Here is a 144,179-nt window from a genome sequence, read left to right as displayed (position 1 = left end):
GTAGTGGCACTTGAACAAAGGAGAATTACACCCCACTGGTACCTCATCAGGCATCTTCACAGCCCCAGCGTATGTAAATCCTGGAAGTGAAGCAGCATCTGTCATAGGTGTGAAAACACTACTCTGTAGAGACTTCATTCAGCACAGGAGATGATAAACACACCTGTCTTACTGTCATCTACTGTAAATACACTGAAATATGTCAAATGGAATTTGCACTTATTGATCATTCAGCTGTAACAAGTCTATCAGTTACATCTTACAAAATAAGCTCAGATTTATAACACAACGTTGCATCAGCAAACACAGGCTGCATTGCTTTACTTGCTTTCAAAACAGAACTGTGCCATCTCAAGGCATTATAATGCTTTAAGGCTGCTATAAAACAGAGCCAGATGCTAACCTGTTTTTAGGTACACCCAGAACCATATATCTTCCTGAACCACATCAAGGAGGCATATTCTACCCGTAGCTTTCATTCCTCTAGGTCTATTTTTAAGTGAAGAGTTTCCATGGTAACCTGAGGTGCAGGTATTGCTTGTTGAAAGTGGTTTTTGAGGTCTAGCCACGGAGTTGGAATTGAATAAAGTAAGAAGGAACCAGAAACAACAACCTTACCTCCAATTTTTCTTTTTAGCTGCAAAGGCAATGAGGACATGAAGAGAAATGTTTGAACTGGTGATCTGTAGGAGACAGGTGGTGAGGGGAGGTGAGGGTACCAAACTGTTGCTGGATAGATGCAAGCAGAGATTTGGCAGCCTTTGTGAGTTGGAAAGCTTTGTCTCAATTCCACTGTTTACCTTCAGGGTGTTTTTCAGAGCTGGCACGAATGTTCATTATGGTGTACACAGACAATGCCATCCTCATAATTTGAAGGGCACTGCAAATTGACCCAGGCATGGGGCAAAAAATCCCAAGCATGTTGTGTTTAAGACAAAAACAGAAAAAAAGATAGATTGCTATTCAACCATTGAAGTGCATGAATGCAGTGCAGTCTTTGTTCTCCAAAGCCTCCAGGATAAAAGAAGTGAAGATTTAGCTGTCAAACAGCATTACTTCACTGCTGTGGTTGAGCCAAAAACTGGCCAAGAGAAACGACAACTGCATTGATTATATTGATTACCACAAGCAACAATGACAGATCAAAATTAATGGTTGTGGGAGTTATTCAATAATCAAACGGAAGGCCACTTAATCTCCATCATATAGATAGACTGCAAGTATCCTTCACAGTTGTCTGTTAAGATGTGATTATGCATCGCTGATAATGAACCTTCACACATCAATGGAAAAACACACCCACACACTGTATGTTCACACTGTTTTATATCAAACAGTGAAAGATGTAAAATTTACAGTATGTTCTTTACTGCAGGTCTCATTGGAAAACCATCCAAACACTGTAACTCTAATTCAATGATTGACATTTGACTGTCAACATTTTCCCTTTTTCAGTGGCATTTGCCAATCTCAGGTGTGACGTGAGGAATCGATCAGCTGAAGGCCAAATTATAATTTCCACATGTGCATCGCTGTGAAGGTCTGCAAGATGTAAATCTCCTAATCTAGCGACGTCCACAAGGGAGAACATGTATAAACTCATCCTTGTGCACTGTCCATGCTACATCCTACATCCAGCCCTTTTTGCACCTTCAACAATAGCTGGGTAGCCATGGGTGGTCTCAAGTATTACCAACAGCTTCTACTTACATTTGAGGTGCCAAACTTCTTAAATCAAATGACAGAAAAATGATGTGGATAGCTGACACCCCTCTACTTGAAATCCCTTGTGTCTGATGTTTCCAGGCAGTGATAATTTCACAGTTAAATGTTGTCATTAAATGACAAATTTTCTCTTCAGTAAAATACATCTGTCAGCTACCAACAACTCAGGCTGTCCACCACAGCAATCCACATCAGTGATGTTGTGAGTGTCATGTTATATATTTTAATAGATAAAGTTTTGATAATAATTTCTAAAATTGTACTTCCTGTTTAAATTGAGCAAGAAGCTATTGCTTGACAGCAGCTAAAATTCTGCCATCAACCTGCACTGTGGCTGTTAAAATGTCAACCCCATGTTATTTATGTGAGCTGCATAGGGTTAGGTATCCATGGGAAAAGGGAAAACCCAGAAAACAACACTATGGACAACAGAGGCTTCTTTTGAAACAGCATCTCAGGGTCCTTCCCAGCTCAAAGGAGGATAAATTCTAGCCTTCACTTTCAGCTTTCAAACACTAAAATGGCTTTTACTTAAGTGCTGCCTCGTTGTGACACATAGTTGTGGGATTGGAGGTGACCTGTTAACATTGTTTGTACAGCGCCAATACAACCTGGGAAGAAAAAGCTTCCCTCTGCAAAACAAGAAGAAGCAGAAAGGCTGGGCTTGACACAGACACCGGCGTTTACAAATCATGAATACCTTTCGCTAACCGAGTCAGACAGACAAGGCAGACTGTCAAGGAAATATGGTTATGTTCTGTAACACAAAGCATGTCTGGCTTCAATATGCACGACTGTTGAAAGGAAATGAACAAGTTTTTACAGCATGAGCACAAATCTCTATTTTCCTGCCTTACTGTAATTATTTACAGTCCCAGAAACTAGGTCAGGGAATTGTATAAGATGGAGCATCATATAGTACCAAAAGCTGTATAGTACAACTAATTGTGAAAACTGAAAATGGCAGCACAAAAATTACAACGTGAAACAATAAAACCAGCTGTATAATCACAGAGAGAAAAAAACTCAAAGCATCACAGTGAATATGCCCGTAGAAATATTGTAATAAAGCCTGGCTTGTTTTTTCCTGCTGCATTTCATGTGTTCAACTCAGCTACAGGTTTGGATGGGAATAGGAGAAAATATGGAGGGAAATTAGGCAGGGTTACTTCCAAAAGCTCCACTGGTCTGTGTAGTCACTTGACTGTAATGCAGGCAGACACAGATGAGACAAAAGCAGTTCATCTCTTCAACAATACATTCATGTTGCAGGCTGTAATGGTCCAGAAATAGAAGAAATCAGTGTAGTTTGAGCTATTACAGATATAAAAGCCTGTCAGGATCCTTTCATGACTGTGTGTAAGTGACCCTTACATATTTGTCCCAATCTTTTTGGTTACTGATCTATGAGCTGTAATAGAAGCCTTTACATGGACCGAAAGTGACATTTGAACGACTCTACATGAGCATTATTCAGCAAGAGTTTTATTTTAAGTGTACACTGGCAGCTCTGGGCTTTGTTTTGTTTTTTTTAGCATCCTATTTAGAGCATCTTTACCAAGCTGCCAACGCTTTCTGCAAGGATACTGTATATACTCTAGTTCAGCTTCTCCAGAAATCTAGCGTACCTTGGCTTTTCACTATGTTATATTTAGTCAAAGAGCATTATGAGTCATGGCCATTGTTTAGCTTTGCTGTGCCTCTTCTTCTTGCTAATCTGTCCACTTGCTAAATCTCTACGATTGTCCTGCTGCAGTGAGTCAGTCAGTTTCCAGGTATAGATTTATAATGTTTTGTTCTTCTCATGCTAATCTTATCTTTCCTCTTCTTCTTTTTTTTTTTTTTTTTTCTGTTCCCTGCTTGTCTCCTCCACTCCCCACCAACCCCACAAAGGAAGGGAGTATTAATCAAAAGAACTGTGTCTCCCCATTCCCTCCTAATAAGTAGAGAGTGAATGCATGGCTGCCTCCATCACAAATAGCAATGAGACCTTAGACTCCATTACCACGGGTTTGTTAATTCATGAAGTGGGTTTCTTCTTGCCCCTCCTCTCAGAGGTCTCTGCTTTCACATGCCCTCCTTTTCTTATTCTTCTTGATTCCTGATATATTTTGTACCCTCGCACTTTCACTCCTCTCATGTCATTGTCATATTTAAGGCAGAAGAACATCGTTTCATTTGAGAGTGCTTCCAGTCCAAACCATGTCCTGCTTCATAATTCAGCAGCGTACCAGGTACAAGCTATTTCTGGACAGTTTCTGGAATAACAGAGAAGCAATCATGACACTTTGAGAGCCCTCTACCTGCTTATGGACTTACCTAGATGACATGAGGAGGAAGACCATCATCATTCAGCAACATTTAGCCCCTTTTTTTCTTTTATCTGACGAAACTAAGCTGACCTAAAAGTGCTTACAGTTTTGTTTTTAGTTTAGTTTTTAGTTGGTACGCTCTTCCTGATCCCAGTCTATCTGGTTTGTTTGTTTCCAAATATGAAAATATTCCCTGTTAATGATACGTATGACAATATTTACAAAACTGGCATCTTAAAAGGCAGAGAGTTAAGACATCATCTGGAGTGTAAACTGAAGCAAATGATCTGGCACTGTTGTTGTTTTATGCATGCTTAAATACTTCATAATGTGATAATGTTTTGTGATTCCGCATCATCTCCTCTTGCATTTAAAGGAATGGTTTCATATTCTGCTTATTCGCGTTCGTGGATTAGAAGATTGATACCACTCTCCTGTTTGTACGCTAAGTGCGGTACGTTAGCTTAGCTTAGCACAAAGTCTGGAAATGAGGTGGTGGTGGAGAGCTAGTCTGGCTTGGTCAAAAGGTAACAAAATCCACCTACCGGCACATCTAAAGCTCATTAATTTACACATTATATCTTGTTGGTCTAATTTGGAGAAAAACAGGACTAAAAACGGTACGTGGTAGATTTATAGGAAGATTTGTGCAGCACTATTGCTTAGCTAGGTGCAATGAGTACCCAGAGGTATGCCTTCACATGAAAATTATGAGCTTGTGGTTATAACATGGGAAGTTGTTTAGTTCAAGTGCTTAAGTATTGAGAAAACCACTGGGCAACATGTTGGTATCTAGGCTAACAATTTAGCAAGCTCACGAGTGGGTTATGTAACGCAGGAAATGTTAAGGCTTAATCACAGAGGAATAAGATGAGGCCTCAGAGCTTTGAGAAAATTTCCACTTACAAGGTCATGAATACCACAAGAGAGGGTATTCACACCTACTTTCCTCTTGTACACAGCAAACACGAGCCCATTTGAAGGCAGCTTTGGCTTTAGAGGTGCTATACCGGCTTTGGTTACCTTCAGGCAGGCTATCCATATCTCCCTGATTTCAGTTATTGTGTGGGCCAGCTGCTGCAGCTTCATATTTAGTGGACAGACATGACAAGAGTGGTGTCGGTCTTCTCATCTGACCCTTTAAAGAAAGTTTGAAGCCAGAAGTACCTCACATATGGGTTGACGAGCATTACACAATTCATGTTTTCTAATACTCTTTAATAATTAATGGCCAGAAATGATTTTGCTATGTCAGTGATCCAGTAATAGAGTGCGCGTAAAGGTTGGTCATTTTTTTTTTGCTTTGTTGTACTAGCTGCTCTTAATACAATAATATCTGCTACCTGCAGCCTGTGGCCATTGCGCCTGAGCCTTCCTGCTCTCACTGACATAGATTGAGGGCCCCAGTAATATTTGCAGAGCTCATTTGCACTCTGTGTGGCACATGAAATTGCCATTGACTGCAATCTTGCAAGCTCTCAATGGCCTCACATCGACAGAGCTTGTTAAAACCACACCATGAATAAGTCCTAGGATAGGGACACACGCCTCAGGGGAGTCCGAGATGGCTAACAAGCACATTAGGTATGGCAACTATGTTGTGCACATTGTTTACACCCACACTCAAGGCACACATGCACATGGACACGCACTCACACACAGACACCTTAAACTGAAGTAGTGAGGGAGTGTGGAGCAGAGTGAGCAAAATTAGCTTATTAAGCAAAACACTTAACGTAGGCTGCAAGCCTTAAAGTTAGGGATCACACGCAGGACAAGTGGCAACAAAGGATCAGGTAGTCAGCATAATGATTGTAAAGTGGTTTTGAGATAGCAATTAGCTGTCATCTGTAGCAATAAGAGCTATTTGTCTTTTCTGATAGTCTATAACCACAAAAACTGTTGTTTGTACCATTTCCTCTCTCCACCTCTATCCCTCCACGCTCCTCCTCTGCACTCTGGTGCATTGCCAGAAAATCAGATTTCTCACATGGGCAACTTTTCTCCTACCGAGAGATTATTTCAATAAGAAATAAACAGGCTTCCCCCGCAAGGCATGATCCACTCAGAGAACGTGGCTTTAAGAATGAATAATGCATATGTTCACCATTAAATAGCTTAGAAAAAAGGGAAAAAAAAAACTGTCTCACTGCCAATCTGTAATGTGTTAAACCATCAAGAAATTTAATAATGCATGTTATTTCTACTGCACTGAAAAAAAACAACAACTATACAGTTGAGGCATGGGAAATGAAAGACACATGACGTAAAACAAAAAAAATGTTCTGAGCTGAGTCCTGCAGGTTTTGTGTTTGTGGCTTCCTGTGCTTACCTCTGTTAAAAAAAAATCATTAAATATTATAAATGTCTAACTTAAGTGAAAATAAGTGTATCATAATTCTGTTTTGCTATGCAGTGTCACCGCCATAACATTAGTCCTGTGTCAGTAAAGGATAATAGGTGCATTAAATATGAAAGGCAATCTAAAACGTAAATCAAAGTGTACCCTCTGAGCAGCTTTTAATGGACACACAAACTACAAAGCAGCCAAAAATACATGAGAAGATTATCCTTTATCCCTGACTCCTGGATCCTGATGTTTTTAATTAGTGCCTGTGCTCTAAGATATTGTACTTGGAACCAGAGTCCTCCCTCTAGGAATTTTATTCATCAACATCTGCCCTGACTCCAGCATTAATTAAACAAACTCTTAAATTATCAACAAGCCAATTATAGTATCTTGCAATCAAACCCCAGGTGATGGTATAGTCTTGTACTCAAATTCCTCACATTGTTAGAGGATTCTTTTATGATGCAGGTTTTTCTCATAAGCCCACAGAGCAAGTGGAGGTTAAATTACATTAACTGTTATCTTTTTTTTTTTCTTTTTTCTTTTTTTTTCCCAACCATTTTCTCATGCGCTTGTAACATTTGCAGGTTGCTTTTAAAAATATTGCCCCGAGTAATGAAACTCAAACATTTTGGGTACCAGCCCAGTGAGTCTATTTGGCTGCAGCCCCGCGCTATTTCCATTAATCCCCATTGAAGTTTTGGCAGGTGAGGATAATTTGGCACAGTCACAGTCTGAATGGTAACAAGAAGAAGAAAGCATGAGAGGAAATTATTGTCACAAGCCATCACAAGGACTCAGGACTGGGATCATAACACTTGAGTGGCATGCATGATAAGTTGAATATTTTGCTGTAAATTCAGTCCAGTTATTATTGTTATTTTCTGATCTTGTCCAACTCCTTCATCTCTCCACAGTAACAGGTAGTGCAAGGGAATACAGCCTCAAATGTTACAGTTTCGAGCTGAAACGGGAGCTCAGTTATTTGATTATTAACTGACAGAAAAGGAATCAACTTTTTTTAACTGATTTTTCATTTAAGTCATTTTTAAAGCAAAACTGCCAATTAATTCCCTGGGTACTCCAATGTGATGATTTGTTTCATATGATTGCAAACTGCATACTTTTGAGCTTTGGTCAGTCAGTTCAACAAAAGAAAACATTTGAAGTTGTAAGCTTAGGTCTGGCATTTCTTCCTTTTAACTGATTAGTCAAGCAATCAGCCAATTAATCAATAATAAAAATAAATTTGTAGCCCTAATACACTTACAAAACCCAGTAACACTCATTTACTTCAATATTTTAGGACTGGGCTTGTTGCTGTCTTACTGGTTTGATGTAGAGCTGATACAATTTTAAAGCTTCAACTTGTTATTATTATTATTATTATTATTATTATTATTATTATTATTATTATTATTATTATTATTATTATTATTATTATTGGCGTGGAGGAAATTTGGTTAGCATGCAGGTATTAACACATGTCACTGGTATACATTGATGCTGACAATGATGCGCAATAATCAATAGTGAAGAGCCACTGGTAGAGTCACAACCCTGATTCTAAAAAACAGAATGTGATCATTTGCTTGTCTACTCAATTGAAAACAGTACAAAGACAATATATTTCATGTTTTAGTTGGGACAGGAGCAACTAAAGACTGGGAAAGTTGTGGAATGCTCCAAAAACACCTGTTTGGAACATTCCACAGGTAAACAGGCTCACTGGTAACAGGTGAGACTATCATGGTTGGGTATGAAAGGAGCATCCTGGAAAGGCTCAGTCGCTCACAAGCGAGGATGGAGTGAGGTTCACCACTTTGTGAACACATGATTGTTTAAAGGATATTCCTACATGGGCTCAGGAGCTGCACTCCCTCTCACAGAGAAACTGATCTGGGACATGTCAGCTTGAGGCAGAGACTCCAGGTGTGGCCAACTTGCCCTGCATTGACCATTAAAGTATCTGCCTATTTTACATTTGCCATCATTTACAAAAACATGCACGTACATTTAAATGTATCCATTACTTTGCTAAGGAAACCGTTTTTGTGGCAGTAATATTCTATTGACAGTATTATTGAAAAAATAATTCCTAATGCAGGTACAATTATGTTAATTAGTAACTGTCATTTTTCCAGAGATGCATTTCAGAGTAAAATCATTTCTGCCACCATTGTACGAGGGCAGAGGGGACGAGCCAAACCACGTGCCAAAACAGACCATTAGCAACTCATACACTGATCAAACCCCCATCCCCATTATTTCAACCAGCCTCTTCATTTTTCATGCAGAGCCATGTGAATTGTCCCTCATATCTCCCATCTTTAAGCCACTCATCTTTATTCAGCTGATCTGATTACAGTTTGCATTTTCAATTAATGCCACAACCCAGAGACGGAGAGGGGGGGGAAATGGAAGAGAAGCTGATTTTCAGATTGAGTTTGAAATGTGGACTGATTGTAAATGAAGTGAACAAGAGTTGGATGCACGGAAAATCGTCAGAGATGCTGCGGTCCACCGCTCTGGAGGAGCACATCTGGAGCCCCTCCAAGTGCCCCGGGGGCATCGCTAAGAGGAGCTCCACTCCCCAGCTCCGTCAGAAGCGATGAGGGGAGAGAGAGGATTTAAGAAAATGAAGAAATAAGAGGGAGAGAGAGTTGGCTGGCAGGGTCTGATTTGTAGTGTTGAGCAGCTGTTCCTTGCAGAGCTTCCTGTTTTATCAGTCCTCAAAGAGATACTTTGTCATGCATCCACAATCGCTCACAGACATTCTGTATCCTTATAATAAAGTGAACACATTATACTGACTGTCAGTATTCTCCAAAATATTAAATCAATGATGTAAAATTGATGATTCGGCTTCAATATAAGGAGGCAGAAATAGGATAAATCCCCCAAAAGTTAAATTTGTTGTCTGGATTTCTTTGAAAAATGCTCACACGGGGGGGGGGGGATTAAGCATTTTGTGAGGACCGTGCGGGTGGAGGCAGGGTGCAGAAATAGCACCAAAGTCAGAGCACGCAGAGCAGCCTGTGTGTGCAGGAGGTGATGTGGAAAAGGGATCTTTTTGGAGGCACAGAAGACGATGCCTTATTTGGATGCAGTTAATTAGAAAGGTTGATTGATTTGATGGCACTAGCGGGGCGGGACAGCAAAGTGCACTGGTCTGTGAAGGAGTCCACGCTCAGGTCGATATTTACGCCTTCCAGGGAAGCTTTAATAACAGCATTAGAGGCTCTGTGAAGAACCCCCATCGCCTTTTCTGTGTTTGTCTTCCAGGGCACAGTCTACACATAATCACACAAATTCTTATCAAATAAACCTCTGTTTGCTCTCGCCACGACTGGGCTGCAAGTATCTGGGAAAACACTGGTGACTTTAGTTTACAGTGCGCGCTGGTGTTTTCTATCTGAGAGAAAGAAAGAAGACATTTTAATGAGATGCTGTTTATGGCTTGGTTGTTCAAGAGGATATGAAGCTCTTCTGATGATGATGATGCACTTCATGCCATGTCTATTTACCACTATGGGACTGGTTTGTATATTAAAGGCAGACTCCTGTTGAGCTGCTCTGCTCTGAGTCTATACATTATTTTCTTTGCTCTGTCTCACTTTAACTGCACTAACTCCTTGTGTTGTTCTACATACCAGGTCCACAGCCATCTGTGAATCTACCCTTTCTATTCATAAACCTTCCTCTTATCTGTGACATCTGGTCGCTAGATGAACAGAGAGAGAAATACAGTAAATGTTCCCCACATCACGGCTGTAAAACTTTAGACTGAGACGTGTTTATGTCTTTGAGTTCAGCTAAAGTTGAACATTTGATTTCGGCTTATAAACTATTTGAGGAAATTCCACAGCCCTTGGGCTTATCAACTTTTCCCAACAAAGTGTAGCTGCAACAATATAAGAGTTGTACAGAGTCGTTTGGAAGGTAAAATAATGGCTGCAAAGATGTTAGGCCTCTATAAGTATTCAGTAACTGGAGGAACCTGCTGTTTGGTGATGTTTGAAGGAAAAGTGAAACCTTTTGAAGTGTCTTATAGACAGAGACATGGGTTTATTTGACCTGTCTTATTTTTGGGAAACAGGCTTATAGGGTGGCACGGGGGAACGGTGGTAACACTGTCGCAGCCAGGTGAGGGTTCGATTCCCACTGTGGGTGCCGGGGGCGTGTCCTCCACCATGCCTTTGGTGCCTGCTGCTCAAGGAAAAGGGGCCTTTCTGTGTGGAGTTGTGGAGAAAACCCTACTAAAAACAATCAAGAAGATCACCACCTGACCAATGGTGACGAAAAGGATGGGTCCCTGGGTGCCCCCCCCCGTAACTCTGCATGTGTTTGTCACTTATAAAGGAATGTCTTCTTCTTCTTCTTCTTCTTCTTCTTCTTCTTCTTCTTCTTCTTTGTCTTCTTCTTCTTCTTCTTCTTCTTCTTCTTCTCACAACTCACAAGGTAGGGATGGAACAATGCTCCTTCACTGTATTTATGATCTTTACACAGCCATTTTAAATGTAATGAGCATTTCAATAAAACCATGAACGTCTCAGAAAACTCGCTTGATGTGTTCTGACTTTATGAACAGAAAAGTCAGCTACAGAAAATAATGCATCCTCTACTTCTATTTGGGAACCCAGCTGTAAAACCAGTTGTATACAGCACTACCCCTCGCAAATGCCAAATAAAAATAAGTCTTTTAGGATTTCTAACAGGGAGTCAGACCTCTCTGAGGTCTGTGAATGACCTTTTGGCAAATAAAAGAAATATATATTTGACCATGCATATCCCACATGACAAATAACAGAAGAAACATTTGCTTGTTTTGGTGTGATAACAGCACTTGATGCTCATAGCTGTATTTCTTCAGCTTCATCAAAAGGCAAAAGGGAAGAATTACCACCTGCATGCTAATAATCATCGTAATAATCTACATACTGTTCTTTAATAAGAAAGAATTTAAAGGAGAAATCTTCTAATGACCGTTTTCATATGCAGTAGTCGGATCTGTAGGACTCAGAAAATGAGGAAGTACTGCACACGCAATCTCAACAAGCCAAAAGAGTTAATTGTGATGCTCTCAGTGTCTTTGATGCCCTCTCAGTGCCTTTTAAGAAATAAGAGGCGTAAGGAAGGAAATGAAGAGGGAGAAAAAGAAGTGCCTGAACACTAAATGAATTGTGATCAATCCAAAATCAGCGAGTTAATTTTTGAGCAATTTGGCCATTTTGCAGGTGACACGGGTAGAGATAAATGCAAGCTCTCTCTCTCTCTCTCTCTCTCTCTCTCTCTCTCTCTCTCTCTCTCTCTCTCTCTCTCTCTCTCTCTCTCTCTCTCTCTGCCCCCACAAACACACACACACACACACACACACACACACACACACACACACACTCAAACAAACGATAAAAGTCAATCATTTTCTTCTGACATCCAAATTAAAACTAAGCGTCCCCCAGAGGATTGTATTACCGGAGTGCTGCGTGCTTATGACAGCTTCATCACAGTAGTATGAAATGCAGACCAGGCCAGAGGGACACTATTGTTTACCCCCAAACCATTACCAACTATTCTCTCCTATAAATCATTCTTTGCATCCTCTCAGCCTGTTTTTTTTTTTCCACTCTGTTTCTGGTGGTTTATTAATACTCGCACCCTTCACGCTCGGCTGAACGAGATGAGCCCCAGACTCTGGCATCGTCCATGCACCTTGTCATGCGGAATTGATCTTGCTTTGTTGCTTTTGGGTATCTACTGTCTGACAACGTCTAAAACTATAATTGGAAGACATTTGTATGTATAGTTTTGTGTGTTGCTTATGTAACCGAGCCCAACGTCTGACTTTGACCATGCTGCCTTCGTGCTCCACATAGACCATAAAACACAGTTCTCAGTCATTGGTTTTATGACAAAACTTTAAAATTTCTATGTTTATGAACAAGATTTTAGATTTTTAAAGTAGTCTGTTCATTTCTCCAACTTTCAGACGCGTTTAATTGCACAATTGTATTTTCCTGTCAAAATTCTGGTTTTGTTTCCATATATATTTTGCTCCTTTCGTTTTGGGTCCATATTTTTCTGATTTAGGAAAGCAAATCACTCGTTTTTTGTCTGATTTTACTTTAATCACATTAAATTAATGAATAAGTCCCTAACTTGCTGCTGAGAAAGAAATTACTGCTCACTGAGTAATCATTATTTCAATTAAAACAACACCTAAATAAGAAAGGTAAAAAAAAACAATTTAAGGTTTGCACTGTTTTCAATCTAGGCTCATTCGTTTTTATTACAGCCTGCAACTTTTGTTTTCTTGTTGTTTTTGTTTCGGTGGCACAGACAACAAAGACACCCCAATATCCAGATTCACGTCCAGACAGGACAAGGCTGGAGTTACCTAAAAAGGATTGAGGAGCTGCTCTGTGATGAGCGGATGAAATCGGCACAAGAATAAACTAGTGAATGTTTACATTAAGATCATCAATAAAATCAATGTCAGCAATCAGAGCTGAGCTCAGTGTCAGATTCTTGTTCCAGGATTCTTTACATTTTCTGCCTATTTTTATTTCTATGACTCCAGAATTCGGTGAAAATAGAGATCTCAGGTTTGGAGCCGATACTGCTGCTGCAACTGCTGAAAGCGTGGACCTCATACCTCTCATAATTTATTAATTCATATATAATGCATCAGAAAATGCATTCTCAAACTCACTGTTTTGATGTTTTTAATATAATGCACTCTACATGTCCCCTGAGACAGAAATAGTGGGTTGGTATGGTGTTGGCTTTTATAAACTATAGTTTATTTATGTGGTTATTTTCAGTTATATTGCTCAATACATGTACTATAGGTAGCTCTAAAATCTTTTGACTTCAGGTGACTGGATACTTGAGCCGGCGTTTGCTTGGCTTTCTTTCTAAAAAGCTTTGTTTTGCTCAGGTTAGTCAAGCAAGTGAGAACTAATGTCAGCATGATGACCGTTTAAAAGAGCTGATGAGATATTGGCATTTTGTAAAGGCATGCATGTTGATTGGCTGCTTATACTTGATGCAGCGTGTGACCTTTCCAGTCAATCAGAGAAGAATATGGGGAGGCCCAACATGATGCTTTGGGATGTATTGACTGTTTTCAGCAGATGGTACGAGCCATTTCAAATCCCGGTGGAGGCTGAGAGGCCCTACACCACCCTTTGTTCCCCCACACACTCGCACAAACACACTTCAGGGCTGACGCGATAAAATCAATCTTGCCGTGACAGTGCTTCCCGCAGCAGCCAGGGGCCTAAATTTATTGGTCTAAATTAGGATCTGACCCAACACCTTTCTCTCAGAGGAGACAGGAAGAAGCACAATTTGGAAAAGAAAACATCGGACACTAATGTCAGCAAAACGAAAGTTTCCCAATGGATGCTAACAATATATATTGCCAAATGATGTGGGAACTCGACTCTTTAATCCTTAAGTACAACATTAGCTTCTGACCCATGAACTGCATATCGGAAGGGTTTGAACTGCTCGCAAGTTAGTAAACAGTTTGTAGAATCTTGTATTTAAGATACATAAAGAATGTATGTTAAAAATGCTTTATACTCTTCATAATTACAATCAGTAACAGCCACAGCTACATATTTTAATGCAATTATTCCCAAAAATGAGTACTTTTACTTGAGTTCTGTCTCCTAGAAATGACGTCTATAGACAACCAATTAGAAACAGCATTTACATTTTGAAGGATAATGCCAACCAAATTATGTTTTCTATGAACATAAAGAAATGTTTCTAAGTTGCAAAAATGATGATGCTGACGTTTATAGATGAGGTATCTCATTTGCTTTCCACCAAAACAGGAAGTCTTGTGATGCACTTTACTCACTCATAGCATTTTTGTGCTTTTTTTATGGTTATCCTAAGGCACTGACAGCAGTTGGTTAATGGCCTATTTTAATGCAGAAAAAGTCAGAAGCAATCAGGATCTTTCCCTAACCTTAACCAAAGTGCATTTGCTGCCCAAACCTAATCACAGTCTGGTTTAATGGAGCCCAGGTCTGGTGTCACAATCGTGCACTTCGCATGAACACCATCCACCTCAATCACCTACCTGTGACTCCACCGCTGTACATAAATGCAGTGTTTCATTCACTCAAACAAAACGTTGCCTCCGAAAATAATGCAGGCAGCAGTTATGTTTGTCAGCACAATGTAATTATGAGTGCAAATGAGATGTAAATAAACATAATTTCTAGGGGACAAGGTTGTGTACTTCAGGGTGTACATGGTGAAGCTTAACGCCATTTATCTCTACTAAAAAAAGATAAACCATGATTTCAATGAATATATAAACTCACATATGTTATGTTAGCAATTAGCATGATGCTGATCATTATTACTTTGTCTACAAAGAGCTGCCTATCAGTCAGTTGTAACACATTAATAAAATGTGTTACAAATGAGAAGGAAAACTGGTCAGCAAGTGGTAATGAATAATGAATAAACAGTTAACTATTTCAGCTTTTCAGTGGATAAAGCTGAAATAGTTTAGGGTACTGAATAACGGAAAAAGTGAGCTAAAGGTAATCAATACAGAGTTGAAGGAGTTTGATTAAATTAATTGATAAATGCTCCAGTGATACAAATGCAGACTTGACCATAACCAAAGCAGTGGCAATCAAATTATACTCTATTCTAATTTCCTCTTTGATATATGTTAAATAATGTCAATTTTATTTTTATAACCCCTTCATGAGAACATTTGGAATATTTGGAATATGACTGACGGAGCACTTGAGCTCATCTGAAAGGGTGGGGTACGTCAGGCCAAAAAGGTCCAAAACAACTGTCAAAATGTGTCTGATATTAATGTGATATTTATCATATAACAAAGAGCAAAGGATGAGAGTGTTCAGTGCATTCATCTCCCTTTGTTTTGCTCATTATTCAGTATTCAGTCTCCTTAATGCACACAAGCCATACCAGAAAACTTTTATTGAAAGAGCTTAGCAGGGTGCAATTCTGTGCCTCCTTAAGATCTGCCATTTGTTTACTGTTATCAATATGCTTAATGAGCTGGAAAATAACCTGCATTCAAATGGCAGCAGTTGGTGTCCGGCTAATCCGTTGCGGTGGTGAAAAGTGATTCACAATTCTCAATTTAAAGGGAACGCTGCAATCAGAGCAAAACGAACCTCCTTATTAAGGACTCCGAGCTATCATCCTCATCAAAGAACCTTCAAAAACTGTTTGCTGTTTCTCAGAAAGCATCTAGTTAGGGAGGTGTCCCAGATCAGAGATTGGCGGAGGTCAGGATAAAAGATTTTGTTGTTTTACAAAGGCAAGAAAAGGTCAATCATTGGTAACAAGAGAAAAAAACATTATATTAACTTTTACTTTTATGATTGAAATGAAATTTGGTCGACTGTATTTGAGAACTAATTAAATAATATTTTCCTTGAGTTTCTTTTATTATACGCTGGATCTGTTGCGAGACATCTTTTTCATTATTTAAAGAGTAACTTTATATTCAAAGTAAAGCTGGAGAAGTGGTGAGCTATGATGAAGAACACCCAATGGGCTGCTAATTCTTCAACTAAATGAAAGAAGAAACAACAGGAAGGCAAATAGAAATGATGTTCTAACCAGTGTTATGAAAACAAGTTATTGAATTCTTGTTCCTCCAGTACAATTGTTAAATTTCTTCATTACAACGATGACACTGACTGTGCGCTATTATGTAGGCTTTAATCACAAGTCAAAGCTGCATTCACTCTCGCATCATGCCTTTGATTATTGCGGCTCCATCCATTTCATTTAGCCTTTCACCATGCTGACTTCCTTTATGCAAGGAATGTCTCCACGCTACAGGTTGATATCCCTGCAGAGAAAACTGGCGTCACTTCATTTCATTAATAACGCGATACTTAATTGATCTCTGCAGGGAAATATGTATATTTGCTTCCCACAGGTCAGATTTCAGGGTCAAGTTTCGAACAGCAGCCCAGAAGCTTGAAAAGCTTTAATGTCCTGCTCAAAGAGGCGCTGAGGCACAACACAAAGCACCTTAACTCTGGATATTTTAGTGAAAAGGGGGTATTTGAGTTCACCTTGATGCTGGAGATGACCTCATCTGCAACACGTCAGCTTTTATCATTTCAGTGTCAAAATACTTTTTGACACTGAATAGGACCTTTTTTTTTCCTAGTCATATCAAATAGAGATACACAGTACTTTGGTAGTCATACAACAATTAAACCCTATTTCACTGTACTGAAAGTAATAATTTAATTACCTATTTTACTAAATGTACACGCACAAAAAAGCATTTGTACATTTACTTCAAGTATTTTTACATAATGTGAAATTTTCTTTGTCTATCTTTATTGAAAATGTCAATTAACAGGATTGTGACAGAGCCTTAAGTGTACACACATTTTTTCACACACACACACACACACACACACACACACACACACACACACACACACACACACACACACACACACACACACATAATATAAATAATGATAATGAAAGTAATCATCGTGATAAAAACTCTGAAGTGACTCGATCTTCTTTTGATGAAATAAATGCAGACAAGATCCTTCCAGAGATACATTTAAACCCCCCATTTATCATCCAACACTTGAGATGCAAGGAAAGAGAAGAAAACTCCTTCTATACATTTCAGTAGGTTGCTTGTTCATAATGCAGCCCATCTTGGGTCAACATTCAAATGCTCCATTTATTTTCCCATTGAGAAGCTGATGCCCCATTAATTTTACAAAAAGAACAACTATATTCTCCTGCACCCTCCTTACAAGGACAGCAGGAGCGCTGTGCACCTAAGCAGCGCACATCCATATAAAACTGCCGTTTTCAGGTGCATGCTTCACTGGCCGCCTCACACCTGTGCTTTAGTATCATCACTCTGGTAAACCATTCAATCTGGACTCCCTGTAGGTCTAATTAAGACGATAATTCCAAACCCTCTCCATGTGCTCTGTAGTCTGCAGTCTGGTGCTTTTCTCGCTCCTCAGCAGCTCCAGTTTGTGAAGTGGAGGAAGAGCAGAAGGGGAAGAAATACAAATGAGAGGTGACAAAGCAGGGTAAAACCCCAAGAGCCAAGCAATGGACGGCCTCAGACACTTGTTAAGATACATGCCAGCGATATCAGACAACTAGCTGATTGGTGTTTTCGTGGCGGCGGCTCTGCAAGGTGCTGGAGGAGGTGAACCCTGCGTGTGCGGTGGATACTCCTCTGTTCCACAGATGACCAGCGCTGCATGAGGAAAAGCCCGCCAGGAGCTCAGACAGCAAGTCAGACACCCCCCTCATGACTGCCACTGCCCTTGATGTCTGAAACATGCAGTGGATTAAAATATGTATCAGCACTTTCGGTAAGACAATCACTCTGCCTCTCCCCGCTTCGATTTTTTTAGTTTTCCTTTTCAGGAAACATCGACGAAATCTCATATCACTTCGCACTGACATTTGAAGGGGAGGAGGCGTATCGAGGCATTGGTATGAGTGTGATAGTATGAATGGCATCCACAGCCAACAGCAACTCAGGCTGGATCCCAGTCCATCAGGCCATGAAATATTCATCCATAATTCCAAAATGTCTGTCATGAATACTGTACAACACGGCCCCGCCTGAACCGTGAATCCACAGTAACAGCAGCACCGTTAAGTGGAGCCACGTCATTGAAGGTTGGAAGAAATGTTTTTTTCTCAAATTTCTAGATGTGTTTCACACTGTTTGGAAAACAGTGCGGTAACAGCATAGCAGTGTGTAAGAATAGAGCCTAAAGAAAGTCTTGTGGCCTCAGTATCTTGTTTCCTGATAAGGGAGGGCTGTAACAGTCACATGCTGTGTGCAGCAACATGTTTCTGTTGCACACAGCTCTGAATTCAAGCCAAATCCCTCCACTACCTGTCATCGGACATGGTACAGTTACCACAGGCCGTAGATATCCGCTTCCTTAGCTCCCATTAGCAAGCAGCCGAGGATTTATCACTAATGTCAGGGAGGCATTAGCAGACCTAATGAAATTTCACGTTGTTCTTCAAGCAATATTATCCCTGTGACCCCACTCTTTTCACTACAGCAAGGTTTAACTGCTGAATGTCAAACAGCTGGCTAAGCCTGTAGCGTCAAGCTTAGTAAGGGTTTTGTTTTTTTTTTGTTTTTTTTTATCTGTGCTCATTTGGATTTGTGTTCCTCTCAGAATAATGGAAAATAATGACAACCCCCCCAGCCCCTTTCAGTCTGAGGTGGGCTGCAAGTTAATGACATAGGGCCATGTTTCACTTGGCTGCATCCCCACACATAATTATGGCCTGATTGTCATAAAAATCGCCTGCACTTGCCACTGTAGCTGCCCCCCCACCCAGCACCATCACCACTGCCACCACCCCTCAAGATTAACGAAAAGGCAAATTATCTTTAGTGCGCTGTGGCTCCAACCATAACTACCCTGAAAATGAGTAATTAAAATTTAGCTTCATAATGATAGGTGCAGCCTGGAAATTAATTGGCATGCCTAAAATACAAATTCTCATTTTGCATGAGATCTGCTGCCAGAGAGAAGATGTACAGTACATGCAGTGATAGTGCACTCAAGGTACGCATTTGTATAATATTATAGTGTTTTTAAGTAAGGAGGGAAGCATGTTAACATGGATATTAACTTTATTAACCATAAGCTACCACGTAAAAGATATGAATGTGAAAGGCTATAATGTTCCCTTTGTTTTCTGGTACAGATTTTATGTCTTCCAATAAAACACAATATTTCATTATTTTCTCATCTTCAGTAGCAACTGTTGTTGTCTAGAGGGTTTGAAAGAGACGTTTTCCACGACTAGGTCCACAGTTTTGCCTGTGCACAGAACTGATAAAGTTTTCTTTGACTGAGAATAGACTTCCTCTGTGGCCATCAGCACAAACAGCAAACAAAACCAAATGAAAAGTCTTTTCTGGTTCTGTATACCCTCTGATCGAGGCTGTTCTCCTGGTGCAGCGCCGACTGTGTGAGCTTTCCATCTTTAAAAATAAGTAGTTGTAAACCAATTCCCTGGAAGTGAGAAAATTCAACTGGATTTGCCACCACCCACAACATTAGACAGCTTTCTAATGCAAGCAGTCTGAGGTTGAGAGTGGATACCTGATCACATTCTTGGTTAGGGCAACTCAAGTTCAGCCATATCAAAGAGAATCCATTACATGCGCTGCACATGGAGAGGTGGGGCGGCTTGTCGACGGGGGCCAGAGCACAAGGAGGCAGAGGCTTTTATTAAATAAACATTTTTGGGGGGCAAAGACAAGCAATTAAAACTCTGAGCAGGTATGATATTGAATTTCTCAGTTGGTGGGTTTCCAGCTTCTCAGTTGTCTTAAAATTGAGCTTCCCAGTGGAGCCGCGGCAGCACAACACTGGGACGACGTGTGCAGTGAGGAGATCCATGGAGGACTTGGCAAACTGTAAAACCAGGACACACACCTCTCTTGTCCCACCTCTCCCTCCTGCAGACCTCTCCTGGGACTTACCTACAAGTTCAGGTGGTTGGTCGTCATGGTAACTGCCGGAGAGTGAGGGCTATTTGCATTGTTTCTGCTTTCATCTCGAAAACCATGTCATTATCCATACAGTACAGGTACTCGTGTTTATTTGTATGCCCCAGCCCGCCTGATTGTCAGTCTATTTGTCTGTCCGCCTGCTTGTCTATCTGCCTCTGTCAGAGACCGCCTTCCCTCTCGGCTGCTGTCTTCTTTTTCTGTCCAGTCGATTTGTGCACTTCTCATGCATCAACCATTCATTTGCCACATCTGCCTCGTTATCTCACACACAGCTGTAGAGTACTGCATGTATCTGCACCCACTTTGTTCTGCACTCATTCTCCATGAACTACTAAATTACTACCACACACGCAGAGACAGACAAACAGGCACAAGGAGAACCTTCTCCTTTGGATTAGTTATTTACACACCTGACAGCATTCACCACAAGAAGCCAAACCTTGTGTTGTGCCCATATCATGTGACAGAACATTCATATGACATGTAAAATGTGCAAGGCAACAAGCTTGATGACAATAGCGTGATCTCAGTGCTTGGAGGATAAGCCTGGTTTTGAGGAACACTTCTGACATCTGCTGGTCATGATGTGAACAACGAAATATTAAAAAAGGGTAAAATAAATGGAGCAAAGCTTGATGGTGGCAGGTCGAAGCAGAAACAGCAAATCTGGCAGGCTAACTCACTAATTAATGCTCCGCAGGAAGGCGATCACCTGCAATTTATCATCATAACACATGCAAATATTGAAATACAGGTAATATTTTCATATATTCCATTATTTACAAGAGCAATTTCAAATCCAACAGTGCAATTATGCATTCAGTCAACTTACATCTGCATCAAATTGTACTCTGGCACCACACTTGTAAAAGAGGAAGAACACATCCACAAACACAGAAAAGAAAACCCAAGCTAAGTATGCACAACCTGCCATCCACTGACAGTTTCTGTGGCAGCAAAGCACATGGTGATGGTGCTGGAAATCTTAACCACAAGACTGTTTCCTGTGAGATAGCCCTCCTTTAAAAAAAGCAAAATGTGCTCCTCCACAGGCTCGCTGGTGCACTAATTGGGAGGGATTTATAAGCTATTAAAATGAAAATGAAAGCTCTTCTTTGCCTGTTTTTGCTTCAGTGTGTTATCTCTACTGTAAATATAAAGCAAAGAGGTTGGTTTCAGTGTGAAAGTGCAGTTATTTGGTGTGCAAACATCTGTCAGATGAACTCTACCTGCAGCAGGCATCCCTCTCAGGACTTCATGTGTTATATAAATATGACAGATTAAGGCCTGGGAGACTTGTGTTTTAATCTGTCCATATACTGTATACATTTGAGCAAGATGAAAGTGAGAACACACAGAGGACTGTGAGAAGGCCCTGGAGTCTACAGTGTTTTATTGTGAGTCTGGATATATGCCAGTATTTCATGAGAGGGAGAGCAGCTGTTTGCTGAATTCACATATCCATATCCAACTGCTCAGTGTTTTGTCTACACCAATTCCCACCTCTCCGCAGCATGGTTCATTTCAGAATAGCGGTGCTTTATAAAGTCATCGCTGGTGGAAAAGCCAATTTAATGTGCAAATGTTTTGTTTCTCTCCAAACATCGGGCCAAACCAACAGTCAGCAGCATTGGCTCTAAAATAGAAATAATAAGCCAGTTGGTTTAAGTAAAATGTTACGCAGCGGCATTTAAGAAAGGAGGAATTTTCAGACTCAGACATTTTTATAAAGATGATTTCACTGAATAGAAAAACCGTATTCACAAAATTAATTTCTTTGGGCATTATTCACCCAATTGGGGGAAACAGAACAAGCTCTGTGGCTAATGTGTTAGCAGGCAGTTGTCTGTTTGCACCTCCAGCAGACCCGACATTAGCATTCATTCTAAGTCGTGTCATCCAATATTCGCTCTCCTTTTAGCTTTGTTTTGACCTCCACTGGCTCCTGAGGGAAAAATCTGACTCTTAAGCCTCTAAATGCTTCATTAAGTTAGCAAGCGGCTAATTTTGCCTGTCTGCTGTTTGGTGCTGGGCAGGTAGCATGTGGGTTTATCAGGGCTCAGAGCAGGCTGCTGCAGCTAGAAAAACAAGACTGTTGAGAGCAGCGACGCTGCATCAAACAGTAGCTGTGGGTCGGAAAACCAAATCAATACGCTAAAGGAAGCTAAAACACACACTGTAGAGCTAAGGGGAGCTGCAGGGTTTGATGAGAATTATCTGTGGATCCATCATTAATTCATGAGACAACCCCTCTCACATCACATGTAATTATTTCATCCATTGTTATTATGAAAATATTGATTAGTGCAGCTTTAAGAATATTTATATGGTTTTATAAAATACATGAGAAGAAGACGTGTTTAGAGTACAAATTATTATTATGGAAAATAAAATCAATGATTAAAGTTTCTATAGGCTGAAACAACAGCTAACTTTTTCTATATATATGCAAGTGTAAACACATTCCTTTCTCCCACTGAAACTGTCTCAGATTTCACCTCTATCCTTCCTTGACTGAGCAGTTCATGCCAAAGGAGCAGCGGACCCACAAAGAAAACTCATGGGACGGTGAGTCATAAGGTGCACGCTGCAGACAGGATGAGAGGATATGATGGGCACTGGAGAAACATGTGTTGGCAGTGAGAGCTTAATCCGTCTTATCGATGACAGGTCAGTGTCTCCGTGGAAGCCTGCGATCGATGGCACTTGACCCCCTTAAATAGCAGAAGTGCCGACATCCCTCTCATCTCCGCGTCTCGCCCAATCAGGATTGATTGCGGCACTACCACACTCCTCCATGGACAAGTGACTGCCCTTAGTTCCACGTCTTTAATAATGATAATGCAGCACATTGATCTCATAACAGCTGTCTGCTGTGCTGAGGAGTCGCTTGCAAATCACTGTTTAGAATCACTGCATTGTACCTGATGATACAGCAATCCCTCATTCGACACAAACTATACAGGAATGGATGCAATGACGGATCTCAGAAAACAAACAAACATAAATAAAAACTCACTTTCTCTGCGACACGGTCGCCCAGTGGACACTGATGAACTCTGCATTTCTTTCATCCTGTGAATTCTCTTTGTTCTGGACTGCAGAACAAACACACATCACACGTGCGCTACAGAAACGACCAGGATCCTCACAAATCTGGACCACACTGATTATGGGAACTGTTGGGCATTTAGAATTTGCAGCACTTGAGATCCTTAATCAGCCTTAAAGACTTACGTCCATGTCGCACAAGACGTAATTACCATAATTTACCATCGCAAATCTACCATCATGCATGTGGTTCAAGTTCTCCAAAGTTTGCAGGGACCAACATGTTTTGCTGGAATTGTTTTCAGTGATTGACGACAGCTTGTTGGACAGTGTTGGACTTGTGTGCTGGAAGGAGCGACTGCAGTTTTGGAGCTGATGATTTAGTCATCTGCAGCGTTGATGCAAAGTCTTTCCTCTTCTGAAATACTACTTAGCCATGACAGAACAGACCTAGTAATCATCATCACGAGCTTTTTGATGTGTCATGAAATTATTTATGACGGCAATTATAACACTAACTATTAAAGGTAAGCAAAACTGAGCTAAGGACTCATGCATTACTTCATGGAAAAAGCAGATTCACAGTGACATGCAGCGAGAATGAGACTTAACACAAGCTAGTCCAAACACTTCTGCAAGTCAAAGATCAGAAAATATGCATGCCTGCACTTTCTTTTTATGAAAACATTCATGCAATATTGTCTTCAGCACTGGCTGCTAAATCTACCATGCTGATATTTAAAGTTGTAGTCCTTAGATTTCAGTAACTTAATATTGCTCTGACACAATGTACAGAGGGCCACATAAATAAATATTTGACTTAATTAACTGAAGAAAAACACCAAATGAAATTTAAATATCTAGTCATTGTCACTTAAAATGCTGAGCTGAAGTACAAATGATTTGCCTTTTGGTGGGCTGAACTTAAATTTTAATTTCCAGCCATTAGCACAGCAGTCAGTTTCACTCAAATTAGCTCCTCCATTAACGATTACTAAAATATTTTAAGGTAGTCAGTCGCCGCAAGTGTTTTAAGTAAAGTCAACTTGGTTAAGAATGTAAACGCGGACCATAAATAATACTCTTTTTTAAATGTTATCAGTAATTCTTTAAAGTTAAAAAAGCCAATTCTGCGATAATGCCTTTCTACGACTTTTCATAATTTGTGACCTGGTTTGTGTGAATGTTCTGACCTGAAGGACTCGCTGATTGTTTTCCAGACAGAGTGGAGAGGAGCACAGTGTCTTATAGTTTATATTTGTCAAATAAAGAGCACCTGTTCAGTGTCCTCACTGGGCCCCCTAACAATGCCATTGACCTTTTCCCTGACACTGACTGTATTTCAGGCCGCAGAATGCTCAAACAGCCAAAGCTTGAGCCCTGGAGATGCGGGTTGTGAGCAGTGATTAACGCTCCTCCCTCCCAATCTCTGACAAGCACAAGGGCCACTCTACCCATGTGATACACTTCTTCCCAAATTGAATCCTCTCCTCCATTTTCTTGTTTGTGATGTAATCGCACTTGGTACCACCACTCCTCGCAGGAGACCTATCCTCTTTTCATTTCCAGCAATAAAGTATTATGTGTGAGCTGACTTCAGCAGCGGCTCCCAAAATGTGTTTGGCAGTTTTGAGGTCAACGCGGGTATTCATCAGCGTTGTTCCCCACAGAGGACGTAATGATCAAAGTTTGTGTGCCACAGGCATAGCACAATTTACAGCACCCCCAAGTGCCCTTGCCCATCACTCTGCATGGCGCTAAGCTTATCATTGTTCAGACCAATTATATGACCTGGTGAGAAGAATACGATTGCGGTTCTGTGCCAGTAGTTTGCCAAATAAATAAGTGCTTAATGACCCTCTCACTCCCCCTTTTCAACTTAATTAGGGGGGGAACAGATTTGCTGGATGGATGACTCTACAGCAAGCGAATGTGAATCTGAAGCAGGGGACTGCCAGCCCTTCATTCGTTGTGTGTATTGGTTTGTTCTGCAGCTGCTTGATTGCTGCCCGAGCCACTTAACTATAGCTGACCACCAGCAGGCCCAGCTGTGTGGCTGCAGCCATTTGAGCATCCTGCTGCAGCACGTCTGAGAAACAAACAAGACGGCCATGTAACCAATTCTGTAGGCTGCTGAACTGTGTCTCTTAGATGACATATATATGTTTGTGTGCGTGTTTCATTGATGGATTACAATCAAATATATTTGTCGACAACATTTTTTACAGTGACAACAAGGGGACAGAAAATGAGGAGTCACTGCAGGCCAGTAAATCTGCATCTGACTTATATAAGGTTTACAGATGACACATCAGTGCGGCGCCCTTCAATAAAAGCAGCATGATGGAGAAAAAACACAGCATATAATCCATCATTTTTGTTGGCAAAGGTGGCTATGCATTACATGTATCACAGGCTTTAGACAAGAAAAAAAAAACTGTCTAAGATACTAAGATTCAACAGCAAAAGCGTGAAAATAAGACAAGTGAATAAATGTGGTGTCTGATGCCGTCTGAAGACAGACAATAAATTGGTCGTATTGATCATCAGCTAAAATGATTCTCCTCTTTTAAAAACAGCGTGCACAATAATCATTAAAGCCATTCACTTCGCCTTTCATCATTTGAGATCCTTAAAAAATCAGCATAATAACCTCCGTTCCTCATTTATCTGCACAACCCATGTAAAGTTCATGTTCAACACAGCAGAGGACAAGATTTAACAGCATCTGAGAATAAATTGAAAAAGATTAGGGTGCTTAAAGTGAAGGTGGTTTTCCCTTGTTCCGTGTGCCAGGAAATTACAAGACTATTCAGCGACAGCTGGGTTGAATAGACTTCTTTGTGTTAAATCTTCTGTATGACTGAGACCATTGTGTTGCTCATACTGAAGCACATGTTGTTTATGTCTTGACATCATTACCTTTCTTCATCACTGTACCTTGAAACCCTTCAAACTCGAGCTTTGCATTGGGTGCATTTACAAATATTTTAGCTGTGTTGTCCATTCTTTACTTTACAATCAGGTCCTAAGTAGACACCAAGGAACAAGTAATATTTCATGCGTTGCATGAAAATCCTTCTGTACTTGACTGCTAGGTGTGTTAGTGATGATGCGATTTACTAGATTATGGGAAACGGCAAACCCACCACTCTCTAAATAAATCCTGACAGCGCCCACATTTGGGGAAAATATGTTTGCTTGCTTTTTCTGCCAGGACTCAGCTGAGAAGGTCAACATCATATCAACACTTCATCTCTGTGCATCCAGTAGGTAAACTGGTCAAGGATGTGATTATCTTAGCCCAAACACTGGAAGCAGAAGGTGAACTGAGAGCACAGACCTTCGTCGAAGCAGATGTTTTGACCCATCATAGGGGGAAAAGCACAGGTGTTACAAATAACGTTGACAATGGCTCTGCTCTATTCAAGTGTCCCCGTAAGCTATGACAGCGTGACTGTGTGCCAGCATCCACAATATACCAGGACCCTGGAACTGAAGCAGCAAAATGGACTTGAGTCAGTGTTCATTTTATCATTTACACCTGTGCTTTTCTTACTGTGACATGTCAAAATGTCCTCTGTGAAAAAAGCCTATTGGATATGTGTCAAAGTTCAATCCCACCAAGAGTTTAGGGGTGTGACACAATCAGCCTTATTGATGCAACCAAGCAATTGGCTGGCACACCTGGTATTTATTAGCTGTTGATTACTGGCCACCTCTACCTGCCATACTATTAAAGGAAACCCAAAAGCTTGAAACCGCTAGGGCTTTTTTTGAGTACTTGTAAATGTTCTAAATATCAGGAAGGAAATGCTAATATGGCTTCCAGCAGCTCCAAAATTGTCCTGTTTTTGTCATCTTTTGATAATGAGTGTCTAATTATGATATTTAATGGTTTAAGTGGGCTTTCCTTTTCCACCACAGAAACCTCATTCAACAGAATGAGACAACAGACAAGGCAGCAGGTCCAGATGGAGTATCCCCTCGACAAGGCCTGCGCATTGGAGCTGGGAGACCCCCTACAGCGCATCTTCAACCTGAGCCTGGAGCAAGGGAGGGTCCTTCAGCTGTGGAAAACATCCTGCATCATGCCAGTCCCAAAGAGATCAAAACCTGAGGAGCTGAATGATTTCATGCCAGTCACCCTGACATAACACATGATGAAGACCATGGAGCGGCTGCTGGTACACCACCTGAGTCCACAGGGGCACCACGTCTTCGACCCTCTGCAGTTTGCTTACCAGGAGAAGGTGGGAGTGGAGGACGCCATTGTCTACTTGCTACACTGATCCCTCTCCCACCTGGACAGGGGCAGCGGCACGGTGAGGATTACATTTTTGGACTTCTCCAGCGCCTTTAACACTATCCAGCCTCTGCTCCTCAGAGAGAAAGTGACAGATATGGGAGTAGGCTCACACCTAGTGGTCTGGATTATACACTATCTGACATGCAGACCTCAGTATGTGAGACTGGGGGACTGCAGGTCTGACATCGTGGTTTGCAGCACAGGAGCACCAAAGGGGACTGTGCTCTCTCCAGTCCTGTTCACCCTGTACACATCGGACTTCCAATACAACTCAGAGTCCTGCCACATGCAAAAGTTCACAGACGACACTGCTATCGTGGACTGTATCAGGAAAGTACAGGAGGAAGAGTACAGGACACTGATCAAAGACTTTGTCACATGGTGCGACTCCAACCACCTGCACCTCAACACCACCAAGACCAGGGAGATGGTGGTGGACTTCAGGAGGCCCAGGCCTCATCCGGAGCCTGTGACCATTAAAGGGGACTGTGTGGAGATTGTATGGACCTACAAATACCTGGGAGTGCAGCTGGATGATAAAATGGACTGGACTGCCAACACAGATGCTCTGTGCAAGAGAGGACAGAGCCGACTGTACTTCCTCAGAAGGCTGCCGTCCTTCAACATCTGCAAAAAGATGCTGCAGATGTTCTCCCAGATTGTGGGGCGCTGAGCAGGCTCCTGTCAATCATGGACAATCCACTGCATTCGCTGCACAGCATCATCTCCAGGCAAAGGAGTAGCTTTAGTGAAGGGCTGCTGTCACTGTCCTGCTCCACTGACAGACCAAGGAAGTCGTTCCTCCCCGACACCATGCGGCTCTTTAACTCCACTCAGGGGGGAAACGTTAAACATCAATGTCAACATTCCTCAATGTCCTGAATGGAATCTGTACAACACTGTTCAATATGCACCTTAACTTGCATTCTGTTTGCACTGGGCATTTAAACGCTGGACATCTTATTATACTCATTTAAACACTTGACATTTAAGCTTGCTTTCTGTTGCATTGGACATTTTCACTTTAACTTCTGTTTGGACATCTTTACTTTTAATTCTGTTTGCACTGGACATCTGTACTTTTAGTCCTATTTGCACTGGACATGTGGACATTTTAAAATTTTTTATAGTGCTGTCAAAAATACTGCGTTAACACATTAACACAAATCAATTTTAATGGCGTCATTCTTTTTATCACGAGATTAACGTTCTTTGTGACCTAGTGAACTTGTAGTTATTTATAAGGTGTGGCCACTGCTAGTAATGTAAGAAAAACTACAGGATCCAGTTGTAAACTGGAAGCAAAACAATTGGCATGCCCCATGCACTTGTTTGGTCTTACCTGCTCGCTAGCTGTAAAAGAGTAGGCTATCGGTTTCTGTGGGTGTCAAGCGCGAAACGCCAAAATGGATGTGAACAAGATTCTGAATGCCAGATGGGTCGACTGACAAGACCAAAGTTATCTGTGTGTATTGCCGGTGTGAACTGAATTATCACCGTAGCACATCCAGTCTGAAATACCACTTGATGGCTAAACCCACGGCGAATGCGAATTCTCCGCCGCCTCCTTGTCAAAACCAGGCGACAATGGATGGCTTTCGACAGCAGAGGCATATGGATGCTATTATGTTCAAAGGAAACTTAAGAAAGGAAAGTTTAAGCCATGGTTTAACTGCACTATAGCCTGAGTCCTAGTTTATCGATAATAGCAATAATGTGCACTTAATTTTTATTGACAGTGTTAAATTGTGTGTGATTTGATTCATTCAAATGTGAATGACTGCTCAAAGTGAGAATGTTAGTGTGAAATATAACACTACACGTTGTTGTTTTCAATAAAAAAACATTCACACAAAGCAAGCCTATCCACTTTTCCATGTTGATAACAGTCTTAGACATTTAGAATAGATGAAAATGTGCAATTAATTTGCGATTAATCATGAGTTAACTATGACATTCATGCGATTAACAAGTATTGGTTATATGCCATGTGGCACCTGTGTCATGGTTTGGGGTTTTAATTTAGTTCTTTCCTGTTTTATGTTGAAGAGTTTCTCCTCATGTGTCGTGTTTCATTTTACTTCATGCCTTTGTCTCTTTCCCACCCTTGTGATTGTGGATTAGTTTCACCTGGCTCTTTCAATTGTCTGGATTCAGCATTTGTTGTTAAAGCTTGCTTTGTATTCTACAACCTGCCTCCCAAAACTACCAAAACTACTGACCAATTGTGGTCAGTCCGAGACATTTGCTTCTCACCAGAGGATCTGCAGGGGGTCAGATGCACCTTTGATTATTTTTCCTTTTGTTTGAACAATGACTATCAATGCTAAGCCCCGGTTTTGAAAGCACCAGCCATGGCTGAACTGTTATCCAGGACTGATAATCTTAGAAAAACCATGCTGTCCATTCTGAATTCCTCCAGTGGCTCCCATGCTGGGTTTAACATGGACCCTGTTAGCCCCCTGTCTGCCCCAATTACTCAGCCTGTTAGCATCCAGCAGCATAGCCATCCTGTTTCCATCCTTTTTCCATCCTGTTTCCATCCTGTTTCCATCCTGTTCGGTCCACCAGCCTCCCTGGCCATCAGCTCACCTAGATCTATCCGTGCTGGTTTCATACCTATCCCACCCGTACCAGCAGTTACCCTTCAGTCTGCTTTGCGACCAACTAACCTGTTTCGCCATCAACACCTCCTCCTCTTGTGCAGCAGCAATTCACTGAGCCAGTGCTGCAGCCATCTCCTGATCACGTTGAACAGCAGCAACCTCCTGTTACTGCTGGGCTGCAGCAGTCTACTGTGGTGATGTTTCATCAGCCTCCTGTTTTCCTGGCTGCACCAGTTCCCCAGACCAACTACCCTATTCTCAGCCTTTACCTCAGATATCCTGCTGCTGATCTCTAGTGCCACACTCCAGCCAATAGACTCTGGACCTGATCTACAGCCCAAGACTGGCCTCCACTGGGGTCACGCCTACATTGCTGGCCTCCTGCTCGACCTCAGGAGGGGTTCCACCTTTGTCCCCAGCCACTAGCCTAACCTCCTGAGGGTTTCCGCCTTCATCGCCAGCCTCCAGCCTGACTTCCAGAGGGCCTCCATGTTCATCACCAGTCTACTGCGCAGCCCTCCAAGAGGTCCTCCCCTTACTACTAGTCTCACCCATCTGCTCAGTGTCCTCCTCTGGTGCGATCCCAACCTCCTGGTCATCCTCCTGCTTCCTGGTCACCCTAGAGATATGCTTTGACCTTTGTTGTCTGCTCCCAGGCTGCCCACCTGATATCTCTCGCTCCATCCCTGTCCAACCCCCAGGCCCCTGAGTACCCCGGCTTGATCGCTTGTGTTCAGATTTCATTCATTCATCCTACATCACTTTTGCTAGAAGGCCAAACGACCCCACTCACAGCTATTAGATGTCGTCAGATTTGTTTCACGCAGGTTAACAGCAAGCTAAGAAAACAAATATTTCAACTAAAATACATGTCAAGACTATTCCAACTGTTGATACTGGCAGGACATAATCATTTGGAACTTGCAAATAAGTGCAAGACAAAACAAAAAAGGAAGTTATACTCCAATCATGTACATCTGTGCTCTTGTTTTTTTCACTTTAACAACCACCAAATCCTGCACTGATGAGGTATGTTCCTGTTGCATACTTTTCAGGGAGCCATAAGAAGCATTACCATTTACACAAAAGATATGTGGTCACATGAGTCCCAGAGTGATGGGTTCACAATGTGACTTGGTGGTCGTTTACACTTGTATTTAGTGCTGTCCACTTGTGACCAGATCACCCAAGAAACATGTAAATGCCACATGATAACACAGAAATTATTCATTAAATGATCAGTGTGCAGTTTTGGGGCTTAAAGGTCCTTGTATTCAGGAGCTATTTGTTTAGTATTTATTCATTAGCAGTTAATGGTTGTTATTTATTCCTTGGTAACTCAAGATTTTGTGTATATCATGAAGTGTTTCCCTTATTTCCAGAAAAACTACATGTTCTTAAAGCCTCTGCAATGCATGTCCATGGTCCACCCACACAGGTGTTTCCATTCATCATGCCGGATAAGACTCAGGACTGTGTGGTCATGGATGGCCCGCTGTTGATTCACATCCCTCTCACTCTTCTAGTTGTAGCTGTTAAAATAAGACATCTTTACTCTTTATCCTCATAATTGTTTCAGTGTATTTTTGGGCGGAGTTGGATGATTTTATGACGTTCACCGAAATATGACAAGAAGGGAGAGGAGAGACATGCAACAAAAGCCAGACTCCATCTGTGGATGTTGCAGTTCATGGTCAGCACCTTGACTTCACAGTGCCCCTGTCTTCATTATTCTTATTACATGGAGTCTGGTGACATGAGTGTGATGTAGCTCCACCCAACTTGAACCTGCAGGTCTAATCAGCCCCATTCATTGAAAACACCTGTGAGGGTGTGCAGACTCTTTGATGCTAATTGTCAAAGCTAATCCTCTCAACAGCCCCCCTGGTTTCTTACTGGTGGAAAATCATCATTTAAAATATTCAGAGAAATACTTTTGCTCAATATTTTTCCATCTTTAAAGTGCACGAAATGCACATTTTCACAGAAACACGTGACTTTTTTTCTTAAGCTCTCTACAGCATTTTAGCAATGAATGCACAAGTGAAAACTGTACATAACTGCTGAGACTGGTCAGTTTACAGAGTGGAGGGCATGGCCTCTTTAGCAAACCACTTCATCATAGCACCACAGTGTGGCTGATAGGGTCATAAATCTTGAATAATGAGGCTGCTATTGTCTTATTGTGCCAAATGTCAGGTCTCTATCATGGACCATCTTAGGAATGTAGAAGAGGACTAATCAAGAGACAAGTCCCCCATGAATAATAATTACATTCAAATATAAGTGTGAAAAAAAACAAACGTCAAAAAATGTCTAATGACGGAAGCTGTTGTGAGACAGTAAGATATTGATACCTGGAAACGCACTAAATTCCCCTGATAATATTCAACTTGTCATTAAATGCTAACAGTTTAACCAGAAATATTTTACATATTGTTATACAACTAATTGCATCGTTAGGATGCATGGTATATAACAAAGCGCATAAAATCAGGAATGCAAATGTCTTAATTCAGCCCCACAAAGAAATCTTCCTGAACACAACGAAGGTGCTTCAGCTAAACAAACAGTAATTAACCTTTAGCTCAAACCAACTAACTGATCACTCCACTGTGTGCTTTGTCCAAAATGTGATTCTGTGGCTAAATGTTTTCCCAGGGATTATTGTATCTCATATTATTATTCACATCTCATTAAAATTGTAGCCTTTCAAATTTTCAATTTTTAATTAGCATATTTGGTCGCCACCAGGAGTCCCAGCTGCTTCTGTATCTTGATGGGCAACACCAGCTGTCCTCCAAAAGCTGCACATGATGCTGTCTTATACACAGAGACAGAAGGTGCTGTAGATTCCTGCTTTATGGGATATTTGGGTTTAAATAGCCCCCAAATTATTTATATAGTGGGCAAAGATAGCTCTCTGAGAAGCGATGAATGGAAGTATAAGTCTCATCATCTTTTGGCAGAAATCCTTCCTTATTGCATGTTTGACAAATACAAATACAAAGCAGACTGCAATGCAAATGGTTAAAGAAAAGTATTCTTTTTCTGTTAATAAATCCAAGGTGCTAATGTCCAAGACCAGACTCGCCTGTGGCACTCAGACCGTGCCTGGCAGGCACAGAGAGTGCCGTCGTCACGTCCTGCAGAAAATGAATGTTTTTCAGTTGACTACACCTTCTTCTTCTGGATAAACGTCACAGCATCCTAAGGAAAAGGTGTGTGAAGATGTGTTTATCAACACAAATATGCCAGGGGCCGGGCCTTAGTCCAAGTCTCCCACTCTCTGACACACAGTCACACATAGACACACATACACAGTGACTGACACGCTCAGCCAACGCCACCGCTGCTGCTGCAGTCCAGCTGGCACTAAAAGGGCCACTTTGATGTTGGTAGAGGCCAAAAAAACCTACTGGAATTGCATGAAGGGTAGAACTTGTGAGCATTTCTGCCTGTTGTAAACATATTTTAGCTACTGAGCTGGAGATAATGTTGAGACGTTTAGAACAAAAATATTTAAATGGTGGCAAAGTCTCCTCAGACCTTTTTATTTCTCTTTGTAGGAGTGTGCTTGTCGTTTGGACCGCCACTCAGTACAGAACAGTCTGCATATTACTGACTGAATAGCACTCAGATAAAAATCAAATGTTGAGGACGTTTGGAGTGTGAGCATTTAGAGAAAATCGTTCCACATTCATACTTTACATCTTTAAATGAGCAAAAAACACCAGACTTTCAGTAAAACAAAGCGTCCATCAAGCATTTTGTGCTTAGTCGTTGTAGCTCCAAAATCCTCTCTCTCTCTCTCTCTCTCACACACGCACACACACACACACACACACACACACACACACACACACACACACACACACACACACACACACACACACACACACACACACACACACACACACACACACACACACACACACACACACACACACACACAGACCAAACCAGATCTGAAAAACAAGATTTCTACATCTGCAGCTCTCTGGATGCTATCATTTGAGCTCGCTAGCTTCCACAGAGGCTGTAACCAGGCCCATGTCCCATTTTCACAACACTGATTATTCTTTAGCTGGGGATCAGAATGAATCAGTGATCAAAGACCAGCTGGCTTTACACAGTTGGAATCCCGAGCTCAATACCCAGATATGAAAGAGGAGCGCTCTCTGACACCTGTTGATCAAACTGAAGAACTACAGCCAATTCTAACAAGAGCCACTGATACTGTAAGTGCATCAACGTGGCAGAAAAGATGATAGCATGTCAGTTTGAGGGTTGTGAAGGCAACTTTTTTTGGGGGGCCATGCAGTGATGAAGAACCCTGCTCACACTTTGCTGTAACTTCCCAGTGGACGAGATCCACGTCCAGCCTGGTAGCGAAAGGGTTAACTCTCTTAATGCGGTAACTCGTGCATTTCAGATGTCCAAGGACCAGTGAATTCCTGCCCTGATAAGCTGTCAGGAGCATTGCCCTGTGTACAAATCGTGGATATGTATATGTGTGTGTGTGTGTGTGTGTGTGTGTGTGGACCTGGGGATTGAGAGAGAGCGGACAGCTTCAAGGTTACATGCCATTAAAAAAAAGACTGCATAAATTCCGCCTAATAATTCACAATAATGACTCCCATGTTTATTGGTTGCTTGTTTATCCCACATTCATTAACATGCCATCCTCATGGTGCTCATTTTGCAAAATGTCTTATGAGTGGGAGTGAGGCAGAATGATTAGAGGGCATATGGAAATGATTAGAACCTGCTGAAATGGAAGTATCCCAGATCCCCGACACTCACATACAAACCCCTGATGAACAGTGAGGATTAAGTAGTAGATTAGTAAGTAAAAGTGTTCTGTGTAAGTGTACTGTGTGTGTGTGTGTGTGTGTGTGTGTGTGTGTGTGTGTGTGTGTGTGTGTGTGTGTGTGTGTGTGTGTGTGTGTGTGTGTGTGTTTCGCCATCTCTGCTTCATCATATTGAACTCTCTTGGCTCTCTTTCACTCTCCTTGGCCGTCACTTCCTTATTCGTGATATGAGACTCCTGCGGTGCCCTTGAGTGTAGAGCCTTGATTTTTGAAGTTGAAAAAAGAAAAAGAAAAATCATTCCGGTCGTCTTTGCGCCTCCTCAAAACTAAACTACAGGAGGTACAGAAGGAAATAATCAGAAATGACAACATTAGCTCAGGAAAGGAGTGTTATTCGGGGTGGAAAGAAGACAAAAGGTGCAGCAAGTCCCAAAATAATTTGCCTGCAATAGTCTGTCAGAATGCTCTTTTAATTCGAATCTGTCAGTCTTTCATTTCAAAAAAGGAGATTCACATTTCAGTGCTATAGTTGGACTATAGTTTTGTCTTAATTTTAGATTGTGTGGCAGGAACAGCTTCCCCAGCCGGATTGATCCGGGGGGCATTGTGACGGCATGGTCAGCATCTGAAATGCCCAATTAGTGTGACCAGCATGAAATGTCATGGACTCCCATTCTTCTGATGAGCAGATCAATCAAACTAAAGTACACACACATTCACAAAAGAAGATACAGATTATGTAACCACGTGTCTGGATCCTGTTGACCTGAAGCTAATGACCAATAGAAAAAAAGCTGACTCGTGGTTTCAACCAGACTTCAGTTAAACACATTTCAGATTACAAAGTATTTTTGAAGTATGGGATCGCCAGCACGTCCTCCACAGTGAGCAGTGAGCAGTTAGTTAGTGTAGATTTAATTATTAGCTTGTCCTTTTGACTTTGAGTCGTGCTTTTCTAAACCTCTAATCAACTCATTTTGATAAAAATTATCACATCAAAGTATTGACTATTAATAGCCAAATCTTAGAATCTAAGAAAAAACAAGGATTCTGCTGAGAGATCTAATCCTCCACTAATAAACACACGACATAATAAAGCTATTGCAAATCAACAAAAAGCTCAGCCCAAAAAAGGAGTTTGGGATGGTGGAGCGTTGGCACGAGCGTATCAGCAGAGTAACAGCAATAAATGTCAGGTTACAATGGCCACGCTGTGCACCTGCGTGAATATGATTGGATGATAAGAGCCACACAGCTGTGTGCGAGTGAGCCCAGCCTGAGCTAAAGATGGGCTTCATTTTGGTTTAATTTAGATTGGCAGAATTTACAGAAAAATGAAAAGAGTTTGCTTCGGGCCTTGAAATGCAATGTCATGCAGTATTTGTTTAACCTGGCAAAGAGTGGACTGCAGGGTGTTTGAAACACCTCTATTCAGCTTTAAAGAGGTAACCATTCAGTTTGACAGTGATGGAAAGAAGTCGATCTTCACCGCTGAGCTGCAGCTACAGCGAGGAATAAAACAAACGGACTCTCAGAACATACTCAGTGCCCCTGTTTCCAATTACCTCAAATGCCACACTGATGTGTGTTCAGTCTTGAACTCGCTCCCTGAAAATGTCACTTTATGTGGAAATAGCAAGCAAACAGCGTTTGACACCAATTGCCGCTTCCACCACTTTCAGTAATGACTGCAGGCCAGTTCTGACTCAGCCCTGATGCGTTTCACTGACGTTTGTGCTCCTTTTGTGTACTTCCACGATGTGATGTGTTGTTTCATGTTGGCTGTATTTCTCAGTTTGTGTTGTTTATATTGTGTTCTGTTGTTTCGTGCTAGATTGTGTTGAGCCGTTTTATGTTGTGTGGTGTCATACCGTGTCATGTCATTTTGTGCTTGGCTGTACTGCACTCATCGCACTCTCTTTGTGTGCTCTGATAACCGGCAGGATGCTGACAGGTCAACAGCCTCCCACCTAGAGGTAAGAAGCACCTTGTGCCTAAAAAAGCATCCTCTAACAACATACAGTGACAAAGTAGGTGAAGGTGACAGCGTGGGGTGCGATCACACCTACAGTCTGTTATGCCACGTCCACACAGGTCTGAATGACATTGTTCTCATCTGCACCTGTGGTATGCTAAAAAAAAAAAAAAAAGAACCAAACCACATCTTATGTAAAGTGATTGCATGTTAAAGGTTGACATCCTCACCAGCATTTTCAGATTTTTCGCTGTATGCTTTCCAAAAAAGCACAAAAGCAATGGCCAGGCCAAAACTGGAAAAAAAAAAAGCTTTAAAGCTTATCTGCAGAAATGTGGACATGGCCTTAGAGTAAAACTCTCTGATCCCGCTCGGTGTAAACACAACCTGACCTCAGTGCTGGCCAGGTGAACTGTAGTGTGTCTTGTTAGGACTGAGAATGTGATCTGAGCCAGCTAGAGGAAACTTCACCAAAACGAGCAGCAGCTCCGGAAGACAGACTTCTACTTATACGTTACTTACATAACAGGGGTGGGGGCCGAGGGGTGGCGTGCGATTCCAAAATGACCACCCACAGAGGCAAAACGACTGCAAAGAGACGTCAAACGGCCACAAAGACACACAAAATCACATCAAAGAGATGCCACACAACCACAGGCGATGCAGTCTTGTTTATTTCACTGAATAATGAATAAACAGTGTGACTATTAATACACTGCATATCCGAGAACCTGGGCTTTAAATGTGAGTCTTAATTACTGACCCCCCCCCTTCAAAAAACTGCCCCGTCTGCCCCCACAAACACACACACACACACACACACACACACACACACACACACACACACACACACACACACACACACACACACACACACAATAAACTGCAATTTAACAGAGTATTATCCAAAGAGAAGTTTCGGCATTAGCTGCTCCAGCCATGCCGTTAAATCCAATAAAGCAGGCAAAGGGCTGTCTACTAAAGGACAGCTAAAGCCTGAAAAGCAGCATTTATCTAACAATCGACTCAGTGCAGCAATTAGAAAAGGTGTAACCACTTACTTTTCGCATTCTGTCAAGCAATTATAAAATTTTAATGTGACGGTAACTCTAATTTTGAAAATGTGTCCATAAGCTTTTACTTGAGAGTGTCTCCCCGCTGTGCGTGACCTTCTAGGTGTGATTTGACGCACAGCATGGTGGCTAGCATGAAGACGTGGGCTTATTCATAGAGGTCCACTTGGATAAATTAGTCTCTCTCGCTCTCTCTGGCTGTCAGTGTGTTTTTTTTCTTCCACAGGGTTAAACATAGTGGAACTTGACACTGTGCTCGGCTGAGAAGCTGGCAGGGAATGCCAGAGTCTTGGGCAGTAACCTCTCCAGGGAATTGAGCGTGTGTGTGTGTGTGTGTGTGTGTGTGTGTGTGTGTGTGTGTGTGTGTGTGTGTGTGTGTGTGTGTGTGTGTGTGTGTGTGTGTGTGTGTGTGTGTGTCTGCTGCTCTGTTGACACAGGTCACCGTGGCAGGGTTGAGAAGTGGGATGAGAAAGCCATAAACGGGGTCAGGGTCACTGACAGCAGAGAGGTTCAGCTAAGGATGGTGGTGACATGAAGACAAACTGGTGGAAATAGGACATGGGCTTGTTGTCGTGTCATCTCTTGTGATGTAAGGTGTTGTAAAAGCGAATGTGGTTTTACAACAAAGAGGCTGTGTTTAATTTGTATTAAACCACCCTCCCTCCCGCTCTCCTTCTCCCAGGTTGACAGGCCACAGTATGAAAAGGGTTTTCCAGTGGAACAACAAACACAGGCATCCAGCACAGGCTTCATCCTCATCCATGGACAGAGTTAAAAGGGGCTGTGGCGCCTGTGATACGCAGCACACTTGGTCATACCATTAGTTTCCACAGATCCACTGCTGCCTGATTTCAACAGAACAACCTACAATTAACCCTGATGGATTAAACTCACCAGGTAGACCCTTTGTTCGAGATGTGTCGTCCAGCTTTCAGTTCCACTTTTATGTCCCATCTAGCTACAAACCACCTTGCTGCACCGCTGCCTCTGCAGGTTGGGTTGAGCTGCATCATGCCACTAAAGTATGCTTTATTTTTGAAAGTCCCAGTTCTGCATGTTTCTCCCTGTGTGAAATTATATTTAGATTTGTATGAGTCAACATAAAGACACATTTTGCTGCAGAGGAGGCCATGACGTACGTAAAAATGCAGCTGCAGCTTGGGCAGTAGTCTATTTTGATGAGAGGTGTTTTGTCTTTTCTCTAATACTAGAGCAGAGTTCATTTGAAACAGACCTGCAGGCCAAGCAGCACCACCAAACCATTCAGCCCGTTCCGAGAACAGGCCGAATGGTTTGGTGGTGCAGCTTTCTCAAGAACCGCTCTTACAAAATAACTTACAAAAGACCCCCAAAGCACCGGATAGCTACTGCTTACTCACTGTGTACTTCTACTTCAGAGGAAAACATTGTACTGTACCACATTTATCTGACAGAGAAACGTCACTGGTGTTAGATTTAACTCCCAAATTCTAACAATTAAAATATGTTGCACACTATTCATCAAACTATCAGGCATCATATTAGAATTGAAAGGTCCACCTTGACAGACATTAAGTGAATTAAAGTACACTGTGGTGATAATGCTTCTCTTTCAGAATTAATGGTTTTACTATCAACAGATGATAGCTAAAAAAAAAAATAAAAAAGTTTTGAGTACTTCCTCCACCAGTGCCAATACCAACATTCCCAGTTACAGAAAGGATGCAAAGCAAAGACAAAGCTTGCCTGAGGCCCCCAGATCTCTAAATCCACAGTCAGAAACACTGGTGACATACGCTTAGCGGAGGTAGCATGGATTTAATTAGCAGAAGTATTTTGCCAGTGGTTATGTTAGCTTTCTATTTCATATGTGGGTCACCCTCTAGGAGCCGTAATACTTACAGTACTCAGTAGTACTTTCATCAGTGTGGCACAGGGTCAGTCACCACTGTGTTGACTCATTGGGCAATAGCAGCTTAACAGTCATTTGAAATTAAATCGGCAGCAGCTGTATCAGGGTGGCCTTGACCCCCCTGGCCCCCCCTTGGCAGCACCTAAATTACTAAGCACATATATCACACTAACCTCTGCAATGACTGGAGCCGCTTCTCTTTGGCGAGGCATTCGATGTCAGATGGTCATGAGCATGATGATGATGATGATGATGAAGATGATGATGATGATGATGCTTGAAGCTGGTCTTAAGCAGAACTGAGTCTCAGTCTCATTTTCAGCAGGAGGTTGTTGCTTCACAGCTCAGTGATTTTGTTGGTACATCAGCTGGTTCCACATTAAACAGATAAAATGTTCAGTTCCTTTTGTTTCCTTTTCATGTCCTGAAACTTCTCACCAAATGTCTGAAGGAGTTTTTTTCACACTCAGCAGCAGCATGTTCAGATCATAGCAGCTCTTGTTCTTGCAGAGTAGGAAAATGCACTGTTACCTCTTTCCACTTGCACTTTAATTTCACTTCAAATGATGTCACATGTGAAAGCAGAGAGCTGTCTGGAGCTGGAGGTTCAGCTCTGAGCGTCCTGGTCATGTCCACCATGAACACTGTCTCTGTCAGAATGTGGTCTTGTGAAAGCTGCTCGTTGGGCCTCCAAACTCCACTGAAGAGCACTGACTTTTATATATGTATATTTTTATATATCATGTGTCCATTTCTTTTGGAAAATGCGCCACGCTGAACTTATCTACTTACGTTTTGTTGACAGGCGCCATGACGGTGCATTGACGTGAAAGAAGCCATAATGTTTGTTGCGTTCAGGAAGACTCGGTAAAACGTCAGATAGTTTCTAAGAAAACACATCCAATTAATGTTATGTCTCAACATTTTGCCACTTGACAATTCCATTAATGACCAACATTTCCTCATTATGTTCATTAAAAAAAACACAGGGTGTGTATGCATAGACTGGTGTGAACTGACCCCTTTAGCAGTGACAGTGTTAATTAAAAATACTTGTGGTATTTGCCAGCCAATCAGTGCACCAGCTGCATAATTATTATTTGCTGTGTACATTGATGATATTGATTGGTGGTAAATGGGATACTCCTGTGCAAGTTTAAGGGTGGGTCTGGAACACACAGAACAATGGATGTTATGTAATCTTTGCTATCGGCCACAAAACACTGGCGTGCCATATAGGTAATGGCTAAACATTTCCGTAATGTGTTTATCAGTGTGACAACTGATTAACAAAGTTAAAAATATATATTTGCGATCCAATTTTAAAGATTCATGTCTTCAGTAGGATGTGCACCACGGACAGAGGTGGAAACTCACAGGTGAGCTAACACAGTGCTGGTGTTGGTCTTTTCATGGAATATGCTGACAATGAGACAGATATAATAACGTCAGCCTATATGGTTTTACATATGATACAGTGGAAAGGGGGCTGCCATCAAACAGCTGCATAATAAAACTTTGTGCTTCCCAGTCTTCCCCATCGTCGTCTCCCCATACATTCTCTCTTAGCTTCCCTTTTACTGTATGTGTTGCATAATACATCTATTTTTGGCAGCCTGTAATATAGGACATAAGAATGATTTATGATCTATAATAATTTGGGAATTAATTGTTGCTATGAAGCAAAATATCAATGTAAAATGGTGGCGCAACAGTTAATGGATTGGTTAATGGATCAGTTAATGGATTGCTTGACAGTATATCAAAATGCATCATGTTATACTCACTATATATGCCCCAACTGTAAACGAAAATTGATTGACATTATAACACACAAATGTGAATGACAGCATGATTCACCACATCACTTTTAACACCAGTATTTGACAGAGCTTTTATGGTCTCCACCCACTAAACGTCACATCTCTGCAGCTCAGCTGTCAAAGAGAATCCCTCCTGTGTTCACTTTGTTGGGACTTCAGGACAGGCAGCATTGTCGCATTTACGACCGTACCTGAAGGCAGCAGTCGATCATGAAAGTCACAGAGAGCGCAGGTGGAAAAAAAATAACCTGGCATGTTAGATTTTCACTGTAGTTTTCTTTTCTTTTTTTTTTATCTTTTTTATCTTCAACTTTGAGGAGGTCCTTCTTAAGGTCCTTTTTTATTTATTTTTCATCCCGTAGTGAGTGGCCCGGTGTCACACATGGCTCCGCGGGCGGTCTTGCTCCTGGTCGCGCTGTCCGGTGTCCTGAATGTGCGCTCCTGCTGGGCTTTTACCTGTCCGACCATCTGCCGCTGCAGCGCCGACACTTTCCAATGCAGCAGAGACACTCAGCTGGCCTCCCGGGCAAGAACAACATCCGTGCCTCGACTGTAAGTAACCCAGCTCATTCGCTCCAGTATTGACAGTGGTCCGGTCTAGAATATAGGAGACTGCTTTAGTTACACACCAGTGTCCTTGTGGTGCGTTTGTGGGAGACTAGTGCCTGGCTTCTCACTAACTTTCTCTCATTCATGTTTTGTGTTTTTATATATGCATTTCCCTTGCTGTCATCCCAGGGTTCCTATAACGACTTTGATGAAACTTATTATTATCTTCTTTTATTATTTAGCTTAAGTATAAATGTATGAATGTATGAATGTATTAAGTATTAAGTATGAATGTGGAGTTAACAGCTTTGCTTGAATGAATCTTACAGAAGGCTAACTCATCTGCCCTTGAAAGAAGTCCCGACTCATGCCTTCAAGGATCTCACCAACATTACAATAATGTAAGGTCCTTGTTTTTTTCTTACATGTTCTTGTTGGGTAAAGATATTCACTGCAGGTGAATTAATGTCACATGACAGCTGGGTTTCACGACTGTGGATTGATTTATTGGATGGAACATACAGTCAAAGGAGATTGCTGAATCCCATGAATTATGATGACAATAAGTAGGACTCTAACCTTATTAACACAGCTAATTGTATGTTGCCAGTCTTGAAATGTGACAGAATCTCAACATGAAACTTCACCTGAAACACATTTGATTGACCCTATATAAGCATTTACACTAATATTATGAGTAATACAGGCCGATCATGTGCTTTGGGTGCTTAACATGTCAAATACATTTAAAATATTCTTTCCCTTTAGCGCCAAATAATGATTGTCTGCCAAGCATTCGCAGTATGCCCACTTTGAACTAGAAAACAAAACTAAATGCAGTATATGAAGTGTTGAACTGGGCATGTTATCCAAGTACATGGAGCATATTGTCACAACACTGATCTTATGTCCTTTAAAAAGACTTATCAAATTGTAGTGACTTGTGTTAAACTGTTAGAAACATAATATCTATTACATGTGAGTGCTATTTTCTTCTTATAGCAGTATACTTTATTCTATAATAGGAGCCTTTATGTGTCTATCAGTGTAGATGTGAGTGTTAAAGAAGTGAATCCATTAAGAATCAACAAAAAGGTGAACGTGTCCATGAATCAGGAGGAAATTGATTGTTAAAAATCTATTTAAAGAGGAAAAGCTCAGAAATGTCACCACATAAATATAAGCAGCTGTTCCTTGACTCAAATGGCTGTCTGGATAACAAATTTCAGAAAAATCCAATTACGACTGAGTGATATATCTCACTATAAAAACCATACAAGAGAAAACAAAACCTCTTTTCATCTTAATTGCTGATTATGTCTCATCTTTATCGTGTTTACAGCCACTAAACACTCAGTCCTAAAGCTACAACATTAGCCTGAATTGTTTCACTGAATGGGTTTCACCATTTAATTAATATATCACTAGCAGTTTGATGAGCGGATAATGTTTGTTAGCCTGTGGTTAAATCATCCTCAAATTGAAAGTGTTGAGTGTGTTTGACTTTGCTTTCTCTGCTCCTCAGGGACAAGTCTTATCAGTCTCAGATACTTACAGTACTTACATGTGAAAGGTTCATTATGTTCCAATTTTGTCTCTATCTCAAAACAGTTTTGAGTGATAAATTCTGTTCAGTTTTGAATGAGGTTGCAGGCCCGAGGCTGCCATCCTTCATCTTTTCCGCTGTGGCACCTTAGCCAATAAGACCTGTGTCAAGGTAGGATGACACAAGGAGCTGTGTGTGTCACTGATGACGCAAACTGGAAATCAGGGCACAGCTTCATCTAGATGATGAAGTGAAAGAGCCGCACAGATGGAGTCATTTAATGGTTCCTTTGTTTGAAATGGAATGAGAGTGATGTTAATCTAAGAGAAGTGTGGGCTGATTACAGCAGAGCGGCAGTCTTAAAACCATGAGTGCACAACAAGAAGATGAGGAGCGGCTCCGAAGAGGAAGTCAGCCATGCCTCCATCAGAAAACAAAAGTGTTCAAGGACAAGTCAAGAAGTCTTGTTGACTTTGTTTGTCTCTGAAGGTCTTTGTTTAGTCCTCCTTTTCAAACATCTTCACTTAGTCTTCTTGGCCCAGATGCATCGATGATGTATGTTTGGAGCTTTTCCAAACACGAGGTGAAGCATGTGAGTCGTGCCCTAGAAGTACGCATTGGAGGTGGTGGTATTTTAATATTTTCCCTCATGGATTGTATCCTTATATCAGTCAACTCTGTCCTATTTCTAAAAGAAGTGCATGAAAAAGGAAGGAAGGAGAGAAATCCATAACTTGTGTCAGCTCTTAATATTTGTTTCACTAAAATTCCATATTCCTTCCTCGACGTTTCAAGAGTAATCTGTTTACCAGCTCTTGTTAATCTGTTGACTGATGTGGAGCCATTTCTTTGCACCATAGCGAGATTTCCCAGAGCGACTGCATCAGACAGATACACAGGCATGCCTTCCTTTCCCTCCACAGCCTGGCTCAAATGTAAGTGACACTTTTACCTTCCGCCGCACGTCAAATTCAAACTGCACGATGAAAGCAATTATTCATTTGAACAGCTGGGATGTGTTTTGCATTTCGTTTAAGTTTGACAGGATTATCCTCTCAATTACAAAGCAGCATGTTTAATCCTTGACTTTCAGAGCAGCTGATGTGTGAATGGGCTTTGCTGTGTTTGTTTGTTGACAGCCACTGACAGCAATACTGTAATTACTGATACATTTCCTCATTCTTATTCTTGCAGTTCTGTGCAGAATATCAACAGTCTGAGGGTTATTGAAAAAGGGGCCTTCACAGACCTGCCCAAGCTGGAATATTTGTAAGTCACCCTGTTTACCTTCATCAGTATTCACATGTTTAACCAGCAGGTGGGCCAATCTTTATGATGTCGTTCTGTGCAGCAAAGCACTGGTCAAACTCACATGACATTATTTTAAAGTTAGTGGATGTCATAAAAATTCCAAATATGCCAATCATTCGAGGTCCCCAGCGGATGAATCCTAATGATTTTACTCCAGTGTGAAGGTGACATCTTGGTTTTGGTTTTTAGTGAAACGTCTCAACATCTGTTGGATGGATGACCGTCAAATTTGCTACACACATACATGCTCTCCTCAAGATGAACTGTCGTCATTTAGCACTGTCATCATTTAGCACTGTCATCAAATCAAAATGCTCATTTGTCCAATACTTTATGACCAAACACCTGAAAGGAAATGAAATGAAATTCCCATCAGCCTTAGCTGTACTTTGTGTTTGGTGCTAATTAGCAAATGCTAGCATGTAAACATGCTAATCTAAGATACCTATTGAGCATCAGCGTGTTAGCTCAGAGAGACTACTGTGTCTAAATACAGTATAAGGAAGCATGACTGTACACTCTGTCTTGTTATTGTGTTATTGTTGGTGTTTTTCCATTGAGTTGTGTGTATTTGTATAAAGGTCCATCGAGTGAGGAGCACAAACTAACAGGCTATAAATGGCGTGGTATGTGCCATTTGTCCATGCTATGTACTTGTCCCTTTGAAGATAAACATCAATTAAATAGAGGGGAAGAGCTGGAAAAAGGCAATACAGTGTAACACAGTGTTGAATAAGGTCGTGTACCAACAGGGGAAATAAAAGGGGGAAACTGGATGTGAAGGAGTGAAAGGAGCAACAAAGGTCATCTTGAGTTTGGCTTGAGACTTCAAATATTTCATCAAAAAACCTGCAATATAAGCAGGGTCATGGAGTTTGAAACATGAGAGCGTTTAAAGGACAGGGAGAGTCGAGTGAAGAAAGTTGCATTATGGGAATTGTAGGTGTTTGAAACTTGACCCATGTTAGGACTGCTTGAATATTGACTTTTTTCAGTTTTTCTGAAGCTGCACAGATCACGTGTCCTTATGGACTATTATTAGTACGTCCCTATTTTACAGTCATTTTATTGTGGCACCTTCCTGCTGTCACTTACAAATCACTGTTAGATTCGTGTCTTGAAACGTTTGCTAAGTGGAATTTGAGACTGCCGATCTGCTCTGATGATGTCTGATGTTCCATTGAAAAGATGTCAGTCTGAAGATATTTTTACTCAGCATTCATCATTTCATGTCAAACGTGAAGAAACAAATTGAAGGTCACAAGCAGCAAAGGTTCCTGAACTTTCTCTTACCAACAAAATCTGCAACTTTTGTATTTTTTGGGCCCTTTGAAGCTTTATTCTCATCAGCTTTTAATTATCTGTCTTTGATGCTCATCTTCGCAGGAGCATCTCGAACACAGGGGTGATGCACTTCCCAGACTTCACAACCATCTCTTCCTTGGCGCCAAATATTATCCTGTAAGTAACGAAATTTAAAAATAGTGTGTTTCAAAACAGGATTAGCGTCTTTTAGCATGTCGCACAACTGCATGTTCTTCAAGGTTTAACTCCAAGTTGTTTATTCTCAGCCGAGCTTTACTTTTATCTATCAATGTCACAATGCCACCGACCCTGCTGCAAATCCTCCAACTGGGTCACAGTTCTTCAAACGCTCTCTTTTTTTTTTTTTTTTTTGCATGAATATACATAATTTTGTCTAACTGATAATTTAGCCAAGCAGCCCGAGTGAATGTTATCTCCTGTGTGTACAGAGAAATGGCAGATAACATGAGGATCGACATCATTCCTGCCAATTCTTTCCAGGGTATCACAGAGGAGTATGTTGACATGTGAGTACAGAAGCCAAATTCTTTTTGTTGCCACATTATCGGAGCTGGAGCAACAATTTGTTAAGAATTTGTTTTGATGTGTCTCAGTATCCTTATGTAATTGGATGTTCAGTTCTCTGACCTTGGTGATAGGTGCTTCTGACAGCAAACTAAAATTTATAACATTGTGTCCTTGACAGGAACCTGGTTAGAAACAGCTTCAGAGAAATCAGATCTCATGCATTTAATGGAACCAAGCTCAACACACTGTAAGCATTTTGATTATCAAGTTTCTTTTTTGCCCACACTAAGCAAACAACAACAACATAAGAGGCCGATACAGTATGTTTTACAGGTTTAAGGCTTTTGTTTTTCTAGTCATGAAAACTGAGTGTACCAGTAAACAAATGTTATGTAAGACTAAACAAAGATTGGATGCCCCGCTGTTTTCTTGCTCTGCCCCGTACTGCTGGATGTTGATGGGGAGGAGATACGTGCAGACACCCTGCAGTCTAAAAATAAAGCTCATCTTCCTCAGTGTCAAGTTGAGAAGACAGCAAGTAGATGAGAAATGGTTTGGGGCATTGTCGGCATTAAAATGTCATCTTAAATTGTCTTTCATGTTGCATGTCAACTACAGTTTGGACTGGAGGTCACTTGTGTTCCAGTTGTTTTTTTTATGTCTTTTGCAGAATTTTGAGAGACAACAGGTATCTCAGCGCCATTCAAGAAGATGCCTTTGAAGGAGCCACAGGTCCAGTTTTTCTGTAAGTGATCAGCAGTGGAAGAAGTATTCAGATCTTTTATTTAAAGCTGCGATAATCAATATTTTCATATTAATGATGGATCACATGAGTACTTCTTTCTGAAAGAGGTTGCTCGTATTGACGTATCATTGATCATTTATCACCCACCTCTCCAGCTGCCTTCAGTTCTGCAGACCTTGTTTTGCTTTTATGGTCAAAATTGTATTCAAAGTATCATTTTCAGCTCAGTGGAAAAGATAAAAATGAACAGCTGACAAAGTTAGCAACAAGAATGGAGCATTTAGCAGCTAAAGAGCCACTCCTTTTATCTCAGGAGTTAGTTGAGAGCAAAAGAGCTAAAAGTCAAGTCAATTAAATGGATTTACATTCACCATGTGACCAGAAACACAGCTACAAATGAATGCTAACATTGCATATCTGCAGGATGTGTTAGCCATGTCAACCTTAACGCTCATCATATGACAATGCTGTGCTTACAGCTTGTTTCTGCTAATCATGCAGAATAGCCCCTTTCAGAATGCTCTATTACTAATTTTGCTATTGTAGTTCATCTTCGCTAATTTAAAGTAGTTTATATAAAAAAAATACATATGTACGACTGTCAAATCTTCATCTGCAAAGTCACTAATAATATATTTGTCAGATGAGTTTAGGGGAGTAAAAAGTACAACTTCCCTAGACGTATAAATACCCTACTCAAAAAAATTACTTGTGCCTGAAAATTGCACTTGAGTAAACGTGCTTAGTTACTTACCACCACTGTTGACAATGAAGGACAGTCATGCGTTCTCTATCTCCTGTTTAAATCAACAGCATTAAGGCCACCATATTTGAATTGGGTCAGTGAAGCAAGATTAATATTCATAACTATGTTTATCATTTTATTGTATAAACATTAGGGCGGTGACAGCCTGTCTGTGTAAACAACCAACAAGGCAGGCAGGAGTGCTGAATACTGATTAGTGAGCAAATAGTCCAGTCTGCAAGGTCTCTGATTGCAAGCAACCCTGTGTTGTAGATATGAAATTTCCTCTCATCCTGGTTATGAATTAGTCTCTGTGGTATTCACTGACACGTAGGAAATACCAAAGGTCTTCCTTTTGCTTGTGTGGGGTCCAGTGTGGTACTTCTGGCTATTTATAGATTTGATGAATGTCAGGTTCCAAGTAATCCAATCAAATGAGGGAGCAGAGTCGATCCTGATTGTTAGTTTGCTTTGGATAAAGTGTGTTCAGCTCTTAGTAAAATATCAGTAACTGCAATCTGTATTCTATGATGAAGAATTTTTGATGCGAACGAGCTTCTATTTAGGAAATCAGCATGATTCACTCATTGGTTTGATGAATATGAAACAACCGTAAATGAGGGCTTGGTCTCATCACTAGAACACCTGTGGGAGATTCAGCAGGTTTACCTGAAACAGCATTTCTTCTCACCATCAACAAAACACCGAGTGCTTTTTCTTGTGGGAAAGACTGACTTTGTAACTGTCCAGCTGAATGCAAATTGGATGTGAAATCCCAAACGAGATAGACCTTACCTGTCCTTGTGGCTTATGGCAGTCCACTGCATTATTAAAACACTGTGTGTATTGGTAGTTATTTCACTAATCTTCACTCAAATGCATGTCTGCGTTCTCTGCTTGTGTGATTCAGGGATGTTTCCTCCACAGCTCTGAGTTCCCTGCCCCCTAAAGGGTTGAAGCAGGTGAGGTTTCTGAAAGCCGGATCTGCCTTCGCGCTGAAGACCCTCCCTCCTCTGGAGAGCCTGGCTGAGCTGCTGGAGGCTGAGCTCACATACCCCAGCCACTGCTGTGCCTTCCACACATGGCATCGGAAACAAAGGTAGCCGACAACTGCTGCCAGAGATGTAACAAATCCATTCACATCTGCATAAAGAACAAAAGCTCTATCCAGTGAATACAGATTATCTGAGGTTTGGTAATTAGCAGCTGGGTTTATTGACATGTTGTGTGGCGGCCTAACATTTTCCCTTTGTTTTTTCTTTTATTTAAAGAGAAAGTGCCTTAAAGAACTTCACTAAGTTATGTGATCTCAGCAAAACTGACATGTAAGTTACTTCACTGCCGGGACTGTACAAAAATTACTTGGGTAATTTTTAAAAATAAATACATAATCCCGTTTTCAGACTCCCCTCACCTACAATTTTCCTCATGTCCCTTGCACAGTTTTCCTGACCAATTACTGTAGGATTTGTATGGTAATCTTAATATATGTGTATTCTTCAGAGAGCCCACAGCAGATGGCATGAGTCTTATTGATGACATCAACTTCCAGTATCCAGACTTGGAGTTTGATTGTCTCAACAACCCTTTTGTCAAGTGCACGCCAAAGCCAGATGCTTTTAACCCCTGTGAGGACCTGCTGGGCTTCCCCTTCCTGCGCTGTCTCACCTGGATCATCACTGTTTTCGCTGTGGCTGGTAACCTGGCTGTTCTGGTTGTTCTGCTAATCAGCCACCATAAGCTAACCATCTCCAGGTTTCTCATGTGTAACCTGGCCGTCGCCGACCTGTGCATGGGGCTCTACCTAATGCTCATTGCCTTCATGGACTACCTCTCCCGTCGGGAGTACTACAACCATGCCACGGACTGGCAGACAGGGCCCGGATGTGGCATCGCAGGGTTTTTGACAGTGTTTGCCAGCGAGCTGTCAGTATATACACTGACTGTGATCAGCCTTGAACGTTGGCACACCATCACCAATGCAATGCATGTCAACAAGAGGCTGCGGATGCACCATGTGGCAGCCATCATGGGGGCAGGCTGGGGCCTCTCTCTGCTGATTGCCCTGCTCCCTCTTGTGGGAGTCAGCAGTTACAGCAAAGTGAGCATCTGTCTGCCCATGGACATCGACACACTGGGCTCTCAGGTTTACGTGGTGGCTGTGCTCATTCTCAATGTTGTCGCCTTCCTGGTGGTCTGCTATTGTTACATATGCATATATGTGAGTGTTCACAACCCAGAGCACTCCACCCGTCACGGAGACACCAAGATTGCCAAGCGCATGGCTGTGCTCATTTTCACCGATTTTGTGTGCATGGCGCCAATCTCCTTTTTCGCCATCTCTGCAGCCCTACGTATGCCCCTCATAACCGTGTCTCACTCAAAGATCCTGCTCATCCTTTTTTATCCCATCAACTCCCTCTGCAACCCCTTCTTGTACACGCTCTTCACACGGGCTTTCAGGAAGGACGTGTGCCGGCTGCTGAGTCGCTGCGGCCACTGCCGTGCCAATGCCGACTTCCACAGATCACAGACCCTGGCTTCGCACCTCAACTCTGCCCGAAAAAAGTCCACCAGAAAACCTCACTCACTTAGCTTCTATGCCTATCACATTAAGATGAAGGGTTGCTTTCTAAGCAAGGGAACCGCATGACCATCAACACAGAGATTTTTATAATGAACTCTAAGGCAGCGTCTGCCATCTTACTAAAAATGGACCATTTCTTCAGAATTTAGGTCAGAATGAGGAGGTTGTCAGTCTTCTACATGACAGGTGTCAGATCAGATTTGATCCAGGTTAGTCTACAAAGTGAGAATTTCATCAGTCAGGACCAAGAGACCTCAAAGTGAAGACAACAGGTGCTGCAGCCTCCATTTCTGCACAGGTAATGTGGTACAAAGCAGCAGATTGGTGGAGCGGGGAACAAATGAAACAGGCCAGGTTATTTACAAAGCTCTCCTAAACTATCAGTGGTCATTTATGTTATTTAGATCCAGATATATGAAACAGTGCTGGTGTAAGATACAAGAAGGGACATTTATTTCTATTCAAGATCAATACGTAGAATTTATTATTCTGTCCTTATAAAAATTGACACTTTGAGTTTGAATAAAATGATGTAAATGGGCTCAAATGGAGGTCTTTATTTTAGCTCATCATAGCTGGGTTTTAGTGCCATCTATTGGGTTGTTGTACTGAGGAGACATCTGGACAGGGAGACACAGAAACTGCAAACATGCCAGAGCAGTCTCAGAGACTTCAGTTAAAGCTGGGACCTGGTCTACGAGAGCCATTACTGCTGTTCACAATGCCCATTTTGACAATAAAAACATTTTAGGAAATTAAAAGTGTCAGTTACCATCTTTTTTTTCTAGTTTGTTTCCACATTTAACATTTAACAGCTGTCAACTGTGGGTTTAGAATCGTGTCCACAGTTTAATTTCTAAACTTAGTTTCAGAGAACATACTTGAGATTGGTTCTATTTTTCAAAATTATCCAGTAATTTGCAAGAAAACAAACATAAGAATGAATGAATTTCATATCCTTTTAATAATCTTCCATCCCCTTAGACTGAATGTGCAACCTCTTGCAGAGGTCCTGACCCCCCGAATGGGAGCCTAACTTTGGCTTCTTCTGTATATATATTTTAGCTGTTTTAATTTCAATCCAAAACACAGCTGAAAATGAATTGATTTTAGCATCCATGCTGGTATTTGTAAATTAATTTTGTCATCAGCCTGTGAATTTGTCTATAGCTCGTGACTGGGACCTGTTGGGTTTCAAGAGTGAAAAGGGAAAAAAAAAAAAAAGCTCTTGGTTCATTAGAAAGAAAATGATGTGACAAAAAGGCAGCACTGGCTTTGTACAGGCTTGCAGAGAAATAAAAAGGATCTATTGAATGCAGCACAACAATGCCGTTCAGTGTATTTGAAGAGTGATTAAAGGCAAGACATTACAATGTTTGAAAATCAAACAGCACATTAGGTACGTTTAAAGCAACATGATCATGACAGAAGAAAACACAGTCCAGGTCAAATAATGTTTTTGCTCTCTTAATAAATGAAAATAAACGAAACTATTTCCAGGGAAATACTGCGCAACATAAATTCATGCTGTTTGTTTCAGTAGATTGGATTCAGAAGCAATGCTGCAAGTAATTGGTTATAACATCGTAAATGACTTGCAGTACTGCTCTGATAATTACATATTGAAAAAAACAATAACAAATGTATCACTGCTTTTGCACAGTGGTGTTTTAACTGCCTGCTCCCTGAGTCAAATTACACCAACAAGAGGTCTAAATTCACTGATTGTTTTTCCTTTTTAAATCAGTTTCCCCTCTTTCAACATGGTTACCGGATGCGTGCGAGAGAACTAAAGCACATTACCACTCAGCTTCCCCAACAGCTTTAGAGAACACGTAGTCCCTGCCTCCATAACACATCACTCCATCTTTCAAATGAAACTTCCAGCGGTTCTTACTGCGGTGAATCTGCAATAGAAAGAAAATGTTGCTATATTAATAAGTAAGCATTCGGTGCGGTGCTTTGTAAAGAGGAAAGTAAAAGCCAATGTGTTCTTACTTTGTCATACTGACAAACGATTACGTTGTCGGTGTCAAAGAGATCCGGGATGTCCTGTTCAATCACATCATCACCTGAATTCAAAGGATCCTGATTGACAGAAAGTGCATCATGGGGCAAAAGAGTTCAAACATGCATTCAGAAGCATGCTGTTGCCTGCAAAACATGACTAATAAATGTTATTTCTCAGAAAAGTGGTACAAATCAGCTGGATCTTTCCATGCAGAAATGTTTTAAATGCAAAAAATAAACTGTGACAGACTGTATGTCTCTCACCTCTTCCTCTACATTAGCAAGTTCATCCACAACCTCGCTGTCGCTGCTGGAGGCGACGCTGTTACCGTCGCTACTTCCATCTCCTTCTTGCAAGGCTTTTATGGCCTCTGCATTGATTATACCCAGAAAGTCATTCTCTTCCAGGGGGACACCGTCTTCTTCCTCTATGTCAGAGTTGTCTGCAGGCCCGTCTAGCTGAACGATGTCGGACAGTTCGCTGTAGTTGTAGTCCAGGTCCAGCTTGGCAGGGATGAACAGAAGACATTGGAACATTTTGGGAAACACACTTATTCACTTTCTTTGTCTGTCTAATAAATACAAAAGTGCAGCCAGCAGCTAGTTAGCTTAGCATAAGGCCTGTATTAAACAAACCAAGACATAACATGTTACTTAGTGAGCTTTAGAGGTGCTTTTATGTGGACTTTCTTGCCTTTGGACAGAGCCAGGCTAGCTTTTTCCCTGTTTCCAGTCTTTATGCTAAGCTAAGCTAACCAGCTGCTGGTTCCAGCTATATATTTTAAAGATGAGGGTTGTATTGATTTTTCTCATGTAACTCTTAGCTAAGAAGCAAATTTCTCAAAATGTAGAACTACTCATTATATGATACACATCTGCACCTCAATAACTTTTCTTCTTCCTGTTACCGGTATTTGGTTGTCAGTCCTTGCAGAGGCTAGATTCCTCACCCTTTCTGCTTTCTCTCTCTCCTCCTCAATCACTTCTTTCAGGATGTCATCAACGTCTCTCGACTTAAATTGTGCCGCCTGTGTCAAAGCCTCCTCAGTGCCGGTTTGGAGGTCTAATAACTGACTGAGGGTTGAATCAGTCACACTGAGGTTCACAGGTTCAGCTTGTGGACTCGGCTCGTTCTCTTCCAGCCTGACCTCCGGCTCCGGAGAGCAGGCCCCCTGGAGCTGAGAGGTCTCAGCAGCAGGAACTAGTGGCTGCTGGGGGAGGCTACTCCCCTCACCAGGGGGTGAATTGGTCTTTTGATGTGGAGGCTGTGTGACAGATGTAGCAGGAGCAGAGGATGGTTCCACTGCCTGAGGATGAGTGGTGTTTGGTGGGACAGCAGCTGAGTGGGGGACAGGAGCTTCTCTCCACTCAGTGACTTTGTGTGTGGGGTGGGACACGGGTTGCTGACCTGCCACGGCCTGAGTAACCACAACAGGGACGTTGACCTTGTAAAGCTGACCTTAGTGAGACAAAAGCAAAGAGTCAGATGTTATTTCAACCTATGAGCACATGCTGAACGCAGGTTTAGGCCCAGAACCAGTAAAGTCGCTGTGTACCAGAATCTGTTTGTAGAGTGACTCCAGCTGGTATCTGCACAGGGTAAGCTAACCCAGCAGGAAGAGAAAAGGTAGCAAGGGTTTCTGAGTTATTCTGCAATGAAACAGGGAAATATAAATTCAGCATATCAAACAGTAGTGATTCACAGCAATTTTATCTAAAAATCTTGGCTCATCATCTCATTAAATGTGCTAATATATAGCAATTAAATGTACAGCTGTGACAATCATGTAGCTGAAGATCTAACTTAACTTTATTTCCACAAATTCAGTTCAAAAATATAAAATTTAAGTGTCCAATTATGTATTCAAGCTGATCAAATTCAATTGTTGAAATTCTGATCTAAGAACTGAAGTTACACTTAAAAAGAAGAGCATTTCAATCTTCAGCACACTTGCCTTGAGCATTGGCAAACTGTGGATATTCTGACTTGAGGGGATCACAACTGAGGCTGCAAGCAAAAATGAGAGCAGAGCAGGTGACAAGATCATTAATTATTAATGCAATCATAGCACAAACACTCAATTTGAAAGAGAAGGAAAAATCCATTCAGGCTACATGTAAAGTAACTGAACCACCTTTAAAGTACTGTTTGTTTGTCAAGCTGTATTAATGGACAAAGTAATTAGACATGCTTGTTTTGTCAGCACTGTTACCTGTGACCTCTTGATCAGTCTGGCTGTAGTTGGCAGGGAGCTGCAGCACAAAATTGGATGAGTTGATGTTGTTTTTCCTGAAGTCTTCCATTGCTTTTGACTGCATCATCTTTGACTCCCAAAGCTGCGCAGCAGAAGACACAGCAGTCTGTCTTCCTGCTAAGATGTGTACTTCCTCACTAGATGATCTAACTTTGCTGTAACTGACAACTTGAGTCAAGATGTGCGTTATATGTACTTTAAAAAGAAAAAAAAGGAGCAGGGTTATGTAGAATATAACTCACATGTCTTAAATCATCCAGGACTCGGTCTTCAAGACCTTCATCCAAGAAGAGCTCCCTCATACTCTCAATCACATCATCAATTATGGAGAAGTAGAGTTTGGCCTGCAGTTGTTTAATGTTACAAAGTCAGAATCTGTTGAGCTGCTTGAGAGGATAAAGTGAGTCATCCCAGTCAGTTTGTGTATGTTTTGATGAGCAATTCACCAAATTTATTTCAAATTTCTGCTTTTTCTATGTTGCTGACTGTTAGATAATGTAGACTCTTACACCTGTATGTAACTCAGGATATTTCCTAAGCATATCAAACTCACTTTTTGGTGACACTTAATGCATAAATAGCCTGTATTTTTTTTAGCTAAAATTCTAATTTTCAGATAATTGTTTAAGATTATAAATTACTCTTTACTGTGCATTTAAGTCAATTCCAAGTGCAAAAAAAATCCATGATAAATGTAAGTAAAACACTTCAGAGCAGACTTATTAGAGGGGACAAAACTTTGTTGATGTTGCAGTTAAGAGTCAGCAATGCAGAAATCCAGCAGCCTAATTGATAGAGTTTGGATGAGATTTGGCTTGACAACATGATGAATTAAACTGCACTGAGATATTCCACAGAAATAGCTTGAGGCTCTGAATAAATAGCCTATATTTGAATAGAAATGTGTTTTCTAGAGTACATTTATTAGACTACTTCACCGCCATGGAGTACAGGCCAACACACAACATATTTGCACAACAGTTAGCCTCCAGCAGAACTAGCTTAAAAGCAGCTTTGCTTACCATCGGGCCCGTGTTGGTCAGCATGATTTAAGGCAAAAATAACTGCAGGCCAGTGATAATGGACTAGGAAACATAATACGTGCAGTCAACGGTGATTCAGATAGTTTTGCCTGCACCAACTTGATGGGAAGTGCCTGCACAGGTGATGGCAATCAAGCTCCATAGAACGATGTGATTGGAGCTGAGACCTACATGTGTCACAAAGCAGTGTGTTATGTTGTATTAGGGTAGAGGTTAGACATGTTTCTTGCCTTCTATCTTTATCATATAACCTTACCATGTTTTTGGATTTGACTCTGCTGCCAAAGCGAGATGAGACTTCAGGCTTTCTCGCCGTGTATCGCATTCATTTTCCAACATTTAATGGTCACATTTCAACAAAGTTACAGTGGGTGTCACCAGCTTAGGGTGAAGGTCCCTGCAGGCCACCTTACATCCACCCACCCACAGCATTACGGCAATAGTAAAAGCTGCACAAAATACTTTCTAATGTTGAATATGACTTCAGTAGTTGTCAGTAGCTTTTCTCAACCATGTAGTTTTAGAGACTGTGGTGATATTTCTGTCTGACACAACCTTTCCAGCTCTAGTTTTCGGCTTGCTTTCAATAGTAAGGTTACTCTGTTGCACATTTTCCACAGTGCTGGGAGCTCAGTACAGTCTCTGATCCCAGGAGTGCACAATGCCAAGAGTTAAAAATATTTCACCCTTTACAAGACACTTCATTTTGAACTTGGTGCTCAATAGATTCGTAGCAGCAGCAGCAGCAGCAGCAGCAGCAGCCGCAGGAGTCGTGACCCCTGCTTCCTCCCAGCATCTGTTTGGTGATGCTGGCACTCCTTCAACACCGTAGGCTGACTCCTCTGAAGAGGGCAAGCAACATGGGACAACCCCTGTGGATTCTGCAGTGGCTGAGACTAACAGACACTTTGCTGTCATGTCACTACAAAGCGACTCGGGACTGAGAAGCTCTCCTTGAATTATAAGATGATGCCCTCTTTATTCCCATAAATGACTGATATTACATTATGCATGTCCATTTTATAAGCCCAATCTTATGAAATATATCAAAATGTCATTTTGAGTTGAGAAATACAGTTGATTATGATAGAAACATGCTGTCTTTTTGTGTGTTTACAGGCCATTTTGCATCTAGCTGTTCCAGATCATACAAACAAAAATGTCAAAGTATAAATACCAAAAAGACCTCAAAACACATAATGGACAAGAAATAATAACTAAAAAAGCTGCCAGTGAAGAGTTTTGGGTTTGCTGAATAATAAGTTATCACCACAGGAGGAAAATGAATGCATTAAAAAACCAGCAGCTCTCATGTGAAACATTATTGTTGCACTTTGAGTTTGGAATGCACATTAAGCATGACTGTCAGCAGTTTGTTCCCAAAGAGGCAAATAAATTAAATTCAGGCCAAGATACTTCACTCGCCCGTACCTGTGCACTATTACAGTTAATCAAATAAAACTGTCACGCAGCGTGCGGCGCTTTAAAAAGATCATTTCCTGCAAATCATGTCATTTATTGAGCAGCAGCCTGTCATTACTCACTGCTGGAAGTCCCAGGCTCTCAACAAAACCGTGATGACGATGCACAAAACTGAGTTATGCTGGGCTGTTCTGACACTCAGTACTGTGGGAAAACTTAAAACACAAATATCAATATCAGACAGGCTAAATTTTAACAGCGATGTCATCTTACACTGCATGTATGAGATTTTATTTATCAGCTTTGGCATTTTGGATGTTGGGTGGCTTCCTTGATATGATCTGAAATCAGATTCGGTGGTCCCATCAGTACCGAACTCAGACACAGAGGAGATTAGGGGGCTTCATTTAACAAGGTCTAAACTCAAAGCTTGCTTCTACTCCACCTTAAGTGTGTAAGAGAGATAAAGACACTTATGAACGTCTGTGAAGAAGCATCACGAGTCACTCAGGTTTAATTCAATTTTTACTCTTGGTGTACATAACATCCAGCTAAAGCCAGGTACCTCGTACATGAAAGTCATCACTGAAGGCCTTGTTGGTCACTATGAAGCTTCACCATTCTGTTTTTTTTTGTTTGTTTGTTTGTTTTTTTAAATCCAACCTATTCACAACCCAAAGGCAGAAAGATCACATAATAAAATATTTGATTTGTTTAAATAAAATTTCAGTCCTCCAGAATACAACCTTGGTACAGAGTCAACTTGAGGTAAGCAACGAAAGTAATGAGTTGTATTCCATGTGAAAAAAAGAAGAAGAAAGAAAATTAATATCAATAATTATTGCACTTTAGCCCTCACGTGCTACTCTTCAAATGTGAAATTATTCTGTAGCTTTTTGGGCCAATGCATTTGTAATTTGGGCAAAAATGATTTAATTGTGTGTTTGTCTCGTGCTGCTTTGAACTTATGATTTGATGTTTCGTTGCAGAGAACGGCTGCTAATTGGCACGAGCTGCGTCAATTCAATCAAACTGTCCTAATAATTGTGATTGAGTCACCTCAGACAAAATGCTGCCCTGTGGGACTCAGCATGAGGTGACCCACCAAAAACCAATGTTTTTGTGCGACTATAATTCTATTACACTGTTTTGTCTGCCACTGCCACATGGAAATCAGGACAAATGTGGAGGACTCATGCCTAAACGAATCAGTTTGGGAGTGTGTGAAGGACCTGACCCTAAACATCTGCTGATAATTAGCTTTTCTCAAACATAGTAAATATCGCTCATTACTTAAGCTGTTTAGCTCACACAGCCCATTCAGCGTACATTTATTAAGGATGCCGATCATTCTGGAGGGCAGTGCAGATGACGCAAATGCAAGCTTATATACAGTACTCATATAATCTTACAGTTAATAAATCTATTAAATGTAAAGTGCTAGGCAAAAGGTCCATGTTAAACTGTTTACTAGGTCTAGACTAATTCAGTCTCAGTTAAAGGATACAAAATGGGTTAACCTGCATGAGAAATACTACCAGGCTATGTGTAATTAGATGAATTTGACACCGGATATAAGCAGAAAGCCCCTCATCATGCTTGTTTTTGCTCAGTTTTCATTATCCCTTTTCACCATTAGGAAAATTTTGGCGAGTGTGTTGGACCAAAGGGATAACATCCTCTTCAGAGTGTCTTTAATAATCACTGCGTCATGCAGCCAGATTGCCTCTGTGACTCTGTTTCAATCCATTTCTTCTCCACTTCCACCTGGAAAAAAAATGAAAATTAGGTTAGTTGCACAAATAAATAAATAAATAAATAAATGTTTCCACTATCCACCTCAGGGTTGAGCATTATTCCCATCATACCTGACAATGATAGCGTGTCCAGCTGGTCACATGTTTCTGCGGCTGGATGTCGTTCGTCGTGCCCAGTGACTTCACCCTGGTCTGTGACACGACTGCGCCCATAATTTCACATTCCATCGTGACAAAAGGGTACCAGTCACTTGGGATCTCCTGATCAGATCCCAGCTCTAGCTTGCAGGAAAAGGAATGGGGGTGATCCACTGCTGCAAAGGAGAAAACAAAGGTCGCTTGTAGTTAGAGCGTTACACCACTGAGTGGCAAACATACTGTACTCGTGCACAAGAAGCCGAAGCCAGGGAGCTAATGAGAAAATGTTAGGTTGCAGTGCAGGGCTGAATTTTAATCTCTCATAGATGCCTTACCCGTGTTCTTTGCTGGCAGTCTGTCAATCCTCCACACAATGGCTGAATATACATTCTCATACTTGACTGTGCCGACTGTCACCTGCATGACAGGCTGCGAGTCTGCAGCGCTGACATAACCCAGGCAGGCGTTTCTGTTCATACGGGCCTTCAGTGACCTCTGTCGCAGCAAGGCCACCGTCTGTGTCACTTTGACCCAGTCGCCTGGCACCGGCACGCGGATCACTACATTCTCACACAGTGGGTACGCATCGGACATGGAGGAGAGGAAGGTGGCTGACATGTTAAGAAAGGCCTGGAGCTCCACATAGGCACCTTGAACTGTGACCACGGCTTTAATTGAGAAGGGAATTTCTGTGCAACCCAAAAATGCCGTTTTGTATCGCATCAGCTCAACCCTGCAGGCATCGGGAGGTGAGAACTTTACCAGCCGGGACCTCTGAAACTCCGTCTGGTTCACACATTTGTGAAAATGGCAGTCGGCGATCTCCATCCAGAGTTCACTGCCCTCCTCAGACCCGTAGCTAGAGTCAAAGCGCAGCAGCCCGAGATCATTAAGGGCAAGAAAACAATCCCCTAATCCGTTCAGAAAGGCCAGGCAGTGAATCTGGGTGAAGGCCGTCCGCTCCATGACTCTCCCACACTTATCCAGTTGTACCCAGATGTGATCTGTGATCTGCAACGACAGCTCCTGCTCCTCGAAGTGCCGCCTCGGCTGGTGGGGCACACACAGTTTGAAGATTTCCTCTTCCATGGAGACGACCAGGTCCTCCATGTCGTCATGCACTGTGGAGCCAAACTTGAGCAGCTGCTCCACCTCCGCCTCATGACTAACCTCCTGCTTGGGGTGGTAGCGTTTCTTTTCCGTGTACGAAAAATGTTCCACCTTGAACGTGAGGACTTTGCGGTGCTCGCCATAGCTTTCCAGTTTAAGATCCGAGATCCTGCACTGCGGGAGAAGCTGGAACTCCTTGTATGGCTTCTCCAGCCCTTTCTCATAGTACATCTGCAGCACGCCTCCCGGCAACAGGCGGAGATAGATCGGCCCCCACTGTCGAGAGGACATGCGGTTCTTTTTCTCGGGAATCCTGAGCATGACAGGCCAGCCGTCTCTCTTCTGACTACGAAAAAGACCCCGGGGAACAAACTGAGAAGGACATTCGCTTAACACCTCACTTTTGCAACTCAGCCGCCTCTCCGCGTCTTTTTCCGTCTCCGTTTTGTGGTCCGTCTCTGCTCGTAGGCCTTCCAGTTTGTTGCAAACATAGGAAAAGGAGCTCTGGAGTTGGTCGCGCGGAGGCTCGCAGCCATCTTTGGTCCGAATAAAGAAACGTGGCAAGCTGTTGTCAGATTCTGAGTCTGAGGAAGAGCTGTCCACGTCAGCGCTGTGTCTAGATCCATCCCAGAAGGGGTTAAAGTGTCCTGAGTTCCCCCGGAAAGAAGGGAAAGGGCTTGGTCCGTCTGAGGTTTGATTCAGTGCCTCTGGTGCAGGAGAGGGAACAGAGGTGGAAGACGTGCTGGAGAAACTCCGGAAGAAGTCGTTCTTTTCCCAGGTGCTGGAGTGAAATGGGGATGCACTGGTAGGGGCCCCACTCACAGGAGTGCAAAAAGGCGTGTTACATGGTACACAGGAACTTCCACTAAGACTCGAGTGGCTTTGAGGGGATTCCAAGGAACTACTGAAGCTCCAGGAAGTATCTCTGATCGGAGGAAGCACTAATTTCAGACCATTGGGACGTGGTACTGATGCTTTGATAAGCCCTGGTGACTGTAGGGGCTTCTGAGGTGATGAGAGCGGTGTGTTGTCATCTTCAAATGTGACCCAGTTTGAGTGATTTGTGGAACACATGGCTGAAGAGGACTAATGACCGGTTCAAAAGCAAGAATTCCTTTGTTGGGTGTCAGTCTGTCCCCCGCTTCAGAGGCCCTCTCCTCTGCAAGAAAAAAAAAAAACAGGAAGAATAAGAACACAATGTAAAAAGACATTTTTTTTAAATCTCAGGATATTCCACAGGTGACACAAATGCTCTTTAACAGATCAGTATGAAAGCTTGAACAAGTCCATTTATCCTGTCAGCAGAAAGAATACTGAGAGAGCTCCTGGGGATATAAATAAAACATATTTGCTTAAAGTACTCCATCAAACATTAATGAGGGACTGACCTTGAAAACCTGGAGCATGTTTATATATCTTAAACACCACAAATAAGACAGAGAAGGAGCCGGAGATTTCTGTCACTCACACCGCAGACTAAAGCTCTCAGAGAACGCCTCATACAAACATTTAGTCACTGAACTGTCTTGCAAGCAGCCACCTTCATATATCAGCCTCAGCTGTACTTTGAGATTAGCTCTAACTACCACATATCACCATGCTACCAGGCTAAACTCAAATGCTGAACATGCTGCACATCACACCTGCTAAACATCACCATGTTAGCATGGTCGCTGTGAACATATCGACATGCTGACGTTAGCATTTAGCTCAAAGTTACACTGTGCCAAAGTACAGACACACAGACACTAGCACGGCTGCAGATTGCTGTAGTTTTAGTTTCCTTTTTTCAATTTAGTTCATCGAAACAAGAAGTGCAGACTAGGACTCATCGCGGTGGCCTTCATGTCTTTGTACTGCATGCTTGTAGTGAAGAGCACCGCTCTTGGTATCTTGATGCATGCGCAAGGCCAGTAATACAACGCTGCGCTTCTTATTGTCAATCGACACATTGAGATGTGTACTACAAAATCTACAGTCACTGCAGATTCTCCCATTCACCCTTTGGAAAACAAAGATTACAGGATGAAGCCAGTGTAAACCAAATCTACATAACGGGCTCCAAATCTTTTGTGTCATTAAATTCTAAAACTGGGCTTCTCAAAGGACTGAGACGCATAAAGGCAACGCGTGTTTAGAAGATGCCGCTGTAGCATTTGAAAAAGGAGGATGAAGAAACAGGTGGTGAGAAAAGGAAATGTTTCTATATTCAAAAGGAGTGCAGGTTTAAAAGTTTTGGAAGTTCAAAGGTTTTTTAATGCACATTGATGGTGTAAAGTGTTGTGTTTTAGACATACTGCGCTTAGATATGAACATAGTCTAAATATTTAATGGCAAGCCTGCTCGAAAACGTGTGAGAAAACTTAGCCAAAGACCCTGCCTCATTAACCAGCATGAAGTCAGCTGTGAGCACCAGGTATAATGTGGCACAGCAGCTTGAAAAGAGGGCAAAGCTGCTTAAATGTGTAAGGCACCTCTGGAAAATGAATCTTTTCTCCTCTCGGATATTAGATCCGCAGAGCATATTTCGATATAGGTATTCAACGCTGAAAGAGTGTGGGAGTATGGCTAAACAGCAGTGGCATGCAGGCTAATCAGCCGATGGGCAGAGACAAAACATGGTGTAATCTTCACGCATTTAATTTCCCTGCTAGTCAATCAAGCTGCCTTTTGATGTGCTGGCAGCTCTGCACTCAGCGACATCCAGCTCGGAGGCCGCGGAGAAGCCACTTTCAAAACGCTGAAGCCTCATCTCCCCATAAAAATCTGGAAAACAATAATTGAAAGCAGAAAGCCTTAATTACAGCCTTCCTCCTCCCTTCAGGATCACAGCCATGACTTGCATGAAGGAGTCTTCCAGTGGCAACTTCCTCTAGCTATAAACAAACAGGGAAGTGGGGGCTCTGATTCAGGGTGGTGGATTGACATGTCTTCAGTCAAACACTGGAGAACATCTTCCTAATGAGAGGATGTTTGCTATGGCGCGCTGACATTTCCATGAGTCCATCCCTCCTCCCTGAATCCCTCAGCTTTGGATCGAGGAGACGGGCACGGAGAGGGATGAGCTCTCCACGGGGGTCGCTGACAGTCTTACAGTCTCATTTTCCAGTCTGCAGTCTCTTCCTGGGCTCCATAGCAGGCAGCGCAGAAATTAGACTCTGCTAAATCTACAGAGGACAAAGGCATACATTCCACACATTCCTCTGGGACAAGCAGCTTTGCACACAGGAAATACCAGCCTGCTCTATTCATGCGAACTGACAACAAATATTATCTTAATGCCAATTTCGCAAATATCAAAAATGCACCAGACTTACAGGTCCTAAACTCGGCTGATCAGTGTCAAATTTAAGAAAACAGTCACAAGATTAGGGTTACACTTTACGAACTGTGCAAAGTTTGACAAGTTTAACCTTATTTTTCATTGTTGTTATCAATCCGAGACTTGAGATGTGAAGCCGTATCACAGCGTGACACATCTATAAAGACAGAAAGAGCAACTTTGTTCAAGTCTCTTACAAACACTTTAAAGGTTTGGTCCCAGTGAAACTGCTGCACTGCCATCGAGACAATGAGTAGGCTAATCCCACGCAGCCTCTCACAGTTATCATTACTGATTATTACTATACTTAGATAAATGACTACACTTGCGAAACCCAGACTGGGCAAAATAATGCACACACCTCATGCTCAATGAAGTCTGAAGTTACTTAATCAGTATGGGGTCAAACTGAGTCACAACATGTTGCCAAACAGAGGCATTTACGCAGCTTTAACAGAGGCCATTCAGCACTGCTAACGGATCAAACATATTAAGCATGTGAACATCATGTGTCTGGAATAACGTGACAGCTTATTGCAAACACATTGATTTGAATCCACAAAGAGGAACAGCGGTCACAAGTGGATACTGACTGACAGGATGTGAGAGAATAAGCGCTTCCAGTGACCTGGTTTGACCTGTGCTTATCAGAGTGATCATAATGAGCAGTCTTTTTTTCATGCTTTCATGAGGGGTTCTTGTTATTTTGTCCATCTGCTGTCATTTCTGTATTCCTGCTGCGATTGAAAAGACTTGATGACAGGAAGCCATCTTCAACATTTGCCCAGCATATGATGACTGAGAGGAAACCGATGTGGTCCAAGAATAAAACTGCTGAATTATAAAAAGCACGCCTGAACTCTGACTTGGCCGACGGACGCTTCCTGATTAAACGAGACAAGCTCCTGCTGGATTCTCCAGATAACTCCTGTGCGCTGGCGCTACAGAGTGGATCGTTTTCCTGAGAAGATTATATAAATAAAACTAAGACACTACCCCATTTAATTTGACAGCGGAGTACTACTGTTGTGACCACAGTGACTGTGTAATCTGGTGCAGAGCTGAAAATGTGATGACCCATTTCCAGAAGCGACGCCGGCTGCAAAGTGAAATCTGCTCTCCCGTCAAACAAAGCAGAGGAGAAAGTTGCTGCTTTTGTCTCCTCGTACCTTAAACACCCAGAATAAAATACATATTTTATTTCCAGAGCTCCCTGCATCTATTGTAGAGAGTTGTTGCAGCTCACAATGGCATGACTGGGGGGAAAAAACCCCAGCAGGAATTAATGGGAGGTTTGTGTCAGCTTAAAAAAACTTTTCCACCATTGCTCTGCATGGAGTTTACTCAAGCAGCAGTCATTCATTTTGATCTCAGGCATTTGGGGATAAACTAATAATAAACTCAGAACATAAGCAAGTCGTACCTTCTAGGGGATACTTCAACAAATACTTTTGAAAAATGCTCACAAATTATTCCCTTTACTAAAGGAAATTCAATAAAACTGTGCAGTTGAACACATTCAGGAGGGAGCTCTGGGTTGTTAAGTTAGCCAGCTTTAGTCAGATATGGCTCGATGATGGTGCTTCCCAACCCAAAGGGTCCCAAGATGAATCTGTCACACACTAAGCGCTTTATATTTCCTCACCTTTTACTCATTTTCTCCTTTTTTCTCCTGAAATATTGGCCATTTTTATTGCAGTAGCCTTCAGACTGGACAATCTGAGAAGGAAAAATTACTCTTGAGTTGAACTCACTGTAAGAACAGATGAGGGGTCACAGGTTAACACTGCTTTGTTTGAGGGGTTTCAAGCCAAAAAAGGTTGATGTTACTGCTCTGAAACAGACATGGGCTGGTTTGCTGTCTCATCCACTCTCACTACAGCAGCACTGAGTGTTAGCAAAAACATATATATATTTCCAATGAATGTCGTCTATGCGTGCAAATAAATGGCATCCTTGTCATTGAACGCATCTTAAAGCGCTGTTTGTTTCACTGCATTGTTGTCGCGTGGGCTTACTAAATGCCGGACAAACACACGAGTTACCGGTAAACAACTACACTTTTTATTCCGCCCATAGCAACTCAGACTGGAGAAAGAAAACAGCACCAGCATGTTGTCACCCACAACAGAGCCAGGCCCATCCCGTACACTGAGGCCCACTTCTGGGTCCACTCCTCCGCTTTTGTTATGATGCGAAGTCTGAGTAAAGTTACTTTTGTCGCGCTCTGCTTCGCACACGTTTCATTGAACACAACATGCGCCATTCACTCGTAACCGAGCCACGACTGACAACTCAGAGTCAACACTGAACAAGAGGATTTTTAAAGTCGTTTCTAACGTCACTTGAACTATCGCAGCGCTCTCGAAAACATACCTGAGTGCGACCAGAAGAAAGGAATACTCACAACTTCACAGAGGTAGTTCACTAATCCGGGTCATGACTTGTGTTTAATGGACGCGGCTGAACGCTGATGTCGACCGGTTTTCCTCAAAATGGCAGAGTGTAAATCCTGGGAGTTTTAACAGCGCGGCGCTTCCCCTCCCGAGTTCACACACACACACACACACACACACACACACACACACACACACACACACACACACACACACACACACACACACACACACTGTCCTACAACAGGACACTGCGGGCGTGAACGCAACAGCGTGCTGCGTTCAGGACTGTAGGAAATGTCCCCGGCACGAGATGGGCGCGCACAAATCACAAATAAAGAGAATGGATACATGTCAAACATCCAAGTTAAGGGAAAATGATGAAGATAATAGGCCTAATGGTTCTGTCCTCATGGTTGGAGATGAACAATGTGCATATGCTTGAATTAAACAAGCCTGTTTTTTTGACATAGGAATGCTGAACTTAATCATTTTTCGGAGTTGAGGTTTTATAGGCAGTATATCAAAAACTGTGCAACATTACACATAACTTCAAGTAGTGTATATGTAGTATTTAATCAAAACTTTTGCCTGATGGCAGAGTTGTAATCTGACAGGTTTAGCGATGGGTGGATTTTAATAAAAAGTTGGATCACAAGAGGGGTTACGGCTGCAATAAAACATTCATTGGGCCCCATGCACATGAGGAGTAAAAGGGGTTGCGCAGGAACCATCCATTTGCCCTTTTATTATTTTGATGGACATTATTTCTGAGAACTACTTCAAACTCTGTCCTGTCATGGTTTTGCTTTACATGAGAAGAATTTAAAAAAAAAAATACACATACAACTTCAAGCAGATACTTTTCCACCTCTGTGCACATCTCCTATATGTTAATTCTGCAATCACTGTTCCTCTGTGCTTGAAAAGAGACAGGAAACCCAATCAATACATGCTTTGTTAGAATGTCTATTTTTCGCTATTCTTGGTCTAAAGCTTGTGACTGTGCAAACAAGAGGTTATTACTTCTTTGACCTGTGAAGTGGTGAACTAAGAGTACATGAAAGCATCATGAATTCATCTGAAATGACGTTTTTCCTTCCAAAACAAAATGACGGCATCAAACAGTAATCTTCCAGTTCTCATATGTCCAGTTAAATGGTGCTGCCTGCCTCATTTCCCAGTGGTTAGGGTGTGTTACAGCCTTTTTTCTTTTTTTTTTAATCATAGGCAATTTAAAATCCCAGTCTCCTCACACTCCCAGAAACACAGCACGAAAAGACAAGTCAGAGAAGTCAAAGATCATTAATAACCAAGTGAATCTAAATCCATGAAGCATTTAAATGAACAAGCGTTTTATTTTGTTTCACATATTTTTGTGTGCTTTTGAACAGGTTACATTGTGAGAGTACAAGTATTTATTATTTTTTTATCAGTTTCGGGCGCGCTGGCAAATCTTTGAGGCCAAAGGTTTGCTGGCAGGTTTAGACTGACAAACAAGAGGTTTGAATGAACTGCTCTCCACTGCCGAGCCTTTCTTTCATTTGCCTCACGTCAGTACAAGCCAAAGAGGTTCTATTTTACTGTAAACTTTAACTGCACTCAGCAGGAACTAATGAATCACGTTGTCTAAGCACCAGTTACAATATGGGCCAACCCCTTTATGAAACTTCCCAGAAATCAACCCTTATCGGAGACACACGCACACAAAAAAACTAGCTGCAGATTCAATTTTCCACATGTTGTGGAAAATAAAGATTTGTAACCTCTGAATAAATGCCTTTTTTTTATATATATATATTTTTTTTAGAAATTATACATTACAATTATATCATGATTTCAAATGTGTGTATATTCACATGAACCCTTTTTGTCCACACATATTACATGAATTAAGAGACCGTTGTGCCACATCAGGCGTCTGAGTGCACATCCACACTTACTTTGGTGATAAAAATAACTACTGTTACAGAGTAACTTCACAGAGACAGACTGACACCATTTTACGAGCTCCGACTTGTCCATCCCGTCCTTTTCGTCTAAGTAAACACAGCTAACCAGTGCTTCAAGGCAGCCATCTTCTTTTCCTTTTCTCCACTCCCAGAGGGCTGAAGTTTTCCCAAAACAAGGAATGAATTCAAGTGTGTTGTTCATTCAGGTTTTAAAGCCCTTCTTTACAGAACCTTGTGACATATGCATGTGTTATAAGGGGTATTTATGCTGTGTGTGGACACTGAGGCCCTCTGAACCACTTGCACAAGTCATCTCAAATTTGATCTTAAAAAAAAAAAAATCTAAGTGTAAAACAATACTCACACGTTGTAAAGCCTGGTGCCACAGTCACACAATGAGACAACACCCTGCACACACAGAGCCACGCCAACATTTGCTCTGTTGGCGGGCTCTCACAGATAAGCAGTAAGAATGCAAGGTTTCATTTGCTCTCACACGATAAGCAGGAAAAATACGCACACTGATCAACAGGGTTTGGTCTTCAAGTCTTGACTTCAGTGATCACTGCCAACTCTTTATGCTCCTCTGTCCCTTTTGGGGAAAAGCTGCTTCTCTCCCACCCTGCTTTGGCCAAAAAGGTCAAGCAGCGGCTTCCGGTACTGTTTCCGAAAGCGTTTTAAGCAAGTCATGTTATAACTGGTGCTGAGACAAGGAAAAGGGAAAAAAAGGAGGCTTCTTCAGTCAAACGTGGTCAAGCCTCTGTACAGATCACTTGTATTTCCACTGCCTGTCAGGGGAGTCTGAGGCTGATGTAGCCAGGCCTGTGGTTTGGTGACAGTGTTGGTGTTGGTACCGGATCGCTGCTGGGAGGCTCCGCAGACCAGATCTTCTCTCAAGGTGCCCTTTGTGCTGCCAAATGGAGCCAGAGTTACGAGGCAGCTCTAGCGTCCTTTGTTCTTTTTGGCATTTCCCTAAAGGAAACAGAAAACGTACAAGCTCAGCTCTGCGAAGAATTCAAATCAACTTGCATCCCAGATTGGCACAAAATGAAAAGTACTGGGTTGTATTCAAGTCAAGTTGAGATAGCACAGATTTGTTTGGCATTCGAATTTCAAATGTTAAGACATGCTCAGGCTGGTCTCTGGCCTTCCAGAGAAAATCACCACCTTTAACTCACAGACGTGTTCCGTCCTGCAACTTCCCAACACGCAGCCACCTGTGTGCGTACACGCAGGAACATGCATGCTTGAAGCAGGCCTCTCTATCTCCGCGGCTTTAACTTAACGACCTTTTCAGATGCTTCCAGCAGGTGCTTTTCCCATCAGGCCCGGCCACAACCACAGCACCACCGACGACCTCCCAGTTCACCTTGTAACTGACAGAAACTTTACAGCGTCCCATTACACCACCAAACCTGAACTGATCCTTCACACTCCCTGAAGCCACTGGATTTTTACCACTCCTCTGTAGTGATGCAGCTTTTAGATTTATTTATGCAGAGACTGACAGGCTGTGACAGCTGAAAACAAAGCTGAGAGGGAAGCGAACATTTCAAAAGGCAAACATTTTGACAGCAACTTCAATAAAAACGGATAAAAAGCACAAAGAAATCAGTGCTGTACCTTGCTGCCCAGTTTGAGCGTGTCGATTTCTTCTCTCTGCTTGCTCAAAGTCTCGTTCATACTACACAGGTGGTCGCTCATCATGCTCAGCTGGTCTTCATAGCTCCTCTTCGTCGTAGCCAGCTCATCCTGTACGAGAGACCCCACAGTTATAACGTCTCGTGATTTGAGACGGACGCTAATGTCTGTATTCTGACAGGAGGCTCTTTGGTAGTTTACCTGCAAACGCGTGATGTTCTGATTAGCCAGTTTGACCTCCTCGCTCAGAGACTCCCGTGATTTTTCTGCGATGGCTAATCTCTTGGCCAAAGCTCGACACTAGAAAGGGAAAAAGGAAAGTAAACAACTGCGGTCCCCTGGTGGGTTTCATGCATGCCTAGCACTTTACAGATCTTCTTCAAAAGCTGCAATAAAGGGAGATAGTCCTTTGAGTAATGGGTATATTTGAGAACAGCGGCAAAGGTAAATACACAGTTTGAAAAAGTGACAGTTTAATACCTGAGACACCGACTCAACATCAGGTGCATCCCTGTTGCTACGATACAAAACGACGATGACTGGCACACCAGTTAGTCACAATGTGACAGGATGTCACTTAAACAAATATCTCCATTCAGATCAAGCCTCACCGTAATGCTAAAAATATAAAGTGTCACTTTCTCAATAAAAAAAAGCAACACTTGGTAATAATGGGACTCAAGAGCTATTTCCAAAGCACAAAGAGGAAAGAACAGAGAAACAAGGTTAACTTCTGGTTCAGTGTCTACACTCTCTGTTCTCAAGCAAATTAAAGAAGCAGACAAAAATAGTTGTGGAATGATTATAGGAAGGAACACAGGAGGGAACAGGGCAAGTGACTTCACTGCACTAAGAGTTTCCATATCTCTTCCCAGATGACAAGCAAAGTTAGAGAGGCTGCGTGCTGTGAAAAGGTCAGTTCTTTGCTATAAGAAGCAGTTACTGAGATAAACATTCTCGTAAGAGCTTCACCTCAGAGTGAAAGTGCACAGCTTTGCTGTCTGAAATCTGGAGCTGGGTGGTGAGCTCTCCTACTCTGGCCATGTAGTGAGTCTTTATCAGCTGCTCTCTGGACTCCTCGTCTCCCACCTGCAAGCACAGACACAACATCCAGCTAGATAAGATGGTTTTCCTCCTTCAGGGAAGATATTATGATTTCAAACGCTTTTTATTTGCTTCTTTTATATAGGAGCTCTTCCTTTAAATATGTTAAATATGTCGGACAACTCACGTGCTCAACTGTAGGTGTTGTGCACAACATGCCCACCTGTCGGCAGCAAGACAAAAGAGAGAAACGTGTTCGAATACTTCCATCAAGGATCAGATGCTGTAAAATCCACTTCAAGCACAGACAAGCCTCTGACACTGCTAGGACAAACTAACCCTGCAAGAGATAAAAGCTAATACGCAACTAGTGCAGAGACGAACTGCTCTGGATTGTGACTGCACTGTGAACTCTGCACCGACTTGCATAAACAACAGTATTCTTCTTTTCTGCCACATCAGCACATTGGAAGTCTGAGTTTTATTAAGCAAAAAACTTGCTTAGCGTGGGAGCTACAAGAAAAGAACGTTAATACTCCCTTTGTTGAAGCAAATCAGACACCAGTGCCACAGGCAGAAAACTTCCTCTGCAAGCGAAAACTAACAGGCTCGGCAGCCAATGGAGGGACTGTACCAGACTAGTGCACAGCGTTGTCTCTTTCCCTGCAGCTTTCTGCTCTTTCTCTGCCTCCTCATGGCTCTGTGCGAGTGTGCTGGCTGCAGCTGCTTGCGAGTTCGGACTTCCCCCTAGAGCTGCCGCGAGCTGCGCTTCCAGGTCCGCAATGCGCTGGTTCTCCTTTTCCAAGCGCACCTTCCCCAGCTGGGCCTCCAGGAGCCAGTGCTCCTTCTCCTGCTCCAGCCGAGCGATCTTCTCCTGGCTCTGCTGCACCTGTAGGAGGCCAACCAGGAGAGGAGAGGAGCGGACAGTGAGCTTGTGGGAAGAGGGTTGAGTAAAGGTTGGGGGAAGTGAAAGGGCAGCAGCATTTAGGAAGAAATGGGGAAACTGTAACAAAGCAGTCTGCAATAAAACAATTAGAATCTGATCAATGGAATTAAACACACAGAAACTTCCTGAAGTCTTTAAATTGTTCCTTCCGAATCCTCAAGGCTTAATGGTAAAAACCCAATGAGTTTTATGTTTATGCATATGTTCTTGTAACAGTAAAACTGACAGTGAAGTGACACATTTAAGCAGGTTGATCTGGACCAAAGGTCACACCGACAAAAGAAAAGAGAAAGAAAACTCAGGACACACTGTGCTCACTGGCCAAGCTTTTCACGCCCTGTCCCTAAAGTGCAACACTGCAGCTTATGTGTTGTATTATTCTAAGACTGAGGTGTCTGCTCTTGTTAAATATTTCTTGAACTTTTATGTCCAGCTCTTCCACAGCCTCTGACAATCCACTGATGCTGTTGTTCTGCTGTTTTCAGTTTTACCAGATTTCCAGTTTTCTTCTTCATCTTACTGTGACTCAAAGAACACTTAGCCACAATAAACATGTGGAACCATTTTTGACGTTATCTCTGTGTTATTATACTCGTGTGTTTGGGGCAACCAAACCTGGCTGACTCACTCATGGTTACACTGTCCGCAGATCACGGAGTGCCTGCCTGTAGCTCTTGGCCAGATGTGACCTCTTTAAAAAACGATTGCCAAAATCTGGAGGTTACTCAACTCTAAACCAACAGAAACGGTTTGCAGAAAGAGTTTTTGTGTGGAGCGTCATACCTGCTGAGTGAGACCTTCTCTGCTCTCAGTCGAGCTGGTGAGTATACGGCGGTTGGACAGGGCCTCTCTGTATGGAACGGACTGTGGCCTGGGCTGAATAAACAAACAAAAGGACATATAGCAAAATGTATACAATATCTTGATTTGTATGGCACTATTCTTAATAAAGACCTTTCCATGAAGAAGGAAAAGCAGATAAAAGCAAAGTAAAAACAAGAAATTGAATCATAAAACAAAAGGGGAAATAAAAACATAAAACAGCAAAAGTGGAGAGATAAAACCAGATAAAACACATGAAATTTTCACTATAAAAGAATGTGCCCAAGTCTTGGGGCATTAGCAGCAAAGGCTCGGGCACTGTTTGTCATAACCTGGAAGTAAGCAGCAGATTTAAGCCTACACTAACCTTTTTGACAGCATGCATATAGGCAGCTGCTTTCTTTTTGTTGGCCAGCATACTCTCAGCTTGCAAAGGGTTGAGGGTTGCTGTGCTGCCTCTTGGACTGTAGCCTGATGATGCGAAGAAGTCCAAATTGTTGCTGAAGAAAGTGGCAATCTGGGGGAAAAAAACGCGACATGATGTCTCATATCATTCACACCAAAAAGACCACGCAGCCTCCTCAGCTAAAGAAATGCTAATTAATACCGACATTCCTCAACGCTGATACTCAGCATTCTGTTTAGCCTCAAATTAACTGGTGTGTTTACAGCAGAGAGATGATTACACCACCAAGTGTCCGGGATGATAAATGTCTCAGCATTTGAGCCTTCTGCCTGCAGAGATGATCACACTCAAAATGCAGCTCGCTCCACGCATCGTGTGCCAGCACGTTATTCAACGCCGCAGCCCACCGGACTGTGCCTCCCATCGGCAGACACGTCTCAACCAACGGTTCGCTTGATTCACAAAGAGGAATCATTCATCCCTTTGCTCTGACTGGGGAGCAGCTGTACAAACTGTGATTTGGACAGTATCTCTGAGCATTTAACCGCTGCCCACCTGAGTCCTGCTGATCTGTGCTATCACATTAGCGGTAAATTACCAACGTGATCCAGTTGCAGTGAAAACTCAATGCTACTCACAATTAAGCTTTTATGCATTACAGATAGCAAATAAGTGCTACTTGAACATACGCTATAGGAGATATAAAGCTGGCTGCTGCCTGCCCCCTGTTGGTCATACCTTGCCGGTGCTGCTGGTCAGAGAGCCCAACGATCCAAGCAGGCACTCTGTTGTGGTACACAGCTTCTGGGTGACAGTGGGGAGCTCCTGCTCCAGGCTGGCCTTCTGGTTGTAGTGCTTTGACATCTCTGGAGACACACAGAGGGAACAGAACAGAGGGAAAGGCGTTTACAGCATCTATTGGCTTTGCGTCTTCAGCCCCAGCTAAATATGACATTAATCATCTTTAGAGATCAAAAGGCGGCTGCGTGTTGACACTCCCTGACTGATTGGTTTTTAAATGATGTGTAGCAGATTTTTCAGTAATTACATATTGTAAACCTGCAGGTCTTTGAGTTTTGACCACAGTCACTGTCCCCACGAGAACCAAGACAAATATAGAAAGGCACTCGTTACGTAAACGCGTTTCCACTCAATTAAATGCGGCAGCCATACAAAAGCGCCTCTTCTCTTCCAGACAGCACTAAATCAGACTTCCATCTGATGTCGCGCTGTGACAGACGCTATGCTGAAGCCTCTGGATATTTACTCTTCAAAAACTAAGCTAGTGGGAATTGTCGTGAAAACAAAAGCCGGTCTGACTTTTATGAATGGCAGCAGCAGCCAGGTGGTTACGTGAGGGGATCATCCCGCTGCGTCACGCAGATTCTGAATGGCTCGGTTCACATTGCTGCTCACCTTTAATGGCATCGTGAAGACTGTGTAGGCAGGCAGCCAGCTGGGTGAAGACCGCTGAGGTGCTGCTCTGTGGCACGGCATCCTGACGAACACCTGAGACATGTTGCATATGTTCGTAAAACAAGCACACTGCATCATCCCACAGAACCCTTCCTTTCCATGAAAACAAGCACCTTCGAAAGAAATTTTAGGCCTCGCTCTAAAACACTTCAGCCGTATCGGCTCAGCTGTGACATGTGACATAACTTACTGGGTAAGGCCAAAATGTTAATGTAGCTCTGCAGCTTCTCAAACACAGAAGTTACTCTCTTCATGTCACTCTGCAACTCCTGGTTTTTCACAGTAAGGGCAGTGGTACAAAGAGGTGCCTCGCACTCTTCTTCCAGGCTGAAAGGAGAAGATAGCCATCAATACAGTGTACTCCAGTCCATTTCTCACTCTCTCTCACACACACGTACACACACACACACACACACACACACACACACACACAGAGGCAGCACTGACCTTTTCAGCTGGTAGGGAAGAATCTTTTGCAGAAAGTGGGTGTATGAGGAGAAATTATCAGCGAAGCTCTTCAGCTTGACCACAGTCTCCTTCGATTCAAGAGAGGAAAAAGAAACATAATAAGCAGCTGATTATCAGCAGGCATCATTAACAAGCCCACACAATGTCCAAAAAAGCACCCACCAGCACTGTGACAGTGTCCTCTGTGATGCTTTGGTGTAAGTGCAGGAAGCTGTCCTCCAGGGGGCGCACATAGGCTGCGTTCTCATGTAGATACTGAGAAAACTGGGTGGAGAGAGGTATTACCCCTTTAAGTTTGTACGCTGAATGCCTCACATCATATACATAAAACCACTTCTAATCTCTTTTATAGTTCATGTTATTGCACTTGTGTACTGTAATAGGCAGTCTGTTTTTTTGTGTGTGGATGCTTCACCTTCTGGTTCAGAGGAGAGATGGGCTCAATGGAGGAGTCCCGCGGATAGATGTGCACTCTCTGCTCTGTGTATGAGTGGAAGTTCAACAGAGCAGCCACAAGGTCCTGAATAAAGCTCAGCGCCTGACCTGCCAGGTCCCGGGCTTTAAGCTACAACCACAGAAAGAACACACAAGCCACACACTCAACACTTTAGCCAAGTCTCAAAAAAGCTAAAACCCTCAGCTATATGAACTGATCTGTGATATTTGGGATGTATTTTTGCCAAATGATTAAATGATTTTTCAGTCAAAACAACATGAAGCAGCAACTATTTTGATAAATGATTTTTAAAGTCGGTATTAAGCAAAAAGAAGAATGTTTCTGAAGTTCCAACATCTAAATTGTGTGGCTTTGCTTTGTTTCTTTGTCTTACGTCACACTAAGATGACCGTCTTTGGGTTTTGGACTGTTAGCTGTAGCCCTATCTACCATTATATATGAATTTTACTGAATTGCGTATAGTCCAGTAGGTAAGTAATAGAGGATTAGAGAATAGTAGAGCATTACTGTCAAAGTCCTTAGTTACTGATTCATAAAACAAACATTTGAATGTGTTGTAAAATGTTTAAGGAACAGCAAACTCTATCATAAAAACAAATAAAAAAGAATAAATGTAATGATTACTCTGTAAAGACAACAGTAAATACAAGTATTCCCTTTAGACCCATGAAAAGTATGTACACTATAAACCCTTTAAAAAAGTGTCTGGTTTTCTCACTCACCTGGTGCCTTCGATTGTGTGGTGGCACGTTTAGGCTGTTGTAGTCACTAAATTCTGCAGGGTGGGAGAAAAAGCTGTTACACCAGAGCAGAACCTCAGTCCCTGCACTAAACCTTATTGACACAACAAATATAGCTTAAAAGCCTCTTGCCTCCTTGTGTGCAATATTAGTCTGGTGTAGCATTACACTATTTACTCCTGGGCAGAAAGATGTTATGGTATCAGTGACAAAGACATAAATGTTCTCAAACTGCTCTGTAGCAGCTCGCCTTTGTCCACATGGCTCAGAGCCAGATACTCACTGGTGTCATTGAAGGGCACTTTCTCCTGGATCACACTGCTGCTTTGTTTCACCTGTCTGTTCAGCTCTGACTGGCACCGCCTCAACTGCTGCTGACTGCAGACAGAGCCCAAAGAAGGTTGACAGTTGAAATCGTGTATTTCATTTGGTCATTTAACAACTGAAGCAGATTAGGTTTATGTCAACCAGTACTTTAGATACAAACTGCCTGCCTAAATGGAGTTACAGAAACATAATCCAGTGCTTTTAAACTAAGGATTTACCTGAATTCTGCTGTAACTGTACACAGTATGGATACATACTACCATCTAAATTAATTATCTGTACATACAAATCACCCTTTGGCCTTCTGACACCACACTGATGGATTTAATTGTTCTCTGACTGTGGAAAAAAAGCAGAATGTACCACTCTTCTGTTCGCATTCTGCACTCTTTTGCTTCCCTCTCCAGCGTCTGTGCTTTCACCTATTGAAAAGAAAAATCACACATATTAACAAACTTCATTAAAACTGACATTTATATCATGTACTCCATCCTGCTGCTGCTGCTGCTGCTGCTTATCCTCACCTCTAAACGTGCTTTGTCACTCTGCAGCCGCTCGATTGTGTCCATGTACTTAGCTGTGAGTCCATCCACGACAGCCTGGTGCTGCTCGGAGTCTTTCTCCAGCTCCTGCAGTCGTGCCTTCAGCTCGGCCTCCTGCCTCCTGTGCTGCTCGTCTGCTTCGTAGAACTAAGGAGAACACAGCAGAAAGCAGAGCTATCACCTGGCCTCCCCAGTACATCAACTGGATATACAGAACAAAGAGAGATTAGCATAAACACGGCGTGGCTACTAACTTGGATATGAAGCCGCTCGTTTTCTTCTATCTTTTTCTGCAGGTCCTCATCAAAAACACTCTGGGTCTCCAGGCCATGCTGTGAGGGAGAGTCTCCTCTATTCTGGAGGAGGTCGAGGTAAAATGGGGGCTGTTAATTGTGATCTTTTGGCTCTACAAACATTACAAATTTCATAATCACTCTTAAACCTAAGGGGTCTGTTATCATATCAATTTCACAACTGTTACAAAAAATACAAAATGCATCCTGTTCCCTCTACCCAACTGTGCAGCCACTTCCTTGATCACCCCTCATGATCACCTTCCCCTTTTTGCCCTTGGCTTCACTAACAGCTAGCTCCTCTTGCAGCAGTTCCACCCTCTTGGCCAGCTGTTGGTTCCTGAAGCTGAGACTGTCCATCTCCTGCTCCTGTTTCCTCAGGCTCTGGTCCCTCTGCTTCAACTGCTCCTGATGAGGATGATGACAAACATGTGTCGGACATAACAATGCTCTACATGTCATCTGTTAGAAACTTGAATTGATACAATGTGAATTCCCAAGAGCATTAGAGTTAGGTAGGCCTACATCAGGCCTGAAATTGTAAATTGCAGCTGCATCTGTGATCAAAAAGATATTTCCTGTTTCGTACATCACTTTACCTTTAGGGAGACAGAGCTGGCCTGCTCATCCACAACTGCCTTCTTCAGCACCTGGTTCTGGGCACGGAGCTGTTACAACACACAGGAAAAGTTTGAGACATAAAATAGTAAATGCAACACAAAACATTATCAGCGATCAGGATGGAGTGCAAAGACAGTTTTCACGTCAGCCTTTACACAGAAAATCTCTACGTACGCTTGTGTGTGGTTGCTGTTTTTTAATTCTATTCTGCATAACATGAGGGGACAATGACATATGCAAAAACACAATGCTCTGCTGAACGGCTTGTGGCCTTGCAACACACAATAATTAAGAACCACAGCAGTGTCTGACAAAGTTAAATAGTCAGCACTTCCTCAGCAGGATATGGTGCTTGGCTAACGGGGAGATCAGAGCTGAACAGGAAACAGCACACACTCCCCATGCAGTCAGCTGACACCGAAACAAAGGCCGCACACAGCTCACAAGAGAAAGCGCAGACACAGAAGCTTTACTGTCATTTATTGACAAACTGACCTTTAAAAATGCTGGCAACACATGAACACAGCATGATTTTTGACTGCTTACAATGGAGAAGCTTATTATTGTCACTTATGCTGGTCTATCAAGATCCCATTATCCATGGCCAAACATTCAAGCAAAAACACATCATGATAATTACGATCCTGGTTTCTGCTCTTGTGCACTATTGTAATACTGATATCAATTTACACTATGCATTAAATCCAACCTTCACGCCTGTTATAATGTACACAAGGAGCAGACACAGCACGTGCCTGAATGACAAAATCTAAATCAGATGCACCACAATACACACCCTCCAAAATCAACACTCCCTGAACCTACAGCACCATCAATATAACTTTATGGAAGGCAGCATCTACAGCAGGTCTGTTTTTTAAACTACATCAGTCTCAGTTCAGTGTGTCTCTTTGCACTGACAGGAAGTGGTCAACTATGGAATCCACTCCAGTAAATACCAGTAAACTACATGCGTAGATCTGTCACTGCTTACAGAGGCATGCTGATACAGTATTAGATGGTAACGTTGGCTAACGCTAATGACACGTTGGGTGCTGCTGTGTTCCACCCTTGTCAATAACTATGTAACGCTAAGACAACTAACTTTACTTTAACAACATGAAGTGAGCGAACGTCGGCGGTGTATTACCTTGGAGTACTCCTGTGCCAGCTTGCTGTATTTTGTTTGCAGGTCTGTAACGTTAGCCATTGTTGCTGGAGACGTTATCCTGTCGCTACTAGTTGATGGTAAACGCTAAGTGTTATGCTAGCTAGCCCGGCTAGCTGGTGGCTGCCCAGTTAGCTTGCCTGAGACCGTTCCTCCCACTGCCAACTGCTTGAAATGTTGACGTTAGACACTGAGCCGTGACCTGGCTAACTCAGGTTAGCCAGCTCACTGTTGTTACTAACTACTTCGAGGCGGCTTGTTCTGTTACACGGTAACACTGACCTCGAACACATTTTGACAGAGGATCGTTAATGAGCACCGGACAAAGAACTGGTTGCTGTTCATCTGATTTACGCTAATTTCTAAAGCCGGATGTTATTCTGACTTGATGTTAGCACTATTAGCGGCGATAGCCTGCTAGCTAGCTAACTAGCCAACTAGCTGTGTAGCATAACAAATCCCGACACCGAGTAACACATGTATCTTATGTTACGTGACAGCAGCAGCGTGACCCACTGCGTCCGCAAATCGCATTAAAGAATGGGCGTAGCTTATGCTAAGCTAGTAGAACAGACTTGTCAGCCCATTCATCCAGAGGAATACTTTCATTTTCTAACCCGCAAAATCCTCCTCTAATGAGATCCGACAAGAGGCGCAAGCACAGAGGTCAGAGTTCAGAAATCAGAAGAAGTGGTGAGCTGGTGGAAACAGGGCGCCGTCTAGCGTTTGAAGGACTGGAAAAACTAGATAGATAGATAGATAGATAGATAGATAGATAGATAGATAGATAGATAGATAGATAGATAGATAGATAGATAGATAGATAGATAGATAGATAGATAGATAGATAGATAGATAGATAGATAGATAGATCAAAACTATCACAGCTTAATATGGGGAAATCTGATTCAATAGAAACAAAAAAAAAGTACACTTTGTGATATTAAACTTATAATATACTAACCCCTCAGATACACTGTGCAATATTGAGCTTATTTGTACATTTGTTTGTTCAGGTGATTGTAGGAAGGTCTGAAAATGATATTAGTGTCACAGGAAATAGAGATGCTATGATCATAATATATTTTCCTCTTTAGCTCAGTCTAATGCCATTCACAATTAAGTGCTGCGTGTCACTGACAAATGACTTACTGTTTGAGAGTGGCATGGGCTGCATTCACAAAAACAAGGTCAGAAATCACAAACGGGCTGGTGCGCTGTGAAGGATCACCTCTGTGATTCCCCTTAAAACGTGCATGACCTCGTTGAGACAAGAAGTGAAACGGCATGTCGCTAATGCAGCCATCACTGCTCAAATCCTACACGATTAATTTCAGCTAATCCACCATAATCTCCTCATATTTTTGTAGCATTACCATTTCTTTAAAGAAACATAACTGTGGGCTTCTTATTCCATCAGCTGTTCGATGCTGTAACATGCAAAATAATCACCAAAAGGGGTTTGCTTGAATGCTTTGTAGCAAAGAAAGACATTTCCTCTGCTGCTGTTTCACTACTCCTGATCTTAAATGCATACAGGCAAAACACAAACTCTCCAACATGCACGCCACAGCCAGTGGCTCCAGCATTGTCTGGTTGCCTGGCAACTGTCGGCGTGGCGTGGTTGCTAGGGCCGTGTGGGAGGGGGGGAGGTGATGCTGCTCTGATTTCCAGCTGAATTGAGGCAGTCAGTAGGGAGAAGCCCCCCCCTCCAGCCGACACACAGGACTCTATTGAACAATAGAGCTGTGCCAATGGGCCTGAGGCTAGTCAGACAAGCCCTTGTTCAGGGTCACACTGTGTTCATCCCACAGTCCTCCATGACTAATTAACTTACAGCGAAGAGTGTCGTTAGGACATCTGATGATGCATCCATCACTGGCACAGCCCTGGAATTTACATTAACGCGAGGTGCGTTTCTGGCAGCCTGCCATGTTGGTGCATTCAGAAGACGCACAGAAGAAAAAGGCGAAGCGTGGTGGAGCCGCCACACGTAGTGCTGAGCACAGCTTGCACAGTCAAAACAGCTCTGAACGGCTGGACTTGGTGGGAAATATTTTCCAGCTGCAACATGGTTATGTGAAAACTGAGAAAGCAGCCACACGGAGAGGAAGCTATTCTTAAGAATGGAGTATTATTAGCTAGGATTTTGATCATGTGGCCTTCACAGCAGGTGGCAATGTTGATCAAATATCTAGCTAGTGTAGGCTACTAATGTAAAGTGATGGCAGTCTTGTGCTGTGGAGGAGAGTTCGGAGGGCAAGAAAAGTGTTAAGTCTTATTTGCAGTGAGAAAACGCTGAATCCAGGCTGCAGCCCAGACTGGAATAAAAAGATCCTCACGGGGTTAACAAGAACAGGTTTTTATTAATATTTTGTAATACCATATATAATGCAATTGCATATCTTTGGCGAAAATAAATCTTATAAACATTTTATCAACAGAGGTTAGCATACAAAAACCAAAAAGGTGTGTCGGTCCAATAGATATGGCAGACAACTGACACAAACTCATACTGGGTTGGCAGCTTTGTCAAATGCAACAAAATGTTCATCATACCCATAAGAACTGCAACAGAATTTCGAGAATCACATGATCAATTTTTCGATAATGTTATGCAATGACGCAACTAGGTTTTGAGTTTGGTAAGACAGACCCCGAAACAGATCAACTCACTGACTCAGTCTCACTTTGAGATGGACATATATTTCTTTTGCAAGTGCTACAGAAAGAATGAGTGAGATTCTCCTCTCCACGTCTCTCCATCATTTGTATGCATTTTTCTATATACTTAAATGTAGCACAGCAGCAGCTGGGGGGGGGGACTGAGTTAGTCTGATCCAGTTTTCAGAGATATTCAAAACATTTTCAACACCCCATAACAATACCTGGAAGCATGAGTTATGAGTGGCAGTATTTTTTTTTTATTTATAGATTCTAATCTGTGCTGAGATCAGAGCTAATCTTCAATTTGTGACTACTTAGTCATAATATCTAGACATAAACATGAGACAAATGTAAAAATGATTCAATCATCTTCATGGGGAATGTGTCCATCTTACATTTTACACCCCAGCTGTACATCAATTTTGGCAACAAAAAGGTTTCAGGATCAATGTTAATTAACTGTCTTCTATCCAGTCTAACACAAAGCAAAACAAAACATGAAGAAAACCTGGCAGTCGTGGTTAAATTGAAAGAAAAAAAAACAAAACACCCGCTCTAAAGACAACAGACATTGGCAAAATACTTAATCACTATAACATAGTGAAAGAAGAAAGGTGTATTGCTGTAAAATAAAATGAGGAGGAAAAACAAAATACTTAAGAGGAGTTCACAGAGGGAGAAAAATAAATGTGCCTAGTCATTCCTTTCAAATGACCAGCGTTTGATAGCATTCAATAATCCCATAAATTAATATCATAAATAAGGTGATGATTAATGAACAACAATTTGTTCTTTTTTTCACAGCTAAACAAGACCAGTGTATGCAAGTATTACTTCTGAGAACTGCAGCTTACTCTGCTAAGAACAGTTCCCACTCTAAAGCGACAAAAATAAACCAAAAGATTGGTTAAGTCACTGCACTGACTAGAGTCCTCTCCCATTTCCTGTTCGGATGATTCAGAAAAGTAGGGCATTGTTGCTCTAAATCTCAACTACACTGTGGCAACAGGGGAATATAGTGACCATGGCCCTTTGCAGTTTTACATCAGTGGCACAAGAACATGTTTGGCACTGACCATGCATGCTATACTAACAGTCACCGTGACACAATGTGATCCAGTTTTTGGGATAAAAAAAACTGTAGGATTTTCAGCTTGTTACCCTTGTGCGCTTCCATGCTACCTTGTACTGAACGCTGCGAGGATGCAGCCTTTTTAAACACTAACGAGAATTGTGGCCTTTTACACAAGTGGCTCGCAACTTCCCCCCCAGTGAACTGCATGCAATCAACTGACAACAAAACGCTCCATTTCACGGCGTGAAATAACAGTGAGCACTTCCTTATTTTGTTCTAGGAGGAAGAGCAAGGACGTGACACCGGTGGCCAGCCAGAACTGAGGGCACAGCGCGAGAGCAGCGCAGGTCTTCAACATCTTGCCTGCGAGCGACTGCACACGCAGTCATCCAGAGTCCAGTTCTGTCTGACCTTGACTTCATTGGTGTTTACACTGGAGTATGCTCTGCACCTTTCATTTATTTGAACTGAAACAGACACGCTTTCCCTCAAGTTGTGAATTACCTTCGCCACCAGAGCACTGACTGTATACTTTTCGTCATTTTCTAAAGTACATGGTTCAAAACACAAGGAGAACACATGGAGGTATACGCAAATGGCAAACTCAAATAATGGCACGAGAAGCTGTGGTAATTTACTGCCCGCTCCTGTGTCTGACTATAACCAGCTCTGCGTTCAAAAGGGAGTCGAAGCAAGCAGAGTACCAAGCAGCCCTACAATACAGTTGCAGCACGATGTGTCATCACACCAATCACATTCATTGGAGCATTGCGACTACTTTGTCAGGAGAAGAAAAGTGTCTGACCATTTCAAACTCTTTTCTGTCAAGACCGCCATCTCGCGTTTAGGCTGAAGTCGACGTGCACTGTGATACACACACACACACACACACACAAAATACAAATAAAATCTATGGAGGCTAACCTATGAGCACGCAGTGAACATCTGTCACGTATTGCCAGATGTTCACTTTGCATAGGCTGTCACCAAACGTGAATATATGCTCTGTCTGCACAGTAAATGTCAGAAACACACTGATGAATGGAAGGGGTCAACAGGATAAGCGGTGGATTTGCAAAAAAAAAAAAAAACAGAAAACAGCCTTAACTCGTATAGCATGGTAATGGCCGTACAAAACTGAGCGAAGTAGTGTAGCTAACTTTGCAACTAAATTTGGCAGTGGCAGAGTAATACTATTTCCACATCTTGCTAATCCTGAAACAGAGCCAGAGCTCGTGTGTAATAAAGTTTATCGCATAACAAGATCATAGTATGACTCCATTCATTCTCTTAATTGTAAAGTTCAACTAGCATACTCGACTCTGAAAAATGCCACCACGAAATAATGTCAAAAAGTTAAGGTTGTGGATTAATTATTGCATCTCTCTTACAAGAGGACTCGTAGAGCAAGAATTCCTTTCAAAACAGTGGCATCTTTTTTTTCTTTAGCACAAAAAGGAGAAACTGATAACACCAGGAGGTTAGATTTTGTCTGTTACAAACATGCACTCATTCGCTTCATAAATAGATTCACTTGGAAGAGGATACAGGTTTGAGGAGGAAGCATGCAACGCTTTGAGTTATAAAACCTTCAGCTTTTCCCATTTTGTCTCTCAGAGGAAAATTCTTGAATCACAATCTTCTAATCCAACAGAAGCAGGCAGGTCATTTTGGATAGATAGGTTTCTTGATGGTTCTCCGTAGCCCGAACACCCACCCCCAGCAGTTACCCCCGAAGTTACAAAAGTCTCTATATGGCTTTGTTCTCCTGTGTGAACGATACTATTGCCATTTGTTTTGTTGAACAGGGATATTCCCCCCAAAAAAACAGGAAAGAAAAAGGCTTGAAATGGCCAATGAACGATCAGATAAGGAGAAGGAGGCACACTGGGACACACGATAAGGGGTCAGGAGTTAGGGGTTCACAGGGTCCGGAGTCTGATGGGAGCAGAAAAAAAAATCTTCATTTCCTGTTAAGTTTTGTGCTCTTGACAGTGCGTTTGGAGCCCTCCATGCAGCTGCGTATACCGGCGAGGTGCAGCAAGGAGCCGGCGGCTTCCTTCAGCTCCTCATCCAGCTCCGGCTTGACCTCGCGTCGTGGCCTCTTACCGACGGGCCACTTGATGGCGGGCGGACGTCGAGACGTCTGGTGGACGCCCCTCTCGTCCCAGAGGTCGGAGTCCTCGTCGCTGTGGAAGCCCTCGCTGCCGGCGCGGTGGGACTGCCTGCCGTCGCAACCTCCTTCGTCCAGAGAGGAAAGAGACGAGGAGGAGGAACGGGAAGAGCAGCGCTGCAGGGCTACGCTGCTGTAGTTGTGGTCCTGCTTGGGATCGCTGCTCACCAGGACAGAGTCGGGCCGGGAGAGGTCCAGTGGGCCGTCAGAATTGCCTAAAGAGAGCAGAAGATGGAAAGAGTGATAAGAATACACTCAAATGCAAGAGGACACTTAATTTATAACATTACAGTAAACTACGGATTGTTTTGGGGGGTTTTAAAGATTTTTTGCCAAAGAAGAAAAAGCAGAAATCAGACGCAGTAACCCACACACTGTAGCTTTAGCTCGCTTTGTTTACAAGTATAAAGCAGAAGTAAGAGTTGTCTGGGTCAAAGAGGGAAAACATGATTTAAAAATATCTTGTGCTATGCAGAATTACCATCGATGGGGAAAGTACAAATAATAGCAACACCCAATCACACTACAATGATCTGTAAATGGCTGCTGCAGTCAAGCAAAGGTTAAGTCAATTATGATCTCATATACAATAGAAGCAATAACAGCCAGTAAGTTTGATTTTTTTCAAAATCACTTCTTCATATCACAACTTAACACATTTAAAAACACGTGAAATTCATGATTTACCATCCTGCACACATAACACCGACTTTAGCTGTGAGCACTCTCAAAAAAAGAAACATTTTAGAATCGCTCATGTGTTAAAGGCATAGTTCAACATTTTGGGAAATACACTTATTCGCTTTTTGGCAGAGTCAGATGAGACGGACCAGTAACTTTGTGGAGTCACCGATGGTTGCCTGGCAACTGCTCCCAGCTAAAAAAAAAACTGTCCGGCACATAATTGTCATTGTTACACTTTAGGTTTTGTGTGGATTAAACAAACAACGTGTTAATTAGTGAGCATTACAGTTGGAGGTATGTAGGAAGCCCTTTTCGCCTTATTTTCAGGCTTTGTGCTAAGCTAAGCTGACCAGCTAATGCCTCGAGTATTTCCCAAATGCTAAACTGTTCATTTCACAGTCTTTTACAGAATGTCTGCAGGAAACATTGCATGCAATCAGGTTCAAGCAATGTCCTTCAAACCTTTCCTGTGCAAGAACCAACATTTCAAACAGGCGACGCACACATCACACATTAAAGCACACAAAATAAAAGAAGATTTAAGCAATGACAGGGTGGCATGTCAGGGGTCGGAGACAAATAGTTGGAAGCACAGGTGAAAGTATGGCTGGTTGTGGATTCTCTTACATGGGTCAACGTGGTGCCCGGGGGCAGAGTTTAAGAGCATCATGGCAGTGGCAGCATCAATGTCAGACTCTGGAAGAGGAGAGAACATGCATGATGGTCAGTCCTAAGGTGTGAAAGCATGGTAGCAGGGCATCTCTACTAGGACTGGGAAGACGGGACCCTTTCAGTAATCTTAAACAAGAAACATAGTGATCCAATCAATGCTTAGTGAAGGGATCGAATATGCAGGGTTCACCGAAACAAAGCAGAGGATAAATTCCAGCCACTGCTATTGAGAGTGCATCCGATCTTTTCAGACCTGACAAAGTGTCTAAAAGCCTCATAGCTCACTTCTGGGGCTCTAAATTATTAATGATTACAGTGAGACTGAGTGCTCGACACTGCACCAGCAGAACCTCTGCCTGTCGTCAAGGTTACAAATCCAAGAGGCAAAGGGAGGGGAGAGAGGTGGCTGAGTCTGGGGGCTCTCAACATTATGGTCTACATGAGGTATCAATGACTTGAAAGCAACAAATCAAACCAAGAGTTGAAGATAAAAGCACAGTGATGCTGAATGTTCTGGGGCTGAAATGTGCAAAGGCAACACAATCAAAATACTGAACAAACACACACTAAAAAAACTGCACAGATTGGAATTTGTACACATCTGCAGATTCTTGCTGGGCAGGCAGCTGCGTTGTACATATCCACACCTAAACAGTGAGGCGAGTTTGCCTCGGTCTCACCTTTGAATGAGCAGCCTTGTAGAAAGAGATGACGAGGGGGTGAGGAGGCACTGCAGGAGGTAAACAAAAAACTAGGTTGAGGTATTGCAAAGGAGATGCTAAGAAAAGTTACATGAGACCTTAAAAAATTTCCAGGGAATAAATGGATTATGGTAATACTGCTGTGACCATTCTGGTTTTGAAAAGCAGTTTTCTACAACATCAAAGCCAACAGAAACTCATGATTCACATCATCCAGACAGCGGCTGATGAAAGTTTACCTGGGTGGGGAGGCGGGTGGTGTGCAGAAGGCATGTGCGGCAGGGAAGTGCTGCTTCTTAAGGGCTTGGATCAGGTTGGGGCGGTACTCGGGGTCAACACACCAGAGAGAACCTTTTCCATTGGCCTGTGGGAAAGAGCACGGACAGTGAAACATCTACACCGAGGTCACAACTTTTATTTACAGTAAATCAAAATGTTCTCATATAGGATATTTCCTGACCGTTACACGAAAGTGTTAAACAACTGCTATAGGTTTGTCTAGACTTGACTGTGATTGGTCCATTCAAACATACTTAAAGGGTTCCCTGTGGAGTTTTCTTGTAAACAAACACAAATTAATTTTAAATTCAGTATTTCTCAACAGAACGCACTGTGTACATCCTTGAAGCCCAACAAACATGCTGAATGCATTTCCTTCCTCATGACACATTTACAAAGCAGAATTTTTTAGAATCTTAAATCATGCATTGTTTATGTTCACAAACTCACTGCCATTCGGAGTGCACTGAAACACTTCTTTGGGTGTTACCGCTACCAACTGTCGGTCAGCAGTATATTGCAAAACCAGCAGCAGGACTATGGATCATGTCGATGTGCATGCGAGCTGCAAATAAAACGAAGGCCCACTCAGAAAAATGCTTCTTTACTTCGCTACCAATGGTCAAAAATTCTACATGGTATCTTTAAATATTCTCTGAGGGAACTGCCAATCAATTTTGGTGATCTGGGTAATAGCAGAGCGCTGCAAATGATTGTTATTTATGAGGAAAAAGGCAAAGTGTAACCCCAACCTTTAAGAGATTAGTCACTGTGGCAAAGCAATCACTGTTTCGACAACAAACATCTTTTATACAACACAAATTGCTTCAAAAAGCAGTATTGACAAATCTAAACTATTTGTGGCAATATCCTACTTAATGCATCAAAATGATGACTTCCTTGTCATAAGATTTACATTCAGAAAATGAAAAATTCTTTGCTGTCAAAATCTGTGAGCATTACATACAGCAGACTGCACTGAAAGCAGCACAGAGATGTGTCAGATGTCATGACAGCAAGTCTTGTTTTGTACGAATGGCAAAAACTTTAAAGCAATAGTTCTTAGAGCATCATAAACAGAGCGGTGGAAAATAGCGAACGCACAGCTAAGAATTCCTTAACAGTGTGAACAAAAGGAGGAAATAACTGCTCCACAGCACAGTGTGAGGAGTGAATTTGTCTGTTGGTGATGTGTGCGGGAGTGTGTTAACTGTCACTTTATCTGATGGCGGCGTATTGCCCAGTCTGGGAGGAGAACAGAGGGAGGGAGGGAGGGAGGGAGGAGAATAACCTTGACTCAGATTACCAACCAGCCCTGATGCAGGAAGAAGGAAATGTCTCCATGGCAACGGAAACCACCAGCCAGTGTCATGTGAAACTGGTGCTGGTCTCTCAGCAGACGAAGGGCTCACGCTGTGCACCTGCATGCCGAGCGGCCTGCGCCTCACCATGTTGCTACTCGCTGAGTGCTAACCGCCATCACCTCCCCACGGTGGGAAAATACGAGGTCTTAGCCAGGCACAGCCTTGGCACCACGGGCTCTACCGGTCACAAGTCTGAACTCATACTGCAGCTCAATATGGCTACCATCGTGTCACTCCCACGTTCAGTACAGCAACATACAGACCTTCCTGCCTGACACTGACGGAAAACAAAAAAGCTTATGAAGTATCCCTGTAGACACATTCAGCACTGACACTGTCCTCTTCTTAATTGTCTTCTTACTACGAGCATTGGGGTCCTATGTGAGCATTTTCTGTCAAAATTAGAGCAGTTTTGGTCATTTCACATGGGAGATTTGTGGATTTTTTTTCCTGTTGACAGCTTTGTGGTTGTCTGCTTATGTCACCAAGCCACTGTCAATCAAATCTGAACAAGCCACACCCTCACTGTCTTATGAAGCAGCTGACTTTATGAGTATTAGACTCCTAATAAAAAACACCACAGACACTTTTATGAGCTTAAATTTTGAGTGCTTATTTACTCATCAATATTTAATGTTATACAGAAATACGTGGGATTTGAAACCATGTTTTGAGGGGCTTTAATGTCAGGAAAGTTTTCAAACCACCGCTTTCCTCTCCAGCTCATCTCTGTACCTTTTCTGTTCCTCGCCACATTTCTCAACACAAAGGATGGAAAGCTAAATGAAAATCACAACTATTAGGAAGTGCATTCACAATTTCACAATGTTTCACTCATTTCCTGTTTAGTTCACAAAATGCGTGTGTAGGATATGCAAGGGTGCATTTATCCTTTTGTCACAATCAAAAAGTCAACTTCTCTTTTCTTGCTTTTCTTTGTATACGGGAACACAAGTGCAAATGAGCACAAGTGACACGTGACTCTGCCAGGATCCTTCCTACAAACTCAACTCTACACTTTAGGGTCCTGTCTGCTTCATTCTCGCAGTGTGAGGTTGAGCTTTCTAACTGCAGGGTGTTTCTTTCCTTAGTTAAAACAGTTGTACTACCTTGTAGTGCACCGGGAGATAAAGTCCTATCTTAGTGTGCTGTGTTTGCATTTACTCTGAATGAGTATCTGTGACCTTGACTGGATTCCACCATTATCGCAGCAGAGTCAGAGGTCCCTGCGGCTGTATTACAGCCCCGGACACTCTGTCACATGAGCCACACTGCAGCTTCACACTGCAACACACTGTTAACCAACTGTGCAAAACAAAGGACATACATTTTGGCCAAAGGATATTTCACTATCACATCTTCAAACAATGATGCGATAACAACAGTTTGGAGAAGCATAATTTAAACAGTACATCTTTAAGTCTGTGTGTCATAGTTAGGAGACAGTGTGCCGACCTACCTTTCCCAAACTCCTTTCAACCTTGCGGAAGCATTTGTTCAGGGACAAGTTGTGACGAACTGAGTTCTTCCAGCCAGTGGGAGCGTTGGAGAAATAAGGGAAGTGCTCGAGAATCCAGCCGTAGATTTCTTTAACAGGCAAAGATTTGCTGGGAGACTGCTCAATAGCCATGTAGATGAGGAGAGAAAACGAGAAAGGGGGCTTAGACTTCAAAGAGTCCCGCTCCCTGCCTCTGCTGTGTGATGAAGATGATGATGACGACGACGGGCCCTGGTTAGACCCGTAGTCTCCCTCTATGTCAAAGAGGGGACTGCCACTGGGCTGAGCCTCCGGACCTCCCAGAGTGAAGTTCTGAAGCAGGTTCTCGTGCAGCCAGTTGAGGTTGGTGAGCTCCTCATCCTCGGTGCCTCCAGTACGATCCACGCTGGTCGCCAGCGGACTTGACGCACACTCAGCCTCAGGCAGTGTTCCCACACCACAAACACCTCTGAGCCCCGTCCGCTCCTCTTGCATACCCGGAATTTCCGTTTTCTTATCTGGTGACATCCCAATGATTGGACCCATTAAATCAAAGAGGTCTGGAGGGAGAGGAGAGAAGAGGTTGTTAATGTTAATCAGCTTACGAACATAGACAAAAATCACAGTTTTTGACAGTGAGCTGAAAGTAGGCAGCATGAAATAACTGGATGCGACATAATGGAATGATGTGCTCTTCCAAGCATTGACCTGTTTTCTTAATGTTTCCTGGGGGCCACGCCCCCTGTAGCTGTGCCTGTCTGCCTCTATCGCACTCCCTGGCCTTCTCACTGCCCCTCTCCTCCATGCCTGGCAAGGACTGAGAGGCTCTCAGTCCCGCCCCCTCCCTCTTGACTCTAGCTGAGGACCATCAAGGAGGTCCTCTCAAGAAACTGAACTGACTTAAGGCTCCACTCCTCGACGCCCACCTCGTTTCAGACAAGAACCAGCTGCTCGTTATGTGTGAATGAGCATGAGAACATCCAACGACTGCTGGAATGAGTGGAAGGCCTCCATCTTACGGAGTGGATGGCTCTTACAGACTGATCTACATTCAGCCAGGATCAAGTCTCAATTTGTCACATGCCAGATTAAGCAGTGTAAAGAGGCTACAGACCCACAAGTTGTCAGTCATTTAACAGTGCTAGGAAATTAAATATTGCCAGGAGCCCTGTATCACTAACTAATTCCACCCAAGTACCTTCATTAATGAAACAATTAGACTTTTTTTTTTTTTACAAGGCATGTTGCCATGTCAGTTTTGAGTTGAATCTAGTGTTTTGAGCAGGGCTATTCTGAATATCAGTTTGGGGGTTTTTGAAGCTTCACTGAGAATTACCCACGAGACAACACAAGATATCATACTTTCCTCAATCTCGTGGTCATTATTTACTTAATAAGCTTTGAGTCTAATAAGAGAGATTAAGACAGGTGTGGAGCCATAAGTCCCTGTCTCGTCCATGCCCGCCTCCAAAGTCTCAAAAATCAACAGCTGCGAGTCAGTAGGTAGGGTTGAGCTCCTGCTCGTCATAGCCCCATGCTTGCAGGACCACATTTGTGCACGCGGAGCAGAAATGCTCCTTCGCAGATACTGTTGCACTGCCTGGTTTTAATGCGCATGGCTTTTGAGACGATTAAATGCCATAGAGGAGCTCCATTTCCTGCTCCTTGTCAGCGTTTTGCCTCTTTCTTGGTGCAGCTGATGCAACGTCCCCATCCTCTTCAAAACAAAAGCAAAAAAAAGGCAGCATTCAAAAACTAATCTGGACATTGATTACTATGGGAAGGCTAGACGTTTTGAAGCATTCAGGTCACTGAGTACAGCCACAGAAAAAGACATGTCTCAGTATACTAAAAGAAGTAAATAAGAAATCAATTTTGTCCAATAAACCTGAATATCTCTGTACAACCATAAGATATGGTCTTAGAGCAGAAAGAGATCACTCTTTGGCTCAGCTCACAACAAGCTTTATGTCCTGGGTGTCACCATGACAACCCTGCTGTCCCTTCAATTAAGGGCAGAAATCCCGCAAACAAGATATATAGATACAATAAGAAAATAAGTAACCCATGCTGGCAGACTCTGCCACAGACGAACACAGAGCAGGCGCCCTGTGGCGAAAATGCTCCCGCTACACCTGAGGGTGGACGCCAGTTGCCCTGATTCGAGGGGTTTTGGGACTATCTGAACCCAGACCAAGACTGGACTAAGGCTGGGAGGTTGCAGAAGTAAAGGTGCATAGAGCATGGTATGTAGGGATATCTCTTCATTTCTGTGATAGGAATTGGGTCAAACTCAAGAGTGTTTGCACAGTGGTTGAGACGAGAAAGGGAGTGCACACACACACCCACATACGGACACACACACGCGGGTTCTTCAAAGGCAGTCAGCGAGGACAGGAAGGGGAAGAAGGAGGCATTAGAGCATTTACAAAATGACCACTCAGCTCTCAATGAGGGGACGACATATAGTAGGAGACCTATTTTGGTTTCGAGTGACTTTCAAATCTAAAAAGCATGAGTATACTGTATTTGTTCAAGTCTCTATAGGTGACGCGTTAGCATGTTGTCCTGCATTCTGTCTGTCAGTCCTGTACATTTTCTACATTTCCTTGTGTACTGCATAGTGATTTGTACCACATGCACAAAAAAGTAAGTCAAAGAGCATTCCAGGCCAAAGGCGAAGGGGCAGGAAGAGTGAACATAGGAAGACACATAACAATAGAAAAATCCTTTTATGGAAGTAGAGAAAGACATAATGAGCAACAGAGAGACCAAGAGACTGAGAGGAAGACAGGGAGAGCCAGCTGAGACTCAGTGGTAGTGAGGTAGGCTATGCAAGATATCCTCAGTCTAGGATGAATCACAGCTCTCAGCAAAGTAGAGCAATCAGATATGTCAGGCAGCGAGAGAACTGCCCATTTGTGTTAAAAAAAAATCTCTGCTCAAGAGACCAAAACACAAAAAGATATCCCTCGACATGACAGGTTCCTTCTCTGAATGAATTTACAACTTGAACTGGGACTGTGCAGACAGACAAGCCTGCAAATTTGGAGGGCAATGTCATTTATCCTTCCAAGAATCACTTCAGAATTAAGCTAGCCATGTGCACAAGCCAATATTAATTGCTTTTGAAGATGTTTAGATGTAATTAGTGGCAGATTTTTGCAAGGCATGTATACACTTGTGTTGATGGCCGAGAGAAGGAAAGGATGCCATTTCACAAGGATCCCAGGCTGTTTGATGTAGCCCTTCTTTTAGCTGTTCTTTGTCATTTTAAGACAGGCCTAGATCCATGACAGTGTTTCCCAATACACGCGAATGACAAATATCAAGGTCCCAGTAAACCACAAGCCAACACATGTGTGGCAAAAAGGCCTCCGCTGGATTCAGTCTTTTTTTATTGAAAGGTGCAGGTTCTGATTCCAGGGTCAACACTAAACACTTCACATGGCTGTCCTTTCTTCTTCCACAGGCCATGAGTGACTGCCTGTAAACCTGATTCTGTTTTGCTGCTGGGAGATGAGAAGAAGTCATAGCCCGGGTGAAGTGTCAGACCACTGATTAACCTTAAAGCACAAGAGAGCTTCACCTCAGTCCATCTTCACAGCCCTGACCTCTCAGCTGGCCCCTTAGGTGCCAGGGAGCGCGTATCCTCTTTTGAGTAGCTCCTCCAGAAGACCGTCATTTGAACATCAACAGAGGCAGGGTGGACATCCAGCCAAACACAGGAAGTGTTTTACCATGACTGCAGCTGGTCAATTACCGCTGCTGTTGCAATGATCGCAGTTATCATTGCTCTTATGAAAAGGCATCAAAGAGAGGCGGCTGGGAATGCAATGAATAATGGGGCACTAGTGTGTAAAGAGTGGAGGGGAGAGGGAGCTAATAAGCCGCACTGGCCTGTTGACTGCTGCTCATCCTTGAAAATACACCAAAGCTGCAACGGTGCTGACCTGATGGCTCATCTGCAAGTTAAAATAGCCCCGTGCACTGCCAGCCTCATCATATTCATGTGCAAACAGGCAGGCACTAACAGCAGGTGCCAAGGCACATTTTCCCCCCTTTTCAAACTGCTCTTTTATCCGGTTAAGTACTTAGCCTATTCAAAAATACACAAAGACATATGGAGATAGCTTTAAGTGGCAAATCAAGCCGTTGACGTGTCAAATATGTACGGGGGAATGTAAAGGAGACGATGGCGGCATCAAAATGAGGAGGCATTGGTTTGAGATGTTTTCTGGGAGCGAATCTCACGATCAGGACTCAGTTGCCACGGCAGCCAATGTTGTAAGGGAAGCAATTGTGCTCATGTCTGTGCATGAAGAGAGAGCTAATGTGGGGAGATCAATACAGGCGGAAAATGCTGAGGCCAGCAGTCTGCTGCTGTTCTCCACAAACCTGTCTGACAAAGAGCAGCGGGAAAGGCCACAGCCAACCTGGCTGTCATGGCACTACTGACTGAGTGCCATTAAGGCACACTTTATAACACACACTCCATGCACTGAAAAGCTATTTTTGTTTGATTAAAAAAATACATTCAACAAATTACTGTTATGTTAATAACAGAAAATGATTTTGGAACAGAAACTCTAGAGATTATATATGTTACTACCTTCAGTTCACACACAGATGTACTCATGCCACACCCTCTTCATGAGAAATAAACCAGTTGACACAAACCAGTTACACCTCTGTAATAGATACACAAAGGTGTGTCGCAAAGCCCTATGGCGAGAGCTGTTATTTGAAACCCTAACTGATATTTAGGTGACTACCCAGTCTGGCTGGAGCTCTAAAAATGTGAATGAGACAAAGGGGGGTTGAGTTAGAGTGGGAGAGAGTGGGAGAGACTAGGAGGGAGGGAGGGAGAGAGAGAGAGAGAGAGAGAGAGAGAGAGAGAGAGAGAGAGAGAGAGAGAGAGAGAGAGAGAGAGAGGCTGTTCCAGAGCGAGGTAGCCAAGTGGCTGTCTTTCATTTTATGGGAGGGTCAAATTATGTCATAACAAATAAAGCATCCATTAATGTGAAGGCTAATCATGCTACTGCTAAAGCACGTCTAAATGATACATTCTCCAGTAAAACTAATCAATGGATTAAAACGAGCTACTCTGTGCTCAAAGTGAAAGGGAATGAAAAAGCTTGCACAAAGCGTTACAATTGGCCCCACACTCGGCTCGTACAAAGGAGCAGTTGTTTTTGCTCTAGTCATGTTTCAGTAGTGCTCAGTATTCACCTCACAGTTTCAAACAGAGGACCGGGAGGGAAGGAAACACCTCCTGCCTGTTGAGGAAGTTCATTTTCAGAAAACAAATGCAGACTTCACACAGAGACAGCTAGGCCCGCTCTACGCCAAAACAGTGGACTCGAGCAGCGAGACAAGAGGTAGCGTATTGAAGCAGCAGTATTTACTTTGGCAATTTATGAATTCCACCAGCATGTATCTTATAGGCTGCGGACAAACACCCGAGCCGAACCAAATGAACTGACTGATGCAATCATTTAACAGTCCGGGGAAAAACAGGCAAACAAAACAATGGTTAATGACTGATGTTCATCAGAGACATCAGCTTCACAGTGATTTCAAACTCAAACACACAGGCCTGCACTGTCAACAGAGGTGAATCCTGTAAAAGTACATGCCAGCCCTGAGCTGAAACCTTATCTCTTTGGTCATGTGGCTCTAAGTTCAGTGTACAAACACTCACTGCCAATATACACAACAACCTCATATACTACTAAATACCACTAATTGCTACACCGTTTGCATTGCACATGCACACCGGGCTCCAAATCCTTGCAATAAACAATTGTAAGGCGGTTTATTTTTATCAAGTTCTTACATATTTGAAGGGACAATCCATTAACTGTGTTCCTTTAACTACTTGGTTGGAGTCTCAACATAAGCCCTTCCAGGAATGTGCACTGTATGAGATTACTTTCCATGTAAATACTACAAGTTTGCAATTGAAATTGTGTGTGCAAGAACCAGAGAAACCACTAGTAAGGCCCTGCAACAAGATCAAGTGGCAAAAGCCTCCATTCCTGAATCAAAGCAAACTCTGATGGATCCTTCATTAGGCGTCCATGTCAAACGCAGTGAGAACACAGGGCTCTCACAGCGGCCAAATAAAACAGTGAAGACAGCTGGAAGTGCCTTGCTTTCAAAGAATGAAAATATTTACTGACGCTACTGAAGTGAGTAAATCAACAGAAGCGCATACACAGTAAAAGATGAGCATGCAGTAATATAACATAAAGATGAGCTCTGTGCTCTTCTTCTGGCAGCTCTGAAGTGTAGGCTATCTCCATGTTACACTCTATTTGTCTTGACGGCAGGTTCCACAAATATTCAACTGTATGGATCAAAAGGTACAAAAAAAATTCAAGCTGTGTATCATTTACATTTTCTCTTAGTAAGTGCTTAAAAAAATATAGCACCAAAATGCTAACTTCTTTTTGGTACCTTTATATGTACAAACTCTTTGTACCAAGAAAAGTTTATGCACAGCTACAAAAATTGATTATTTGATAGTTTCCAGTCCTAATTTTTACCACACAACATTCCCCAGGGGTTAGAGGAAGTTAGCACAGGACTATTTAGGGAAATCAGCGGAACAATAGGGTGCAACATGAAATGAGTTTTATCATTTTTTTCGTGCCACACAACTACTTTGTCTGCTTAAATTAGGTTTAATTAAAATGTCTCCACAAATTTGCAGTAAATCACTGCGGTGATCTGATGCCAGTGCCAAATTTTTAAAAATAGCAAAGCTCTAGGCATGCTCTAATAAACTGTGCTTCATACTTATCCATGGATTCAGCTGTTTCAAGTACAAACACAGTATAAAACTCTTGTTCAAGTGTATGATGCTTCAATTCATGTTTATATTTCCATCCCTCAGACGAGCATCAATTAAACAAATGCTGTTAATTCATCAAGGGGCGATGACACAAAGACCCATTGTGACACAGGACACAGCCGTGCTTCCGTCTTCCTTTCTCTCAATCAAGGAAACGGTCACTTTGGTGTTGCTTTCATGGAGGCGGGTCCTAATGGGCTGTGTCTTGCATCCACCCCGTCAGGAATGGGACAGGCATAGGGACAGTTAGGGGGTTAGAGAGGGGCAGGGGAAGAGAAGGAGGAGGGGGGGCTCTCACCATAGAGTCAGTGCATAACCACTGACCAATCTAGAAATGTAAAACAATAACTGGAGTAGACCAAGGGGCGCCACAAGAGGAATACACACATTGTCTATATGCAACTTCTGTAAATACACACATGCAGAGGCAGGCGCATGGAGGAAAAACTGAGGTAGAAACTCAAAACATTCACGTTCAAACTACGTATTTTTAGATTTGCAGAACTAAATCTCAACTTGTTCCGTCTTTCTGTTGATGTCATGACATTATCTACAATAGGTCGACCCCAGTTTGTAAAATACTGACAGCTGTTAAGCGGAAAGCTTAGAGGATAAAAATAGATGCCATTTAGCTGAACCCTGATTCTCGTGAGATGCTAAATGTTATGAAACATCACAAAAACACCAACAAGTTGACCATCTACAGAAGGAACGTAGCACATGGGTGTAAACATGCCTCTACCGGCATTTATATTTGCATCTCAAATTCAGAACTACCACCTATGTTTGAATAGCAGAATGTCACAGGCCTGAGACAACAGAGGACTACCTTCTCCTGGGGATATCCCTCCTTCAAAAAACACACAGGGGGTGTGAGCAGGTGTTGAAACATGTGCAGCTTCAATCATTCAAGCCAACCAGCACAAAACTGCATGAAGCAGTCAACTATACACAAGCCAGATATGTCAAGGCCAGCAGTTAGAGGTGGAGCTCACTGATTAGTGACTGGTCTCAACCAGATATGGCCTAGCCATCCAAATAGGAGATAGAAGAAGAGATCAACATAAAAAATATAAAAATAAAAACCAAGAAGACATTCTTTGTAAGTTAATTATTATTATAATATTAACTTATTTTAAATCATTTTCAACTTGAATATGTAAAAACACTGCAATATGCACAACATAATTATGCGAATGTGGTCACTTCAAGAGAGCAGAGACTGTCAACTTCCTTATTCTGTCAATCACCAAATTATTTAACCTCCCTCATTACAATAATAATAGCTCTCACAATTTAAAACAGTCACTAAAATCAAAGTCTCAAATGACTTGTTAATTAGGGGTTTCAGAGAAGAGTAGGTTATAAAGCTTTGAGCTTTGTTTAGTCAATCCATGAAAAACTAGGTTTAGACTGAGTTAAGCAATCCCAATAGTTTCTGCCACATGGGTCAGCTTTCGTAATGAATTCAAGCACAGTCTCTCATATGCCTACAAAGAACATGGTGTATTTTAGAAGACGCAAACTTTCATTTACTCTGGGTCAGAGTACACAAGTCTGTGATAAGGCTGATTGCATGGCAATACCTCCATTTCGAACTGCAGATACGGTGTCACTCTTGCTTAAGATAGGGAGTAACAGCTACTAGCCAGTAACATGCCATTTCCTTATTAAAATGCTTTATACATCATATTCGGCACATTGCCGTGACTGAACTGGACAACAGAGCTCCACTGGATTGAAAATGTACTTTGTACACTAGAAATTCATTTAATAAAAATGTTGCGCTGTGGTGGTCTCTTTTGTCTGATGCTTCTTTGTCATCATACATCCTCTGAGGACCACCTTGCTGTTCTGTCATATGTACAGTATGGAGCGACTTCTCAGAAAAGTGACACCAATGTGTTTACCAAGTTGTAAAGTCACATGGCATTCTTGAGAGTTCCAGACGAGCTTGAGATATATTTGATACTACTGAGTCCTTTGCTGCATTGGTACAGTCAAAACATGCCAATGCATTCAAGTATGCGACTATCAGGGCACTGCTCTATTGAAAAGCGCTTTTAAATATAACACAAAACTGAATACTTTGATCTTATTTCAGCAAATGAAGAAGAAGAGGAAGAAGGCCAACACACCAGGGTTTACCGTCAGGGTTATATGTGATTCCATGACTCATGGTGTTAATTGTCACATCAATTTTAATTTCGGTTTTGAGTTATCATCAGTAAAAGCATCTGACTCTCAAGTCTGCCCACTTTTCAAACAGCATGCACTGTGAGACCCATAAGAAAAGACTAATCACAAAGACTGGGCCGTCTGTCTCCAATTTCACCTGTATTTCACCTCTTACTGAGGTAGAAAGGAACCTCAAACCATGGAGTAATTCTATCTATGGTAACCAAACTATCTTACAGGCCTATTCCAGCAATTCAAATAACCTTATGATGGTCCACAATTGAAGATAATTCAAGTCCACTGACAATATTTCAGATCCCTGTCGTTATTAAGCACTTCACATCAGCAATAACTGCATCACTGGGTTATGACAAGTCTTATTTATAGTAATGAATGTCAGTAAAGATAGCAGACCCTTATCTATTCTGGGACGCAAAAGTACTTACCCTTCAGAGGACTTCCATATATACAAACACGCACAGGAGTGGCTACATGCTAGAAGTACAAAAAACAGCAAAGACAACAGATGGTTTGACCTACAACATGACTGTGGAGATTCTGGCAATAAAATAATGGCAGACTGACAACATCTGTTTCATTTTTGTCTTTTTCTGTTCCTTCAGCTCCTGTTGCCTTTGTCTTCTATTTATCACTCGGGCTTTAACAACTGTCAAACAAGGAGAAAGGAATGTCAGTCTACATTAATGTCATAACCTCACAAAGGCAAAGAAAATGTCCCATCACTTTTTCCCAAATATACACGTAAACCTCAGCGCACACAATGAATTTTAGATGAGGTTTATCCAGTCCAGTGAACACAACGCGTTCAGGTAGCAGGTAGAGAGACAACAAAGGCAGACACGTGGAATAACAAAGTACATGAAGACCTATTCAATAAGGACATATGAAGTATATCCGGCTGGATTAAACAGAGCTATTTTCCTACACTCTGACATTGTTTGTAGAGCACTCTATATCTGGGACAATCTTGTGATAATCCATTACATCATGTGCTTAGCTAGCCAGTGTAGCCTCCCAACCTCTGGTACCGTCGATACATACACCATGAAATATTCAACAATTTACAGATACGAGGGCAACACACGCGTCTTCAATGAACACCGGCAAAAAATGGATTCAATATCCTTGTCCACTAAGTTACAACACGAGAAACTACGCGGTAAACAAAGACATTTACTGAAACGGCGAGTCTAAGCCAAGTGGAAAAAATACACCGAAAGTGCTGCTACCGAGGAAAACTAATATGCTTTGTAGCTTATGCTACATGTACTGAGACATTTAATGACCACGGACTCGAGACAACACTCACAAGCAACCAAAACCAGTAACACAATGAGCAATACAAAGTTACACGCAATGACGTGGACCATTGCACAACACTTCCCGACACACGGGACTCGTTACGAAGTAACTTATCACCGGTTAGTTCATTACATTTTGTTTGGCTTGAAAAAAAAGAGGAAGTTCGCAAGTTGTAACGTTACCAGCGTTAGCTCACCCAGCACAACCGAGAGGCAAAGTAGCGTTAGCAGTTGCTCGAAGGGTCAGTGAAGGTAAATGTACTGCTAGCGTTAGCATAACATTTTAACTATCTAGAATATCATTGTAATTGTAGTTTCATGGAGCAAACGATAACCGTTCGTTGGTGCTGAACATATCTCCCTCTACTCATCAAGCTTCGAGCTCGGCGAACGGAGAGAAGTGTACAACGTTAACATTAGCTTGCTGGCCACATGCTGTCGCTTGAGATCTGCCATGCTGGCTGCTCTAAGCAAAGTCACTTGACCACATTTACTTTTAGCTTGTTCGAAACCTAAACCGTAACCTGCCGTACACGGTTTAATTTCCAGCATTTTTTTCAAAAAAGACGATCAAATACTCACAATCATGCACGGCGTGCCTCGGTGAGGTATGTTTAAAGATAAGTCTGTACGCAGCTTATTCAGATGTCTGTCTCACACAATGTCAGAGATCAGATCAGCAGCTGCTTCCTCCATACACGCAGCGCGCGGATCACACAGCGCACGGCAACGCTACCAAACCCCTCGCCGTCGTCATGGCAACAGGCCCACATCAGCCAATCAAAACCCCTCCCCTCCTATCTCCCCTGGCAACTGCCGCAGCGCAGGAGCTCCGCGAGCGCGCACGCCATTCTATTTTGCATCGTGCAATGTGCTTTCATTTTTATCGCCAGCACCTTGTAATGTAACACAGAGGAGGGAAAGAGAGTTTCAAAGAGATTTATTGACCATTTCTGATAGTGAGGTAGTATCGGGATGAATCATATATGAATAAAGTGTGCGAGTGATCAAGCCGGACGGGTCCCACACAAAACACTCCCGCGTTATTTAGGCTACACAAACACCTCGGGGCGGAGAGAAAGGATGTGTCACCACACCCAGCCTCGTGACGATGGTGGACCCTCAACAGGGCCCCTCCTAGAGTAAACGAGGCGCTACCATGACCTGTATACACACAACAGACACATGCTGAGTGATGCTTAAGCACTTAGACAAAGACAAGAAAAGAAATGACAAGAAAAAAAAAACACAATGATGGACTTTTTCATTTGCAATTTAAACGCCATTCTATGTGCATGTGAGAAAAGTCATGATTGCACATACCCGATATTCACATGAGTGTATGGATGTGGTTTTATAGGCAAAAGTGCGACAGGAAACCCAGCAGTTGGTTTTGTGTCTTTTCCCTATCTGATGGGCTTTACTAGCCAACTGACTTCACACCAAACTGTAACTTTCACATAATGGTGATACCTTACTCATCTCAGCCACTCCATTTCATAAGCATACATGAGTAGCTCTCAGTGGACTGATCTAATAGCCTCTCTATTTGCTTTTACTGCATGTAAGTCCAAATACCTGCCATGTAGCCTTGCTGTAAACACTTCTCCACTGGTGTGGATGCACACCCTTGTTTTCCCCTTTCTTTTAACTGGACAAACAGGCTTTGCAGTGGCGTGGTGGCAGTTTTATGACAGCGAATACCTGACTGATACTCTGGAATGTATTTTTGTTGATCTGTGGCTTGGTATTCAGCATTAATGTTAGGTTGCTTAAGTGTGTTTCATCTGGTGTCATACTGGTTAGGGACATTGTGAATAGAAGCACTCATGTTTCATTTATACCTACACAGAAGGTGAAGAATAGTATTAAATGTGGTAATATTCATTTATCCAACAAAGAGGCATGTGAAGTGATGTATCAGTTGTGGCAGAGCCCTCTTGATTCCATAATATTCATTCATTTGTTAATTCATGGTTTGGAGGTTTTGCTCAGGTTGCTGTGACGTGATTTTGTTGCACAGTGAGCTATTATTAGGGCCAGCTAGCAGCATAGACTGCCCCATTTTTCCTTCCAGTATCACTCCTAGGGATGATGAAGTTGCAACGCTAGCAAATGAGAGAGGAGAACAAGATGCATTAATTCCATGGAAACAGTTGATTGAGGGTGCCTTGAAAAACAGATCCATTAGTCTCTGTGTGTGCCTGCAATGGTGCTAATCTGATTGTAAAACTGTTTGGCTAAAACAACATGCCCCACTAACCAGCATCAGAGATGTTCATGTTCAGAATTTGAGCATTTCCTGGACCATATAACATGCTGTCTGCCCAGGCTGCTGATGGGAGGGACTTTAGGAATGATCCTTTTTGTGACATGGAAGAATAACAAAAAGTCTTTGTGAGAACTGTGTTAACTTAACAATGGGTGAGAATAATTACAGTAAACAGCTCACTGTGTATCAAAGGGAGCGAGGTGAAGAATAGTGGGATTACACACTATGAGAGGAGTTCATGTAAGGCAGTAAAAGTGGTGCTGATGAAGGGATGAACAATGAGGAAGCTAGCCCATGATGGAGAGAAGTGACCGAGCATGAATGAGGGTGCAGTGTGCCTTAGCAGCCAGCCTATGGTGGCATAGCGGTCAGGAGGCCTGCTGCTTTAATGGTCCATAAATCTGTGTGGACTGGCTGGTCTGATGCCGCCCCAGTGAGACCCTCTCATGCGGAAAATGAATCAGACCATTTTTACAGAGTGCAAGTGTGGAAGCTCTCACCCTCCCCTGCTGCCAGCGAGCCGATAAGAGCTGCTGCACACGCACGGCACTCCATTTCAGCAGGTCTGGAGCTCATAAAACTCTCTATTAGTGACAACCCTTGTTTGTATGCTGCTCTTCATTCAGTGTGTCCTCTTGCCTTTGTTGTTCCCTCTACGTTTTCCTTTTTCTTTCTCATTACACCTAGCTTTGGGTTCTGGAGTGGGAACACAGGTGCTGACGCTTTGGTGCACAGCCAGTAAAGAGGTGAAAACTGAGAAAGATAAATCACATTCCAGAAGAAACTCTCTGTTAAAGTTATATTCCAGATTCAAAATAATCTTTTCTTTCTGTCAAACACACAAAGTCTGAAAAATAAATCTGGCATATTTGTTAGAAACATGTCAGGTACTGTATCTCTATCTCTGTCTTCCTCCGGTTTGCCCTCACACACACATTTAGATGCTGTTGTGCAAGGACAAGAAAAATGACCAAAATATTTACCAGTGTGCACACCTTGACAGACCATTATTTTCTCTGGTTACGTACCCTGGACAGATGAGGACATTATGGAGTGCAGTATACAAAGTCACTGTCCTGGTTCTTTTCTAGGATTTAGAAGGTGGAACAATCACCTGCAGTTGTTATGGGAGCGAGACCAACAGACAACCGGCACCCTGAGCTAATTAGTTTGAACCTCCTTTGAAATGCGAAGTGGAAGAGTCATCGAGAGAATTGTGACGTAGATTAAAGAGTGCTGGCACACATACAGACATGCACAGATGTGTGTGCAGAAACACGCACGCACTGAGGCTCTATGGTATTTCATTTTCCTAGATAAGTGTGTCAGATTGGTTACTGGTCAAACAGGTAGTATTTGCATCTTTCCCAGGATGTGTAGGCAACCTCAACTGTCTTTGAAGCTGCCAGAGGCCACCTGCTGTGTACAGACATGTACTAGAAGTCCAGACTTAATTGCTTGGGAAGGAGCAAGCCACTGTTGTTTAAGGAGAGGGCACAAAACAAGCAGTGCAGGCAGCTTATTTTTATCCCTAAGTAACCCGTAATAAATACTCAAATGCTAAATTCATGTCCTTGCAGTTAAAATAGTGTAAATGTTTCTTGTGTGCGCCCTCTGACTGTCAGCAGAGAAACCAGGCGTGGTCAACTTGTTTCAAATGCAACACTTTCTTTGTTCTCCAGGTTTTGTTGTCCCTGGAGGTTCTCCCAGCTTTTGCCTGCAGTTATCCTCAACTGAAGAATGTGTTTGCCTACAGAAGCCTTTGTTTGACAATCCTGTCTGCTAACCAGGACTTATGAATTGTGTCAGCAGCGTGCTGATTGTCTGTTATCTGTCAGCTGATAAGTGCCTCCTTTAATGGACAGGCAATAAAATGCTCAACATGTAGGGCAGAGAAATGATCTTTTCAACAGTCAAACAAATATCCTGTAATTCTGTATTGATTCAGTCTATTTGTCCAGGTTAGATTGGACAAACGCTTGTACAAACAAGCCCAAGTGTCAGTTTGCTCCAGCAGAGGATTACGCATGCCAGCATGGACTAAGGACTGTTAGTTAAACCTTACTAGGGCTTAATTAAAAATAACTTAGCTGTTTAATGGGACAGGACTGTGTATTGCTGCTTAGTAAAATAACCTGTTTGTACTCATCCATTTTAGTAATCACTCCTCAGTAAACAAAGGGGTAAACTATACTTGTAGTCTAATGAAGACAAGACTTTCATTGACTGGTTTTAATCATTTCAAAGGGCCAAAGCAGGGGTGTAGCTACAAATGATTGCCCCTCTAGCAAGATGTGACACTGCCCCCCCCCCCCCCCCCCCCCAACCCAATTTATGTGCATATTTAGTACAAAACCTTCTGTGCTTGTCTGAGAGGGCCATTCTCGCTTAAAACCTCGACCACATTCAGAAAACTTGACCCTGATTTGGCGGCGATGACTTATTTTTAAGATTCTGGAGAGTTGGTTGTGAAAAATAGGGCAGATCATCACAGACAGGCAGAGGCAGCAGACACTACCTTGCGGTATAGGCTGGAGTTTAGGATTCAGATGTGAGCCATCATGGCTGCATTGAGAGTTGTTTCAGACTGTGATCCTAGTTTGTTGCTTCCTCTCACAGTTGGTTGAAATCTTAAAAGTCTTATAATGTGTGCCCACTCCATATGTGATGAGATGTAGGTTTTGTACAATTCTGAAAGAAATAATGTTATGGGTGTTGAGGTAATGGTTTGATACAGCAGTTGGTGGTGTTGTCAGAATAATGCAAACTAAACCACATTGTCAGCAAAGTCTGTGGTTTAGTTTCGTCTAAAAGAGTTATCCTTCATATTGCTTTATGGATTATTGTGTTAAGCAGGCAATCAGTAATCTATAAGTCATGACAGCACTTTTGCACACGTGACTGTAACAAGCGAAAGGAAGACTGCTGTTTCAACCACCTGTATTTACCAGACTGTTTACTTGTCACTGAACAACACAAGACTGAACTTTGGTCTTTTTTATTTAATTGACTGGAGTGCTGTGCTTTTCACTCTTTATTGACCAGCACCTGTGCTATCTCTTTGCACTTTTAAGTACACTAAAACTGCATGACTCCCATATAAAGGCTTTCAAATGGCGCAGCTATATAATACACCACATGCAGGGGCAATTGAATTAACCCATTGATCCCTGGCTGTTCCATTGCCAAGCTAAATTTTGTTACTCAACCTTAATGACTGCTCCTTGCAGGCAAATGAACACTTGTAGTCAATTAACTGTGAAGCAGGAGGAGGAGGATAAGGGAAAGGCAACCCACTCTGATATGCACCTAAAATGCTCCAACAGCGACATGAAGTCGTGACGTCTGGAGAAACATTCAACTGTTGACTTCACTGTAAACACAACACAACACAACACAACACAACACAACACAACACAACACCAAAAGCTTTGTTCTTTGACACTCCCTTATCTTTTCACAGCATCTGGTCCTCCCCGCCTTGCCTTGGTCACAAGTGCACTTTATCTTGAGGGACAATAGTGGTCTTGTGCCCAGCAGTGTTGTCTGGCACTACCAGCTCCGTATTGGGCTATGACACGTATGAGGGATTGCGAATGCTCTTCCAGCAGTATGAATAAGTGTGTGTTCTGTTTTCTCATGAATATACACTACAATGATCTGCCTGCTGTTTGGTAATATAAATTCTACACAGATAAACAATTTCATGAATTTTCACATGCAGTTTAGAATTATACCCACTCATAAATTCAGAGTCTGACAGCTACAGCTGTATCACAGATTCCCTACCGGGATTACCTGTAGTGGAGGTAGTGCTGCAGTTGCCAGAAGGCATGTGGAAAGACTATGCAGTAGCTCAACAGATGTGATTCAGTAGAATTTACAATTGATTCTGAAAAAAGTATTCAGATATTGAGTCAGCTGTAACATGTGAACAACGGTGCAATTAAGGTGTGTGAAAATAATGAGCAAGTGAGCTAAAAGCTAATAGTTAGCAATTGATAATTGTTTGAAGTAGAAAGCTAAAAGAACTAGATACATATTTTAAATGGCTAAAATTGATACATTTTTGAATTAGTTACAAGTGAACAGTTTAATTAATTGTATTCACTTTTATATCATTAGTAGTTAGTAGTATCATAAATATATATCCAGATATAAAGTCAATTCAAATAAGCACATTTGTAACATGACCGTTGATGTCAGTGAAGGAGTACTTGAATTCATCTAACAGTAACCTGGGTGGTACAAAAAGAAATGTGTGGAACCGCTGCTTAATATGACACCAGTGCAGACCTCCTTGTGTTGCCTCTGCACCATGCATGTAAAGTGAGTGTGACCCATGCCTGAGGGGCGGCGTATACCCTGCCTGGGTCTGAGGGGAGCCTGGCTGTGAGCGGGCACACGGCTGTAGTGTGGAGAAAGTGGTGCAGTGCCTCTCTGTGCCTGGCTGAGCACTGGGTAATGAAGCGTGGCAGAGGAGAGAGGAAAGGAGTGTGTCTGCAGGGTAGGCATGGCACTCGTGTTCCTATGCAACCAGGGCGGATGGCTAGGTGATGCAGGACCGCCTCTATTCTGCTTACTTGTCATGCTGTTGCCACACTTTCTTCCCCTTGCTCTGGTTAGTTGTCCTTTCCCATCTTCCCTCCTAAAACATACAAGTGATGCTGTCAAACATCCTGTCAAACATCCTGTCCCAAGTCCCTAAGGACCATATGCAAAAAGTCCCAAATATAATCAATCAACATTAGGGCAAATGATAAGAAACTGAGCATTGAATTACTGGACACACACTTATATATATATAGATATATAATTTATATCGACATGTTTTATGTATTTATATTAGACTCTTTCGTTTTCTCAATTGATTTCTCTTCCTTCCTGTCTGTGAGACAGTTGGCTGCTCTTGCCCTTTCAACCAGAGGTCTAGTGAGAGCAGATGTGCCATTGTTTCAGAGGTGGTGTCTTGACTGATGTACTTTCCAAGCGCCTCATCCGGCACTCCCCTATTTTGGTGCACTTTTTATATTTGCATATGGACAGATACATTTAACAAACATGGCAGTCATTAGAAACAAGAGCAATGACTCCAATTGTTATGCTCAGTTTAGGAAAAAGGGGGTGAGATTAAAAATAACAGAGGTGTGGCTAAAAAGGTGTGGCTAAAAACCCCCACTATTATGTCAGACTCATGTTTGTTTTGTGTGTGTGTGTGTGTGTGTGTGTGTGTGTGTGTGTGTGTGTGTGTGTGTGTGTGTGTGTGTTCTTGCGGGTAGGTGTATCATTTTAGAACTTCCCCACCCAGAGACTGACTGAACTATTGTCATTGTTTAGAAACTAAACTGCAATAGAGAAGTAAGACAGACTGTGATTATCCTCAGTGAATGATTTTCAGCTTAGAGAGAGCATCACACTACTACAAAGGCAAACTCTGACCATATTATCATCTATTGTGCTGCCACACATTTCCTGTGGGCAACAAGTGCGGATCTATTCTTAGCTGATGGCCTGGGCTTCAGCACTTTCTGCCCCTGCTCCTCATAGGTTGGACAGGATAAGGTGTGATTCAGTCCTGCCAGGTCTGACTGTGTCAGTGTAGCCTGTGTCCAGCTGTAGAGACAGTGGGGCCCATCGACCATCTGTCCCCGACCAGTGGATTCAAGGCTTGGTCCCCAGAGCAAGGAACAAGGGGGGTGGGAGCGAGATGAGGTCGGATGGGGGAATCAGCTTTGTGTTGCCATAAAGCTGTCTTTCCTCTCTCCTAGCAACGGCCTCCCATTTCCTTGGTTTTGGGCGGCATGGTCCTGTTGGTCGGTGTGTATGGCCCCCTCACTCACTCTCTCTCTGTCCTATTTATGGTAATGAGCCATCTGCCCTCTCTGTAACAGCCGCCCAAATAGAGGAGAGGCTGGGCGGGGGGGGGGGGGGGGGGTCTCTCTGACAGACAGGAGTCTGAGACAAAGACGCTTATCCTGTTGTGTCTGCCTCTGCCCCAGTGGATGCCTTCAGACATGGAGAGGACTCGATGATGACCAAGAATGGAGACGATGCTGAAATATGCTCAGTGTTATTAAGAGAGAATATAATGTAAACGTAGACTGTCTCTATGTGTGTGAGTGTGTGTGAGTGTGTGTGTGCATGCATCTGGTAGAGAGACAGCGAAAGTGACACAGACAGAGAGCGCTACCACCTGCAGGTCAGTACATTAGTTGTTCAACACAAAGAGCATTTGTAATATCAGTCCTAGGGTGACCCCTCCCCAGTCACACACACATGCAATTTTGACTCCTGAGCTGAAGACTACACAACCCTACCATTATACAGAGCCGCTGTATGGATGTGCCTGTGTGACTTGGTGACACAGGAGAGCGGTGGGCACACCAGCCGATAGAGAGCCACCCAGCATTCAATAGACCTCTGTTGCCACTGGATACTAGATTGGTTACCAAGCCAACACATGTGCCTCACTGTCATATCTCAGACAGATTGGTATCGAAAACAACAGATATCTTGACAGTTAAGCTGCCCATGTTGCAGGCTTAGGTTAAGTTATGTGTTTCAGTATGTTTTTCAAAGAGGACTGGTGATTCATTCTGAAAAATGGAGGCAAAAAGACATACCTGAATGGAGATTATGTAATAAAAATGTTCCTTCTGGCCATGGCAACACTGAGTCCAACCATTTTACCATCAGAGGACAGCAGCTACTGCATCATGAGAACAAGGCAAAGGCAATTTACAACCCTGACAAAGCAAGTCCATTGTGAAAAAAAGTGATCAGTTTGATTAAATCATTGATAACGCGCCACATCACGGCAGACTTTACCAAAAAAAAGACACAAGACAAGAACTCTTTCAGTCACTCATAATCTGCACTCAGCTATGCTGTTCATAAATTATAATGTCTGACACAAGACTGCCAGTTGACTCCTCTCATGGGGTCAATCACCATTAACCTCATCAGACAGACAAACAGACCAACTCACAGATGGGTCAATGACCGCAGAGCGACAAATCACAGATGGTCCTGCTGATAGGCGCGAGGTTGATTGCAGACATGAAACCAAACATTATGACAGCAAACCGATGCATGCACAGAAGATATAAACACTACAAATGTGTATGAAAACTAACAATTTTGCATCAGTTGTGAAGACGCTGCCACCTAAAGGCAGTCGCAGGGTAGTTTTGCAGCTCAGTGTGACTCATTTGCTGTAGGTAGTTAATTAGTCAGTGGAACAGTGCTCATTCAGAGCAGCCAAACAGATATGCTAATTAATTACCATGTTGTCACCACAGGCACATATTGATATCCTACAAGCAATATTTACATAATCACAATGCTGAGCTGTGTAAAAAAAACAACAACAACTAAGGCTTCTGTCCATCAGAGAGGAGATCATTCTTCAGTGCGCCGGGCAATTTGACACTATTAGTATTAGTATTAGTTTGCAGTGACAAATCAGGCTGCATGTGAAAAACATTCATATTTTAGCATCAGCGAGAAGCAAAGACTGAGCAAGATGAAGCATCATTTGGACAACAGAGATAAAAAGACACAGATCACACAAGTGAAGTGTCATGTAAAGCTCATCCTGCACACAGCATGCAGTCAATATTCAGCATAGAGAGGAGGAGACATCTAGTGGACAACCAGGCTACCATGCAAGACAGTAAGTGAGGAAATATCAAGCATCTGCTTATTTAATAAACTGAGAATCAATAGCAAACCCAAACTTATGAACACAATAAATAGATTGTTATAAAATAAATAAATAAACACCCCATCAAATTTTCAAAAATTGTTGTTGTTTTATCTCTTTTTTTTTACCCATCAACTTAAAATATCCTCACCACAGGAAGCATTTTGACATGTCATTGTAGGGTATCAGCACAGGTGTAAATAATAAAATAATAATGCCCAAATTTCTCATGTAGTGTTTATGGTGTTTGGGCTGGACTCTATTCTGTGCTTCCATCTGATCAAGCTGAATAGCACCTCCATCAGACAAAATACCAGATTTTCTAATTGCAAGATGTGGGGCATCTTTTCACCTGAAGTATTTTTGATATGCTAGCCAAAGTTGCACCCACTCACAAAAACTGTATCACCCAGGGACAAAACAAGTTCAATAATTTGTGACGTTAAGCTCGCTGACTTGAGACGAGTGACTTGAAACTGAACGAACCCTGTGAAGATGTTTTGTGACACTGTGTGAACAGCTAAATAAAGACAGTTAGCAACATTTCTTTTACTCAATGCTCATCATCAGACAAACGTGTATGTATCCGGCTGTCAATTCCTGAAAAGTGAGTATCACTCTGGTCTTTGTTCAGTGTGGAACAGGCTCTGCAGAATGTGTATTATTGTCAAAGTGCTCTGTTTTACATGATTAACTACAGTTACATAAGCTGGTGTTCAGTCATTTGCAGCCCTTGCAGGTATATTTATGATTCCACCCTGTTTGTGCTCGCTGAACACTGCAAGGTTTGAATGCCTGTATAAACCGGTGCAACGCAGAGCAGAAAAAAAACACTGCATTACTGACTGATCTGTTTGACATAAAAATGATCAATCATCCATTTTCAAGTTGCTTATCCATGTCACTTATAAAAGGGCAAGCAGAGCTGCTGAGATGTTAAGCTGGACTGTGTGGGGGTCTCCTCTCGGTCAGTCAGAGGGGCCAGGAGCCCCTCCTGAGCATGCAGCGTGTATCCTTAGCACATGCTACAGCGACTTCAGTAAGCTCCTCAAAATGGGAAGGAACAGTGGTTCAATACGAAGGTATCCTCAAAACACAGGCTTGGCCATCCTGTGGAAGAAGCTCATTTGGCCACACATATCTTGTTCTCTGAGTCACTACAGTATAATTATGTGAGTGAGAGCTTCGCTTCATAACTAAGCTCTCTCTTCATCGCTTCATGCAAAGTCTGTAAAGTAATAATCATGAGACACTATTGATCCCTGTGGAGAAGTGATTTTCTGACAGAGGTCAAGCAGTTTCAGTATGTTTTCCTGCCATCTGCCGGGAACAGCTTTTCTAACCAGTGATGGACCAATCTGTCCTTGCAAAACAGTCCTTCATCACAGTTTATTTGAGAAGATTATGCAGAAAAAAATGACAGATCAAACTTTAACTTTAGCTTCAAGCTGTGCATCCATTAATTACTAAATCTACATTTTGTGAGATGAAGAAAACCCTGTTCAAAATCATTCATCTGTGGCATAACAGACGGCCAATTAAGCATTTTAATGTCACTGACAACCCAAATAAATCGATGCCATTCTGTTAGATTAAAAAGATTAACTTCTTGGACAAGGTGGATGTTCTCTTTCCTCTACAGGTAGGAGATTTACAATGTGCCCTTGAGCAAGACACCTTAGCGCCACCTATAAGGACTGGACTCAGCTGAAAAATGTCAATGGGAGGTAGACTGCTGCTGAGACACACAACAGATCACTCCATGGTGGACGCTTGAATGGCTGAGCTCGAAAAGTGAAAGTAATCAGCAAAGAGCAAACCATCGTGAACGGGGAAGGCGACGTGACGGCGAGAGGTCCTCCCATGTGATGTGACTGAGGCCTGACGGACTGTGCCTGTCTGCTATGGCTCCTCCTGCTTCGGTACAACGGGGCAAGACGTAACACCAGTGCGGGGGAACGGGAATAACACAGAGCGATACGTTTTCCAGGAGCCGCGGCTAAAGATGGCAGATCGTGCAATGCTTAAGAGAAAGACATAGATGATATGCTCCGAGTCGCCTCTTCTGCTGTGAAGGCTTCGACATTTCTTCAAGATTAACAACACCCCAAATGAACTCCGTCAGAGCAAGTAACGTTAGCAGAAGACCCAGGCGAGTCTCGAGGCCGCGCCCGGTGCAGCCGGAGAGAAACCACCAGGAAAGAGGTAATGGTAGCTAAGCTTGCGTTAGCATTAGTGAACGGCTTGTCAAATGGCTAGCTTTGGGCTTGAACTGTGTTAACCCTGTGTTTAGATGGACCCGTGTATTAATTGCGATCATATTTAGTTTTGTATGACTGAAACGCTGATGTTGTGATAACACAGCGGGGAGCTAACAGTAGCGTCCAAACGTCGCTGCGCAGTCAGGAAACTCCCAGGCTTTTGTGTTTGTAACTAGCATTCAGGCCGCGCTTTGTTTTTGCTTGATTTTTGCCCCGAGTCGGCCTGTCTTTTGCTTGTCTGACCTCATGTTGCTGCTGAATTTCGTTTTTTTGTCAGCTAACGCTACATTAGCGGTGAAATTGACAAGTGATATACAGCGGTTTGCTTTAGTCGTGGGTGACAAACGCAGGGAAGGGTACACAAAGTGGTTTTGCCAGTTGTCGTAGCATGCTAACTAACCATAGCATGTACTAGCTGTTATTATTAGCATGTTTGGCTATCAATCTACGTTCTACTGTTTTCCAAAGAAAAAAAAGCCCCAGCCCTCATTGCCTCTGTAACGTTACACCATCAAAGCGTGGATATAATGCGTTTAATTAATGTAACAACATCACTTTTACAATCCGTCACAATGTGTTTTGGGTAGTTTTTACCGTAACGCTGTGTGACATCAGACGGTGCAACCTAAGCGAATGCTGGCTGCAATTGTTCAAAGTAAACATTAGCTAGAGATGCTCTTCAATCATACTTGCCATGGCTGAAAGCCAGTGCCAGTCCACTCAAACTGGAGGACACGATCAGCAACAATAATGGCTGGTTTCTGAATTTGATTCTGCGGTTTTATGGTGGACTACATACATGTTGTGGCGTTGTATCACACAGTATCAATTGGATGACAATCAGGAGCAGAGGGTTAACTCTCACCTTAATGCTTGTTACTCTCAAAAGTGATTGTAAACACAAAACTAATAACTTGGTTATGTGGTCAAAATAATGTAACGGAGAATGAACTGTCATGCTCCAGTAAATAAGTAATTTATAGTGTAGTTGGTAACAGATCAATAACAGCATCTTTGCCCATTTTACGCCATATAGTGTATATTTGCTGTGATGTACACCCATGGCCTTAGATGTGTTTGTATAGCCAAAGTTAGAGCATCTAATCATTATTCCAGTATACATTTGCAGAGAAATCGTTTTAACTGGCCCAGTTAGTTACAGAGACGGTGTTTGTAGTGGTTACTGGTCGAGTAGCTGGGGAGAGTCATCCTTGCAACCAGAGCAACAAGCGGGGAATTTGCATCTCCCATCTGGGGTAGCTATCAACTTATCATGCCATGGTGAAGAGCCTTATAAATAGATGTCTGATTTAGCTCAGGGTTGATGCTGAGGTTGTTTTTTGTGTCTTGATTGAATCCCCTCTTGATAGGATCTGTAATCAATTTGCAGCATACAGAGCAGGTAATGAACAAACCTGTTTTTTTTTGTGTGTGCGTGTGTGTGTGTGTGTGTGTGTGTGTGTGTGTGTGTGTGTGTGTGTGTGTGTGTGTGTGAGACCTGTGTGTTATATGCTGTTTAGTTAATTGCCTCTGCTAATCTGTTTTTACAATGCATTTCTTATTACTGACACGTTTATGTAGGAAAGCTCAAATTCTAATAATATAAGGTAAACAGTAAGTTGAAGGTTTATGGATCTGAAACATACACACACGTTAAACATCCATTATTGCAGATTAAGCCACACGTGAGTCAATGTTTCACAGCATAGAAGATTATAGCACACAGGACAACAAAAACGCAGTAAAACTCACTGTGTATTATTTTGTCATAGTGCATATACATAAGCATATTTGAAATGCTATTAACACGAAGACATCAAAGACACATTTCTCTTGTATTTCCTTCTATTTAATATCACGTTAGCTGGGATTGGTTTAATTAATAGCATCACCATTGATGAGTTTTTTGTATTTCCACCATTTGCAGATGAGGACGTTCCTGCAGATATGGTCGCAGAAGAATCCGGTCCAGGAGCTCAGAATAGTCCCTACCAACTTAGAAGAAAGTCTCTCCCCAAGAGAACAGTGTGTCCGACAAAGACAAACATGGAGGTGCGTTCACCAGGAATCCTTTACAGAGCTTCTTTAAGATCAAGACGTGATTTTAATGAAACACGATAATTATGTTTAAATGTCTCTTTTGGCTTTTTTAATCTACAGGGTGCTTCCACTTCAACCACAGAAAACTTTGGACACCGACCCAAGCGTCCCAGAGTGTCAGGAAAATGTCAAGATTTACCAGGTAATCAGGAAAACATTTTTAAGATGTGACTGGATGTGTATCACCCCAAAGGTGCATTCATCATTGTGGTGGTGTGAGGGTAATTTTGGTAGACTTAATTACTTTTCCTTAAGCACAATGAGTTTAGTGTGTTGACTCATCAAATAGCGAATCAGGTCAAAATGTACAGCCAGTCACTGGTGTTAGCTGGGAGTGGGCAGCGATGCATCACACAAAGTCACGTTGCTGTTTACAATGTCTGTTATGAATACCTTCATTTCTCTGAAAGTTTGACTTTCATTTTCATAATGAAAGGTCTCTGACTCTCAATTATAAAGGAAATGTTAGCGAAACTAGGAGAGTTGTCCATTTTTGAGTGAATTCAACACGACACTTTTGTTCCGCACTGACCCTTCTGCTCAGGCTTATCTTCCACTTAATGTCAAGTTCTGGAATGGCAATCTAGGAAAAGCAGATGTGTAATGTATCAAACTCCTGTCAAGAGTTCAGATCATCTCTTTAAAAACCTCTTTGGTAAAGGCATGAAATAGCACCATGAGTTTTGCAAAGTGGGAATTATATAGAGTCTGTTATTTGTGGTATTTAGAGTCTTTTTCATGCAGTGCAGTTCAAGCCAAGATGACTGAAATAGATGTTTGCCCCGTTAGATGGCATTTGATTCTGGCTTTGTGATGTTGAAGTAAACAGTCACACTGCCTTGTGTTGTACTCATAGTAGCTCCTCATGGTCTGTTTTAAATTGCAAATTACTTCTAAATAGCAAGTATTACCTTTTTTCAGAATTTGTCTTTGCTTAATTTAAAGTTAAAATGCAAAAATCCATGATTTGTATAGTCAGTTTACCTAATTATACTGCATCCTTTACAGTGTAACCACTCCAAATTTGTACATCGTGAAGATGAAACTTTTTTTCATTCAGCTCTAACATCGGGCAGTTGGGATGCAATTAGATCTTCTGGTCTAGGAGCCAAATACTAGTTTTGGGGGGTCCGTGTTTAGAGCTCAGTTAGAGCCACACTAGTATAGACCTCCATCCAATCTCAACAACTTGCACACATTTGTGAGGAAGTCGTGTATTTATCCATGAATTGAAATCACCAGGTTACCCATGAAAGAGAAATTGTAAATAATGCAGTTACAGTAATGCATCTTAACTAATTAGAAAAGTTAAATAATACACATCTAACTTTGCAAATATGCAGGTGTAAGAAAATGTAATTAGTTTTAGTTGGTGGGGCTGTTAAAGCAGTGCTCACTCAGGTAAATGGAAGAACTTGTGTTAATTAAACTGTGACTGAAAGTGTTGACTTTCAGCTTTGACTTTTCAAAGGAGCCTTCTTGATGTCTGCAGCACTGTGTCGCTATCATGACTCAGAAGACCATTTTGGTTCCTAGTGTGATCTTGCCAGAAATATGCTGCAGGTGTCTCATCCCACCCCAAACCCTGTCCTTTCAAAATATTTGACTCTAACTCCACAATCCTCCTCCTCCCAGCAGCTCCAGCAGAGCAGTATTTGCAGGAGAAGCTTCCAGACGAGGTGGTGCTAAAGATCTTCTCGTACCTGTTGGAGCAGGACTTGTGTCGTGCAGCATGTGTGTGCAAGCGCTTCAGCGAGCTGGCCAATGACCCCATCCTCTGGTGAGACGTCTCATCTTGACCAATGCCCTGTGACCTTTGCTGTGCCTCTTTTTTGTGTGTTCACTAAATGTTTCGATGCAGTTTGGATTTTGTGTCTTATTTTAATGGAATTATTATGATCGTGCCTGTTAATGAATTGATGGGGCTGTGCATCTGATTTGAAATAGAGGGTGGTATTTATCACTGTGGTGCTTTTACATTTCAGGAAGAGGCTGTACATGGAAGTTTTTGAGTACACGCGACCCATGATGCACCCTGAGGCAGGGAAGTTCTATCAGATAAACCCAGAGGAGTACGAGCAGCCAAACCCGTGGAAGGAAAGTTTCCAGCAGCTGGTATGGAGCCTCTTTACTTACTTGGTGGCTTTTATTTTTGATATGTGATGTAACATTGACTTTACACTAGAAGAACCAAATGCAGTCTCCAGAAAACAGAGAAAAGTGCTTTGAAACTGACTGATGTGAATAAATAAAGTGAATGTGGGCTGGAACCATTAAGCTTAAGTTGCCACCACATACAGCTAATTATGACACAGTATTTGCTCCTCTTTAAAAGTTGCTGTTGATGAGGCATGAAGTGGAGCCTCTCTGCTTTACGTTAATATTTGTGTTGCCAAAAGTTGCATCTGTGCGTCTTGAAATCCTCATGTGTATAGACAGCTAATGTCACGTGAAAGGGCAACACCACAGGCCATAATGGTGACATTCAGTATGCAGGGTGTGGAAGAGAACTATGTATTTAAATTATATTCCTCTGTGATGTACTGACCTTTAGGGTTGTTTTCCATCACTGTTTTTCCCCCTCAATCTTGTTAAAGCGCCTTTGTTGGGTCACATTTTCATTATGAATTTTTCCGTCGTTAAATGTGTGAATAATTGTGTGAATGCTTTTTCTTTGTAGTATAAAGGAGCACATGTTAAGCCGGGCTTCGCAGAACACTTCTACAGTAATCCTGCCAGATACAAAGGGAGAGATAACATGTTTGTAAGTGAACTGTTTCCAACATTTTTTTTTTATTATTTGCATTTTTGAGAATTATTTAACATATATGGAAATCAAAAAGGTAAGATAACAAAAAAACAACAACAACTACATAACCAAAGGTTGTAACTATATCAAGAGATAAGTGACAATTGAAAAGAGGAAAAAGAGAAAACAAAGAAACAAACTAACATTGCAATATAAACACATTATTTCATAGGATATAATTAAATAAACCCTTAAATATAGATTTAAGTTAAAGGATACTTTATATAACAACAAAGTATTTCACATTTCACACACAGATTTCTATAGACATGATACCAACCTAGCTAGTCGTACATGCTCACACACGAGTGTGTGTGCACCCAAACCTAGTTACACACACATTCATGTGACTTCCATGCTATCAATCACATTATACCAGTTGTCATCTAAACAAACATCGTTGGGAACATCATCTGTTGTATATCTCAACCATTTTTCCCATCTTTCTTCAAAAATACTCAGTTGATTTCTAACTCTCATGGTAATTTTTTCCATTTCGTATATTTCCTCCACCAGATCCTTCCATTTATCATTGGTTAAGTTATCTTTTAACCATTTCCTTGTAATCTGTTTAATTATTGCTACCCTAATTATTAATAACAAGTGAGAATCTTTCTTGTCGATCATTTCTGGTGTTTTCCCAAGTAACAGAACTAGTGGGTTTTTATTTAAAGAAATGCCAAAGATATTGGACAATTCTCCAATATATTTTTCCCAGAAGCCACTTATCACTTTACAAGACCAAAATATGTGAGTGTGGTTTGCTGTCTGCTCGCCACATTTTCCAACATTTTTATTGGTTTTTCCCCCCATGTGAATACTCCAGTCACCCACCTGACTTGTGATGTTTTCTCCAGTACTATGACACCATTGAGGATGCTCTCGGAGGGGGTCAGGAGCCTCACTTTGATGGCCTCATATTCGTCCACTCTGGTATTTACACAGATGAATGGATCTACATCGAGTCGCCTATCACAATGATCGGAGCTGGTATGTGTGTCTGAAGTTTACAAGTTCATTGTGCATTTTTTTTAAAGTCTTACCTCTAATTGAAGCTGATTATCTTGTAGCTCCTGGAAAAGTAGCGGAGAAAGTCATCATTGAGAATACCAGAGACTCTACATTTGTATTCATGGAGGGCTCAGAAGACGCTTATGTTGGATACATGACCATTAGGGTAAGATGACATGTGTGGTGCATCCATCTTTTTTTAAATGACATAAATGTTTCATATGCACACTTGGCCGGTAATGGTGAAGGCAGGCCTTGTTGGTAATGCCTTTTGTCTCTGCTGCAGTTCAATCCTGATGATAAATCCGCCCAGCACCACAATGCACACCACTGCTTGGAGATTACAGTCAACTGCAGCCCCATCATCGACCACTGCATCATACGTAGCACATGCACAGGTATTTCTGCTGCGCTGTTGTTTTACTGCCGTGTTTCCCAACCTTCAAAGGGGTCACAAGATAAATCTGAGGGTTTGCATGATTAACGAGATAGTCGTGGCAGTCGAGCAGAGATTGTTTTCGTTATATATTTAGTCATGGATGTTGGTGTGCTATAAATCTCTGTGGTGTTTGTTTCAGTGGGCTCAGCTGTCTGTGTCAGCGGTCAGGGTGCTTGTCCTACAATCAAGCACTGCAATATTAGTGACTGTGAAAATGTTGGTCTTTACATTACGGACCATGCACAGGTAATACACCCCGCTCACACATTGTTTAAGAATTACATTAGCATTTGAAGCTATATGTCAGCATCTGTATTATATTAGAGTGGGTTTCTTGACGCCTGTGTAGCTACTTAAACAGCAGGAGCAGCATTTTTCTCAACACTCATACGCTCCTTTACAAAAAGCTTAAGCTCATTCAACACTGTTAATCGTTCAGGGAATATACGAAGACAACGAGATCTCAAACAACGCCCTGGCTGGGATCTGGGTGAAAAACCACGGCAACCCAATCATCAGACGGAATCACATCCACCATGGCAGAGACGTCGGCGTTTTCACATTTGACCACGGCATGGTAGACTACAACTTCCTGCTGTTGACTGTTCACCGATAGCTGCACTCATTTTTCTTTAATGTTATGACAAGAAGTGATTATGCCTCACTGTAATTAGCAGTGCTGCGGTGTCACTGCAGTATCACTGTTGTATAATGCCTTCATGTGTATATGTGAGTGTAAGAACCCTTATTTTAGTATAATTGTACAGTGTGTACTGTAATTGTGTACACAAGCTTAGTCGCTGCTCATGGACTGGAGCATTATGAAGGCCTTGCAGTAATTTTGGATGCCTCTGTCCATTCCCAGGGTTACTTTGAGAGCTGTAACATCCACAGGAACCGTATAGCCGGCTTCGAAGTGAAGGCATACGCCAACCCAACGGTGGTACGTTGTGAGATCCATCACGGCCAGACGGGGGGCATCTACGTGCACGAAAAGGGCCGCGGCCAGTTCATCGAAAACAAGATCTATGCAAATAACTTTGCTGGGGTTTGGATAACCTCGAACAGTGACCCCACAATAAGGTCAGTGTGGCCTGGCAATAGAAAGTATGTAAATGCAACAAAATGCAGTTTTAGCATGTCCTTAAATTTGTTGTTTTGTCAAAATACAGGGGCAATGCCATTTTTAACGGCAATCAAGGTGGCGTGTATATTTTTGGTGATGGCCGAGGCCTCATCGAAGGGAACGACATCTACGGTAACGCTCTGGCTGGAATCCAGATCAGGACGAACAGCTGCCCTATCGTCAGGCACAACAAGATCCACGATGGCCAGCATGGCGGCATCTATGTGGTGAGTATTTTCAAACCGTACGCAGCCAAACTACTCATTCCCAACCAGGGGAACCCCCACTCGCGGTCAGCAAAGGCCTTTTTGATTGTAAGGGGTGGAAGAAAACTTCAAAATCTATATAGGCAGTAGGTTTGTGTCTCAGCATTTCATTCATGTATATGAAAAAACATTCTTCCTAACAAAAGTTTTCATTTGGGATCATTTTCACTTCCTGACCTTCTTTGCCATAATCTGGAAACATAGCGGTGATGTATGATGGTTCTGTATCACGCAGCATGAAAAAGGACAAGGCGTCATCGAGGAGAACGAGGTGTACAGCAACACGCTGGCAGGAGTGTGGGTGACAACAGGCAGTACGCCAGTGCTGAGGAGGAACAGGATACACAGTGGGAAGCAGGTAAGATCACAGGCTGCTTATGAGTTTAACGATGATAAGAAATACATGGGAAGTGACTTGACACACTTGACACTTATCTGACGTGATGTAGTTACACCCGCACATTTATCTCATGGATAAGACCACAAATTGCAATGTCAGACTGCCTCAGTATACTCTAATTTAGAAACATCTGTTGTGATCATATAGAAACTAATTCTAAATGCATTTCAACACCAGGAATCAGCATGAGCTCATGTATGTTCACCGTTGTTTAAACAGGTTGGGGTCTACTTCTACGACAATGGCCATGGCGTGCTGGAAGACAATGACATCTACAATCACATGTACTCCGGAGTTCAAATTAGGTCTGTGGAAAAATTCAATGTGGAAATGTTCACCTGAATGCCTTAATGACAATCGCACAGATTTGCCTCATGGTTATGTGTCGCCTTATTTTTTCCCCCAGGACTGGCAGCAATCCCAAGATCCGGCGGAACAAGATCTGGGGAGGCCAGAATGGAGGCATTTTGGTTTACAACTCAGGTAAGAATGTCTTTTCTGAGAGTCCAGCAGGGAAATCAGTCTACTGGTTAACACCTTACAGAGAGCCAGTGTCCTCCGTCGTCATCGCTAATATGCTGTTTGACCAGTGCGCTGCCCTGATAATGAAACATAAATCGATGTTTTTCAGGCTTAGGCTTCATCGAGGACAATGAGATCTTTGACAATGCTATGGCAGGAGTGTGGATCAAGACAGACAGCAACCCCACCCTGCGGAGGAATAAGATCCATGACGGGAGGGACGGTGGGATCTGTATATTCAACGGAGGAAGAGGTAACTAACTTGTTTATTGTATGAACATGGGGGGCGTACTTACCAGCCTCGGACGGTTTAAGAGGCTGACATAATCCTGACAAATTAGGCACTCTGCATCTCTAAGGCTTTTGTACCATTTCATTTTCCTGACAGCGTTTTGTGGGATTGACTGTCTTCTTTTCTGTCTTGAGGTTTGTTAGAGGAAAACGACATCTTCAGAAATGCTCAAGCAGGAGTCCTCATCAGCACCAACAGCCACCCCGTACTGCGGAAAAACAGGATATTTGATGGCTTTGCTGCAGGTAGGTCACACCAGGCTGCATTTAAACATCCTCACAAATATAGAAACAACCTGTCCTTAACGAGGCACAGTCTTCCTTGCTAATGGGAGCTATGGACCCTGTAATTTGAACCATTTTTTTTCCGACTAGGTATTGAGATCACCAATCATGCCACAGCGACCCTCGAGGGCAATCAGATCTTCAACAATCGCTTTGGGGGATTGTTTCTTGCATCTGGTGTCAATGTTACAATGAAAGGTACTCTCCTGGTCACAGAGACTTAAACCCTGACTTATAATAAAATGTAAGTGACCTGCAGTTAACCAACTTCTGCTCTCTCCTCCAGATAATAAAATCATGAACAATCAAGATGCCATTGAAAAGGCTGTGAGCAGAGGTCAGTGCCTGTACAAGATTTCAAGTTACACCAGCTACCCAATGCACGATTTTTACAGGTAATTTGTGTTTATATTCACAACGAAGGTGGAAAGAATATCCTCAGCTGTGCACCTGCTTGGTGATGTGTTAACAATTTGGGTTCCCACAGGTGTCACACCTGTAACACAACAGACCGCAACGCCATCTGTGTGAACTGCATCAAGAAGTGTCACCAAGGACATGATGTGGAGTTCATCAGACACGATAGGTGAGTCTCAGTCTGTGTTCAGACGGTCAGCCCAAAGCTGTTTGGTATATTGGTGGGAAGCTGCTGCACATGATGTGCGATGGATCTCCAGGTCTCATGCTTCCACGGTTACTGATGCCTTTTATATGAAATATACTATGAATTTGGAGTTTCACCAGATTTTTTTTCCTCCTCTCCTGCAGATTCTTCTGTGACTGTGGTGCAGGGACGCTGTCAAACCCTTGCACATTAGCTGGAGAGCCGACTCACGACACAGACACACTGTATGACTCGGCCCCTCCTATAGAGTCCAATACACTGCAGCACAACTGAGCTCGAGACCCGAGGTCCTTTTGTGCTCCAGCAGTAACGGACATAAGACACTTTAAGTGCAGTGGAGAAGGAAGTCCAAACTAAAATACAGATTCACTTTGACAGAGCGTAGTGACTTAAAAAAAAGGACATGAATATGCTAAAAGGAGACATTTAAAAAAAAAAAAGTGATTATGGATGCCTCGCTTTTTCTTTTTCTTCAATTATTTGACAAAAAAGACGACATCAGTGGGACGGAGCACAAGAGCAGCTGACTCAGGGTGTGTGGGTGTGTTGGTTTGGTCAAGTAAGTGAAATCGGGGAGAGCTGGACAGAAAGCCACCGAGGCTCGTCTGCTTTTAAGAAGATACCGCAGTTATGTACAGGCCCATCATGGACAGACGCTCAGTCAGAAGAGGCACAACTTTTCTCATGAGGAGGCAAAGGCCCCAAATTCAACGATGCTTCCATCACTGGGCAACCGACATGCTCGTATGATATGTACGGGAAAAATGACCCTAGCACTTCAGCTTTTTTTTTTTTCCCTCAAGACAACTGTTGAGATTTGATTTTAATGCTTTTTGTGTAGTTTTGTATTTTCATGCAAAAATCTTACTGTACTTGAATGTCTTTATTTTATTAAATGTGTTACATTTTTTGGTTATTATACCCTAGAATTGCTGTAATTATACATGTCGCAGTATCTAACTTCTTTCTGTGAAAGAGATCAGAGAAAAGAGAGGAAAACACTAAACATTTTCTCCAGCAATGTTGACTTACTCACATTTGCAATACAGAAAAATGGATGCCGAAATGTGCTTTCATAAGACTTGCATCACTTTTTCTGCTTGGATTACAATGTTAAATGTTTATCTTTGTGAAAGAGGTGAATCGTTGTGATATTTCTGTCAGTTTTACGTAATCTGTGCATATTTTCTGTTCATATTGGCCTGTCACACAATACCCAGTTTACAGGAGACACTGCAAAGACAGATGTCGGGCAAAATCAAGCTTTTTTTAGGCAAGGCTGCAGTTGTATAACAATTCAGGGGAGTAGTTTGTTGATATTTTCATTTAGACTTAACAAGAAATTACGACGCTGATTCAAAATAAGTTTGGCCGCTGTGTAAAACGAAACAAAATGTGATCATCAGCTTATTCTTTTTGACAGATAGTCAATTTAAAGCAGTTCAAAGACAATATATTTAATGTTGGACTCATCAGCTTCATTGATTTTTGTAAATATCTGCTTATTCTGAATTTGATGCAGCAACATGTTTCAAACAAGTTGGGACAGGAGCCACTAAAGACTGGGAAAGATGTGGAATGCTCCAAAAACACCTGGAGCATTCCACAGGTAACGTCTGTAACCTCAGCTCATTTGCAAATGAGCACATTGTGTTTTTAGTGATGCTTTACACAGCGTCTAAACTTTTTTGGAATTTGGGTTGTACCTTCTGTGGTACGCTGACAACCTGCCATAGATTTGTCAGTCAAGGATCATCTTTTCACCTCTTCACCTGTATTAGAGTCTATGTGCTTGCCTTCTCTTCAATGATGGCCACAAATGCTGCTTCTTGGACTGTTAAATATATCTTTTCTTTTGAGAGAACAGGCTTCATTTCTCACTTTGATTGGGTCCAAGAAAAAAAAAGACAAGTCTTGTGAAAGCACAGCTAATTTTGATGTGTTTTCCCCTTGTTTGCCAATGTTGCTGGAGAATTTAAAAGGCTTTTACTCTACAAGCTGAGACAAGTATCTATATACAGCGCTATATGGTTTAATTGCCCTCCCCCTCCCCCTCCCCCCCTTCCTTCCTCCCCATTCATGTGTACTGGTGATTGTGGGTTCTCATACAGACTGAAATGTATGCATGTATCATAACATCTAGACTTAATATATTGTGAAGTATTCAATAACCGTTATGTAGGCGCTAGCGTGAATTAAAAGGGTTTAATTTCCTAGATGAAACATTGTCATTTTTTAAAAATAAACTTTATTAGATCATTACAGTAGTGTTTTTTCAAGTGCTGAAAACCAACCAAAACAAAGCATGTCTGCAAACTAAAGCGTGTTGAGCATCTGAACAAGTGAAGCAAAGTGTGTGCTGTCCAGTGTGGCATCTTCAGCAAACTGGCAGAGCTTCCTGGAAGAGGAGAGAAAAGAGGAAAAGAATCAGTACTGAGTTCTGACATTGACCAGTACCAAGTGTCACCAGGTGTTGTCATTACAGAATATTTACCCAGATACTAATACATACTTGAAGACTCTGAGGCTGATGGTGCTCTTCTCAAACTCCCTGGCCTTCCTGTGTCCTGATTGGATGACCTCCTCTGGCAGGCTGGCGAGTCGGGCGGCGTTGAAGCCGTAACTCTTTGGACAGGCACCGGTGATGAACTTGTAGAGGAATGTGATGGTCTCTTGGCTTGGATCCTCGCATTCATTCTCCACCATGCAAGCCTGAAAGGGACAAAACAGGGACATTATGCGTAACACTGCATGTGATTCAGAACACACAAATACAGCCAGATGAGAGGCAGTTTACTGTACTGCACACTGTGAGAGAGCTACAGGGTGACAGGCGGGGCTAGAGGAGCACTCACAATGATGGCACCAGGAACGCAGCTGTGTGTGGATGTGCCCACAAAACCACTGAATTCTCTGAAGCTAAAATCTCTAAAAGTTATTGTCCTTGCTACATGTTCTTGTACAGTAGTTTTAATGCAACATCAGCACATTCTTTCAGCACTTTGGCCATAGGTGCAGATTTGTTGCTTTGTACTACAGAGAAAAATGAAGTCAAAGCTGAAAAGTACAGTTTCAGTTTTGATGGCGCGATACTTTGCCTGTTAAATACAAGACCACACAAAGATTTGAATAGCAACGAGGGGTAAAGAAAATAGGGCAAAACAGACAGGATGCAACAATATTCTAATACAATTTCGACGATATTTTCTGAGATTGCACTTCCAGCCACAGCTTTTCACATTTTAACAGTCTGTAACTGTCTGCTACCCTTTGGCTGTGCAGCACAGTATTTAGCATGTTCTGCATTGCTGTACTCACCATGTGGCCCAACCGCACAGCATGGTTGTTGGCGTAGTCCTCCACGAGGGAGTGGTAATGTGTAGAGAAGAGTGTGCGACAGCAGATCTTCTCAGCGAGCTCCTTCACAACAGCACTGGCAATCGCTGTGCCATCATATGTGGCTGTGCCCCTTCCTGCAAACAGTTCACAGCTGAACGGTTACACCCCGAAAACAAACCACCACGAGAACAAAACACTTGCTGGGGAGACTCTCTCTGCTGTTCACTGGCACTATGAATTCGCTTTAATCAGCAACAAAGACTTACCCAATTCATCTAGGAGCACGACAGAGTGTTTAGTGGCATGGTGCAAGATGCTGGCAGTCTCACTTAGCTCCACAAAGAAGGTACTCTCTCCTAAAGGAGACATGTTGGATAATACAAGCTCAGCCAGTGAAGTGGAAGTTTAAGATATTGCAGCATGTGTTACACTACAGGAGCTCATGACGTTACCGGCCATAATACGATCCGAGGCTCCCAGCCGAGTGAAGACCCTGTCAACTGGTGTGAAGCGCAGGCTCTCAGCAGGAACGTAGCAACCCAGCTGGGCTAGGACGATCACGAGTCCGCACTGTTCAAAAAGAGCAGCAGTGTCTCAATGTGAGACTTCGGGGAGACCTGTACTATCCATGTGGATGTGAAAATCCAAAATCTTTCCAGTCTGTCACTTACTCCTGTTAGGTTTTATACACACAGAGAAAACAAAGCAATATGCTTTGGATCAATATACATCTATGAATGACCCACCTGTCTCATGAGAGTTGACTTCCCGCCCATGTTTGGCCCTGTGACGAGGACACAAGAGGCATCACCTTTCCCCTCATCGTCGCTGCTACCAGGGCAGCCAATGTAGATGTCATTAGGGATGAAGTCGTCACCAAAAAAGGTCTTGGTGACACAAGGGTGGCGCGATCCAGTGAGGTCAAGGAAGGGTGCTACCTGGTCATCACCCTCAGGAAGCACCACCTCCGGCCTGGCCATCGGTCCGTCTCCGCCCTGACTGTAGCGTGACAAAGCCAGCAGCACATCTGAAAACAAATGACAATACATGAATAATTAAAGTTAAGAGGAATTAAGACCTAAACCGATTTACTTCTTGCTTTCTCTGTATTTTATGGGATGATTTTGCATCCCAGCTCTCTTAAACTCAAACAAGAAAACCTGAGGCTGAGGGATGGCCCAGAGGTAGAAAAACACATTATAAACACATTATGTTACAGCCCAGAGATGAGTAATAAACTACGCAATTATCTCTCCCTCTGTCAGGGGCAAACACCAGTGCACGATTTCCATAAGAGAGAAAAACAAACTAATTACTGTCATCTTAGCCAAGTTTTAAATTGAATAGTTACTCAATGACAGCCAGACTTATAACAAGCACTCAGACGGGTGCAACAACATCATCTAATGCACATTATGGAGGCATATCGGTAACACCTGCAGGAAGTGTATTCAGAGCAGACACCTGCAATGCAAACTAATTTCCACAAGCTTAAGTCTCTTCCTCAGAAACATAAAAAGAAATTACACTGTGAGGACCAGATGAACAACACTTGGGCAGTAATTGAAACGTATCACTTGACAGATTTGATTGATTCGTGCTGTGAAAAAATGATGCTGATTAAGACGAATAAAAAGCGTGTAATTACCCAGCACTGCCATGCACTCCACACCCGTCTTCCAGTCTGCGTAGTTCTTGTCAAAGTTGTAGAAGAGTTTCCTCATACAGTCTTTCAGGGCAGCATCTCTCTTCTCCTCAAACCCTTGCAGCTCTGAGAACAGCCGTTCGCTCTCCTTTGTCACGTAACGCTTCCAGCCTTTCTTTGTAGACTTCACCTCATACTCCTCAGGAATATTCCTCTCTGAGACACTGTCAGGCACCTCCATCTGGTAGCGGTTTCGCCCAGTTCCCCAGTAGGCCATGCTTTTACAGCCAAGTCTCTTCTTCTGTCTGTCCAGGTAATCCTGCAGCTCTCGTTCACAGTTCTTGATTCCACTTAGAGCCTGGTCGTACTCTGGGTCAAAGCCAGCTTTAGGGGATATGACACCAGTGGTGCGGGCCTTCTGGTGGTCGAAGGCTGTCTCCCAGCGCTTGAGTTCGGCAGAGAGGTCGGGGAAGAGGCCGTCCTTTTCATTTTTCAGACTGACAACTTGACGGAGCAATGTGGATCGGAATTCATGTGAAACTGGAGCGAGGGCAGAAATGATCTCCTGCATAGTTTTGAAGCCTTCCAGTGCTGAGAGGAAGTCCGCTATCTTGCGCTTGCTGTAGGTGACCTCCTCATAGAGAACAGCTCTGCTGTCGGGGTGATCCTGGCCCTTCAGAGGAGTGCCAATGCTGTGGATTTTACTCAGAAGACGCTCCAAATCTGGGAGCTTCTTCAGCAGGTCTGACACCTCAGTAGCCTGGGCTTGAGCTCCCATCAGATCTTCTACTGCATCCAGTCGGTCCTTGATGGATGTGGGGTTACACAGAGGAGCACAGAGCCACTGCTTCAGCAGCCTCTTGCCAAACGGGGAGGAGCAGGTGTCCAAACGCTCCAGCAGCGTGCCCTCTGTTCCTCCTGACCCATTCTGAAAGATTTCCAAGTTTGCCAGAGTCACTCCATCAAGGACCATCCGCTGACGAGTCTGGGCAAAGAAACTGGCAGGTCCAGCAGCTTTCTCCATCTCGACATCAACAGGGACATATTCTTCGAAGTTGGCCATGGAGAGCAGCTCTTGGTCTACTAGACATTTCTTCAGGTAGAAAATGCATCCACCCAGTGCTGACAGTGCCAGCTCATAGCCCTCTTTAGGAGTAAGGCACAGTGAATCACTCTCAGAGGTCATCTTTTTTAGAAGAGCAGGAAGAAAATTGTTCCCTGTCCCCTGATCCTTACCAGCAGTCTCTCTGAAATAATCTTCTTCTGAAAGAGTTTTAAGAGTCTTTTGAGCATCCCAGAACTGGGTGCCGGCATTAAGTCCTTCCTGCAGAGCAGAGGACAGAGAGGACTTGAGTATTTTACGTGTTTCAACAGATAGGTTCCCCTTTTCAAAGAGCACTTCAGCTGGAGCAAAGTGTGCTATCAGGGTGCGCAGACGAGAGCAGTGACGATCGTCTGGGAACTGACCTACATGGAAATAACCCACAGAGGTATCTACGAAGGAGACACCGTATGTGCGGCAACAACCAGAGCTTTCGTCTTCAGCCTTTTCCTTTACACTGAGCAGGAACTTGCTTTGACTCTCAGAGGGAGCACCGTCCAACACGCTGTAGGTCTGGGTACCACGTGTAATAATCCGACACACCTCTCTTCTCACCACGCGGTCAAACTTGGTGGGCTTCACCATGGTCTTGCAGCGTGCTTCCATCATCTCTGGGGTCTCAGTCTGCTCCACACGAGCCACCTTGTATCCTTTCTGGACCAGTACATCTGAGAAACGTCCAAAGCCGATCTCTGGAAAACCTGAGTGTGCCCAGGTCCCCTTCATGAAAGTTAGTCCCATCTCATTGACCCCGATCACAGCATCCATGTGGTAGAGCTCATAAAACTTCCCCACCTTGTAAAAAATGACTGTATCAAACATCTTAGATTTGAGTTGCCACCACCGACGCATGCCAGGAGTGTTTCTGTTCAGAAAGTCTTCTGGCACATACAGGGTAGTGGGATCGTAGTCATCCTCTGACTGACGCCGCCTTCCGCTGTCCTTCCTCCTGCCATCCTGCAACCACTCCAGTTTCTCATGGTCCCAAACTGTGGCGCCTCCACCTGTGCCTGATCCGCTTGTCTGGCTCTCAAAGTTGTCAGGGGCAGAGAAGGCTGATAAACGAGACTTTGTGTTGGCTGCAACAGCTGCCGGAGCTTGTTTTGGAGCCTTGGACAGGGTAGTCGGTGTCTTGGCTTTTGTAGAAGCAGACTTTTCTGCAGGCCGTTTGCGCTTCACAGGCTTGACGGGGCTTTCTGCTTCTGACTCATGTGTGCTCCCCTCTTCCTCCTCTTCACTGCTCACTGTCCCTTCTTCTTCCTCATCCTCACTGCTGGATGCAGCTTGTTCTGGTTTGAATTCCTCATCTGACCCATCACTGTCTGAGGCCACAATTATGCGACGGCGCTTGGCCGTATTTCCCTTTTCTGTTGAAGCACGGGATGATCTTCGACCAACCTTGGGAGACTTTACTTCTTTTTTTTGCTCATCCTCATCAGTGAGCTCTTCATCAGTCAATGTTGATTTGTCAACCTTAAAAAACACAAAGGAGGACTGGTAAAAATCCTGTATTCATGCCCTGAAACACACCATGCTTTACTACTACTACTCCTGATGAAAAGCAGGCATTAGAATAACACTGTTACTTAAACTGTAAAATGCCAACTTTATAATCACAATGTCACCTCCATTTCTTCATCATCATCATCCTCTTCCTCATCAGAGGGATCCATACAAAGAGGCATCTTTAATCTTTTTTCAGGGCTGTCAGACATGACTCTATCAGCGAGCTCCATTGCATGACGGATTACAGGTTTGCCACTGAAGAACACACCTCCCGTTTTAGCATCGCTGCTGTCAGAGCCTACAAAACAGTACAAAGGAGACAAATCATGATTCAGCCGTAGCAAATACGGTTATACATCTTATTGGAAGGACTAAGCAAATTACAGCCACAGCTTTAAGATTATTCTTCTCATTAATGCTGGGAGTAATTGTGGCCAACCTTGGTACTCTCGGATGTATTTGGTGCTGACCCATCCTCTAGTCGGGGGCTCATCAAAGAAATGGACATGTATGCGCTGGGCCCGACCGCGGCCCCTCATCTGCTGTCCACTCAGAGGTTGAGGTACCACCATGCATGGCCACCAGGGGTGTCCCTCCAGTTTTGCCCACACGAGGGCGCCAGCATTAAATGTGCATGTGGAGCTGCTGAGGAAGGAAAAACACACTTATTCATCTCACACAATACATTGACCCAAACCATAGGGATCTGTTTTTTCCCTGACTAAGAGCATGATCTCATATGCAGAATTTTAATAGTTCTTATTACATATATAACACACAACACATCTTATCACCTACTGACTAAACTGACTTATGTTTTAAGTTTAAATGAAGTTTTATGTTGGGGAACTTATACAGGTGCACATTTTACTGTAGACATGTTCTTAAATGTTACACATTAATTTCAAGCTGTCATTTATGACAATCTAACTAGAAAAGTAATAACTACAACTGAAAATTATGGGACTATTATTGGGAAACTTGAAAGTGCAAGTTTACCATCAAAAGTTTGACTTTGTGTACAGTAATGCAGGTATTGATATGTATGATGTAGCCACTCCTGCATCATTGCTGTGTTTACTATTATCTTAAAAGTACACACATTATATTATGAACAGGGGAGGGGGATTGGCATGGCGTGACGAGACGCCACTACTACACGTTGTCTACTCTATGCGAAGTGACCGTCAACAGCACATTTTTACATTCAATCTGCGGTCCACGTTGTTACACGAGAGGCATCAGCACTGACTTAATGAAGAGAAAACGTCGTTCAGCGTTTCAAGCATGGTCGAAAGCAACACCCACTTGTCCTCTCAGCTAAGTAAAAACGAAAGAAGTTATAGCGGGGTCGTCACGTGACGACTAACCAAAAAGTTGCTTTTTTTCGATCCACCAAATGCACCTTTTGGGATTTTGCAGACAATCTTCTGCAGACGGGAAAAAAATGCAGTGGAAAACATGTTTCCAGCAATTACACTTCCCCCACGAGTAACACGGCTAACCCACCTTTGATTTGTCGTCGGGGCCTTGTCGCCGAACAGTTTGTTGAAGCCCCCTTTCGCTGGTTTCGAGTTACTTTTCGGTTTAACGTTGCTGGTCTTGGTGGACTGTTGCTGCGGTGCCTGTTTGGCTTGCTCTTTCGGAGAGGAGTTGGACTTCTCCACGGAGGAGGGCAGGTCTGCCTCGGTCGGAGAAGGACTCGGTTTCGGCTTGGACACCGGCGGCGGAGACTTTGAGAAAAACTTGAAAAGAGAGCTTTGCTTCGCCATGTGTGCAAATTTCAAAGCTGTTTTGACTGTACGTTTGAGATAAACCTATCAACAGTGTGCGAGGCCTGTCTGCATCACCTAGCATCTAGCCAGCGTCACCGCGCGAGCGCATCCCGTTCGCGGGAAAGATAGGCATGGAGTGTCGTGGGCGTGGACAAGAGCCTTCTCCAATGGCAAGCGAGTATGCGACAAAACGGAAGTCATGTGGTATAAACATGCCTTTTTTTTAATAAAACCTTTATTGAAATGGTCATTTACAAACACAAATGTCATGGTACAATATTAAACACTCATTTTCCAGACAACAAACAAGCATCACGTGACAAGCACATACAAAACGCTGTCACTGGCCACCAAGAGCGCTCACCTGAAATGCAAGACGCAGTCCATTGACTAACAGGAGGAAGGACTACCAACCCTCTGAACAAACAATTAAAAAAATCTAAAACTTCTTCTTTATCTCTCCATCTGGCTGCTTCCAGCTTAGATGTCAACAAAACTGTCGGAATTGCTGATATGATTCTCAGTGGTGGACAGTGTAGTTTTTGTCTTTGTCCTGATCATCGTGTACAATTCCTTCAGGCAACAACATTTCTGAGATCTGCCAATATGTTTATTTTATTTTATTTTATTTTATTTTATTTTATTTTATTTTATTTTATTTTATTTTTACCATGTCAGAGATGATCCATTAAATCACTGCTTGACTTCCTCAGGCACTGACACTGCAGAAGACGTGATGCCTATGAAGAGATCGTGTTGTAAACTGAGAGTGACACTCAAGATATGGAAAGAAAAGAAAATAAGGAAGAAGAAAAGTGCATTTTATCTGTGTTTTACAGTAAAGTCACTCTCTGTTTTTGAATTGAAATCTTATTTGCTGATAAAGCTCAAGGAGAACTTTCCCCCACTTTCATCTTCACTAGGTGTATTTGAAAGTATGCTTCTGATTGTTTTGAGGAGACAGAGGAAATGTTTTCATCTGCCCTCATGTCTTTTTTGTATTACATTTAGAAACCATCATCTGTTTTTATGCAGATTATACCAAATAATAACTTCACTCTAATCTGTATGTCACCCAGGGAAAAGTAATTTCCCCTGATGTGTGTTTGCAGCCGGCTTGCAGCAAAATGATGTAGGAAATTGGGCTTAGTCTACTTATTAAAAAGTGGTTTCAAACCTCTATAACATTAAATATTCAAGACTAAATAAGCATTAAAAGTTTAATACTCAGCTGATGTGCTTCATCAGGACTGTGTAGGTATGATTTGATCAGATTTGATTCACAGTGGTCGATGTTGGTGTTGCACTTCCATAAAGTGAGAAGACTTGTGAGAGACAGAAAAAGAATGGTCTAATTGAAGCTGCAGTGGTTGAGATCTTTCGTGTCCATTTGTCCCCTAATGGTTCAGCCTCAAAAAATCCAGCCTTCATCTCCCATAATGCCCACTTCAAACCAGTGAGCAGAGCACAAGCAGAACAACATACAGAAAATGTTGCTTTCATGTTGGACACCGTCGCTTGTGGAGAGAAACAGATAGAAAAAATAAACTTTTATTGCCTTTAAGTACATTTCTTAACCATACATTCACACTGTATGCTCATTTGCAGTTTTACTTAAATCACTAGAAACATTATTACCTGCAGTACCATGTGTGGGACGTTTCAGACATGCCTTTTAATAATTTAAAGGAAAGATCTGCATAATTACACATTTTAAAATACCTATAAGTAAACATATTGGTAAATATATTGTACATATTGACTTTTCTTTCATTAAGTTCCTGTTCTTTATCGTGTAAAGAAGTCATAATAAAACACCTCATGTTCATGTTTTCATAGTTATTATTAGTGCTTGGATGGACTGAAGGAAATGACCCTGCACAAATGCTCTGCAGTGCTGAGGTGAGTTGCAGAGTCTGGTGATAATAATCTGCAGGTTTAAATCTATGATGGACCCCTTTCCTATACACAGTCATTTGATCCATTGTTAATATAATAATATTGATTACAGCAGCTTTATGTATTGGTTTCATATTGTGGACCAGGGAGGACAGTTTAGCATTAGTTATATATGAAGTAATAAAGTTTTGTCAGAGGCCTCTTGAATGTGTGTGATTTGTGAGAGCAATAACATGACAACAGCAGTTGCATTTCCTATACTCGCTTTGTTTCCATTTATTCATTTATTGCTTTACAGATAAAAGACCAGCACAACAGAAACAGATGGGAAGAAAACTGAAAGTGCTGCAAGCAGAAGGCCACTGAATTATCATCATTATTATACAAATATGTGGTTAATTCCACAAGAAAGATTGAAATAAAACATCAGAAATGAGGTAAATGAGGTTTTAAATTTAAAGTGGTCTTGTTGTTATAGTAACAGTAGATGATGTTAGGTTTAAAAGCAGACCCCAAAATTCATAATGTCTTACTCTGCACCTGACCTTTGACAAGAGCAGAGCTGTCTAACTTCTGACGTGCTGAGAAACTGCCAAAAAAAAAGAGACTTCTGCCACATCAAATAACACCTGGAGACAGCAGACAACGACACTGTGTGGAACTGAGACTATGGTAGACAGACTGTTCTGTGACTGTTCATCGAACCCATTTATCTTCACGCACACACATAAACATCTGACAAACAGCGGCCATCTCTTGGTGTAACATGATAATATATACGATTCGTTGGCATCATATAGTCACCAGTTCCTGAGCTGCAGCTATTCCCTGTTCCTGCTGAGCTGCAGCGGTCATCACTTCTTGTGGTGCAGCGGTCCTCATTTCTTGTGTTGCAGCAGTCTACAGTGGCTGTGCTTCAGCAGCCTCTTGTTACCCTTACTCTACCAGCTGACCTGCCTGTCTTCCACCAGTCCACCAATTGCCAGGTCATAGCCTCTGCTACCATCTCTGCTCTGGCTCAGGTGCCTGCCTCCTGCCCTCTTGTCACCACAGCTCCACCTGCTCTGTCTTTGGTGTGTATACAGTGGAGGTAGAAACTGTTCTTTTAGCTCTCAGTACTGTCTACTTCCTCTCAGGCTGCATGTGATCCAACAAGCTCCACTGATAAGGGCATGAGGGTGGCTTGTATTAGGCCAAGAGCTGCATGCGAAGCTTATTGCTGTGAGGGCATGGTAACAATTATAGACCATAAGATCTGGATAAATTTGTCATTATTTTCATCATTGTAGAGCTTTTCTTGGTGGAGTACTCTGGAGAGTTTAGAGAGGTTTTAATGAGAAAACAAGTTGTGTCTCACTGTGTAGAGGGCTCTCAGCAGAGGTGAGACATGTGTTAGCTTCAGTGAGTTAAGCTTGATTTTGGGATTTATTTCCTTTGTTTCTGTGGTGTTATGCATTTTTTGCTGACATGGTGATAATAACCTCCTCTGAAATGCAGGCTGTTACAGTTACAAACATGTGACACCTGCTGCCTCCCACCTTTGCCTGGTGTGGCTCATGATTCTTTGCCTTTACAATCACCATCTTTCTGGCAAAGTGCCTTCACTTTGCAATCATGCTTACTTTCGGTGACCTTTAGAGAAGCTTGTGCATTCACTCCTGGTTCCTTTGAATCTGTCTGCCTCTGTATGGGACCAGTCATAATGTTTCAATGCCAAAAAAATGGAAAATGGATTTTTCAGCAGCAGTGAAATACACAGGCCAGGTAAGTGTCACCTGCTTCAAATTTACACTGTCAAGCCAAAGCAGCCCAAATTATGATCTGGTTTATGTATTGAATGATTTTAATTATAAGCTGGCATTTTATTTGAGGCCTCATTTACCAAAGCATACAGCAGTGATATCGACTGGAGAAATTGAATTTGAGCTGCCAAATTGTGAAATATGATCCTGTGAGATGGTGCGACCAGAGGGTCTACTCCGAAGTAGGAGGCAGACACAGAAGGCTCAGCTGAAAGTCCCCATGGCTGGACATTTTATTTTCAGGTGCTTCCAGAATAGTGCAACAAAAAAAACCAACACCAAGCAAAAACTATAAACATAAGGAACTGAGAAGAAATGAACTCATTTACTCACAAATTAACAGCACAAGCCCCGGTAGCTGCTGTGCATACCCTTCTCAACCTGGCCTCTCCAGACAACTCCCTTTATCCTTCCCTTTTCCCTCCATTACAGGTAACAGGCCCCTACCATCCTCTCTTCAGGGTGGGCAAACAAACCATCTTAAACGCGGTACATAACAGACACATTGGACACTTTCTCCCTGAAACTCTCATTTCCCCTGAGACTCAAATATGTAACCCAAGGCACCATTCTCAGCTATACCCAGCAGAAACCTTTAATGAGCTTAATAATATCAGCAGCTTCCCCCCCTCTGACATGGTAGCATCCCTGACCTCACTGATGATGTCACCAACTCTATAAAATGCCGGGAATTGCTGGGCAGCTCCCTTTTTCCCCCTGGCTTGCTGCACCTGGTAAGGCCTAATCAAAAGACATGTGCTTAACTGAATAGTCTAACAAATGCTATTTACAGAAAATAATAAAAGTAAATGAAATACCCATAACTTGTGTCTGTCCTTACTATGCTAACTCAGTTGTAAAGATGATGGAAAAATAACGCTAAACACAAAACAGACCCCGGATAGTACTGTGTACTAGCGTTATCACATGGACTTTCGAGTTAACATAAAGTAATGAACCCAAACAAACACTGTGAACAAAGAAATAGTTAGAAAAATAAACATGTACTTAAGTGGCAAATGGAATTGTTAATCCACTTTGTCACAGATCCCCTGGCAGCAGACATGGTGTAATCATTACTGACCACTCGCAGCGTATTGAAATACTGCTTTAAACATTCAGGACTGTGATGATATCGCTTCATAATAGTCTCATAAGTTCTGGTCTTTTTATCACAAAGCTAGATTTGCTGCTCAGATCACTGTGGTTTTGTTATAGAATGTATTATAAAATAAGTTTTTAATTATTTATACCTGTGCATGTTTCAAGTATGATGGCAAGTAAAATTAAACAAGAGGACAAACTGGAAAAACTCTGGACTGGGCCACCGCAGACTGGGAGAAGCAATGGCCTGCCATGTGTTCCTGAATCCCCAGGAGTCATCCTCTGGGATCACGAATGTCTGTACAAAATATCATGGCAATCCATCGAATAGTTTTCATTTCAGTCTGGATCAAGTGGTGGACTGAGCAGCTAACTGTCATCGCCTTACCTAGAAATCCTTAAAAAGCAGAACAAAAACAAAAAAAAACATGACTTCTGGTGCTCATTTTCAGATTGTTTATTTCTGTAGACATACAATAATATTATCAACAGCCATCTGTTCTATCTCATTTTAAATTATAATCATGCTCTGTATCCAAGCAGGCAGGTTTCAGTCTCTCTGGAGTCATGATGACTTCCTGAAATGGAAACAAAACCCACCCCTCAATATCCATTTTATGAGCCTGTGCTTTTAATATGTCTATCAGAGTTACATGGAAAGCAACATGCACACAATGCAGTATACATATTCATATACAGGAAACATCGTAGAACAAGAAATGAATAAAAGAAAGGTAAATTACAACCAAGCACCAAGAGGTTTCATGATTAACTAAAGTGGGTTATGTCATGTGTGGCCTGGAGCTTAAACTGTTAACATTAAAAACATAAGGTTTCTTTAAGAGCTCATAAAATAATTGCTTTACTGGTGCTTATAAACAGCAAGGAGCAAACTGATGATACAGGAAATGTGTGTGCAGATTAATCAGTTGGTTCATGGGACATCATAGGTTGGCTCGATAATCTGTGCTAGTCACAGACCACCAGCAGAGTGCAGTAGTATACTGGAAGCTTCATGAGCAATGGCCTCTATCTCAATATACAAATCTTCCAGTTCAACTCTGGGATGGCAGTACAGTCCAGTCCCTTTGCAACATTGCTCCATTTAGTATCTCTGAGCCACATGTTTTCTTCACCATCTTATCTTATTGTTAACAACTTGGAGTAGGAATGTCCCATAAATGTTGATTTTTGTGGTCGCTTTGTTTAACACGTCTCACTGTTACACAATTTGATCAATGGGAACAAAAGGAGCAGTATGCAAACATTAAAGTGTGAGTCAGCATTGCGCACAGTGGCCTCGCTTCATCTGAAATATTACAGTCTACACGGCAATCTTCTTCCCAGTGATGTACAAAAACGTAAAGTGCCTCATTGCATATATTTATGCTACTGTTAAAGTTCAAAGTAAATAAATACTGCTATAAACACTGGAAAAGGGTGGCCTTACAAATTCAAAACAACCAAACATCCACCCACTTATGACATCTTAGCATATGGTGTGTGGGTGATAGAAGGCATCTAATTAAGACAGCATTATGAAACCTCACACAGCAGTTGTTATAGGGAGCTGTTTTAATTCAGTGACACCAGGTTTGTCATCACTAACCAATGACTAACATGAACTAAGTTATCGTGCCGTCATTAACATCTCAAGTTACAGTCTGTATGTGAAACAAATACTAATAATGTGAGACAGTAGGTGATTTCTTAATTTTTAACGGGGGGTGGCAGGGTGGGGGTGGGGTGTAATATTGTTTGTAACGGGGGGTGGCCCGTTACCCTAACTATATATCCAGTCAAGCCTGCCCTACAGTATTATGTTACACAGCAGCTCATGCTAGTTGTGCATTTGCAGCAGCACAGATGCTACTGACTGATTGTAGGAGAATATTATAGGAATCCTGCAGGCAGCAGTGTGTCTCTATGATCCTCCCGCTCCTCCATGACTGCATGCTGCTACTTATCACTTTGATCATGAAGACGAATCTACTCTATAGAACATATAGACTACAGGATAGAACAAAAATGAGCAGTTATAGTATATAGTTTGTAGAATATTAAAGATCTAAGATTAAACTGAAACTGAAAACAACAAAAGGCCCAACAACAAATCCATCCATTACTTCAGCACCACGGACAGCACCATGGATTTATCCATACACAGCACAGATAGGCTGCTGGTACTTCAGAGCCGTGGTCCGGTCCATAGATTCTAACTTGCACAAACCTCAGTCAAATAAAGCATCAGTGAGTCAGACAGACTAGACTAACCCTTCAACTAAACAGCCCCTCTGCCCCTGCCCTCTCTGGGATGGAGAGGGGGGTGGCAGGTTAAGAAGGGGGGTGCATTTAGGCCATTTTGCTAACAAGGGGGATGGCATCCCCACTCAAATGGCCTAATGGCTATAGGTAAGGTGTTGCTGCCTGTTTAAGGCATTGCTCAATGGTTGCTAAGCTGTTAGACGGTAGGTGCTAGGTTGTTGCTGTTGTTGCTGAGGTGCTTGTGGTGGGTTCAGGGGCTTTGCTCGGTGGTTGGTACAGGATGTGTTGCTTGGTTGATGCTATTGTTATTTAACAGGGAAAGGTTAATATTTTAACAGTTAATGAAACAGTACAACTGACAACAATATAAAACAGAAGCTCACTGAATGACAATGCTCATGCTAACAGAGTGCAAACCATATAAAAATAAAGTTGTGATCTCAACCTTGAATTAGTGTACGCAGCAACCACGTAACACTTAGCATGAAAAAAGAAAGATGCACAAGGTCTGATGAGGTATTATGTGTGTTTATCAGTTAGTATAAAGACTGCTGATTTCACTGTCCTTCTCTTTGTGTAGGCAATAAAAGACATTTGTACTCACAGTGACTCCATCTTTCATCGTTATTAAAGAACTTAAACATAGACAGAATTTCCCTACAACAAATGGTTGCTTGAGGTAGTACTGTAAGTACAATGGCAGCAAGGGAGCGTATCTATGTTCCCAGTGTCCTGCTCAATATCCTCTGCACACATCGAGACCTTTGAAAGGGTTTTATGTTCTCAGCAACATTTTTTCCCCGGGCGAAATGTTCCAATATATGTTTCCTTGGGTTGTAATCCCACACCTACGGCTTACTGATATCATTCCCCTTGAAATCTATGCCCTCAAACTTGTGTGTGAGACAGCTTTCTTGACTTTGATTTCTCCATAGTGGCTGGACAGATTTTTACATTCAAGCTACAACTGAAACGTCTGCCATTGCTCTTTAAATGTAACTCTAACCCCCAGACAGTCAGAGAGGGAAATGTTCAATGTAACTGGCCTAACTCTCTATAAAGACCGAGGATTGCATCTTTTGATTGGAACATATATTATATTAAATACATCTTTATATGCACTGATTACCACAAGGTGTCCAACTATAAATATAGATAAAATGCAGAGGTAAGAACAGCATAAGTTACATGGAGACAAAAACAGATTGAGTTACAATGTAAAGATAATAACAATTTTTGAATCACTAATAATTGTTTATGTACTTCCAAATATTTTAAATCACCAGGAAGACTATATATATAAATATATTATACTAAGTGTGATTTATGTGTTACATTAAGAGAATACAGAGCTGGGGAACACAGGCTCCTGTGAACATATGACCTTGGGAACATGGGGATGACCCCAGCAACAGTATTGGTAGTGGTACCACTGGTCTCAATGGGCCATCATTAATAAGGGAGCTGCCTTTAAAGCACTTAATCATTCCTCTATGTGACCAAAACGAGCAAGAATAAGAACATTATGTATGCATGGTAGTAATGATTTGGCCTGTGGCATTCATTTTGTTAATGAAAAAGTCTTAATAACTACAACAGAGAGAAATTGGTGAAACTAAAATGAATCTCAGTAAGCAAAAACGGACTCGACCTTTTCATAATATTGAAAACAGGAGATTGAAATGGAAATCAATTTTCAACAAAATCTCTTTTAGATTATTGCTGACAGGAAAAGACTGAACGGAAATCGACTGACTCATGTAAAGAAAAAAGACAGGCATGCCAAACCAAGACAAATTTTCTTACTAATTAAAATCTTTCTTCAGTCATCTTCATCCACGCCTCCTATGTCTTTGCATGCTGGATTTTCCTTTTCTTGCTTTGCGTGTTAATCCTCCTTCCTGTAGGGTCCGCAGTGTGGTGGACTGCCCAGCAGGCACTGTAATAAGGCTGCTGCAACAGTGTGGAACAGGCAGGGTCGATGTGGGGAGCTTCTGTCAATGTTAAACTGTGTTCTTTAATATTGTGTTCCCTCACCTCTCACCCTTTACAGTACACTATCCTGAGAGCAGTATGGCTTCAAGCCAGAAAGCAATATACACCAGACTGTGTAAGACTCATAAAGAATTTATATTCCAGGCACAGAAATCCTCTTAAAATACTCCCTCTGTATGAGAGACATTTGTTGTTTGAATTCTGTCAAATGTATCATGAAACAAATCCAAAATGCAGCCATGTGATAAAATGTCACATCTTGCTCTGTCCTCGATGACGTCCATCGCTTGGTCTTAAAAACGCTCCAGGCAAGATTTATATGTAAAAATACACCTGACGTCATCTGCCTAACCCACCTGAACTGGGACACTCCAACTCAATGAGAAGCTTCACATTAAAAGTCTTCAGGGAATTGTTTTTGTACACGGAAAGTGACAAATTGAACAGCAAAAACATTCTCTCAAACAGCAGCAAACAAGCTAATCTGTCCTACAGTAGATCACTTTTCAGCATCCATTTGGAGCCACCAAATTGCAGAAGTTGTAACTTTAAAAAAAATGTCTTGCGTGTCTTGTTTATTGCAGTTCCATCATCATTCCTTATGTATTTTTCAAAGTCAGGTGAATAAGCCTATTAGCTTCCCTGCAGAGAGTTAGACGCACTCTCATGTCTGTACACCAAATATGAAGCTACGGTGGTTATACGTCATCTAGATTTAGGCTAAGAAACAGTTGAGCTCATAATCCCATGTACAACTACAGCATGTCATTTTTACACTTTGGTTTTTGCATGGATTAAACAAGGCCAGGCTTCCAGTCTTCATGCTAAGCTAAGCTAACCTGCTAAGAGTGGTATCAATCTTCTTATCTAACCTCACCCTGAAAGCAAATGAATATGTTTCCCGAAATGTTTAACTATTCTTTTAACATTGTGATATATTCTCTTTAAAAACACAGCCAGCATGTGAGTGGCAGAGCTCAGCGGGCACACATTTAATATGGCTTTGGTGTATTAGGGATGTTGAAACCTGTCAAAATGATATAGTAACTGACACTGTGTGAGTGGGATCCTGTGAGCCGCTGAAGTGCATTGAACCATTGCCGTCAGAGCAGGAAAGGCTGGGAAGAATCATCAGAATCAAGCAAATATCTCCAAACAATATTATTAATATTATACTTAAATTTAACAACCATCTCTATGGACATCTCAGTGTAACATCAATAAAGCTTGAGAGAGAACAGAGACTCTCTTTGCATCTTTCTCGCTCTTCTCACCATTACCTCACCTGTTTTGTTTTATCATATTTTTCCTCTTGGGTGTCTTTCTTCCTTTCCGACTGCTCCTGAAGCAGCGCTATTCGAAAGCAAGCTCTGTGGGACTCCTTTTAGCATAATGAGGAGTGCACATCAGGCTCATGCAGAGAGTGATTCCCTAAGCACTGCTGGGACTGTATAGAGAGACAACATGAAATAACAGCTCAGCCCTTCCTCTCTTCCTTCTTTCCTTCCTTCCTCTCATCTCTTCTTCCTCTGCTCTGCTGCTTAACAGGGTGACCAGCTCTCTCTTTGTTGCTGCTCTTATTTTACATTGACATAAGACAGATTTTATGATCACAGGGTTTCATTTTTACTTTTATTTCATGGGGACCAATTAAAAGTCTTAATCCAAATGACTGTTGCCTGCTGCCAGTTTGCCTCCTCGCAGCTATGCGCTCGGTGATTTGGCCGTCCCTGCGCAGCTCTATTCTGCAAATGTGTAAGGTTCACTCTCATATTAATTCAGCTGCCTCTGGGGAAGCTGAAGTGGGGACAGTCACTGATAGTGGAGTGATAGTGTAGTCAGCAGATTTAACTCCAGCTGCAGAACTGCAGTATCTACTCCTCTAGACTGAGGGAAAGAAAGGAGATTAGCGGAGATGAGAATAGGAAAACGAGAAGAGAGATTGAGAAAGATATTGGAATGCACAGCGCATTGTCCTCCCTGTGGTGCCGTTCGAACAATTTGCTCTATATTTAGATCCGTTTAGTCGCTCAGTCTTTGCAAACAAGGTTATTTGGAGCGCCCACACTGATAAAACGTGCAGAATTTGACCATAAAAGATCAGCAAGAAAGTACCTGCTGTTATCTAGTTTTCCATCATCTCTGTAATTGCTGCTCTCCTTGAGATTCACCAGAGTTGTGCACACTGCACACTGGTTTGCAATTCAAAAGCAATTTAAACACACCCATTTATAGAATCCAATCTGGAGTTTTTTTTTGATTGTTTGTTTGTTTGTTTGTTTTTTTCACTCAAGAGATTGAGAAATACTTTTCTGTCCATCCCAAAGCAACAGAAATGTTTCTTTGCTTCACAGATAATTAAAAACACAGCACATGAAGAGGAACTTTGGCATTCATCCTCCACAAACTACAGTATGTTCCACTATTGTTCATTTTTATTTCTCTTATAGCTTCTTATATTACTTATTGATTTTTTACAGTTGTATAGAGTAAATGGATGGGTTCATTTAAGTCACTAATTTGTTTTTAGATGATCAGATTGAAGGATGTTTTACTCTACCTCAGGAGAGGTACAAGATGTCCTGTAGCTAAACATTACATTATTTTATATCATGTCAAAAAGCACAATTTTGTCCACATTGCATGATTAAAGTATCATGCAGTGGGGAACAGTTAATAGGTAATATCTTGAATCTGGTGCTTTCTTTTAATGAATGTAGCACTTGACTATAACCTGCAATAAACTGAAGCTCCACAGAACTGAGGGTAACTGCAGAGCAAGCGCTGTCACTTTACACATAGTCTTTGATTTCAAACTAATTTGACTCATTGATATAAGAATATTGATCATCACCTCTGTAAAGTCCTTCAGTTGGCTCTCAGATAAACCACCAGGAGCTTCTTTTTGTCAAAGCAACCACAGAGTTCAAACCAAAGTGAACTTAAGTTTTTGCTTTGCATTTTCTGAAATGAACTGCACCCACTGTGCACTGCACTGACATTTTGAAGT

At 42.3% G+C, this 144,179-nt stretch overlaps 6 protein-coding genes across 10 annotated transcripts; 2 read left to right on the top strand and 4 right to left on the bottom strand.

The window, feature by feature from the left end:
- Positions 1-41,875: 41,875 nt before the first annotated feature.
- LOC139341081 (lutropin-choriogonadotropic hormone receptor-like) lies at positions 41,876-50,884 on the top strand. The gene is made up of 11 exons (XM_070977396.1): positions 41,876-42,054; positions 42,381-42,452; positions 44,458-44,532; positions 44,792-44,866; positions 46,295-46,369; positions 46,663-46,740; positions 46,920-46,988; positions 47,412-47,486; positions 49,142-49,330; positions 49,503-49,556; positions 49,735-50,884. Exons 1-11 carry the CDS (start codon positions 41,885-41,887, stop codon positions 50,882-50,884), a joined length of 2,082 nt encoding a protein of 693 aa, XP_070833497.1. The 5' UTR covers positions 41,876-41,884.
- Positions 50,885-52,617: 1,733 nt separating this feature from the next.
- On the bottom strand, positions 52,618-66,418 carry ston1 (stonin 1). The gene is made up of 9 exons (XM_070978071.1): positions 66,283-66,418; positions 59,779-61,712; positions 59,417-59,619; positions 55,326-55,427; positions 55,042-55,165; positions 53,737-54,287; positions 53,093-53,332; positions 52,817-52,906; positions 52,618-52,725 (listed from the first exon to the last, which is right to left on the bottom strand). The coding sequence occupies exons 2-9, from the start codon at positions 61,625-61,627 to the stop codon at positions 52,618-52,620; spliced, it is 3,267 nt and encodes a 1,088-aa protein (XP_070834172.1). The 5' UTR covers positions 61,628-61,712; positions 66,283-66,418.
- Positions 66,419-67,688: 1,270 nt separating this feature from the next.
- ppp1r21 (protein phosphatase 1, regulatory subunit 21) lies at positions 67,689-79,843 on the bottom strand. Of its 2 annotated transcripts, none has more exons than XM_070977707.1 (22): positions 79,157-79,843; positions 77,985-78,053; positions 77,647-77,793; positions 77,347-77,448; positions 77,075-77,239; positions 76,914-76,972; positions 76,507-76,601; positions 76,206-76,258; positions 75,442-75,591; positions 75,189-75,290; positions 75,006-75,094; positions 74,749-74,885; positions 74,499-74,591; positions 73,821-73,948; positions 73,044-73,193; positions 72,638-72,730; positions 71,543-71,797; positions 71,096-71,131; positions 70,837-70,953; positions 70,066-70,164; positions 69,847-69,975; positions 67,689-69,195 (listed from the first exon to the last, which is right to left on the bottom strand). In XM_070977707.1, exons 1-22 carry the CDS (start codon positions 79,214-79,216, stop codon positions 69,166-69,168), a joined length of 2,358 nt encoding a protein of 785 aa, XP_070833808.1. In that variant the 5' UTR covers positions 79,217-79,843; the 3' UTR covers positions 67,689-69,165. The 2 variants fall into 2 exon arrangements, with proteins under 2 accessions (XP_070833808.1, XP_070833809.1); XM_070977708.1 differs by having other exon boundaries at positions 77,677-77,793; positions 79,157-79,821.
- Positions 79,844-81,520: 1,677 nt separating this feature from the next.
- foxn2a (forkhead box N2a) lies at positions 81,521-101,388 on the bottom strand. Of its 2 annotated transcripts, XM_070977687.1 has the most exons (6): positions 101,208-101,343; positions 90,249-90,826; positions 87,386-87,510; positions 87,126-87,175; positions 86,401-86,469; positions 81,521-85,304 (listed from the first exon to the last, which is right to left on the bottom strand). In XM_070977687.1, exons 2-6 carry the CDS (start codon positions 90,810-90,812, stop codon positions 84,880-84,882), a joined length of 1,233 nt encoding a protein of 410 aa, XP_070833788.1. In that variant the 5' UTR covers positions 90,813-90,826; positions 101,208-101,343; the 3' UTR covers positions 81,521-84,879. The 2 variants fall into 2 exon arrangements, with proteins under 2 accessions (XP_070833788.1, XP_070833789.1); XM_070977688.1 differs by lacking the exon at positions 86,401-86,469 and having other exon boundaries at positions 101,208-101,388.
- A 10,884-nt stretch (positions 101,389-112,272) lies between these two features.
- fbxo11a (F-box protein 11a) lies at positions 112,273-124,998 on the top strand. 2 transcript variants are annotated; one of them, XM_070976998.1, is made up of 22 exons: positions 112,273-112,807; positions 114,791-114,915; positions 115,024-115,105; positions 116,602-116,743; positions 116,949-117,078; positions 117,644-117,727; positions 118,630-118,762; positions 118,843-118,949; positions 119,070-119,181; positions 119,362-119,468; positions 119,662-119,799; positions 120,088-120,305; positions 120,395-120,575; positions 120,850-120,972; positions 121,234-121,319; positions 121,421-121,497; positions 121,646-121,789; positions 121,963-122,073; positions 122,203-122,310; positions 122,399-122,507; positions 122,600-122,698; positions 122,881-124,998. In XM_070976998.1, exons 1-22 carry the CDS (start codon positions 112,714-112,716, stop codon positions 123,008-123,010), a joined length of 2,640 nt encoding a protein of 879 aa, XP_070833099.1. In that variant the 5' UTR covers positions 112,273-112,713; the 3' UTR covers positions 123,011-124,998. The 2 variants fall into 2 exon arrangements, with proteins under 2 accessions (XP_070833099.1, XP_070833098.1); XM_070976997.1 differs by having other exon boundaries at positions 112,353-112,807; positions 116,599-116,743.
- msh6 (mutS homolog 6 (E. coli)) lies at positions 124,956-132,242 on the bottom strand. 2 transcript variants are annotated; one of them, XM_070976994.1, is made up of 10 exons: positions 131,839-132,242; positions 130,769-130,974; positions 130,449-130,627; positions 127,725-130,296; positions 126,823-127,103; positions 126,529-126,646; positions 126,343-126,432; positions 126,056-126,210; positions 125,250-125,449; positions 124,956-125,135 (listed from the first exon to the last, which is right to left on the bottom strand). In XM_070976994.1, exons 1-10 carry the CDS (start codon positions 132,099-132,101, stop codon positions 125,054-125,056), a joined length of 4,146 nt encoding a protein of 1,381 aa, XP_070833095.1. In that variant the 5' UTR covers positions 132,102-132,242; the 3' UTR covers positions 124,956-125,053. The 2 variants fall into 2 exon arrangements, with proteins under 2 accessions (XP_070833095.1, XP_070833096.1); XM_070976995.1 differs by having other exon boundaries at positions 130,769-130,971; positions 131,839-132,210.
- Positions 132,243-144,179: the final 11,937 nt, after the last annotated feature.

Source organism: Chaetodon trifascialis, chromosome 13, assembly GCF_039877785.1.
Source record: "Chaetodon trifascialis isolate fChaTrf1 chromosome 13, fChaTrf1.hap1, whole genome shotgun sequence".
Lineage (NCBI taxonomy): Eukaryota > Metazoa > Chordata > Actinopteri > Chaetodontiformes > Chaetodontidae > Chaetodon > Chaetodon trifascialis.
The sequence above is the reverse complement of the archived record's forward strand: the minus strand, read 5'-3'. Positions and strand labels throughout refer to the sequence as shown.

Excerpts from the sequence above, each read along its gene's own strand:
- LOC139341081 (XM_070977396.1), top strand. The coding sequence starts at position 41,885 with ATGGCTCCGCGGGCGGTCTTGCTCCTGGTCGCGCTGTCCGGTGTCCTG. Across the intron at positions 44,533-44,791 it reads CTCCACAGCCTGGCTCAAAT|TTCTGTGCAGAATATCAACA; the intron begins GTAAGTGACACT and ends TTATTCTTGCAG. Across the intron at positions 47,487-49,141 it reads GCCACAGGTCCAGTTTTTCT|GGATGTTTCCTCCACAGCTC; the intron begins GTAAGTGATCAG and ends TGTGTGATTCAG.
- ston1 (XM_070978071.1), bottom strand. The coding sequence starts at position 61,627 with ATGTGTTCCACAAATCACTCAAACTGGGTCACATTTGAAGATGACAAC. Across the intron at positions 55,428-59,416 it reads GGACACGCTATCATTGTCAG|GCCAAACTCTACTTCTCCAT; the intron begins GTATGATGGGAA and ends AAACAACTGCAG. Across the intron at positions 53,333-53,736 it reads GGACTGACAACCAAATACCG|CTGGACCTGGACTACAACTA; the intron begins GTAACAGGAAGA and ends ATCCCTGCCAAG.
- ppp1r21 (XM_070977707.1), bottom strand. The coding sequence starts at position 79,216 with ATGGCTAACGTTACAGACCTGCAAACAAAATACAGCAAGCTGGCACAG. Across the intron at positions 76,973-77,074 it reads GTGACAAAGCACGTTTAGAG|GTGAAAGCACAGACGCTGGA; the intron begins GTGAGGATAAGC and ends TCTTTTCAATAG. Across the intron at positions 71,798-72,637 it reads GAGAAGGTCTCACTCAGCAG|GTGCAGCAGAGCCAGGAGAA; the intron begins GTATGACGCTCC and ends GGCCTCCTACAG.
- foxn2a (XM_070977687.1), bottom strand. The coding sequence starts at position 90,812 with ATGGGTCCAATCATTGGGATGTCACCAGATAAGAAAACGGAAATTCCG. Across the intron at positions 87,176-87,385 it reads CCACCCGCCTCCCCACCCAG|TGCCTCCTCACCCCCTCGTC; the intron begins GTAAACTTTCAT and ends TACCTCCTGCAG. Across the intron at positions 85,305-86,400 it reads CGGGCACCACGTTGACCCAT|GCAATTCTGACGGCCCACTG; the intron begins GTAAGAGAATCC and ends TGCTCTCTTTAG.
- fbxo11a (XM_070976997.1), top strand. The coding sequence starts at position 112,714 with ATGAACTCCGTCAGAGCAAGTAACGTTAGCAGAAGACCCAGGCGAGTC. Across the intron at positions 114,916-115,023 it reads CGACAAAGACAAACATGGAG|GGTGCTTCCACTTCAACCAC; the intron begins GTGCGTTCACCA and ends TTTAATCTACAG. Across the intron at positions 122,508-122,599 it reads CCAATGCACGATTTTTACAG|GTGTCACACCTGTAACACAA; the intron begins GTAATTTGTGTT and ends GGGTTCCCACAG.
- msh6 (XM_070976994.1), bottom strand. The coding sequence starts at position 132,101 with ATGGCGAAGCAAAGCTCTCTTTTCAAGTTTTTCTCAAAGTCTCCGCCG. Across the intron at positions 130,297-130,448 it reads ATGATGATGAAGAAATGGAG|GTTGACAAATCAACATTGAC; the intron begins GTGACATTGTGA and ends GTGTTTTTTAAG. Across the intron at positions 126,433-126,528 it reads CTCGGATCGTATTATGGCCG|GAGAGAGTACCTTCTTTGTG; the intron begins GTAACGTCATGA and ends TGTCTCCTTTAG.